Here is a 144,179-nt window from a genome sequence, read left to right on the forward strand (position 1 = left end):
ATGGTCGTTCCATAGTCAATTCGTCCACAAAGAGGGAGATGGGTTGATCTGTATGAGGGAAGCTGAGAATTGTATGGGATCAGTGATGATCAAGGATTGTGGATGTGTTGAAGGTTTCTGCAATAATTGGTGAACTGTTGAGTTCGGATAAGTTCTGATGGATTGATGAATTCTTGAGAGTAGTTGCTCAAGAAATTCTGTGCAGACTAAAAACGTTGTCCTCCATCATGGATTCAGAGACTTATTTATACTGTCAGAGTCGTGAACACCTTGATCCCTGTAAGAGTGACGGTTTCATGAGTGAAAGAGTGGGCAAGTGGAAGATCGTGGTAAAGTGAGTTCCATGTCGTGCGGAGACTTGACGGATCTTGCACCCACTAGTTTTCTAACTCCTTCAACCGTTGGCACCACTTACGCACATTTCTCGTTTTGGATGAATCTACGTGTTGTAGGCCGCCAGACCAAAATCCTAGTTGTTATCCCCCAATTTGACGTGATTGATGTCTCACGAATCGTGGAGTCTGCATGACAGACATGTATTTAGTTTTTCAGTTGTTGATTGATTAGGCAATGAGCCTAGGTTTTGTTGAATCAAACATGTTTGGAAAATGCTCAGCGATTCACGAATGTTAATGTTGTTTATCTGAACAAATATTGTAAATTCAACGAGTTGTTGAATATTGATGAGTTACTGAATATGTGTGGATTATTCGATCAACTGAGCAAGTGTTGCTCGATTCGAAGAAATACATATACATTACTGAATATTGATAGTTCGAAGCAATATTCGAGCAACTGAACAAATATTGCTCAATTCGACGAATTACTGAATATTGAGAATTTGACGGGAAAATGAGCAAGTATTGCTCAATTTGACAAAATACTGATAAATTGATAATTTGACGTGCAATTGAGCAAGTATTGCTCAATTCGACAAATACTGATAAATTGATAATTTGACATGCAATTGAGCAGGTATTGCTCAATTGGACAAATTACTGATAAGTTAATAAATATTGATAGCTGGATCAATATTTGAACAAATATTGCTCAATTCGACGAAATATTTATTGGTGATGTGACCCAATAAAATATTAAAATCTTGGTAGATTACCAAATTTTATATAATTAATCCCCGTGGATCAACATAAACTCATTCGGTGTTTGAACTTGCTCAGAATGATGATTTCGTGAAGCGTTTGTTCGAAACCCTAATTTTTGAGCCATTGTTCAACAATTGATGAATTGCTGAAAATTGGTCATGAGTGATATAGAGACTGACCACATGGGATAATGGTCGTCCATGTGGTTCCCAGTGCTCGAGTGAGCATACGCCAGGGTTCTCAATTGGAGAGTTGGTGAAAGAATGATGATTAAGTGCCAGTTTCCTCATTTATTGAATTACTGCTGGGTTCAACATTAGGCAAAAAATCTAAGTATGAAAGATGGGGATCGACAAAGAGAGCATGAGACCGGTTCATGGTGGTCGTGGGACTAGATGTTGTCCGTTTGAGCAATCCCCAAGTTGGTTGGAGAGAGTTTGGGCCCAATATGAGCAATTGAGCAAATTAGGTCAGAATTATGAAAACATGTGGGACCGGCTTTGTGTAAGCCCTAGGAATGACTTTGGTCGGTCATCAAGGAATGCACGTGTTACCATGGTGCCTGTGTCTCCGTACTGAGAATTTCAGTATTTTCTGATGTGCCTTCGAGCAACATTGTGAATTTTCAGAAGAGTTTCATCTTGACTGAAATTCTTGATTTTTGTTGGAATGAGCATGTATGCTCAATTGATCAATATTTTGTAAATATTAAAATAAGAGTATTTTAATATTCAAAATTTCCGTGAGAGGATAGCCGGTCATGTGACCACGTTGGCTTTTGAATTTTCATGATTTGAGCAATATTCGAGAAGTTATGAAGAAATCATGATTTTTGCTGAAACCAAGGAGTTTCATGAATTTGAGGAAAATAATAATTATAAATACTAGGGATTGCAGGGTGTGGGACCGGCCATGTCTAGGGCATGGCAGTCCGGCTATGTTCCCGGTCCCGCACTCCTTTTCCTATTTTATAATATTATTTTTCATGAATCTGTGATGTTATGGAGAATCCATGAGTTTTGTTGAAACGGGGGAGTTTCATGAGTTTAGGGAATAATAATTATAAAAGGTTAGGGATTGTGAGGTGTGGGACCGGCCACGGCTTGGGCATGGTCGGCCGGCTAGGTTGCCCGGTCCCGCATACCTTTTCCTATTTTATAATATTATTTCATGAATCCATGAAGTTACGGAGAATCCATGAATTTTGTTGAAACCCAGGAGTTTCATGAAATTGGGGAACAATAATTATAAAAAGAATTAGGATTGTAAGGTGTGGGACCGGCCATGGCTTGGGCATGGTTGGACGGCTAGGTTGCCCGATCGCGCACACCTTTCGTTATTTTATAATATTATTATTTTTCATGAATCCATGAAGTTATGGAGAATTTATGAATTTTGCAAAAAACAAGGAAATTTGCTAAAATTAAGGAGTTTTTCATAAGTTCATGAAAATAAAAAAATAGGGAAAAATAATGAAGGAAGCATGGGGACCATCCACGGCTAGGGCATGGCCGACCGGCTGGTGGGCCCGGACCCTGGGCGCTCCCTATTATTTTATTAATATTTGTTGTTTTCTCCTGTTTTTCGTAGGATTCCTTATCTATTCATGTTTTTTGATGCTCATTCGTGTATCTTGGTGCTCAGTCGTGCATCATTGTCGAGTACATTTACACCATTTTTGTGGGGCTTTCTCAGTGATGATCCAGATGCCCGACTGTGAGTATTTGTTGCTGATCCATGAAATTCAGTGTAGAAAAATTCATGAAATTGAACAAATGAAAATGAGTAGTTATTTATTATCAATTCATAGGATCAGTTGTGGATTCTATCATGAATTCGGAATAATAAAATAGGCATTACCATTCCATGGGATCTTGGATTCGACCATAGAATCGGAGTAATAAAATTATCTTTTACCATTTCGTGAGATTAACAGTGAATTCGATCTTGAAATCGCAGTACTGAGATAATATGGTTGTTCATTGTCATTCTATGAGATCAAGTCGTGGATTCGATCATAGAATCGGAACAATTGTTATTGTCATTCCATGGGATCAGGCCGCGGATTCGACCATGGAATCGGAGAAATTTTTATTTCCATTCCATGGGATCAGGTCGTGGATTCGACCATGGAATCGGAGCAATTGTTATTGGCATTCCATCGGATCGGGTCGTGGATTCGACCATGGAATCGGAGCAATAATAGATTATTATGGGAATTCAGTGGTGAATGTCATGGCAGAATTAATCTATGTGCATAGTCAGGAGACGGCTAATATCCTGAGGGCGGTCTCGAATCCTTACAAGAATGCCCGAGTCTATACACGGTCGCTTTACATAGTCAAGATCAGCAAGTATCACTGTTCTGAAGGCGTTGTTGCTTTCAATCTTACGGAGAACCGCCTAATCGTTCTTCTATATAGAGGGGGTCGATCTCATGTAGTCAGGGAACAGTGAGTATCACCGACGTCCTGGAGGCGTTAAACCCTCTCAAAAAAAAATTATGTAGGAGGACCGCCAAATTCTATTATTCTACATAGAAGGCACAATGAAATGCTAGGGATCGAACGCTCAGCTAGTGGTGGATTTTCGAAATACATATTCACCCTGGATTCGTAAAATACGAATCGTCACATGCCTGAATCCCTATCAGAAACATGCAGTGTCATGATTTTACGGATTTGACCCTTGTCACTTTGATGTTAATAGTTTGTGGATAACAACTATTGTCATCCTCTAAGAAAGTTTCAATGATTGAAATGAGAGTTTAGAACAAGTAACCATATTTGGATATAAACATACTGTGTATTCACATTTGTATAAAAATCCAAAATCGGGAACCTAAGTATGCGTACCCGTACGCGTACTGGTTGGTTGTTGGAAGTCCGGAATCTAAGTATGCATACCCGTACGCGTAATGGCGGAAGTTTAGGTTCCGTGAATTTCATCTGGAGTTTGGAATGTGAATTGCTTTACGTACTGGCGTAACCAAACTCGGTTCGGCTACTTAGGTATGCGTACCTATTTGCATACTTAAGTAGGTTACTTTCTAAAATCGGTTTGTTCATGAACAAAAACATTTATATAATAAGGAATGCAATCTTTTGAAAACCGTGGCTATGATGTTCATGAATTGATTCGAGTGAATCAAAATAGATTTTTCTTCAGTTGTCTCTTGTATAAGTTAGAGCACTGCTAGGTCGAACTCGCATGCATTTTTATCTGAAGCATGTTTTTCAATGTTAGTGATCAAAACTGTAAGTCCTAATTTCTAGTCTACTATTATCTAAGTCTCATACTAGGATAGAAAGTGTAATTGAGCTCAAGAATCCATGGTGATCATCATACAAAGACGAAGAACTACTCAGGGAACTTGTGGAACTTCATCGACTAAAAGGTATGTGGAGACTTGAACTTATCTATCACTCAAAAGTATATCTACTTTATATCCTATCTTGATACAAAATTCGTATTGCTATATAGACTTTGAGTATGCACATTTCTTATTTCGAGACGATCTTATCTCTCTTATTTATTTATCGAAGTATTATTGGTAAGCTTTCGCTTTGTCCAAGTTCATATTTATTAGTGAAGAAAGTCATATTAGTTTCAGTTATTTGAAAATCGCTTTTGACGAAAAATAGCTTGTAAACAACAACTATGTAACGTCCTCTAAGAATGTTTCAATTGTTGAATTGAGAGTTTAAAATATATAATCTTGGAAGGATATAAACATTGTGTGGTAACACATATTTGTGTAAGTCCTTATTCCTTGAAACAAAGTATGCGTACTTTGCTTCTCAGGAAAACTAAAATTCGCGTACCAGTACGCACACTGTCGGAATTTCACATCCCAAGAACTTCTTCAGGAGTTTGTTAACTGAAAACAAACTTATTTCGGGTACTTAAGTCCGCGTACAAGTATGCGTACTTAAGTTGGTTATATTCTAAAAATGATTATTCGTGAACTTAAACTTATATAAACTAAGGCATAATTGTAAACCGTGGATGTAAAGTTCATGAATTGATTCGAGTGAATCAAGTCATTTTGTCTTCGATTGTGTCTTTATACTTCTATAAGATCTAAGCAATTGAACAACTCTCTAACTATGTCATTTGAGTCATTTGAACTAGTTGTGGTAAAGAAGAATATGGTTGATATGAAAGTGCTCATATGGCTAACCATTTGGTTAAATATTTTTGAACCAACTAAGTGTACATGTTTGGGTACGGTTACACAAACCTAAATAAACGTGCAATTCATTTGTGTGTAACAAGCTAAGATCGATCTAATGGTTGAAAGATATTAGCTTGAATCTAATCATGTTTTCACCTAACAGTGAATATTGAATGCTATGTTACCAAGATAACATTTATTCCAAACCCTGATTTGAAAGTTTATATAAAAGAGAACTCTAGCAACTGGGATACCTAATCCCCACACCTTCTGTGTGATACTAGTTTTATTATCTAGAGTCGATTCTCCTTTAAACTTAGGTTTATTTTCGAGACCTTGTAGGTTAACGACTTGAAGACTTCACTGGTATTCTGAAGCCATACCCAACTATTTTTTTTTGTAGTTGCGTGATCTGATCTTGCATGTTGTTTCTATCGTATGTGAGTACAATCATAAGATTTTCTTGAGATTGGTTTATCCGATAGGCAAGATATAAAAGAAGTCACAAACACCTTTGTCTCATCATTTGTGATTCCGCAATATCTTCTTTTGCTAGTAGATTAATATTATTGTGAGGTGATTGATAATTCTAGGAGGTTCTTCGGGAATACAAGTCTGGTTATCAATTGGTTCTTATTCACCTTAATTTATCAAAAGACGGAACAAAAACTCGTAAGTATTTCTGAAGGAGACAGATTTATCTATTACCATATACTTTTATGTGTGAGACAGATTTGTTTATTAAAATCTTCGACTTTGGGTCGTAACAACTCTTAATTGTGGGTGAGATCAGCTAAGAGAATCAAGTGCGTATTATCCTGCTGGGATCAGAGACGTAAGGAGCGCAATTGTACCTTGGATCTGTGTGAGATTAATTGGGGTTCAACTACAGTCCATACTGAAATTAGTTTGTAGTAGGCTAGTGTTTGTAGAGGATTAATACAGTGTGTGTTTAATCTGGACTAGGTGCAGGGGGATTTCTGCATTTGCGGTTTCCTCGTTAACAAAACTTCTGGTGTCTGTGTTATTTCTTTTCCGCATTATATTTTGTTATATAATTAAAATATCACAGGTTGTGCGTTGAATCGATCAATTGGGAAATCCAATCTTTGGTTGTTGATTTAAATAGATTAATCCTTGAACATTGGTCTTTGGTACCGTTCAAGTAGTTTCTCTTGTATTCAATTATACTCGCAGATTTCCATTTACTTGAGTAAGTATTGAATCGAGAAATATAGATATAACTCTTTGATATACTTTCAATAAGATTGAGTCTGACTGTCTAGTTGATTCTCTAAAAAGTATATTGGAGTTTGTCCATACAGATTGCTAAGAGAAATATTGGGTGTGGTTGTTATACCCCCGCTTTTTCAATTGGTATCAGAGCAGGCAAACACGTTTAAAGACCTTACAAGTCTGTGTTTGTAGCGATCTGACTCTATGGACAGGATTTCTTTCTCCATAAACGTACCACCAGTTTTCGATGGCTCAAACTACTTATGGTGGAAAATTTTTATGCGTGCTTTTCTTCAAGCTCGTGATTTTCAAACATGGGTACGTGTTTTTAATGTCTATGATCCTCCGGTAAATACAAGAGGCAATGTATCTATGCCTAAGGATATTGTTAGATATAGTCCAGAAGAAATTATTGCTGCAAAGAAAAATTCTGACGGCCTAAATGCTATCGTACATGCCATTCAGCATCATGTGACTACGTGCACGAAGTCTACTGGGATTTCTTAGAAACCGTATTTGAAGGAAATACTAGTGAGAAAGAAGCTAGGCTTCAAAATCTAAATTCTGATTTAGAAAACCTTCCTATGGCAGATGAAAGATCATTTGATGAGTTTAATCACAAAGTGTTTGAAATTGTTAATGCATCTTTCGCATTGGGTAAGACTATTCCTGAAAAGGACATTGTGATGAAAATTCTCAAATCTTTGCCATATAGATACGATTCTAAGAAGCATGACATCGTTGAAGGGAATAATCTCTCAATGCTATCCAGAAATACGCTGGTTGGGAAGCTAAAGATCTTTGATCATGAGCATACGTCCAAGTCTAGTAAGGATGTTGCATTCAAAGCAATAAAGAACACAAAATTACTTGATAAGATTAAAAATGTGTACATATCTGAAGATGATCTTTCTGAGGCTGATTCATCAGATGAAAATCTTGACAAGTCGGTATCATGCATCGCAAGACCTTTTAGGGATCTTCTTTTGAAGAGAAGTAAATTGTTCTCCAGAGATAAATCCAGGTCATCGGATAAACCCCATAATCGTGTTCCTCAAAAAATAAGGATAATGATGAAACTGATGACGAGGATATGCCTCAGTGCTTTAAGTGTAAAGGTTTGGTCATTTTACAAATGAGTGTCCAAATCGAAAGAAATACAATGTGAACAAAGGTCTTGCTGCAACTCTTGATGAAACGTCTGACAACTATGATTCTAGTGAAGACGAAAAATCAATTGTTGCACTTCTTGAGGAAAATATTGATATTGATAGTTGCAGCAATACATACATCAATCTGTATATTCATTCAGAAGAAAATCAACCAATCTGGAAGATAAAATTGACATTTCTATTGGAAACTATGTGTATGACGTTTCAGGTACAACTATGTGTCAAGCAGCTTACACATATCAGATTCCTGAATTATATCCAAGATTGACGTGCTCATATTGTTCACTCAAAGGTCATGAACTATAAAAGTTTACAAGTACAAACAAAAATTGAGACATGTCAACAAACTTCAACGAAGATCAAATCGATTAGCAAACAAGATCAAACTTACTCAAAAGACCGCTGAGGTATGTAAGATTTTATCTTCGTCTAAGAAGTTAGTTTCCATGGATAAAGCAAGACCATTAGAGAAGAAATTATGGTCCAGTCGTTTTGATAGACAGAGGTTTATGGATTCCTCTCAAAAGGGACTTGGTGGACAGATTGTTGTTCACCACAACACAATTTGATTGTGTTGACTTGTATATATTGTCTCATGTGCTTGATCAAAAGAGACAAGGTTGTGCACCTCTCAGGCTTCAGGAAAAGCTTGTTTTCTTAGTTTTTTTTTTTTTTGCTTGATGAAAAATTGTAATTCCATGTTCATCAATAAAGGAGGGTTAAAATAGACAATTATGCCTTTTATAGGGTTGACAGTTGTTTGTCCACGAACCTATGTGTTTATAGGTTTTGTAACCCTATATATCTTTTCTTTCTCTAAAACTCTTTTCAATCAAATATTGCTTGTTGATCTTATTTTGTGATTTCCTCTCACAAACACATACGCATATGGATACTCCAAGCATCATGTCTTCTGATGGAAAAGATGTTAATATGATTGTTAAGCCATTAATCATGAAGAAAAAAGAAAGATCTTCGATGCCTTCAACTTTGAAAATAAAAAAAAAAGGAATGTGAGGAAGCCAAGAGATGTTCCTTCAACTTCTCATAAGTTTTCTGATGTTCTTTAAGAGTTAACAAAGACAAGGAAGGAGATTCATCAAATAAAGGCTTTTTTTTTTATATCTCTTGAAATTCATAAGGCCCTGGTTCGACATCTTCAACCTAGAAGATTTTTGGAATTGACTCATTTCTTCACGAACCATATGTACCCATGGTTGTTGACGATAAAGAATTTTCCAGAGGCCTCAATGTCTAGTAAATCTTCTTATGAGAATTTTTATTCTTGTGTTTTTGGGAAGAATAACTAGAGTTTGGAATATCCATTATTGAGATTACACATATCTATGTCCAACGTTTTCATCTTCATTGTTTATAGGTTTATTTGTTTAAATTCTAAAAATTGTTTGGAAGATGATTTTTGCATTATTAATCTTTAATGTTTTATATATTGAAATTTGCCATGGGATATGTGTGTTTGCTTCCGTAAACTATGATTTTCCCATACTTTGTAAAAATTTAAGTCTTTGATATGTCGATATGCATGTATTGATAAAAGAGTGAATGAAATTTTGACATTACAAAAGTTTTTAAGCATATTGTATGTCGTTATGCGAATATTGATGGAAGATAGGATAATACTTTTGTTTATTAGGATTATGTCTATTGTATGTCATTGTGCAAATAGTGATGGAAATAGAATGAATCCTTGTCTATTCCGCAGTATTGATCTTCCCTTATCCATATTTTTATGTATATATTGTGTTGCTCCGTAAGTGCTCTTATGTTGAGCATGTCCGATTAAATTAATCATGGGTTATCTTGTGGTTAATTTAATTGATTATTTTTGGATTCAAGTTCATATTCGTATGTAATTTGTTATGTCCAAAGAAATCCTTCTTTTCTTGTGAAAGTAAGGTCGCTCTTGTTGTTCTTTCGGGAATGACATTTTATGGGGGAGAGTTCTTAATTGAACTTGTGCTTAATTGCCAAATCTTTGTGGGGAGTGCGGCTGTGGAATATTATAGGGGTTATCTTGTATCTTTATAAACTCCTTGATGAAAGCATCTAGATTCGGCTATATGATTGCATCTAAAAAGTTGATATATGCTTTGTTTTGGTCATGAAATGTCTCTATGGAAATTTCATTAGGATCCCACTAGTTTTCGTACCTTTGCCAATTTTATTGACAAAAAGGGGGAGAATTAATATGTAGTTCACACTACAAATACATATGGTTTCAGATCATTATGTAAGGGGGAGTGGTTTCCATGTGAGATGGAGTATTGACTAAGGGGGAGTGATACATATCACCATAGTATTGTTGTCGAAGTTGTGATACAATTGAACTTTGATGTTGTGTAATAATACTATGAAACTGTGTAACAATGATTGAGAATTATTGTTTTCTCATTGTTATATCTACGGATTTTAACCAACGATGATATTAAACTTACAACCTTTGGAATCATTGGAGTACTTGGAAGTGACGAATATTTCGAGTAATGTTGAAGAACCAAGGAGATCATGCACGTGGAAGAGAATCTACAAAGTTTATTTATTTTTTTGTATTCTATATATATTGATAGTTTTGTCACTAAAATTGACAAAGAGGGTGATTGTTAGAGCACTGCTTGGTCGAACTCGCATGTGTTGCTATCTCAAGCATGTTTGTCAATGTTAGTGATCAAAACTATAAGTCTTGATTTCTAGTCTACTATTAGCTAAGTCTCAGACTAGGATATAAAGTGTAGTTGAGCTCAAGACTCTATGGCGATTATCATACAAAGACGAAGAGTATTCAGGGAACTTTTGGAACTTCATCGACTAAAAGGTATGTGGAGACTTGAACTTATCTATCACTCAAAAGTTTATCTACTTTATCTCCTATCTTGAGACAAAAGTTGTATTTCTATATAAACTTTGAGTATACACATTTCCTATTTCGAGCCGAGTTTATCTCGCTTATCTATTTCTCGAAATATGTGTTGGTAAGATTTCGCTTTGGGCAAGTTAATCTTTACTAGTGATGAAAGTCATATTAGTTTCAATTATTTGAAAATGGCTTTGACGAAAAATAGCTTGTAAAGAACAACTATATAACGTCTTCTAAGAATGTTTGAATGGTGGAAATGAGAGTTTATAATATATAACTTTGGAAGGATATAAAATTGTGTTGTAACACATATGTGTGTAAGTCCTTATTCCTTGAACCAAAGTATGCGTACTTTGCTACTCAGGAAAACCGGAACTAAAGTCCGCGTACCAGTACGAGCACTGTCGGAAGTTCACGTCCTGAGAATTTCTGCTGGAGTTTGTGAACTGAAAGCAAACTTATTCCGGGTACTTATGTCCGCGTACCAGAATGCGTAGTTAAGTTGGTTATATTATAAAAATGATTATTGGTGAACTTAAACTTATATAAACTAAGGAAGGCATAATTGCAAACCGTGGATATAAAGTTCATGAATTGATTCGAGTGAATCAAATCGTTTTTTCTTCGATTGTGTCTTGTATACTTATATAAGATCTAAGCAATTGAACAACTCTCTAACTAGTTCATTTGAGTCATTTGAACTAGTTGTGGTAAAAAAGAATATGGTTGATATGAAAGTGCTCATATGGATAACCATTTGATTAAATACTGTTGAACCAACTAAGTGTACATGTTTGGGTACGGTTACACAAACCTAAATAAACGTGCAATTCATTTGTGTGTAACAATCTAAGTTCGATCTAAGGTTTGAAAGATATTATCTTGAATCTAATCATATTTTCATCTAAAGGTGAATATTGAATACTTTGTTACCAAGCTAACATTGATTACAAACCCTGATTTGAAAGTCTATATAAAGGAGAACTCTAGCAACTGGGAAACCTAATCCCCACACCTTCTGTGTGATACTAGTATATTATCTAGAGTCGATTCTCCTTTAACCTTAGGTTTCTTCTCGAGACCCTGTAGGTTAATGACTTGAAGACTTCATTTGGATTGTGAAGCCAGACCCAACTATTTTCTTTATAGTTGTGTGATCTGATCTTGTTGTTTCTATCGTATTTGAGTACATTGTCTTGATATTGATATCTCCGATAGACAAGATAGAAAAGATGTCACAAACACCTTCGTCTCATCGTTTGTGATTCCGTAATATTTTATTTCGCTAGTCGATTAAGATTATTGTGAGGTGATTGATAATTATAGGATGTTCTTCGGGAATATAAGTCTGGGTTATCAATTGGTTCCTATTCACCTTGATTTATCAAAAGACGAAACAAAAACTCGTAGGTATTTTTGTGGGAGACAGAGTTTTCTATTCCAGAGAGTTTTCTGTGTTATACATATTTTTTTATTAAGATCTTCAACTTTGGGTCGTAGCAACTCTTAGTTGTGGGTGAGATCAGCTAAGAGAATCAAGTGCGCAGTATCCTGCTGGGATCAGAGACGTGAGGAGCGGAACTGTACCTTGGATCAGTGTGAGATTGATTGGGTTCCACTACAGTCCAGACCGAAGTTAGTTTGTAGTAGGCTAGTGTCTGTAGAGGCTTAATACAGCGTGTGTTCAATCTGGACTAGATCTCGGGGTTTTTCTGCAATTGCGGTTTCCTCGATAACAAAAATTCTAGTGTATATGTTATTTCTTTTCCACATTATATTTTGTTATATAATTAAAATATCACAGGTTGTGCGTTGAATCGATTAATTGGGAAATCCAACCTTTGGTTGTTGATTGAAATTGATTGATCCTTGCACATTGGTATTTGGTACCATTCAAGTAGTTTCTCTTATATTCAATTAGACTCGCAGATTTATATTTGCTTGGGTAAGTATTGAATCGAGAAAGCGAGATACAACTCTTTGAGATACTTTTAATAAGATTGAGTCTGACTGTCTAGTTGAAAGTATATTTGAGTTTGTACATACATATTGCTAAGTGAAATATTGGGTGTGGTTGTTAGACCCCCGCTTTTTCAGTATACTTCGATGAGATCTATGCAATTGAACAACTTTATAACTAGTTTCATTTGAGTTATTTGAACTAGTTATGGTGAATATGAATAAGGTTGATATGAAAGTGCTCATATGGATAACCATTGGTTAACTATTGTTGAGCCGACCAAGTTTACACGTTTAGGTACGGTTACTCAAATCTAAATGAAGTTACAATTCATTTGTATATAACAATCTTAGTTCGATCTAACAGTTGAAAGATATTAGCTTGAATCTAATCAGATTTTCATCTAAGGTGAATATTAAATACTTTATTACCAAGGTAACTTAGATTGCAAACCCTGATTTGAACTCTATATAAAGGATAACTCTAGCAACTGGGAAACCTAATCCCCACACCTCATGTGTGATACTAGTTGCATAAGCTAGAGTCGATTCTCCTTTAACCTTAGGTTTTTCACGAAACCTTGTAGGTTAACTACTTGAAGACTTCATTGGGATTGTGAAGCCAGACCCAACTATTTTATCTATAGTTGCATTTCTGATCATGTTGTTTTCAATCGTGATTGAGTACTATCTTCTTTAATATTTTCTCGATATTTTATCTTCGATAGGCAAGATTGAAAAGTAGTCGCAAACACCTTCGTCTCATTTTTTGTGATTCCATAATATCTTTTTTCTTTGATCGATTAAGATTATTGTGAGGTGATTGATATTTCTAGGTTGTTCGGGAATATAAGTCCGGTATATCAATTGGTTCACGTTATTGATGGTGGATTTTAGTTCAGGGCTAAAATTGTAAAACAAATTTAATGTGTTGATATCCTGTAAAGGGTAAAGCCATTTGATAAGCAATGAGTTTAGAAAACCTCTCCGCTTTGTTTATTCGAAGCAATTCAATAAATATACAAAATTCACCCAGAATGGTGCATGTACCAACAATCCCAAATATTCTGTGAATTTTTAGCATTATTAATTAATGCATGATTTTCCTAGTATTTCTTGTGTTGTTCTCAGCAGAACTCTCACTATTGGCATGTCATGATAACTGAGTGTTTACTCTCAGCAGAGAAACACGAATCTCCAAGTGTGAATATTGAGTTGTGCACGAAATACCAGTACATGCTACACCATTCTCTAACAAAGAGGATCTCATATCGCGCTTTGGTTAGACCGATCGAGCATACCTAATTTCCTAAGGGAAATCTAGATTGTCCATATTAGTATCAGAAACGATCATGGCCACACAAGTTGGCTGCATGATTTAACCATCCTAGACAAACCCTAGAAGGAATTGGAGATCACCGTGATGAAGACATGCGGGCCCACTTATGCCCTAGATGGTCGAACACCACACCATACTTCCAAAAATGCCAAAACACCAGCCCTAAAATAAGGTGGACGCGCGAAGCTCGAACGAGCAAGACTTTTCAGGGCAGTCTTAAAATTATCACGACCGTCAAACTTTGCCAACCTGGTTGGACGGATCAGATCATCTCGCAAATGATCAGGTAAGCGCTAACACATACGTTAGAGGGCCCACTTCTCCCCTACCCGATCGGTCTTCTCACGGCCAAGCCATGGAGAAATAAAACATTTGCTCAAAACATGGAAGGCGTGATGCTTTTAAAGGTCGCGGAAATTCCATTAGTTTCTTAAACCGATCACGACCATCCAACTTAGCCAGCGCATTTGGATGGATTAGATCGCATCTAGGACCATCCGGAAGGTGCACATATGTTCACCGTCAGCCCAACATGGGACCCACATGATCGACCTCCTCAAAGGAGTAGCACGACTTTCCAAACCGTTTGCGTGTGCGTGACTGCTTCAAAACCCTAATTTGGGTTTATGGCAATGCACATTTGTCGTAGTTCGATCATAACCATTCATCTTTGCCAGCCTAAATGGTGGGTGTAGATATAGACTCAAGAGTTCCCAAGGATATCAACATGATCACCGTGGACCCACCTGTGTGTGTGACTGACTGTTATAGGCAGACTATGGCCAGGCGCCTCGAAACGCACGCCCAAAGTTGGCATGTCGCGCGACGTTTAATCCTTTGCGGCAATTGAATTTTTGTCGCAAATTGATTGCAACCACTCATATTTTACGGTAAAATTGAGTGGCCTAGATCGAACCTTTATGGGACCGAGAGGTGTAGACATGCATGTCAGCAGGCCGTCTCCACACATGACTGGTCGGTCCCATCAAAATTAACTCCCATGCTTGAATTCAATCAATCCAAAGGGGAGATGTTGCACACCTCTTAGAAACCCTAAAATCTATCGACGGAAGCAAATATGGGTCGTAAATCATCTCGCCCGTCCAACTTTTCCAGCTTGAAAGAATAGCTTAGAGAAAGAGTTGGGCGATCAATGAAACGCCTCAATGATCATCACCCGCCACTCTGTCACATAGAGTGATCGACCATATGGTGGCTCACTCATGCATCCTCCAAACGATTACTCGAAGATGGTTGTACGTGATTCTATTTTAAGACGCTCAATCCGCGACTTATTAAGTCAAGCTTTAAAACAGCGATGCTTCATGGGTATTGATTGTTTTGATTTGCTTGCTTGAAAACGATATGTTACATTAAACGTACATGATATTTTAAAAATATCAATTCCATAAATAGCTTAGTTATTTAATATCTCGTACGTTATTTATTGCGGTGTGTCCTACCTGACTCACTCATTCGAGACATCAAACTTGTCACAAACTAGGGGATACTTACTAGAGTATTGGTCTTGCAGTTTATAGCGTGCGGAGTGCAACGCGCCAATTACGACGTGAGGCTGACGAGATTATACAAGGCATATCCCTCACCCATCTATGCAGAGTACGAACCTGTGTTCAGACTCTCATGGATTCAATGGATATTGAGGAAAAGCGGAGGCATGATGAAGCATCTCGGCGTGTCGGGAGATCTCAGAATAATGAAGTTTATCTACATCTCAGTGCTAGGGCTGGACGATTATCCTCTCAGTTGAAGCGGCGAAATACTGAGTCCACGGAACTTTTGGACGAGAGCCAGTTTAACTACCCTGTCCATGATGGTATCGTAATCCTTGAATTTGATGCGGACGAACCGGGACATTCTCAAGAAGCTGATGGAAAGGTTCTTGAGCAAGATGTCGACACGGTTTACGAAACTTAAGCAGCTTCTGGAGTGGACGCTGAAACTATTGTCAGGGACGTTGAAGTAACCGCCGAGGATGCATTCAAGGAGGACGAGGAGGCGGAGGAAACATATGTTGGGGCCATTGGAGAATCCATGGAAACACACGCTGGGACTGCTGTTGAAACACCTTGGATAGGATGTGGAAGTTGTTGTTGCTTAAGCGGCTTCTAGATGTGATGTTGAGATCGCTGCTGCTGAGGAGGCTTCTGGATGGAATGCCGGAGTTGTTACGGCCGAAGCGGCGTCTGGATGGAACGTTTTCTCCCAGAGAGGATGCTGGGGAAAGTGCTTGAAAAAGTTCTGATGGAGGATTTATTGATCCGGGCATCTGCCATTGACGACTAATTTTTTCCGTTTTTGCTACTTCTTATCGGCGTGCATCCGCATTTGATATTTCAATTTAATTTCACTTTCTTGTTTTCATGGCGGAGTTAGGGTTTCGCCAAGTAGCATTTCGTTGTTCAGTTTTCATGGTTTCACATCTCTGAACGAATTAATAAAACTTTATTCTGAAAAAGATACAAAAACCCTTTATGCGAAAGTAAGTCTCTCTCCCTTACTGGCCATCCAGCAGATGAGCCGACGCCGTACACAAATAGTATGGATGGAATTTGTCAAAAGAACTAGCCAGCCTGCTTTTTTCGCAGCCTCCGAAAGCCGGCGTCACCCATAGTAATTCAAACAGGGGAAATAAAAATAATGGTTAAAGGTTCGACCGACCTGAATCTTGGCTCTACCTTGTAGAGCATCGTTGTCATACATCTCGAAAACTAGAGGAGCATTAGATAAGATTCGAGGTCGGATATTTTGAATAGATTTTTTTTTGTGGTGGTTTGGTTTAAAAAAAATTCAAGGAAAGATGTTTTTTAATTGAAATTGAAAATTCTACTCATGATTGCAAGCAGTGCAATCATTTTACAGAAGTTACAAACATCGCATGAAAAGGGAAAATGCTTAAGGAAATGTTGAAGGAAAACGTTGCAAGTGAAGGTAGCACAGCGTTTTAGGTATTCAAGGGTTTTAGCCATCGCGAGTGAATTGTCACACCTACCAATTCGTCGGTATTGATGATCTTGCAGTAACCACCCAAGATAGCATCTGCCACCATATATAGTTCATCTTTATTTTCTTCGTGTGGACCGGGTCGAGTGGCCATCTTCACTGTTATGTTTCCAACTTGAAACGAGGTTATCTTGACTACTACATCTCCAATTTGAAACGGGTTTAAGCTTTTCGCAACCACTTGATTTTTGGTTTTGGAAATTCCTTGGTGTCCAAACTTCCTTGTCTATAAATACTTGAAGTTTGCATTTCTTGCAAAACTAATCCTTCGTGAAAGAAAACTTTCTCGGTTTTGTTGTTATTGGTGTAGCCACCTATTCGGAGAGGAGAGTAACCTAATTAAGAGAAATCTCTTACGGCCGCTCAGTTTAAAATCTTCTTTGGGATTGAGAAGCTCTACGAATACCTTTTGTGGGAAACAAGATTACGATTTATCTTGTGTTTTCGATTGATTTGATTGACTAACGGTGGTTGAACTTTGACTGCACCTAGTTTGTTAATGCTTGGGAATCTTCTCTTCTGATATAATATTTACTCAGACTAGATCGAAGTTTCGACAGGGATCTTTAGACTGTTTTTAGTGCTAAAGACGATCTTGTGATAATCCATTGTTAACAGACTCTGTTTCGTGCGTGATTGGTCACAAGAGATTCAAGTTTTTGTGTGCAGGTGTTTATTGAAGATCTAAGAAGATTTAAAGACAAATAAGATATTGAAGATTTATGATTTGGGTCTCATAATCTTTGGTGTGCACAATACTTGTTTCGGTATAAGAGGATCCCAACTATAATCGGTTTACCCTTGTGGTATATTGGATTGATTAGTTGTGTAGATCGGCATCAATACAATTCGTTGTGATTAAAAGTACTGATTGTAAAATCTTAACAATTACTTTGGTGATTGAACATAAGATAGATCTAAGAACCTGACGAAGGAATTTATGTTAAGATAAACAGAAAAGCCTTTGTCCGAGTCACATCACTTGGTTGAATTGAGTTGATACCAAAAAATTTGTTGTTCCTTTACTATTTGGAATATGAAGCAAAGGAATTGTTCCAAGTACGTGACGTATTCATAAGTTGGAGGCGTGGGAATACAGACAGAACTAAGTGAACTATAGGTTTAGTTGTTTGGTCTCAACTATACGAAGTTGGTTTAATTTTGTGTAGCATCTTAATCCTGAGAGTATTCAATTCTAGACAAGGTACCGGGGTTTTTATGCATTTGCGGTATCCTCGTTAAAAATATCTTGATGTATCATTTACTTTATATTTACGCATTATAATTGTTTTATTATAATTGAAGTAAATTATACAAACGTTAATTCCTATTTACTTGATAAGCAATCCTATTGTGTTTGGTTAATTCCGAACCTTTTTATCAAGTAAACATACTCCGTTGTTGTATTGTCTCGACCTCGTATCCATAGAAGATCAGACGAAGTGTGAACCGATTAGTTGCATTGTCTCGACTCAGTCCATAGACAATCACTTCCGGACAAAGGACTTATACGTTAGAAAAGTTTTACTTGAGGTATATTTAGGTACCCTCGCCTTTTCAATTGGTATCAGAGCAGGCAAACACGAAAAGATCTAACAATCTGTGTTTGGTACGATCCAAACTATAAGAATGAATCTAATGCATGATTCAGTTAACGTAAGTCAAGATAAAAAATCTGCACTTGAAGATTACATCTTCTGTGAATCTACTGAACATGTTGACTTTTATAATGTAGACGCAAGTGATTGTAAAACTTGCCTACAAAAGAAACTTGATGCGATTTCTGAAGATGGTGAATCAGAAATTGATCAAGATGTTGAAGATAATCTATCTGAATTTTCGGTAGTACTAGGAGCAGTCTCCACACAAAAAATTGTCTTCCTCATATGTAATTAGACCCCTTGCTCCTCTCAGCAGAGAAAATAGGAAACTAAGAAAAATATTTTCAAGTTTCTTCTATGAATATCAGAATACCAGATATCTACTTAAAGACTATAAAGAAATTTTATACTCAAAAACTCTTGAGTTTGAGAATCTCAATACGAAACACTACTTGTTGAATAAGAAACTTGTTGAGTTAGAAGCAAATTTTAATTCTCAACAATCAACAAGTAACGAACAATGTGAGTTGGGTTTCCCTATAAAAAATCCTCTTGAGGATCAACTAACTGAAGCTCTTGAAAGAATCAAGGTCTTAGAAGAGGAAGTTGTAAGGCTAAGATGACTCAATGATAGCACAATCAATTTATATTCCATGTTGGATGCGGTAAGATATCATGGCGACAAACGTGGATTAGGGTATGATGGAATTGATACGTTATCAATCAACAAGGAACTAAAATTGGTGAAGTCTGTTAGCTCATTCACTCTAGAAAATCCACCTGAACAAAACTTGTACGGCTGACATATCCAACTGCTCAATTGAGATTCCAACAGAAACCATCTCCATAAGCAGTCAGAAGAAAAATCCAACCAAGGACCAGCATAGTATCCAAACATATCATAAAGGTAAGACTAAAAACTTTGTTCTTTTCAATAAGCATTGTTATTATTGTAGAGATAAAGGTCATATGCAACGGGATTGTAAAATCCGAAAGATACAAAACGTTTTATCTTTTGTATCTAAAGAATTGAACAGTGTCATCTCCAAAAAAACCTCAGATCATCATTGTCTTGTAAGACAAATGAATTTTTACAAAAATTCAAAATCATATCCTAAAAGAAACGTTTTCAAAAGGAAAAATGATGGAAGAGGTGATACCTTTTCCAAAAGGGATAAGAGATTTGATGTTTCAAGATGGAATGATACTATGGCACAAGAAATGAAGAACCTTCATTCAAAATCCACCTACAAGTTGATACCAAAATATGAAAAGGTACCCAAAAGGAAATTATCTGAAATAGATTCTAAGAAAAAAAATCATGTTTTAATCTTAGACAAAGATGAATATGAAAGTATAGTGCTTAGACTCAAAAAGGATCTAGAGATATCCAGTGATATCAATGTGAAACCATATTTTGATGATTTGCTAAACTCTAGAAAAACAAAAGGGGAGTTAACCTTAACCCTATGACTACTCAGAACTTTCGGTGGTAGCTTTGTAAGTATTAGGCTAGGTTTTTGTTTCGGTCCTTCTGTAGAAAAACTTTCCTATTTTGAGTTGTTACCTTGAAAAGGGAAACACAGGGGATTATAAATAGGTGTGATTTTGCTTCTACAATATCACAACCATGTGATACAATGCTTTCATCTTATGAAGGTAGTGAGAAAGATTTAACTGGCGAAAAGAGAACCAATCTATGTATGGATGCTCAGCATCGTGATTGGCTCAAAGAAAGAGTTATTCAAACAAAAGGAGTTCTTGTTGAATTTAAGGTTCTAATTGAAGAGCTTGAAAAACAAGAAGTGGTTGCGGACAAGTCTCTTGAGACATGCTTCAAAAGTTTGAACACTAAAGAAACCTCAATGAACAACAAGAGCACCACTAGAGATTAAGTAATACTTAATCTAAGAAAATAGACATCAATTTTTGATTTCGTTCAACGATTGTATTAGGTCTATTATGAATAAAATTATTTGATTTATAATTTTTCTTGTGATGGTTTTTGATTTACATAGCATGTGCTTGAATGCTTTATTATTGCTATGGATGTTTATGGGATGTTTGATTTCGGTTTTATTGCCTTGATATTCGATCTCATAATGTTGTGAACCCTTATGGTTTGGGTGACTTTTTGTTATAGCAGGATTAAGTTCTACCCCATGTTGGTAGGCATTATCAAAGGATCATGACGGGTTCTGGTATAAATAATATGCGAAAAAGTCACAATATGTTGAATCGGTTTTGGTTTAGCATAAAATCATATGTGTCTCGACGGTTTTCAACTTTTGCTTACAATTGTTAAAACCTATTTTCAACCTTTCTCTGGTAAAGGGTGGTTAATTTTATTCTTTTGTTTTGCATAAGGATGACAACATAATGATATTTCGAGATCAATTCTCCCTGGACATGTGCAACACGTTTTTAGGAAAATGGGAACTGATCCTATGGACTTGTGCAACCCATATAAGTTAGATACCATATATATATGGGGAACCGATCCTAGTACCTAGTCAACCGAATTTTGGAAAGCTAGTGTGACTATGCACAGTACTCACATGGAGGTAGAACCGAAACTTTTTTTGGTAGAACCGTTAAACCCATAATTTGTGATTGAGTGTTCTTGATCAATCACATAGTTCTTGAAAGTCATATGAACCAATTCTAAACTTGTTTGAAAGTGTGCAAATCGGTTTCAAGGTTGTAAGTACGAAATAGGACTTACAAAGTAGGGATGTTGACATACTTTGAACACGTATAGTAATGCTTATCTTTTATTGTTCAAATTTATTCCTTAATAGTTACAGGAAGAAAATCCCAGGATCGAAATATAAATAAGTTAAGAATCTTTTAATTAAGGTTGTTAATTTTATTTTAGGAAAATGAGAATTAATAATGTGCATTTACTAGTTGAGATTTTCCAAAGACATTTTCGGTCATTAGAGCATTTCCAGGAATTATGGAAACCAAATTTGGAATATATTGAATATCTTTGAGAATATTTTCGGTTTTGAAAATTCTTTATTGTCCAAAATTCCTTGTCTATAAATACTTGAAGTTTGCATTTCTAGCAAACTAATCCTTCATGACAACAAACTTCCTCGGTTGTGTTTTTACTAGTGTAGCCGCCTATTCGGAAAGAAGAGTAACCTAATTAAGCGAAATTTCTTACGGTGGCTCAGTTTAAAGTCTTCTTTGGGATTGAGAAGCTCTATGAGTACCGTTGGTGGGAAACTAGATAATTGCGGTTTATTTTGTGTTTTCGATTGATTTGATTGACTAACGGTGGTTGAACTTTTATTGCACCTAGTTTGTTTATGCTTGAGAATCTTCTCTTCTGATATAATATTCACTCAAACTAGATCGAAGTTTCGACAGGGATCTTTGGACTGTTGTTAGTGCTAAAGACGATCTTGTGATAATTCATTGTTAACAGACTCCATTTTGTGCGTGATTGGTCACAAGAGATTGAAGTTATTGTGTGCATGTGTTTATTGATGATCTAAGAAGATTTGAAGACAAAGAAGATATTGAAGATTTCTGATTTGGGTCTCATAATCTTTGGTGTGCAAAATACTTGTTTCGGCATAAGAGGATCCCAACTATAATTGTTTTACCCTTGTGGTAGATTGGATTGATTAGTTGTGTAGATCGGCATCAATACAATTCTTTGTGATTAAAAATACTGATTTTAAACTCTTAACAATTACTTTGATGATTGAACATAAGATAGATCTAAGAACCTAGCGAAGGAGTTTATGTTAAGATAAACAGAAGAGCCTTTGTCCGACTCACATCACTTGGTTGAATAGAGTTGATACCAAATATATTTGGTTTTCCTTTACTATTTGGAATACGAACCAAAGAAATTGTTCCAAGTACGTGACTTATTTATAAGTTGGAGGCGTGGGAATACAAACGGAACTATGTGAACTATAGGTTTAGTTTCTTGGTCTCAACTATACGAAGTTGGTTTAATTTTGTGTAGCGGCTTAATTCTGAGAGTATTCAATTCTGGACAAGGCCCCAGGGGTTTTCTGCATTTGCAGTTTCCTCGTTAACAAAATCTTGTTGTGTCATTTACTTTATATTTCCGCATTATAATTGTTTTATTATAATTCAAATAAATTACACAAACGGTAATTCGTATTTACTTGATAAGCAATCCTATTGTGATTGGTTAAGTCCGAACCTTTTTACCAAGTAAACATACTTCGTTGTTGTATTGTCTCGATCTCGTATCTATAGATGATCACACGAAGTGTGAACCTATTAGTTGCATTGTCTGGACTAGGTCCATAGACAATCGCTTTAGGAGAAAGGACTTATAGGTAGGAAAAGTTTTATCTTGAGGTATATTTGGGTACCCTCGCCTTTTCATTATGGTAACTACTTGTACTCGGTTGCACATGTCAATAGAATGGGTTCCCCCAAAACTACAAACTTGTTGCATATGTTCATAGGATCGGTTCCCCCATCTACTAAAAACGTGTTGTATGATAAACACATTTTTGTGTCTAAATTGTCCTCAATGTTTGTATTATTAGTGCTCGACTTTTGTACTAATTATGGTGTTTTATGTGTGTGTATATATTTTTGGCCGACATTTTTGGAAGAATCGGCTCGAAAAACTGCTAAAGGCACCTCATGAGGACATTTGCTAAGCGGACCCAAGATCTGGATAAGGGGCACCCACGGTTATGTGCATCCCATATTCATTATCAGCACTCATGACTATGTACAGCCCAAATTCATTCTCAGCACCCATGGCTAAGGGCACCCCTACTCTGGATAAGGGCACCTCATCTTCTTTCTCGTGAAGAACATCTTTGGCGGGAAACGTTTTTTGAAAGTGCGGAAGATTTTGGACGTGTTTAAAGGAAATTAAATAGATGGATTTGACTAAGGGGATCTCGTTTTGACTAAACAGGGATGGTAAGGTCCTTGGAATCGATTAGATTTGGCCGAAGAATCGTGTAGAAGCAAAACACGAGTGAGGGAAAACTCGGGTATTCTTACATTTATTCTGGGAAGATCTGGTGAGATGTTTTCGTCAGTATAAGTTGTAAACAACCTATTATGTCATAACATAGCTTCTAATGTGTTTGGTTCCTAAAGAAAAGATGGTTTCCACGTAGTTTCAATAAAACAGAGGTCTGAGAGTTTCACGGGGTTGATATTTTCTTTCCCGAGTTATTTTATGGTTGGCACGAGGATGGAGTGTGTGTGGATCATTTTATTTTCAAGATTCAGCGTGTTGAATTGAGTTAGGAAGCTGCAGACGCGTGGGAGATAAAATAGGAAGGAAAATATTCCCGATTTAATGTTTGACAGTGAGAAGATATAGGAGTTTATTAATATGATTTCTGGGTGCTGTGACTATATAAAGGCGTGTTATGACTCGCAGTGGGGGATGCTGGAGAGTTAGGGGGTAGAAGAGAGCGAAAATAATCAAGTTGCAGAGCCATGTTCATCATCAGCAGAGAAGTGAAGAAGAAGAAAAGACTACACTAATAGTTTGTCGTTTATAAAGTGTGATCTATTCTAACTACTTGTGACCATTGTGCCTCAACAGTTTTGAGCAATAGTTTATTTGCAACAACGTCCCTGCAACGTTTACTCTGAACTCGCAACACCACTGTAACAGAGAGTTTGCGCCTATAAAGCGTTCCAAACTCACTACTTTGTATATATCTCCATTTCCACCACTTGTAAAACACTTTATAGCAATGGAAAAATTATTATGAGCGTGTTTTCACCACGTGGGTCTAGACCCCATCATTGAGACGATGGAGAATGTTGTTTTTCGTTCATGTGGTAATTAAAATAATTCTTTTGTAACTATTTGCATAGAATTTGATTGTTTTATGATTTCTATTAATTATTTTTTATATTGTTTGATGTCGCATGCTTAGTTTTAATTGCTTTTGATGCGTCATCCTCACAACTTACAACTAATGTTTTATGAAATCTACTTTGGCAAAGAATAGAGTTATTGTTTCTTTTGTTTTGAGCTATAAATGTCTAGGATTAATTTATGAACCCATGAACATGAAAAACAGTAAAATCCCGAGTCCCAGTAAATTCTTCATCTTGTGACAATATTTGTATATATATTTTCTTTTTTTAGTACACTTTATATTTAAGCCTAAAATCAATTCCAACAAAGTCCGAGTGAACGACAACCTTTTTACCACTATATAAAATTCGATTAATTTTTGGCGTCGCCGCCGCGGATTTGTTTATAGATTTTTTTTTAGGTTTATTTTTTTATTCTTTTTTATTCTTTTTTACGCGTTTTGGTACTTTTGTTTTCTTTCAGATTTGGAGCTGGGCTAAAGAAAAAGAGATAAAGTGCTGGAAACAAAAGCAAAGCTAAAGAAGGAAAGAAAAGAGGAATCCAAAAAGAATGGAGAAGAAGATTTTGCATATAATTATTTTGTTTTATTTTTAGAAACTCTATTTTAGGGTTTTATTTTTGTAATCTTTTACTTTTGGATATTTTCTTTTACTTTATTTTTGGACATTGGACATTATTATTTTTAAAACCCTAAGGAAGGGTTCATTTAAATAAAACTGCTGCAGGGAAGGACGACGATTACGATACTGTCTCGGCCCCTTGGGTTCGTACACTGACATTGGAGTCGGTGGTCTGAGTCGACTTCAATGGTGCATCGCCCGTCTGGTACGGGAGGTAAGACTTTATCCACCCATGAATCCTTTGTCAGTGGGTTTTATTTTGTGTTGAGAATGTCAAATTGGTATTATAATAGCCAATACAACGAATATCCAACTGAACAAAATGGACATTACTACTTTGACCATAGTGTGAATAGTGGTTGGGAACATCCACCTTTTGAAGGTTATGGCTCATGCCATGATGAGTCTAACTACTATTTTCACACTTACAGGTCATACTAGCAAAACGAACCTCCTATTTATCTAGAAGAGTCTCTCAAGAGTTTCAATGAGTCAACGCACAAGTTTCACTTATTTATGAAAGAGAGTTATAATATTCCGCTTCCAGAAGAGTCGATAGAGAAGTCAACTAAGTTTTTATTGGATTAAGAGTCACATTGGATTAGCAAAATATGTACAAAAGAAACAAAAGATTTAACTAAGAAAATAAAAGCAAGATAAAGCCTACATGTACAAAAGCAAAATATGTACAAAAGAAAAATATGTACAAAAGAAACTTGGTAGGCTTGGTAGGCTTGGGAATGATGACAGAAAATAAAAGCAAGATAAAGCCTACATGTTATAACCGCAAGTGCACGGCGTCGTGATGTAGTGTATGCAAGTGCGAGTCGATCCACAGAGACTTGTGTGTGTAAGTTGAAGTTTCCTAAACTATTCTAAACTAAGCAGTGACAGTAAACAAGAATGTGAACTTCAGTGGCAGTGAGCCAAAGGCAGTGATAAAAAAACAAAGGCAGTGAGCCAAAGAACACAGAGTGTAAACACTAAGAATGAAGGTACTAGAGCAGTGAATCCACCACTAACTTATACTAGTTATTCTACTAGTGATCCTAACCTTGTCCTTATAGTTGATAAGGGGGGAGATGCAAGTCTTCTGTGTATCTAAGGTAACTCCTATATGAATAAATGAATCACAACAGCTAAAGTATCTTCTCCAAAGCATCAACTGTCTTTTCAGGGAACAGCTAATCAAAAGATCAATATATGGGATTAAGTATGAGTTGTAGTTCTTCAGCACAATATTATTCTAACTACAATGGATACATGGCACAGAACAAGCCAGCAAAACTACCAGACACGAGCTCGTTAACTGTATTAATTAATAATTACAATATTCATCAAATTTCAGTTTACCTCATCCACATGTAGGAGTGTCTGGAATGCCATTGTCAGCACTGAGGTTGACATCGCATCCTTCACTTGCCACAATGTCCGATAATAAGCAGAGCCACGTTTGGCTAGCGACTCCAGTTTACTATACGTGAAAGAGATATGCCCTTTGAGCTCCTATAAGATGAGAAAGCAAAGAGGAAACAAGATAAATATTTAGTATCAGCTGCAAATAATCATAAACGATCGACCATATACATGTTTTTACTAATACCTTGAACTCTTTCTTTCTTTCAGATAAGTCATCAGCCTGGAATTCATTCTCTTCGTGGTAAATAATCCCACAAAGCTTTTCTTCCTTTTGTCTTCTTAAGTCGTTCTTAACATCTTCGTCCACCATTTTCAACTTCTCATCCCAGCAAGTATTTAACTGTATTTCATCCAAACGAAAATGTTCAGAATTTTTGTCCTCCACCAGTTGATCGTTGATCCAATCTCTGTCGACCTTTCCAAGTGATTCATCAGATAACATGTTCGAAAACCACTGAAGCATCTGTTCTCCGGCAATCATACAAAAACCCCTGAGTGGTCTTTCACAGAAGTAAGGTGCAGCTAAAGATAGGAAACAGAAATCAAGTAAAGGTAGAGTATCCTGATAACCTTTTTCTTTTCCAACAGTGCTGCGTGAAGGAAATACTCATCAGCATAGTGTCCAATCTCAGGCTTATCCTGTCCCTTTACCAATTGAATAAGAGCATGCTAAAAATGTAAAGAGAAAAACCAAAAAAATCTCAGTTAAGAATAATAATTATGTAGTATGAATCAGGCAAGCAAAAAGATGTAGGTAATTAAATTATTACAGTGAAGATTTTGTAATCATCATATACTTCTTGTGAACTTTTATAACCACCATTTACTGCCTTGTGAATCGCTTGAGAAACATAGGGACCAATAGTATTCTCCACCTCTTCAAAACTTGTCCACCGCAGCAAAGCCTTCACATCAGAGCTGGAATAGAGATAGGAAAAAAATTAATTTAGTGATTATATACTAGTCTTTCATTACTAAATATCACTTGGATTTAAAATGAAATAGGTCAAAGAAAACAAGAAAAAACCAGCAAAAGAAAGGGCATCACACAAGATATGGGTGTTAAAATTACTGTGATGTTTCCTAGAATAAAATAAACATATAAATAAGGAATTATGGGATTTGTTCGTGTCACATCCGCTGAAGTACTACTACTACAGTCTGATGAGCAGTAGTAGTTACTATATGTGTTGTATTCCTCATGCATCAGAATAAAAGAACAGAGGAACAAAACAGCCGGCTGAGATAGCTAGTTACGTTACTCATAATGTTACTAAGTAAAAAACACCATTCAGAAATTTATAGCTAGTTATATATTTATATGTACTGAGTCTCATAGCCGTAAAATGGTTCGTAGACTGTTGAATATTCTGTATAATATATGCATTATTATAAGTTGTAGCATGATAAGATATTCATTTCTCACTAGCGACAATGGTGAATTCAGATTCAAACATGAAATGAAAGATTAATATTCCTATCTTTATGTACATTTAGTCAAAGATAGTGTATCCCAAATCTAACTTTATGAATTTAGTTATATGAAGCTACAAATTTTTCTTGTACTGTGAAAAACTTGTGTGGTTGTATTTTTCTTTCAATATATATTGTGCGAGTCCTCTAATATTTTATTGTTTGTCTACCAAATGAACCCAGTACATATTGATATGTACCATTGGAACCTAGTTTATATATATACCAGGTACACATCAGTATGTACTATGTTTTATCTTGCTAAAGGAAAAAATAAAAATGTTTTTGTGATTTGTTACTTAGGTCCAACGATAATTTAGGTTCTTGTCGGTGCAATACATATCGATATATTGATGCAGTATGGATCAAAATAAACTGTATAAACCTTTAGCCGTAGTTTATGCTTGAATATGCCTCGGCAACATGATGAACCTTATTTAATACTTCAATATACATGCTAATCTAAGTTCTTTGACATTGCAGTTGTGCTCATCTTTTAAGCAGCATAAATATTTAAATCCTTGAAACGAAACGGTGAAACATAGACTTCTCAGCTGGCCCGACGCGACGACACAAAACAGAAAAATATGACAGCGCAATTAGTTTATAAAATTGAACATCAGAGTACCTAAATAATTTCTTATTTTCCTTTGAAACAAAAACTGTACTTTCTTCGGTTGTTTGATATTAATAATTCTTTTACTTTAGTAGAAATATTGTGATATGGATTTATGTTATTTGGGTAGGGTTTTGATAACTCAATCGTATCAAAGATATCTATAGTCATTACATTACATTACATAATGACAATGTAAACTCAATGTTATAGATTTGAATCATATAATCCAACGAAATTCCAAACTCAAAAGGCATGTCATTAATATAAACTCAATATTACATTTTCAACTTCTCTACATTAGTATAAACTCAATATTACAGATTTGACTTCTCTACATGAAGAAAGAATACACTAAAGTTATAGTATAAGGTGTATAATCCCCAGGTTCGGAATTGTAAAACTTCGCCAGACAAAAAAAATAATCAAGCTGAAAACAAAGAGAGGGAAATTTAGACATGCAACAAGATTTCTTGTGGTTATCCACGTATCTTCTTCTCTGCAACTGTATATTTTGTATAATCCTTTAGTACATATCGATATGTACTTGGTGAAATTATAGTACATATCGTTATGTACTGGGTATCTGACTCTTCAATTTGATGAGATAATTCCTCCGGTTTCTTTCATAGACTTGACGCCCGTCAGTATGTTGCATGCATCTCCAGGGGATGCAACTGCGAGTATTGTTTCTTTTTTAAATTTGAGATTTCTCAGACTCCGCCATAGCTTGTTTCATTTCATGTAACTCCTGTCGTAGAATTGTCAACTGCTAAAGATGCAAACAAAACTATCGAATCGAGAGTTAAACATTAATGACTTACAAAACCTATACCAGTAGTTGAGTAACGAATAGGATCTTGAAAAGATACCACTAAAATTCTTGTTTACGAGGAGGGGTGCCCCCTCAATCCACATTAAAATGTTTTAATCATCTATACTACATTAATGGAAAGCAAAAGTTGAAATTCAAAAATAAAAATTACCATACGTATACAAAAACGTACTAAATTTTTTTAGAAGATAGTGATATGCAATGTTTAAAATCTAGTAGATATTGATATGTACTAAGTAAATACTGGTAGATATTGATTTATACTCCAAATAAAAATTATGATTAGTTCCAGATACATGTTAATACTATCAAAATTGGAGTTGTATAGTTGAACTCCATTCAAATATAATACATAAGTAGGTAGAATAATATTATAAGCGCCGTGAAAAATCAAATGCATTTAGACCAAAGATATACCTGCATATATCTTAGAGACTTGCACCTATGATGAGAAGAGATTCGAACGGTTCAAATTAGATCATTCTAAAACCACTAATCAGCTGAGTTTCCATAAAGGTTCTACTTTGGGGTATAATAATTGAATTAAAACAAAGCATACAAGAAAACTACATATACAACAATAAAGTCAAATGAGTACGAGGCATTCAGAAAATAGTCAATTAATATCCTATACATGAGCTTCATATCTACTAGTCAATTCATTTACACATTTCAAATAAAAAACCGCAGTACATATACATATGTACCGAAAGAAAAGGATAACTGAAAACCTAATATATATTAATATGTATTGTGTAAAAATATAGCATATATTGATATGTACATAATAGAAAAAACATAGATATTGATATGTACCAAATGTAAATTACCTAGTAGATATTGATATGTATTAAGTGAAAATCTAACCCCATTTACTTCCTCTAACTTTCCTAGCCTCTTTGTACTACCAACTTTCTAGATAACAACACTTGTAGCCTCTTTCCTGCACATTACAGAGCTTGGTGTTAACAACATGGTTTAAAAACAGATATATGGTATTTGAGGGAACTATTACGAAACATAGGTTATACCTTGGTTCTTTTTAACACTCTTAGTAACAACGACATCACGTGGTTGCTCAACTTCGGGATGATGTATGTGATGGCTAAGCTCATTGATTGATTCATCCCATGGGGTAATATTCATACTCAAACCACTGCGTCAGAAAATAGGCACACATAGTCATGTTATCGGGATAATTATAAGCCAACTAAAAATATTTCATTTATATGCAACACATGTCAGCCCCACCTGATGTTCTGGAAAGTAAGATCATGGATCTTGCGCACCTTGGGAACCGTTGTGTTTGAAGAACACAAAATGTTTGCATATTCACACACCATTTTCTGATTATAACAGGGTCATAAAAAAATTTAGTCTCAAAATAATAATCACTTGAAAATGTAATCTGCACTAAAGTTTATATTAGATGTAATACAAAATAAAATTATGGAACAAAAAGGACTTACATTTTCTTCAAGTAATAACAAATCCAAAGTGGTAACTGCTTTGATATCCTTAAAGCCGACTTCATGCCCCTTACAGGTGTGCGTAACTTGAATCTGGCAGGGCTTCCCTTTTCTAATATCAAGTAGCAGTTTGATAGCCATATACTTGGTAACTGGGTTTTTCTTGGGAGAGTTATATCATTATTGAAGCTTGGTATAATCACAGGCTCTGCCTATGCTAATCAGTAGCTCAGTGCTACAAAAAACAACAACAACAAAATCCAAAAATCAATACTGAAGGGAGACCAACAACAACTAATGGGAACTAATCCATTAAATACATTAACACATTAAGATACTCATAAATTGAAGGGAAACCGAAAAAACCTAAAAATAAATAAAGAAACAAAAAATGGGTAATAAATAGAAATAACAATGTAAGATGGTATTCATTGTTGATTCTACTAATTTACTCGAGAAGGAGTTTTTTTCTCAGTATGGCCTTTACCAACAAATATATGCAACCATACATTAAACAATCAAGAGAATCCAATCAAAAATAAAATACAAATTCAAGAAAATTAACAAATGAGAAAGACAGTAGTTACCGTGTAGTCTTTAGAGAATATGGTGCAGAAAGAAATGAGAACCCTGGAAAGATAACCATTCTTGAGGTTTATTAGGGGAACATTTCAAGCAACGAATGAAATTGATTAGCCGGATCTGAATCAAAGGGATATAAGGTCGAAAATAATGGTGTTAATTGTTAATGGGTTATATTTTTCTACAACGAACGGAAAAGTAGAAGTCGAGTAAAAGCCTCATTTTTCTGTAACGGACGGAAGAGATAACACGAATTAATGTCCACAATAATGGTTGTGTTAATGTCCCAAAACACCATCGGGTCCCTAGTTATATTTTGGGCCATTTTTGTGTGTCTGAAATGTAGACTTCCATTTATTATGTCTATAATTGTATCTGGACCGTCCTTTATGTGTTACAAATGTACATGACCGTAGATATAGAAAAACACCATTATCCCTTATAATATAGATAGATATATATAATCTCATACTCTAAATAAAAACTCCACAAAGGATTTGTAGCACCCATTGTTGGAGATGCTCTAAAGAAACTCAGGAGAGTAGATGGTTAGAAAATCAGTCATAGATTTCTTGAAAAAAAGTTCACAAAACCTCATCCATGAACGAGTTAGGAAGGAATCTAAACAAGTAAACTTGGTAGGAGGGATATACACTACGACAGCTGAAAAAAATCAAGGATTGAAGGTATGTAGTGGTATTTCTCACCTCTTAAAACTCCATATAACCTAAAATCTTCCTATTGGAAACTCAGATCTAAACAAGGAAGGAAGGTTAGAGAATACATATGAGTTTGTCAAAATCAAAGATTCAAGGCATCGAAAAACACTTCCAAACAAGTAAAAACGTATTCGATCATCATAATTTGGTTTTTTCCTATTAAAGGTATGACGTTCGGAGGAGGAAGTAGTTTACTCGAAAAAAGAAAAAAACACATTTGCCTGACACCAAAACTTTATCCAGTTGGGGAATGTTTTACATCATCACATGTCTACAAAAACTTATGACCTAGAAACCATGCATGACCTAGAAACCTGGGGGGCCCTCCGAAAGAAAAGACAAATTAAGTATTATTGCATATCTCGCAGGTAACACGATGGTGGCGAGACAATCGTACGAACCCAGGAGAAACTAGTGGCGCGACGACCAGAGGACTTGACGCAATGAAGCCTGGAGAAACTCTCCACAACGACCTTATCGCTGGAGAAGGACAACCCAAGAATCAATATAGATAAGGGTTGACAGATAACTCTGACTCCGACGAGGAAGATAACCTCTACGAGAGATATTCAAGAAGACTGAATGAGAAAGTTGGAACAACGTAACAAAAAATTGGAGAAAAACAGAAGGTTGAAACACCGGGCAAAGGACAAAAGACCACCCACCATCCCAAAGGAGATTCTCGAGGAGGAAAATCCTCTGGAGCAGTGCAGTTACAAGACATTGCTCACATCGACATACCAGACACCTCAAACGAGGTAACTGAGGACAGGTTCCCAAGAGGAAGTAAGGTTACCAGAAACAAAATTGCATAACTTGAAAAGAGAAAATTTGTGATTAGACTTGAAGGCAACCCGAATTTAACCGTCCAAACACTCGGGAAAACTTAGGATGGTGGAAATATTAACCATTTAAGACCTGAAGTGATGGTGGAGCCATGTATAACCCTAGATGCAACCAAAAAACTCGCTAGTCAGACCTATGCAGGGAACAGTTGATAATAAAATACTCAAATGTACTTATAAAGTACTGAGTTGCAGAAATCAGAAATCAAGTCTATGTTCCAACAAAGGCGTACATATGTTTAAAGGTTTAAAGTCGGAAGAGCTTATAAAGTTGAGGCCTAGTGATAAAGCACATCCACACTTTTAACCAACAAGCCCAGAAGAGGCCACTTTTATAAAGGAAAAATCTGACAAGGCGCAACTGCGTCGATCCACCGTAACGTTTCCTTCGACCACATACTTGAAAGATCCTTCTGAATCACCAATAATACAAATAATTACAGAACAAGCCAGCAAAACTACCAGACACGAGCTCGTTAACTGAACTAATTAATAATTACAATATTCATCAAATTTCAGTTTACCTCATCCACATGTAGGAGTGACTGGAATGCCGTTAACAGAACTGAGATTGACATCGCATGCTTCACTTGCCACAATGTCCGATGATAAGCAGAGCTACGTTTGGCTAGTGACTCCAGTTTACTAAACGTGAAAGAGATATGCCCTTTGAGCTCCTATAAGATGAGAAAGCAGAGAGGAAACAAGATAAATATTTAGTATCAGCTGCAAATAATCATAAACGATCGACCATACACATGCTTTTACTAATACCTTGAACTCTTTCTTTCTTTCAGATAGGTCATCAGCCTGGAATTCATTCTCTTCGTGGTAAATAATCCCACAAAGCTTTTCTTCCTTTTGTCTTCTTAAGTCGCTCTTAACATCTTCGTCCACCATTTTCAACTTCCCATCCCAGTAAGTATTAAACTGTATGTCGTCCAAACAAAAATGTTCAGAATTTTTGTCCTCCACCAGTTGATCGTTGATCCAATCTCTGTCGACCTTTCCAAGTGATTCATCAGATAACATGTTCGAAAACCACTGAAGCATCTGTTCTCCGGCAATCATACAAAAACCCCTGAGTGGTCTTTCACAGAAGTAAGGTGCAGCTAAAGATAGGAAACAGAAATCAAGTAAAGGTAGAGTATCCTGATAACCTTTTTCTTTTCCAACAGTGCTGCGTGAAGGAAATACTCATCAGCATAGTGTCCAATCTCAGGCTTATCCTGTCCCTTTACCAATTGAATAAGAGCATGCTAAAAATGTAAAGAGAAAAACCAAAAAAATCTCAGTTAAGAATAATAATTATGTAGTATGAATCAGGCAAGCAAAAAGATGTAGGTAATTAAATTATTACAGTGAAGATTTTGTAATCATCATATACTTCTTGTGCACTTTTATAACCACCATTTACTGCCTTGTGAATCGCTTGAGAAACATAGGGACCAATAATATTCTCCACCTCTTCAAAACTTGTCCACCGCAGCAAAGCCTTCACATCAGAGCTGGAATAGAGATAGGAAAAAAATTAATTTAGTGATTATATACTAGTCTTTCATTACACTAAACATCACTTGGATTTAAAATGAAATAGGTCAAAGAAAACAAGAAAAAACCAGCAAAAGAAAGGGCATCACACAAGATATGGGTGTTAAAATTACTGTGATGTTTCCTAGAATAAAATAAACATATAAATAAGGAATTATGGGATTTGTTCGTGTCACATCCGCTGTAGTACTACTACTACAGTCTGATGAGCAGTAGTAGTTACTATATGTGTTGTATTCCTCATGCATCAGAATAAAAGAACAGAGGAACAAAACAGCCGGCTGAGATAGCTAGTTACGTTACTCATAATGTTCCTAAGTAAAAAACACCATTCAGAAATTTCAATCCACAATCTAAATCTCTATATGTCAGCAACTTTCAGATGTACTAATTGTACAGTAATGTTGGTGAAATGAATACAGGTAACATTTATATCAAGGACTATAACTTATAAGGGAACTGGAGGTCATTAACATGGATGCAAGGAATGAACGAAACAAAAAGAGAAGGAACTTTCATCTGGGAGAGCAGTTGTAACCCACAACTTAGGTATGTACAGTAGCGTTGAGAACAAAAGCAGCAATAACATAAGATGAACAAGAGCAAGTTTAAAAAAGATGGACAAAAATTTGGCCATCTCTTGGTAAATAAAGAAGAACGAATCCTAACTGCAACAAAAAGAAATCGAAGAGTAAAAGATTGAGAAGAGAGGGGGTTGAGGTACCTAATTTCTTCGGTGTTGCCTATTTCAGGGCTACAAGGTTCCGCCTTTCGTTCCGACATAATTACTGATAAACGAATTACAGACAAAGTTATTCAGAATTCATTACCTAATTAGACAACCGAATACACAGTATATCTACAAATTCAATTAAACAAACAGACTTCAAAACATAATTAAACGGACGACCGAGAGAAGGAACCCTAGATTACCTTGGAATTTAAGGAAGATCGTTTAGATCGCAGAACGAGAATTGAGAGACAAAAAACACGGCTGAGGAAAATGGAATAGAAAACAAAGGCTAGATGTTTCTCTATTTATAACAAAAAAAAAAGCGCCAGGACCGCCTTGGGGCTAATTCTGGTCCAAAAACTCGGATCCGTTTAAAATGTGGTCCATCCAAAAAAAATATTTAACCGAAGATCCAAAAAAGTTATGGTCTTGCTAAAAGACCTGAGTACCCTTCTTAATTTACGTGCGGATGTTAGAGAAACAACATTATTTTCTTCCATTAAACAACTTCTCTTTGTTACATCCTGTCATTCTATGCTACTTCACCATATTAAATTGATCTTCTTAATCAATCAAAACAGAAGAAAATCAACGAGGAAACCCTAGATTTGATGAAATCATCACAATAATCTGAAACCATCAGAAAATCAATTGAAAAATTAGATCTAAACGAAGAAAAAAATGGTGAAAACAAGAAGAAAAAATTGTACAAGAAGATATTGACATAGTTGCTCTAATGGAGATTCGTTTTGGATCTTATGTTATGATTCGGTTTCCTGTTACTCCTTCACCAGCAATCAAATGGAAGAGAAAACGTTGTTTCTGCTTCACCAACAACAATAAATAAAGACAAAATGTTATTACTCCTTCACTAACAAAAGGGAGGAAAAAAGGTACAGATCTAAAAATCACTTCTAATTTCACTTCTAAAAGAAATAGTACATATCAATATGTATTTTTTGATAGTTAGGTTAGAGTTTTTATGTATGATCTAAGAGTGCATGCTGACATGTACTTTGTAAACCCACTTTTATGCTTGAGTATGCATTAATACATATCAATATGTAGCGTCATATATATTGTTGTTCTGTATATATATAGAACCCTCCATTATGCTTGAATAAGTATCAGTACATATCGATATATACCATGTAAAGACCTCTTTTATGTTAAAACCTCTCTGTCAATGTGTAACGTTACTTACTATTTTGTGGTATTTTGTGTATAAAACTTATCAGTATGTAGTAGTCCATAAGTAGCATATCAGTTTGTGTGTAAAACTTTCCAGTATATATTGATACGTAATATGGTTTCACCCAGTATATATTCATATGTACTGAGTCTCATAGCCGTAAAATGGTTCGTAGACTGTTGTATATTATGTATAATATATGCATTATTATAAGTTGTAGCATGATAAGATATTCATTGCTCACTAGCGACAATGGTGAATTCAGATTCAAACATGAAATGAAAGATTAATATTCCTATCTTTATGTACATTTAGTCAAAGATAGTGAATCCCAAATCTAACTTTATGCATTTAGTTATATGAAGCTACAAATTTTTCTTGTACTGTGAAAAACTTGTGTGGTTGTATTTTTCTTTCAATATATACTGTGCGAGTCCTCTAATATTTTATTGTTTGTCTACCAAATAAACCCAGTACATATTGATATGTACCATTGGAACCTAGTTTATATATATACCAGGTACACATCAGTATGTACTATGTTTTATCTTGCTAAAAGAAAAAATAAAAATGTTTTTGTGATTTGTTACTTAGGTCCAACGATAATTTAGGTTCTTGTCGGTGCAATGCATATCGATATATTGATGTAGTATGGATCAAAATAAACTGTATAAACCTTTAGTCGTAGTTTATGCTTGATTATGCCTCGGCAACATGATGAACCTTATTTAATACTTCAATATACGTGTTAATCGAAGTTCTTTGACATTGCAGTTGTGCTCATCTTTTAAGCAACATAAATCTTTAAAGCCTTGAAACGAAAGGGTGAAACATAGACTTCTCGACTGGCCCGACGCGACGATACAAAACAGCAAAATAGGACAGAGCAATTGGTTTATAAAATTGAACATCGGAGTACCTAAAGAAGTTCTTATTTTCCTTTGAAACAACAATTGTACTTTCTTTGTTGTTTGATGTTAATAATTCTTTTACTTTAGTAGAAAGTATTGTGATATGGATTTATGTTGTTTGGGTAGGGTTTTGATAATTCAATCATATCAAAGATATCTATAGTCATTACATTACATCACATTACATTACATTACATTACATAATGGTAAACAATGTAAACTCAATGTTATATATTCGAATCATATAATCCAACGAAATTCCAAACTCAAAAGGCATGTCATTAATATAAACTCAATATTACATATTCGACTTCTCTACATTAGTATAAACTCAATATTACAGATTCAACTTCTCTACATGAAGAAAGAATACACTAAAGCTATAGTATAAGGTGTATAATCCCCATGTTCAGAATTATAAAACTTCGCCAGACAAAAAAAATCAAGCTGAAAACAGAGAGAGGGAAATTTATACATGCAACATGATTTCTTGTGGTTATCCACCTATATTCTTCTTTGCAACTGTATATTTTGTATAATCCTTAAGTACATATCGATATGTACTGGTTGAAACTGTAGTCCATATCGTTATTACTGGGTACCTGACTCTTCAATTTGATGAGATAATTCCTCCAGTTTCTTTCATAGACTTGATGCCCATCAGTCTGCTGCATGCATCTCCAGGGGACACAACTGCAAGTATTGTTTTTTTTTTTGAATTTGAGATTTCTCAGACTCCGCAATAGCTTGTTTCATTTCATGTAACTCCTGCCGTAGAACTGTCAACTGCCAAAGATGTAAACAAAACTATCGAATCAAGACTTAAACATTAATGACTTACACAACCTATACCAATAGTTGAGTAACGAATAGGATCTTGAAAAGATACCACTAAAAAATTTGTTTATGAGGGGGAGGCGCCCTCTCAACCCCCGCTAAAATGTTTTAATCATCTATACTACATAAATGGAAAGCAAAAATTGAAATTCAAAAAGAAAAGAAAAATTACCGTACATATACAAAAACGTACTAAATATTTTTAGAAGATAGTGATATGCAATGTTTAAAACCTTGTAGATATTGATATGTACTAAGTAAATACTAGTAGATATTGATATATACTCCAAATAAAAATTATGATTAGTTCCAGATACATGTTAATACTATCAAAATTGGAGTTGTATAGTTGAACTCCATTCAAATATAATACATAAGTAGGTAGAATAATATTAGAAGCGCCGTGAAAAATCAAATGCATTTAGACCAAAGATATACCTGCATATATCTTAGAGACTTGCACCTCTAATGAGAAGAGATTCGAACAGTTCATATTATATCATTTTAAAACCACTAATCAGCTGAGTTTCCATAAAGGTTCATAACTACTGTAGGGTATAGTGATTGGATGAATACAAAGCATATAAGAACACTACATATACAACAATAAAGTCAAATGACCATGGAGCATTCAGAAAATAGTCAATTAATATCCTATACATGAGCTTCATATCTACTAGTCAAATCATTTACACATTTCAAATAAAAAACCAAAGTACATATACATATGTACCGAAAGAAAAAGATAATTGAAAACCTAATAGATATTAATATGTATTGTGTAAAAATCTAGCATATATTGATATGTACAGAGTAAAAAAAACATAGATATTGATATGTACCAAATGTAAACCTAGTAGATATTGATATGTATTAAGTGAAAATCTAAACCCATTTACTTCCTCTAACTTTCCTAGCCTCTTTGTACTACCAACTTTCTAGATTATAATATTTGTAGCTACAAGTTATTTTTTTCTAATTCTACACGACTTGATGCTCCTTATAGTTAGCTTGAAATAAATGTCTATCAATTCTCTCCCTACACCAATTCTACTTGTTTAATTAAACACTTCGACAAAAATCCATAACGAAAATGAGATTACCATGCACGGCAACTTTAAAATTAGTTAAGTCGAGACACAAAAACATAAGTCCATTGTACTCTACATTTTCTTTTGAAAGTACATTAAAAATACACTGAGAAAGATACTAGTAGTTCAACGAAATCTCTATCAAATTGTAAATATACAAGTACAACCATCAATTTTGTGAGCCTTCTTTGAAAATGTACGAGGTGAGAAAAAATAGCAAATGTTTGATTTAATCATTTAGAACAAAAAGTTTACATTCAGGTTAAACTTACCATAACTCGGATCATTGGACAGTCTAAATAACCGCCCCTTGATGAGCTCATCAGTTGCAACCTTCTTTTCTATTAAGATGTACACAAGAGTATTCAAGTTCCTGAAAGCACATGAATGTTGAAAATATTAAATTAAAATAAAATATAGCTAGATTACAACTTTGTGATTCATTGTACCAGTAACAATCAACTTTGTGACATGCCTCCAAAACTCATTCGCATTATACCAAAATAACTACTCAATTCGTTCAAAGCAAACCAAAATATTCACTCAACTAATTGGCACTAAATTTAACCTACATTATACCTTGTAGACCATAAGCTCACTGATTACTTCAACAACATAGGAATAGGAACTAAAAGTACAAAAGCAATATTTAACAAACTTTGTTCAAATAAAACAAATCAAAACCATAAGAATATTAATCAAATGAATACATTTCATCACAATTTACAAAAATCTAATTAGTCAATTCCCAATATCAATCAAATCAACAATTACTAAAAGTACACCCGAGAGCATATTATCCAATTCTAAAGCCCTTACTAATTCATCCCATGTCCAATTCGTGTTCTAAAAACAATTTAAAAAAACTCATGTTCAACTAGTTGTCTACCTACTCAATCCTGGCTCCTTCCCGTTTCCATTCCTTACACTCATGTCATTACTACCATTAAATTATAAAAATGATGAACATAAAAAGAGAAATAAAAAAGTAAGAATAATCTTCATCGCTTAAACCCTAGAAATGCAGATGTAGAGATGAAGAAAACGAAGATTTACCATAATCTCCTACTTTGGTTTTAGTTTGTAGATAAACTTAGAATTTTCTAGTTTGTGTCCATCAATCGCCATCGCCAGAACTCTCTAGTTGTTGGAGAAGAAACTGAAAAAAAATAGATCTAACCTAGAAGGGTGTTTTAGGCACTTATAAAACAAATTTTATTACTTTCACGCGTGTGATGAACCAGGAATTAAGTTTTTAGGTCCAAAAACATGATTTAGGACCAGTGTTTAAAAAAATTTTAGGACTGGACTAGCCAGTAACCGGGTCAGGAAAAACTAGAGTAACTAGTAATTCCTAGAAAAAAAATGGGGTATAACAACCACACCCAATAATTCGTTCGGCAATCTGTATGGAATAAACTCCAATATAATTTCGAGAGCATTAACTTAAAAGTGAGACTCAATCAACTGTGATTGAACTACGCATTGTTGATCTGATTTATCAAGTGTGTTTGAACTACGCACCAACTCCAATATATTGGATTTATCAACTGTGATTGAACTACACACAATCTGTGATATTTCAGTTATATAATGCGGAAAAGAAATAAAATCTAGGGCTAATTCCTACGGTGTGCAAATATAGCAGCTATATTAGCAGTTAGGGAATCCTCCTAAGTCCTACGGCAGTGCTAATCTAGCATGCTAGTCAAAGAACCAAACCGCGATACTGCGCTGAACATGAAAAAACGGGGGTATAACAACTACACCCAATAATTCGTACGGCAATCTGTATGGATTAAACTCCAATATAATTCCGAGAGCACCAACTTAAAAGTGAGAATCAATCAAGAAGTATATCAAAGAGCTTTATCTCTTTCTCAATACAATCATCAAATCGAACAGATAAAAATCCGTGAGCCTGATTGATATGAGAAATACTTGGACTATATTAAAGACCAATGCCCAAGTGTCAATTAAGTTATATCCAACAAGCAAAGTCAGATTTATCAATTGTGGTTGAACAACGCACAACCTGTGATATTTCAGTTATATAAACATATATAATGCAGAAAAGAAATAACACAAACACCAGAAAATTTGTTGACGAGGAAACAACAAATGCATAAAAAACCGGGGACCTAGTCCAGATTTGAACGCCACACTGTATTAAGGCGTTATACACTATATTTTACAACAAGTTAACTTCGGACTGGAATGTGGTTCAGCCTTAACAATGTCTCACACCGATTGAGGTACAGTCGCGTTCCTTATGCCTCTTGAATCCCATCAACACTCTGCGCACTTGATTCCCTTAGATGATCTCACCCACAACTAAGAGTTACTACGTCCCAAAGTTGAATACTTATAAACAAATATGTCTCCCACATATATGTCTATTCTTGGTTTTGTTTCCTTATTAAGATAAATCAAGGTGAACATGAAAATCAATTAATATCTCAGACTTATCCTCCCGAAAAGCATCCTAGAAATATTAGTCACCTCACAATAACCCAATTGATTAACAAAAAAAGTTATTGCGGAATCATAAGAGTCTGAGACGAAAAACTGTTGTGATTATTTTTTATATCTTACCTATCAGAGATAAACCTCGATTAAATCTTAGAGAAGATAAAACTCAATAAGATAAAACAAGTAAGATCAGAATACGCAACTACAGATAAATTAGTTGGATCTGGCTTCACGAATCCCAAATGAAGTCTTCGAGTCGTTAACCTAATAATGGTTTTGGAAAACCTACGTTAAAGGAGAATCGACTCTATTTTCCAACTAGGACACACATAAGTGTCGGGATTAGGTTTTCCAGATGCTAGAGTTCTCCCTTATATAGTCTTTCAAATCAGGTTTGCTTACAATCAAAGCTAAGATAACTTAATGTAGATGATGAAATTCGGTAAGGGGTAAAAATGTCATTTCAAGACCATAGACAAAATTTCACTCTCATGAGAGATTGGTCCGTTGTTCCTCAAGACATTCTTGGCCACGATTTCTAAGATACGTCCCTACGAGACATTGTTGGTCGTGATGCCATGACTCCTAGTGCACATCCTCGACGAGATATCGCTGGTCACGTAGGTTCTGTAGAGCGTAAAACGTCCCAGTAGACTTATGAACAAGAACAACCACAATTCTAACATGCTTCACGAGACGGAGTTGATTGTGATGCTATGATTCCTAGTATATATCCTCGACGAGATGTTTCTGGTCATTTAGGCTATATATATGCGTAAATACGTCCCTGGCGGACTTATGACCCATATAGGAGATATACATGTCTCTTGTATACACGACTCACCCTATTTGAGATCAAGGACTGATTCCTAGTATATCATCGCGAGTTACACTGGTCATGTCTGCTCTAGGCTATGACTCGACGGTTTCTGAATAACTCCTAGGACATACCCACGATATACACTGGTTATTATACCTCTGAGCCCTTTCGACATACTCCTAGAACATCATTTCGAGATACACTGGTCTTTTTGGCTCATCATATGGACACACAGTTGATTCCTAGCACATCTTTGCAAGATACGCTGGTCAAAAACAAGCGAGTCAAAGTCTCACAGCGGAAATAATCGGGCGTACAAAACCTTTTCTATCTCTCCAGTACAAGTCACAGCTTACCATAGAGAGATCCGGATTCGTTAAGAAAATATTTGTAAAGATTTTGATTCGTCTACAAAATCTCGGAGAGATTTAAATCTCTCTGCAAAATCTCTGAGAGATTCAAATCTCTCTGCAAATCTGGGATAAGGCTGAATATTCCCCATGGTACGCACGAGCCTCATGTAGGAATCAAATCTCCTCTTCACACGAATTCTGAGGCATCCCATGCCTTTTCACGTGACTCATCATAGTCATTCTTAAAAATCGTAAAATATATCTCTATCTCGGCTAACTCGGCTAAAGAGAATATTTATCTCTCTCAACATGTCATCACAAAGGCTGACTCCGCTTCACATAAATGGGGGATAATGATCAGGGTTCGGTCTGGCGATCTACGACACGTATGAGAAATACCCGGCTAATTTCTCACCGCAGAAGAGAGTAAAGGCGGTGGAATAATGAGATAAACTCAACCTAGTTTATACTTATTCCTAAAGAGACGGGAGAATTGCTTTGCACGATATGTAAAGCAATCCTTATCTTCACCGACTTGAGAATATAAAATTTAGCTATAAATAGGTCATTTATTTCTCCAAGCTACAATAACTTTCTCATAACCTCTCAGAGCAATTCTTCTTCAAATCCTAGGATTTTATCATATCTCTCTTCATCTGATTCCCTCCCTAAGAACAACCCTAAACCTCTTTCATGTGACTAAAGCATCCTTTGAACAGACACTGTGCGTGGTTTAGGCGAAGATTGTTCGTGCTCAAGCTCCCGTAACTCACTTTCAGAAACCCCAGAATCCCACTTCCTCTCTCAGATTTTAGGTAACTACATTTTGGAGACCACAATGGGAGGTTGTTCACTCAGTTACAAATATCAATCATGGTCTCTTAGGAAGTAAGAAATTTCCACCAATCCAAACATAGAAACGTCCCATTGACTCAGTTTGTGTAAATCCATTACAGGTTTAGCCGGGAGAGTTATCCCTACCAACACTTACTCTCTCTTTCGAGTTTGACCTTAGTAAATAGGTTAGTGCGCCCCGAATCACATGTATCTCTTCCTGCATAACAAAACTCCCTGGTAACCTGTTTTCATAAAAATTTACTGCTAATCCTTGAAAACGTTGGATTCAGACCAAAGAGAACTCACAGATACTCAACAGAATCTTACAAAATCTCATATCGACATCAAAAATTATCTGAAAACGCCTTTATAGTTACCAATAGGGATAAATCCAACAAATGTATACCAAGTACGAGTTTCCTAAAGAAGGAGTACTAAAACTGCTGAGAATATCATTGATGGGATCTTTCCTGCAATCGACCTCACCGGAGAAGATAAAGCTCACTACGAACGCGACAGAGCAAAGGAAGTCAGATTTAGATGACTGTAATGAGATCAAATTTTTCAGAAATCTTGCTGAAAAATATAATCTAAAGGATAATACCTATTATCCATCTGCCGAAAATAACGTCAGAGATTTCTTAATTCATGAAGATGCCGAATCTAAAGATCTTGAACCTTATCAAGCCAAATGAGATATATTAGTTAAAATAGGGATATGTGATTCTAACCTTCAGAATCTCTTAACTAATATACAACATTATGATTCAAATTGTCGAATCTCTCACAAGAATCATGATGAATACATCTTTAGGGATAATCTTCTGACTAGTATCCAGTCAAGATCAACTGTCATAAATGGTGACAATGATTATCCCTCAAACATAATTAAAGATCAACACTTACACACAAAAGGGAATGATTTTAAGTCATGATGTATTATTGTTGATTAACTGTCTAAAATTGGATCCAGGAAACAATCTCATCGAATGATGATGTCATATTCAAAAAAATTCCCAGATCAATATAAGAGTTCTGATCATTACACAACTCAAAAAACTTCAAGTCACAATTATGATCATCAAGATGATCATTCTGTTAAATCAGATCGCTCCTGTTGTGACACAGTGAAAGAAGTTTATTCTTGGAAGAATCCCAAAAGGATATATATTCAGAAATATCATGATGGATCGTGCTTCATAAACCCCGAGCTATCACTAACTCACTCCAACAACTGATGTTGTCTTTCGGAATTTCCCTATGTTGTGCTCAATTCAAATAAAAAGGGAAATTCTTAAAAGGAGCACAAAAATATGATTTTGAATATCTAAAGTATTCTTATACTTGGAATATCTCTTCTGTTTTTAGAAAAACACTCTCGAATCTTTGGGATGTCCCTAAGAAAAATATTTTTTAAATATTTTCAGAACTCTTAGGTCATGATAATTAGGAGATGTTTCCGAAAGCATATATTTTCACAAATAAATTACCGCGATTAGGTATTTCATCCTTGGAAATCAAGTTTGAATTATTATATAAACCATCTTTTTGGACCGATACCCTTTTATGTTTTGTTAGCGGTCAAAGATGGGTGAAGATACTATTGACATTGAATCTCAACTTCGAAAACTTAAGACCTTTCCAGTTGAGTTCAAGTGTTATTTCTCAAGCGAACATAAAAAGAATCATATTTCTTTTAAGCTTATGCTTATGCTAATGGGAGATTTTGAAGTTGCTCGTGAGCTTTTGGAAACTGCAGTAGTGAATGAAAAACTGCTCGAGTCAAACCTCTTGAAGTCGATTGTGGAATTGAATCTTCTGAAACAAAGACTAAATCATCTGAAAGAGAAGAGAAGACCTAAGAATCAAAACACCGAAGAATCTTCGGTAAATAATGGAGGGTATTCTGGAGATTAAGTTATTTGTTGTATTACTTAATCTAATAAAATAGACATCAATTTTTGATTTATTTTATTGATTGTATTGGTTTATTATGAATAAAATTATTTGATTTATAATTTTTCTTGTGATAGTTTTTGGTTTACATAGCCTATGATTGAATGCTTTTATCTTATTGTTATGTATGTTTATGGGATGTTTGATTTCGGTTTTACTACCTTAATATTCAATTTCATATATTGTGAACCCTTGTGGTTTGGGTGAAATTTTTATTTAGCAGGATTAAGTTCTAGCCCATGTTGGTAGGCTTTTTATCAAAGAATCATGAAGGATTCTGGTACAAACAATATGTGAAAAAGTCACGATATGTTGAATCGGTCTTGGTTTAGCATAAAAGCATATGTGTTTCGACGGTTTCAACTTTTGCTTGCAATTATTAAAGCCGATTTTCAACCTTTCTTTGGTAAAGGTTGAGGGTTGTTGTTATTCTTTTGTTTTGCATAAGGATGACAACATGATGATATTTCGATATCAATTCTTCCTGGAGGAAGATCCAATCATATTGGAGAAGTGGATGCGAAATTTGAGGTAACAATCTTGTTAGTTAATTGTTTTCCTGTTTTAGAAAAGCCTGAGTTTATATCATATTGTTGATGGTGGATTTTAGTTCAGGGCTAAAGTTGTAAAACTAATATTTGACGCGCCGACATCCTGCAAAGCCATTTGATAAGCAATGAGTGCAAAAAATCCTCTCCGCTCTATTTACTCGAAGCAATTCAATAAATACACAAAATTCACCCAGAATGGTGCATGAAGCAACAATCCCAAATATTATGTGAATTTTTAGCATTATTAATTAATGCATAATTCGCCTAGTATTTCCTGTGGTTTTCTCAACAGAACTCTCATTATTGGTACGGCATGACGACTGAGTGTCTACTCTCAGCAGAGTAACACGAATCTCCAAGTGTCAATAATGAGGCATGCACGAAATACCCGTGGGCCCTACCATTCTTTGACAAAGAGAATCTCGTATTGGCATGCTTATATTAGCCCGATCGAGATTGTTTAATTCCCTAAGAGAAATCTGGATTATCCGTGTCCGTGTCAGTCTCAGAAACGATCACGGCCACGCAAGTTGGCCGCATGATTTAACCAGCCTAGACGAACCCTAGCAGGAGCAGGCTATCATCGTGATGATCAGCAGCGGGCCCACTTTTGCCCTAGCCGGGCGAAAAATCATCAAACCTTCCAGCGCCACCAATACGCCGGCTCAAAGTTGATCGGCCGACGCTGTTATGTAAAATCAAATGAGTTAGACTGTCCAAAACGGTCTCAAAACCATCACGACCGTCCAACTTCACCGGCCTAGTTGGACGGCTTAGATCATCCCACGAATGATCGGGGAAGTACTAGCGTGCACGTTGACGGGCCCACTTCCCATCTACCCGATCGGTTTCTCACGGCAATGCCGTGGATCTATTTAACGTTTGCTCCAAACACAACACCCGCAATGCTTCCAAGGGTCGCAGAAAAGTTCCAAGCATCTTAAAAACGATCACGACCATCCAACTTTGTCAGCATAATTGGATGGATTAGATCGCATTTAGTACCACCAGGAAGGTATGAATGAGTTCATTGCCGGCTCAATTCGATTGGCCAAAGTTGTGTGCTCGTGAACAATTCTAAAACCCTAATCAGGGTTTGCGGCACCGCATAATTTTCGCAGTTCGATCACGAGCGTCCATCTTTGCCAGCTTGGATGAAGGGTGCATGTATAGACTAAGAAGGTCCGCAGAGTATCAACGTGATCACCGTGGGTCCATCTATACAGGTGATCGATCGTCCAGGGACAACCATGGTTCTGCGCCCAAAAGTCATAAGCTGTGCGGTTTCCAAATCCTTTGCGGCATAGGATTCCTGCCGCAAACCAATCTCAACCACTCACTTTTTCCGGTCAAATTGAGTGGCCTAGATCGCACCTTCGTGAAACGAGACAGCATGGACATGCACACCGGCAGTCCGTCTACACGCATGCCCGGTCGATCCCACCAAAAACGGTTCCCATGCTTGGTTTCGGTCAAAATGAAGAGTGATGCCTGCGCACCTCTTCAAAACCCTAAAACTTCATCAACGGTCGCAAATGAGCGTCATAGATCATCTCGTCTGTCCAACTCTACCAGCTTGCTTGGGCAGCCCAGGATAGGAGTTAAACGGCCAATAAGGTGTCGTGGTGATTACCATCTGTCACTCTACCATATGGAGTGATCGTCCAAGGGAGAGCTTGCCTGTGCAGTCTCCAAATGATCATTCGAAGATGGATAGACATGCATTTGTTTTAAGACGCTTAATCCGCGACTTACTCCGTTAAGCTTTAAAACAACGATGCTTTATACGTATTGAATATATTCGATGCATTATATGCATAGAGTATACACGATATTTCTTGATTATCGATTTCCTAAATAACCTAGTTATTTAAACCTAGCACCGTATGTTATTTCCTGTGGGTCCCACGATCCACACTCGAGACATCAAACATGTCACAAACTAGGGGATGCTTACTGGGATTTGGTATGGCGGTTTACATCGTGCAGCGTGCAACGCGCCACTACAAGAACATGTCAGGAAGACATGGACGGTTAGCGATGATAGGAGAAGTGGGATTAAACCTGATCGTGGGACAATGACCAGCATGACCCCACTACTCCATCACTCCACTTCCTCCACTTCCTACGAGAGACGAGGTTTGTGCTTTATGACTTGTATAACTAGGCTCTTCAACTATTTCCAAACGACACAGAAAAACCAAGTGTTGCATCAGTATCCATAAAAAACTCAGAACTAATAGCTTACATTATTGCAAGCTAATTCGACATTCTGATACAAGTCATAAACAGCCAACACCTTTACAATATCAACACCTTCTTTGCTTCCCTCCCCAAGATCAACCCTATCACCTTCACTTTGTGACCGAAGCAAGTCTAGAACGACCATTTTTTGGTTTAGGACAGAATTGTATAGATTGATCTCTCGAATCAAAAGCACTCCCGTGCAGTGCATTTGTTTAGGTTTAAATTCGTTTCTCATCCACACACACCCAAATTTACCAAAAACCAGTAGAAACAGTTTTCACCCATAAAAAGCTGGCGACCACAGTGGGAGATTAATCTCTCGGTTGTGAAGTCAATTTCTTCAATACCTAGTTCAATTTATAAATTCCAAGATGGTGGATCTTAGGTATGAATCAGCAACCAATCCTTACAGTGTTGATATCCCAATTAGTGGCGTCACCATACAGCTCGTCAATACGATCAATGCAACTTGTGGAATTACGTCCTCTACCACCAAACCAACGGAGCAGGAGATATCCCATTGGTTTTGACACCTCCCATCACCATAGATAGAGCAGCTGCAAATCCTGGCATTTCTTCAAGTATGACACCCCCATCTGTTACCAGAGCGGCTACCACTCCTTTATCGGGACGAGGGGGTAGAGGAGATAGAGGAGGAAAACCCCCTATTACAATGGTGGATTTGATGGAAAGAAAAGAAGTCCTTTCTAGAGCCCAAATTCGTGATGGAAAGACAAGAAGTCTGAACGTCCGAGGGAAATGGATCAGCCATCCAAATTCGTTACACGTAAGGACCTGGAGCGACTCCTCCAGAATCGTGGTAAATGAAATACAAAGAGCGTACATTAGCATCATCCTCCATATCCTCAAGAAGTGCAGCGGATTTCCCTTCCTAGAGGATACACCTCTCGTCAATTCACCCTTTCTGATGGTACTGTGCTTTCTACAGAAAGTATTTCTTCGTGTCTGAGCAGATTACCTTCTCAGACTTAGGAAGAATGTTTCAACGAAACAACGAGCATCCAAATGATTTCGTCAAGAGATTTAAGATGCAAGCACTGGATTTTGATGATCTGAATGTCACCGAACTCCAGTTAGTGAAGTCATGCATTAACGGAATGATACCCATATACCGTGCTTTACAAGAGAATCTGGATTTCCAAACATTCTGTGAAATTCATGAGTCTGCTAAGCATTTAGCCACAACATCCCCGACGTTGTTAGAAAGAAACAAAATTGTTCGGGATGAAGAGGCACGTGAAAGTCAAGGAAGCAGACGTCTCATTAAAAAACAATATAACACTGGTCCTTTGGTGAGCGTAGTGGGCGAAGGAGGAAAAAGAAAAGCTTCAGGGACAGAACAACAATCTAAGCGCGCAGCTCCAATGCAGACAACTCCATCTCAAAAGGGAGCGGGCAAGACTCCTGAAACAGGAGATACAGTTCCGTATTTCCCCTTTCCCATGAATGAAGTCATAGAGATCTTGGAAGTGTGGATTAAAGATAAGGCGGTCAAACTACCTCCTCTCAGACGTCCGTCGACTGAGGAATAAATGGAAAATCCCAAATATTTTCATTACCATAGGTTCGTCCATCACCCGACCAAGGATTTCAACAAATTAAAGAAGATTTTCAGAGAAAATGTAGAGACGGGAGAACTCCAATTGGGAAACGAAGGCATTCATAGAGATCCTCTTGCTATTAGGAGTTGCATGGTTTCCAGGGATTCTGTTCGCAAGACTGTACAGTCTATGATGGAACATTTATGTGAAATCTTGTACTTCTCCAAGGCACAGAGTCAAGACATATTTGTTGCTCTCAACCGCATCAAGTCAGGCAGGCGTTTATACTCAGAAAAGTGAACAACTCTGCAACCACGATCTCTCCTGGAAGACGCAATCGGCCAAAGAAACTGGGGACTTTTGATCGTTACTCACTTGAAGGATGTTGAGTTCGATAACACACTGATTGATACAACCTCTGAGTTCAACATCGTCACTGTCAAGACTCTGAAATCCGCCAATATTTCAAAGCAGGAAGTTATTCGCAACCCAACCGCAATCAAGAATTCAGAAGGGAAATTCGTGACGTTTATGGATACATCGATCTTGAGGTCAAGGTGAACGACGATCTGACACGTGCTAGGTTTTGCATAATCAAGGAACATCCGAATTATGATATGATCTTGGCACGTTCGTGGGTACACGATAACAGGGAAACTCTAAGACTTGCAGATGTAGCACAACTTCCTGGAGAGATCCCGTCAGCATGCCTTAAAAGGTTTCGAGCTCAAGTAAGTCTCACCGAACAACCCTTTTTGCAAACAACAACTCCTCTCCCAGCCAAAACTTGGGGACTCGTTTCAATCAACAACCTGACCGTTATTAAGAGATGTGAGTGGGATGCCGGTCCGTTCAAGCGCTTCGCTAAGAACCTGGGAGCTGTTTCAGCCGATGATGACATGTCCCAGAATCAAGAAGTTGTACCAAACTCAAACCCGTTTCGAATCGGAGATATGGTAATGAAGAGAACCACATTTCAAGTCGGGAGCATATCACTAGAGATAACTGCTCAATCCGATTCACCAGCAGCAAAGGGGGATGAACCGTACTTGGTGGCAGACGTTATTTTGGGCGGCAATTGCAAGACCATCAACTCTGACAAACTGGAAGGTGTGACAATTCATTCACGATGGCTCAAGCATTAAAATATCTAAAACGTTGTGCTGCCTTTCCTCCAGCGTTACCCGTAGTCTTTTGACGATTTTCTCTTCATGCAACATTTATAATTCATTCAAAATGATTGCATTGTTTGCATTCATAATTTTTAGGATTTCAATTTTTCAATTAATCAAAGTATTATTCCCTTTTTTAGAAATCCCTTTACCCTCGAGTCATGACACAAAGTCTTGAACAAACCTAAAACCTTCATCATTACCCTCAATTAAAACCAAGAAAGGAAACCCTAATTTCATATCTTTCGGAAACGTTGAGTAAATATATGCAGAGAAAAATGGGAAGTTTTTGAACGGCAGTTCACTCCGATGAAGCGGTCTTTCAATTACCACCTGACCAGGAAGACTAAACGGGCAGGTTTGTGGTATTTTCATTATTGCATTCCTTCTATCATGAGAATAGCGTATAATCACATAAAAACACATCACTACCTATGTGTCGGTTATACAGAGAAAATCTTAACATAACCTTGTTGAAAGATTTGTCTCAAGATAATATGAAGGAGAAACTTTGTTCAAACAAGTAAAAGCAAGAGCAAGACCTTAAACTCAGCCACCACTGAGTATAAGGAGAAAGTGTTCAAAAATTACGAGAAAATACTCGTCCAAAAAAAAAGAGAAGAGAACTAAAAGAGAATGAAACAAGGAGATATAATCATCAAGGAGGTCAACCACGCTTTCACCGCGAAAGCCTACTCCAGCCGCCGCTACGTCCTTCAGGTCCGTCTCAACTTCTCACTCAGATATTTCTGCATCAGCAGCGTTCCTTGCTTCAACATCCCCAGGAGGGGCATCGTTCGTGTTCTCCTCAAGAGCTAACGCAATGTTGGAGATTTTACTAGTAACCTTCGGGTGATCGGGTTCGTCTGCATCGGAGTCAAGGACTATCACACCGTCATGGACTTTGTAGTCACACATGTTTTCATTCAGAGGCCGCATGTGTTCAACCCTTCGCCTTTTTAGTCGTGTCACGAATCTCTCAGCTCTTACGCTTACCGGTGGTTGCAACGCTTCTTTACGCCTCCACGTCGATTGAAGTCAAAAGAATATGAATACGATCTCGGACGATGTGCAAGTGTGGAACAGACATGCCCTGTATAACACGGTCAAACTCACGAAAGTGGAAGATCGATTGCAGTCATTACTTCCTCGAACGCATCAACATGCTTATTGACTTCGAAACTCCTTTCCGGAGAGACAACAGAGTAGTCATTACCAACAACCTCCATGAGATACTGCAAGAGGAAACTGCGATTGTATCAGAAACAAAAAAAATCATCATCAATTGGAGATAAAGTTCTGGAGCAATACCTGAGATAGAGAAGAAAGCAATTTTGTGACGGAAGGAATATTCTCAAGCCTTCTTTATATTTCGCAAGCTCACGGGTCCCCGGAAGAAAAAGGATCCCTATTTGCCGTGTATGAATACTACAAGTATGGGATAACAATCAATGTATGTTTATCAAACCCTAATATTCAAGGAGGCATACCTAAGAATTAGGGTTTGCATCCACGCAAAAAAAAATATATATAGAAAAGCCGCATATAAACGAGGGAAGACTAACGAAGCACATACCTTGTTATCAATGGATGTACGAATGGGAAGCAACAACAGCAAGTCCTGCGACAGCAGCAGGTCCGGCGACAACAGCAAGTCCGGCGTCAGCGGCAAGTTTGGCGATGCCAGCAGCGACGAGTTCCGGCGACAGCAGCAATTCGGAAACGGGGAGCACGAGACTAGAGGGAGAACGAAAAAAAAAAAGGAGAAGCGACCCCCTTTCATAAGCTCGTTTGCGGAAACCCAGTAGAAGAAGGATTCCTTTCTTGTTCCAAATACCCAAAGGAGGAAGCCGGTCCCACCAAGGCTTTGTGATCACGCCCGCTCACATGGACGAGTATGAATTCCTCCAAGTAAACCTCCTTTGTCTCGTCTCCTGTGTTGTATATGTCTGATGTTTCTCAAAATTTGTAGTAAATAGTGGTTAAAACAGGGTTCTTTTCAGACTTGTGAAGGGAATAATTTTTTTTTTTTGATTTAAGTAAAACTTAGAAATGTAGAAAATTTAATCAAGTGATACGAATTTTTATGGAGAAAATAGGGGTGAAGATTCCACCATTCAACAATACTTATGTAATTTTATTTATTTTTTAATTATGCAATTTAAACAATTGATTTGATTCTTAATTATTTCCAAAATATCAAATGTTAGTCGCAAGTATAATGCATCAAGAATATAAAACTAAGAATGCTTTATCAAGAGAAAATACATTTGATTAATAATAACCATTTAAATCATTTTTTTCAATGCAATTAATCATATAAAAATATTGCACAAATAAATAAAATAGAAATTACCACATAATTATTGGTAGAATGGCTTCCTCTGTCACCCCTGGGATTGGGTTTAGCTCCTCATGTTGAAAAACCTCTCAAATATTTCATTGATGCTCACAAATGTTTTACAAATGACGAAATGGAGAAAATGATAAAAATCGTGTGTTTGCAACGTTTATAATTGTTGCAAAGCACTGTTACAAAGAACGATAAATATGAAGTGCAGTAGTATTTGAAATACTACGACCCACATTAAACTGTCGCTGTCACTGTTGATAAACGACGACCTAGGGTAGTCTGTTCTTCGTGGTCTTTAGCTGTGCAGCAGCACAAATGGAAGCTCTGCAACTCGATTTTTTCTCACTCTCTGATGCTCTGTAACTCTCCCAGACTATCTCCTCTCTCTTTATCCCCCAAAGTGATACCCCAAGATGTTATTTATACACAACAGGTGAAGAAAATCCTCTGTAATAACTCACAGTGATCTCCATATATTCGGCAGTGAATATAATATTTTCGGGAATATTTTCTTCCCTGAATTAACTCTTCACGCAGTTGAATTTTGTGTACACACTCCAAACAATATTAAAACCTTCTTTTGCACGCTCCAGAACGTGTCCCAATTCCCCAAAATCGAGCAATGTAATTTGTCCCGGGAATATCTTCTTTCGTGTACGTGTGCCCTGATTTCTTCTCTCGGTTTCTCCAGCCAATTTCAATCCAACCAAAGGCCTTTAACAAGCCTGATAAGCCCAATCACGTCATCCCAAAGAATTTCAGCTATTGAGTCTGATGAAATCACGTCAAATTCTTCACTTAAACTTCAGTTCACTGCTCCATTTTCCCGCCAAAAACTTGAAATTTGAATGATGAAGATGGTGTCCCCCTAACCAAACCGGGGGTGAAAATAGCAGGAGCCCAACTGAGGTGCCCCTTATGCAGAATGAGAGTGCCTTTAACAAATGTCCTTCAAGGGTGCCCCTGGCAACTTTTCGAGCCGATTTTTCCAACAATATATATTTCCAAAAAAAAATACCTACAAATACATAAAATATCAAAATTAGTACAAACACGAGTGCCAACAATATATAGTATTGAGATCAAATTAGACACAAAAATGTGTCTATCAATGTCACCATCTAATGCCTAACCCACAATAGTGCAACCATTATGTGCTAGCTAGGGGACTTATTGTTGATGGTGGATTTTAGTTCAGGGCTAAAGTTGTAAAACCAATATTTGACGTGCCGACAGCCTACAAAGGGTTAAGCCATTTGATAAGCGATGAGTGCAAAAAATCCTCTCCGCTCTATTTATTCGAAGCAATTCAATAAATACACAAAATTCATCCAGAATGGTGCATGAAGCAACAATCCCAAATATTCTGTGAATTTTCAGCAATATTAATTAATGCATAATTCGCCTAGTATTTCTGTGTTGTTCTCAGCAGAACTCTCATTATTGGTGCGGCATGACGACTGAGTGTCTACTCTCAGCAGAGTAACACGAATCTCCAAGTGTCAATAATGAGGCATGCACGAAATACCCGTGGGCCCTACCATTCTCTGACAAAGAGAATCTCGTATTGGCATGCTGATATTAGCCCTGATCGAGCTTGTTTAATTCCCTAAGGGAAATTTGGACTGTCCGTGTCAGTCTCAGAAACGATCACGGCCACGCAAGTTGGCCGCATGATTTAACCAGCCTAGACGAACCCTAGCAGGAGTAGGCTATCATCGTGATGATTGCCGACTGGCCTACTTTTTCCCTAGCCGGTCGAACAATCATCAAACCTTCCAGCGCCTCCAATACGCCGGCTCAAAGTTGAGCGGCCGAAGCTGTTATGTAAAATCAAATGAGTTAGACTGTCCAAAACGGTCTCAAAACCATCACGACCGTCCAACTTCACCGGCCTAGTTGGACGACTTAGATCATCCCACGAATAATCAGGGAAGTACTAGCGTGCACGTTGACTGGCCCACTTCCCATCTACCTGATCGGTTTCTCACGACAAGGCCGTGGAGCAACTAAACGTCTTCTCCAAACATGGCAGCCGCGATGCTTCCAAGGGTCGCAGAAAAGTTCAAAGCGTCTTAAAAACGATCACGACCATCCAAATTTGTCGGCATAGTTGGATGGCTTCGATCGAATTTAGGACCTCCAGGAAGGTACGAACGAGTTCATTGTCGGTCCAATATGGGCCCCACGCTATCGACCTCCCCAAAGGAGGAACGCATCTTGCCAATTCGATTGGCCAAAGTTGTGTACTCGTGAACAATTCTAAAACCCTAATTAGGGTTTTCTGCACCGCATAACTGTCGCAGTTTGATCACGAGCGTCCATCTTTGCCGGCTTGGATGAAGGGTGCAGGTATAGACTAAGAAGGTCCGGAGAGTATCAACGTGATCACCGTGGGCCCATATATACACGTGATCGGTCGGCCAGGGCCAACCATGGTCGTGCACCTCGAAAGGCGTGCCTAAAAGTCATAAGTCGTGTGGTTTCCAAATCCTTTGCGGCATAGGATTCCTGTCGCAAACCGATCTCAACCACTCACCTTTGCCGGTCAAATTGAGTGACCTAGATTGCACCTTCGTGAAACGAGACAGCATGGACATGCACACCGGCAGACCGTCTACACACATGTCTGGTCGGTCCCACCAAAAACGTTTCCCATGCTTGGTTTCGTTCAATCTTAAAAGTGATGCTTGCGCACCTCTTCAAAACCCTAAAATTCCATCAACGGTCGCATATGAGCGTCATAGATCATCTCGTCCGTCTAACTCTACCAGCTTGCTTGGGCATCCCAGGATAGGATTTAAACGGCCAATAAGGTGTCGTGGTGGTTACCATCTGTCACTCTACCAAATGGAGTGATCGGCCAATGGAGAGCTTGCCTGTGCAGTCTCCAAATGATCATTCGAAGATGGCTAGACATGCTTTGTTTTAAGACGCTTAATCCGTGACTTACTCCGTTAAGCTTTAAAACAGCGATGCTTTTATACGTATTGAATATATTCGATGCATTGCATGCATAGAGTATACACGATATTTCTTGAATATCGATTTCCTAAATAACCCAGTTATTTAAACCTAGCACCGTATGTTATTTCTTGTGGGTCCCATGATCCACACTCGAGACATCAAACATGTAAACTGGGGGATGCTTACTGGGGTATCAGTCTGGCAGTTTACAACGTGCAACGTGCAACGCGCCACTAAAAGAACGTGTCAGGAAGACATGAACGGTTAGCGATGATAGGAGAAGTGGGCCTGATCGTGCGACAATCACCAGCATGACCCCACTACTCCATCACTCCACTTCCTCCACTTCCTACGAGAGACGAGGTTTGTGCTTTATGACTTGTATAAATAGGCTCTTATCCTATTTCAAAACGACACATAAAAACCAAGTGTTGTCATCAGTATCCATAAAACACTCAGAACTAATAGCTTACATTATTGCAAGCTAGTTCGAAATTCTGATACAAGTCATAAACAGCCAACACCTTTACAATCTTAACACCTTCTTCGCTTCCCTCCCTAAGATCAACCCCATCTCCTTCACTTTGTGATCGAAGCAAGTTTGGAACGACCATTTATTGGTTTAGGCCAGTATTGTATAGATTGATCTCTCGAATCAAAAGAACTCCCGTGCAGTGCATTTTTTTAGGTTTAAATTCGTTTCTCATCCACACACACACCCAAATTTACCAAAAATCAGTAGAAACGGTTGTCACCCTTAAACACATATATATTTATTGTTTTTGCTTAACAAAATTTTGGTTCAATTGATGTTTATTCCATGATGTGTATGTGGATGTGTGTGAGTCAATTGGTTCCGGTTAAGAAAAACTATTGTTATCTTGTTTTATTGTGCGGTATCAATTGTTTAGGCTTACAAAATTTCGGTGCAAATGCTTATGTTGTTTCAATTGCTTCCGGTTGAGATGAATAATTATGCAAGTTGATTTATGTTCGTTTGTATGAATTATTTATGGCTTAACGAAATAAAAGGATTACGGGATGAGTTTTTTAGTCCAATTTGATTCTGGATAAGAGAAACTAAGTTAATTCTGATCTTAGTCAGACTTATCGAAGTGAGGTTTCGTTTATTCAAGTCCAATCGAATGCCTTAACAAGAAATGCTAGTTAACTAACCTAGTACTTTTCTTGTTTGAAATTGAAAGGTCTAAGTTTATGGATAATTAGAACCTGATGAGAAAAATAGAGTTATCTTTATTTTGGTCTTATCAAATTAAGCGGTTGTTTTTGAACAATCGGTTTAGCAAAGGGACTAAGGTGCTTAGTTGATTTTTGGTTTGCTAAACTAAATTGGAGAAACTTTTTAGGACAATTGTTCCTTGGTAACATATCAAAATAAAACCACTTGTAGTTTCGTTTTTGATATTGGTTATCATAACATGATGTGTGGAACCCTCGTGCCTAACTCTACATATTGCAAGTCTATTTTGAGATTTGTAAGATTCTTTTCGTTTTGTCCTTTATTTTTTTCGTTTCTTTGTCATTTTTTGACAAAAATGGGGAGAAATATATGGAGTAAACAAGTGATACTGGAATTGATTTTATATTGATTGGTGTCGCTAAGGAAAAGAACATTGGTGCTTGAACGTTTATCTAACGAAAGGGTGAAAGCACAGACTAAGGGGGAGTAACATGTCATATGAAGTGGTATAACAAAGACGTGCGGATTGAATATCTATCTATATTCCTTAGGAGGAGTATTAGCTTTGTTATTATAATGTCAACAATAACATTTTTCAAGGATTGAATATAAGCAGTTTACTGTGTTGTTGAATCGGGAATCAAGTGTATGTGTAATGAATTCTTGTAATTTTTTTATCCATATGTAAGAGTTTTGTCACTAAAATCGACAAAGGGGGATATTTTTAGAGCATAGATCGGTTGAACCCACCAAGCATTGGTATGTCAAGTTTGGTTGTCATATTTTTAGTGAATCAAAACTCATGTTAAGAGTCGTTCGATTATGTACTAGAGTCAACTTCGTATAGGTTAGCTTGAAAGTATTAGGATATGAGACATTACAAGCATTGCGAAGTCTTGAAGATGTGAAGAAGCAAGGAGCTATAACGACAACAATCATCCTTCCACCTGAGGTTAGTGATATTTGACTTGAACCGTTTCATTCCCTAACATCTATTTCAAGTCGTGCATATTGAAAACATAATTGTGAAGCATATTTGAACTCTAGATAGACATACTATTAAGGAATACAATACGAGGTTTATTGCTTAACCATCAAACTTTGTAGATAAGACATCACCATAATCATTTAATGCTATTTTGATTATGTATGGGTATGAGGTGAGGATTTCATCCTAGGGAACAATATTTTACATGTGTTCTAAGGAAGTAAGTTCATAAACTTGTTTGTGAACCAAATAGGAAATTGTCATGTGTTATTGGCTTTGTTATTCATTGCATATGTTATGAACAACCAATATGTGTGATTGAGTATAACCGTTCACAACTTGTTGTGTTATTGGTAGAATTATTCACAAAGGCCTGACTTATGTATTGGTATGACTTTTATTAGTGAAACGGATCTTAAGTAATCACCTGAGATGGTATGATCGGGTTTGTGTTTTGTCAGACCAAATTTGGGAAAGGGGAACTGATCCCCTAAGAGGTGTAGTACATCAAAAAGGGGAACCGATCCTTGTATGAGGTGCAGCAAGGTTTATAACAGAAAGGGGAACCGATCCTATGAACATGTACAACACGTTTTTAGACAAATGGGAACCGATCCTATGGACATGTGCAACACATATAAGTTAGATACCATATATATGTGGGGAGCCGATATTTGTACGTAGTCAACCGAATTTTGGAAATATAGTGTGACTATGCACAATACTCACGTGGAGGTATAACCGAAACTCGTTTTGGTAGAACTGTAAATCCCATGATTGTGATTGAATGTTTGTTTGATAAATCACATAGTTTTTGAAAGTCAGATGAACCAATTTTAAACTTGTTTGAAAATGTGGCAAATCGGTTTCAAGGTTGTAAGTGTGAAAGAGAACTTACAAAGCAAGGATGTCGACATACTTTGAACACGTGTTGTGAATGTTTATTTCTTTAATTGCTCAAAGTTATTCCTTAATAGCTAAGGTAAAAGAATCCCAGGATCGAAACATAAGTAAGTTAAGAATCTTTTAATTAAGGTTATTAATTTCATTTTGTAGGAAATATAAGAATTAGTAATGTGCATTTACTAATTAGATTTTTCGAGAGATTTCGATCATTATTTTTGGACAGAGCATTCCAGGAATTATGGAAACTGAATTTGTGCTTTAATAATATCTTGAGAATATTGTCGGTTTTGGAAATTCCTTGGTGTCCAAACTTCCTTGTCTATAAATACTTGAAATTTGCCTTTCTAGCAAACTAATCCTTCGTAACAACAGACTTCCTCTTTGTTGTTGTTACTCGTGTAGCCTCCTATTCGGAGAGGAGAGTAACCTAATTAGGCGAAATCTCTTACGGCCGCTCAGTTTAAAGTCTTCATTGGGATTGAGAAGCTCTAGCATGTAGCGTGATAGACGCATTTTTGTGTCTAATTCGTCCTCAATGTTTCGTATTATTAGTACTTGTTTTTGTCCTTATTATGGTGTTTTGTGTGTTTTTAGGTATTTTTTGGAAATAAACAATTTTGGAAAGATCAGCTCGAAAAGTTGCCCGGGGCAACCTTGAAGGACAATTGTTATTCGGACTCTCACTATTGGTTAAGGGGCACCTCAGTTGGACACCTGCTATTCGCACCACAGTTCAGGATAGGGGGACACCCTTCCTTCTTCTCAAATTCAAATAAACTTTTTGGCGGGAAAATATTTTTACTCTCTGGCATATTTTCAATCAAAAAAGTGAAGGTGTTATAAGGAGATTAAATCGCTGAAAATTTGTGGTATTGTTCCTGGGACATTTAGAAATCCATTGCAAGTGTTGTAGTCGATTAAATTTGGCTAGAATTGGCTAGGGAAGCCACGAACTGGAAACAGGGGAGAACGTGCAGAGAAGAATTATTCACGGGATTTCTTGTGTTTGCGTATGGCTGAGATGATCTGGGAGAGTTATAACTATTGTTTGATGCGTATAAAGTCTAAACAAGGGAAGAATCAGAGCTGGAAACGCGTGGAGAAAGAAAATATCTCAAAATATTCTCTCTTCACTGCCCGAGTAAAGAAGAATTATTTGGAGTTATTGTGAGGGATTTCAGCGTGCATGTGAGTATATAAAGGCTCCTTGGGTCGACTACCAGGGGTGTCGAGCGTTGGGAGGAGAAGATAGGAAGCTGCAGAGGAAGAATCACGAATTCTCTCTGCTGCTGCTGCTGCTGTTGTTCGTGATGAAGAACATGAAGAACGGACCTGTCAAGACATTCGTTTAATAACTGTCGTAGTTTTCCTTCATTTGCAACAGTTATTCAGCGACTGCGGAACAGTGTTCGCAACACTTTCTTTTTATCGTTCTTTTATAGTAGATTCTGTAACGCTTAAAAACGTTGCAGTTTTCCGATTTTCACCATTTTCTCCATTTTTCACCATTGTAAATCATTTTTGAGCCATAATAAAATATTTTGAGAGTATGTTTATCATGATGATCTAATTCCCTCGTAACCAAGGCAATAGAGGAATCTATTTACGCAACATAATTGGGTAACTATTTCATTTTATTATATAATTCACCTAATCGCTGCTTTTGCGGAGTTTTAAATTGTTTGAATGATTGTCTTAATTATTTGTTATTCAGTTTGATAGGTTATGCTTGGTTTAATCTCTTGATAATCTATGCTTAAGGTTTACAAATAATGTTTGAGAATTTGTATGATTGATAGTGAATTAAAGATAAAAGAGGACTTAAGAATTGAATAGAGTTTTGAAATATTTATCATTCAATTTTGCGTAGTAGTGGAATCTAGTGTCTTGGTTACCTCTCGCCCAAATTGTTAATATTTTGTATAATTATTTATTAAGTCTAAAAAATTATCCTTCACAAGTCCGAGAGTTTGAACCTCATTACTACAACCACAGAAAATCTATAATCATTTTGGCGCCGCCGACGCGGATTTGTGTTTAGGTAGAAATTTTTTTTTTTTAGATTTTTTTTTCTTTGTTATTTTTTACGTTCTTTGGGTATTTTTCTATGTGATACAGGTTTTGAAGCTTGGATCGAAAAGAAAAGAAAAAAGAAGAAGTTGTCAAGAATTTTGGCGATTTCATAAAGACTAGGAGCTAGAGCGTAAAGCAAAAAGAACGGAAAGAAGACGAAGGACTTTTTTTTATTATTATTATTAAACTTTTTTTAGAAACTGTAATTAAGGTTTTTATTCTTGTAATCTTTTATTTTTGGACATTTTTTTCCGGACATTGAACATTGGACTTTATTTTTTTTAAACCCTACGGAAGGGTTATAAATTAAAAAAAAAATATATTAAATTGTTTGCAGGGAAGGACGGTGATTACAATATCACCTCGGCCCCCCGGGTTCGCACACGGCATAGGAGTCGTGGCCCGAGTCGACGACAACGGTTCATCCCCCGTCTGGTACGGGAGGTAAGTCCAATCGAAACACCCACGAATCTCCTGCAAGCGGGTTTACTGTCTTCCTTAAGGTGATTAATTGATTGAGGACTGAACCGGTTGTTTTTAAATTCCTAGTAAAGGGCAAGGCCTGGCCAATACAAGATAAGGGTTCGGATTTCATCACCGTTCCCTTCTTTCCCGCCTTAGGAAAAAAAAAACCTAACGCGAACCCAAGCTTTAAAATCTGATTAGAAAGAGACCTATAGGGTATCGAGCTTGTTAGGAAAAATTTTCGAAGGATATTGGTCACCTTTTAAGCAACTTCAAAGTTCATGATGACTTCCGGGAGTTGAAACAAGCCGCCTTGTAACGCCGGTGAGGCCTTGGGTATCAAAGCTCCATTGAGCTTCCCTCGCCTCAGTTTCATCTCACATTAGCTCGGATTGATCCAGAGGGGTTTGCTCAAACTGTAACGAATTCCCCTTCGATATATAGAAGCTAGTCTAGAAACAATCTAAGTGGAGCCATCATGTTTTTTGTTTGCTAGAAATATTTAGATTTGCTTTGGTGAAGTCGAGTCGGCCTTGTTTGTGATTGTGTAGAATTCCCTTGCAAATTAAGAATGTCAAACTGGTACAATAGAAGCCAATACAATGAGTATCGACCTGAATTTGAATACGGACATCATCATTATTATGACCATAGTGAGAATAGTGTTTGGGAACGCCAACCTTTTCAAGGTTATGGTTCATACCATAGTGAGCCCAATTACTATCCGCATGTGCATCAGTCTTACGAGCAAGAAAATTATAATACTAGTTCTTCGTCTTTAGAGGATACAATCAAACTTTTGAAAAGTAGTCCTTTTTATGATCCTTAATTTCCTATTCCTTCTCTAGAAGAGTCTCTCAGGAAATTAGAAGAGTCGACACGTAAGTTAGCTGAGATGAATAACTTAGTTTATGATGAGAGAACACTTTCTCTAGAGGAATCCTTCAATCTGATAGCTGAGACGAACGAAAGAATTGCTCGAAATAATTTCCAATACAGTGTTTTCAATAATACCCTTGAAAATGAGGATAGTTATTTTCATAATCAAGATGAAGAGGCTAGAATTGGTAACATTACATGTTTATATGAGGTTCGGTCATTTTCATGTTATTATAATGATGATGATGATGAGGATAGTAGTAATGAAGAATCTGAAATATGTAGGCATAGTGATCGGGAATCTATTAATCCAAATGAGCTTTATAATGATTATATTATTTCTAGTTCAAATCCAAATAATTTTTATGATTATTCACCTATTCAAAAGGACGAGGACTTGATTAGGGATACCACCGTTTTAGACGATGTAGTTTTTCCTTTTGATTACGAAGATGATAGTGGTTTAGAGGAACGGGTTTATTCCAAAAATGTTGTTTTAGAGTCTAGCGACTTAGAAACAATAGTCTTAGGCGAAGAAGATATACCCGTAGAGATGAGTAAAGATGCACTACCTGATAATAACTTAGAAGAATCTCTTGAAAATTTTAAGGACTCTGAAGATACGGAAATTCAAGAAATGATTAGAGGTCTATCTAGAGACACTGAAAACTCTAAGTTTGGGGGTGATTATCACCTTCCTAGTGCTTTACCTTTAACTCTCAGAAAGTCCCTTCACTTAGGACTTGATATCTCTCCCTCGACCGTTTTACAAGATTACCTTTATACTCGTTTTCCCAAACCTAATGATGTCCATGAAGAAGTTCAGTTATTAGAAACCCATCCTATGGTTGATGTGGTTTGCCCAGGCTATCATACCCAGATTGACTTTGTTTTCCCACCAAATAGTTTTTTTCCAATTGTGGGAACGTATAGATCTCAAATGTGTCACTTATTAAGTTCTGAGACTAAGCCTAAGTACTTTAGGTTAATAGAATCGACACATTTTCTTAAGAATGACCACTACTCTTACTGTGGTCAACTATGTAAGTCATATCTAATTGACTTAAAGGATCCTCAATTATTTAGGTTATTACTTCGTGATTCTAAGTTCTTATTTGAGTTTCTACAGACTCTAGGACCTAATGATTCGGATCCCATCTATGAGGAAATGCATCCGAAGAAAATATTTTATTTAGACCCTTTCATAGAACCTGAACCTGAACCACAGTTAGCGATAGTTATCAGGAAACTAGGTAAGGGCACGCTAGTCTTGTTCATTTTCTTGGTTTACTGCAATTTCCTTTGGTCAGCTCTATTTGGTTTTGAAGACCACAGTTATTCCGGCTACTGTTATACGGTTCGAGTTGATTAATCCTTTCTTAAGTCTAGCTGAAGACTTTAAACTTAGCACTTCTTGGGAGGTAACCCAATATTCATGTGACACGGTAATATCTTTCCTTTCCCTCAAGTGATAATAGTTTCTCCCTATTCATGCTTTTAATTTCATCTTTAGAACATTGAGGACAATGTTAGATTTGAGTTTGGGGGTATGGGATAAACTTTTTAGTTGCATTAAACTCCAGAGCCTAGAAATCTATACTTATTGAGGTAGGCACTAACCAATCTAAGTGGATGGAAACATCTTGGTTATAGGAGTTGAGGAACCAATCTGATTAGATGGAAACATCTACAAGAGTCTATTCATAAAAGCACAGACCTCAGGTGTTAGGAAAAAAAATGGTAGTTTCGCCATATCCTCGTGATGGAAACATCGAAAGAATCCTGATCACTTCTTTTTGTTTTATTTTTACCATTGCTAGGGTGAAATAGAGTGACTGAGATACACCAAAAAAAAGGAGAAAAAAAAAAGAAAATGAAAAAAGACCAGACCATCAGACCAACCGGAATAAAGTCAATAAAGTCAACCACTGGAACCCTTGTATATGCCAGTTGTGTTGACCTAGAGTTAGGATTATCGACTACTGGTTCCCTTGTATATGACAGTGTGTTGATATTAGTCCAGACCAGTATCTCAGTACATTATGATAGGTTCACCTTAGTCAACATCATCCATATTTTTCTCTACATCCATCTTCTTAATCTATCCATGTGATTGGTTGACTCCGGTTTATGATGTCCAGAAACTATCTTAGTAGAGCTGTGTCACTTTATATGAATTTTAGTATGCTTGAGTGCAAACTCGTGTACAACAATTGGAATTTCGCATCAGGGTACTTCCTCATGTAGTCAATAAGTATATACCAACCAAGGAGATTCTTTAGTGCCTTCCAAGGTTCTGCGTAAATAGCTAGGGTCTGGAGTAAAGGTTTTTTGGGTACACCTCTGGTAAACCCTCCGGAGACAACACTCCGCCACTAGGGCCACCTAGGGGTTCAAATGATTTTCCTTTCTAGAATAAATTTGCTCGAGTACTAGCAAATAATAAGTTTGGGGGTATTTGATAGACGCATTTTTGTGTCTAATTCATCCTCAATGTTTCGTATTATTAGTACTTGTTTTTGTCCTTATTATGGTGTTCTGTGTGTTTTAGGTATTCTTTGGAAATAAACAATTTTGGAAAAATCAGCTCGAAAAGTTGCCCGGGGCAACCTTGAAGTACAATTGTTATTCAGACTCTCACTATTGGTTAAGGGGCACCTCAGTTGGACACCTGCTATTCGCACCACAGTTCAGGATAGGGGGACACCCTTCCTTCTTCTCAAATTCAAATAAACTTTTTGGCGGGAAAATATTTTTACTCTCTGGCAGATTTTCAATCAACAAAATGAAGGTGTTATAGGGAGATTAAATCGCTGAAAATTTGTGGTATTGTTCCTGGGACATTTAGAAATCCATTGCAAGTGTTGTGGTCGATTAAATTTGGCTAGAATTGGCTAGGGAAGCCACGAACTGGAAACAGGGGAGAACGTGCAGAGAAGAATTATTCACGGGATTTCTTGTGTTTGCGTATGGCTGAGATGATCTGGGAGAGTTATAACTATTGTTTGATGCGTATAAAGTCTAAACAAGGGAAGAATCAGAGCTGGAAACGCGTGGAGAAAGAAAATATCTCAAAATATTCTCTCTTCACTGCGCGAGTAAATAAGAATTATTTGGAGTTATTGTGAGGGATTCAGTGTGCACGTGAGTATATAAAGGCTCCTTGGGTCGACTACCAGGGGTGTCGAGCGTTGGGAGGAGAAGATAGGAAGCTGCAGAGGAAGAATCACGAATTCTCTCTGCTGCTGCTGCTGCTGTTGTTCGTGATGAAGAACATGAAGAACGGACCTGTCAAGACAGTCGTTTAATAACTGTCGTAGTTTGCCTTCATTTGCAGCAGTTATTCAGCGACTGCGAAACAGTGTTCACAACACTTTCTTTTTATCGTTCTTTTATAGTGGATACTGTAACGCTTAAAAACGTTGCAGTTTTCTGATTTTCACCATTTTCTCCATTTTTCACCATTGTAAATCATTTTTGAGCCATAATAAAATATTTTGAGAGTATGTTTATCATGATGAGCTAATTCCCTCGTAACCAAGGAAATGGAGGAAGCTATTTACGCAACATAAATGGGTAACTATTTCATTTTATTATATAATTCACCTAATCGCTGCTTTTGCGGAGTTTTAAATTGTTTGAATGATTGTCTTAATTATTTGTTATTCAGTTTGATAGGTTATGCTTGGTTTAATCTCTTGATAATCTATGCTTAAGGTTTACAAATAATGTTTGAGAATTTGTATAATTGATAGTGAATTAAAGATAAAAAAGGACTTAAGAATTGAATAGAGTTTTGAAATATTTATCATTCAATTTTGCGTAGTAGTGGAATCTAGTGTCTTGGTTACCTCTCGCCCAAATTGTTAATATTTTGTATAATTATTTATTAAGTCTAAAAAATTATCCTTCACAAGTCTGAGAGTTTGAACCTCATTACTACAACCACAGAAAATATTTAATCATAGCGCTAGTGGGAAACTAGATAATCGCGGTTCATCTTTTGTTTTCGATTGATTTGATTGACTAACGATGGTTGAAATATGATTGCACCTAGTTTTTTTATGCTTGAGAATCTTCTATTATGATATAAGATTCACTCAAACTAGTTCAGAGTTTCGACATGAATCTTTAGACTATTGTTAGTTCTAAAGACGATCTTGTGATAATCCATTGTTAACAGACTCCGTTCTGTGTGTGATTGATCACAAGAGATTCAAGTGATTATGTGCAGGTTTATATTGAAGATATAAGAAGATTTGAAGACGAAGAAGTTGTAGATTTCTGATTTGTGGGTTCATAATCTTTGGTGTGCACAATACTTGTTTCGGTAAAAGAGGATCCAATTAATAATCGGTTTATCCTTGTGATAGATTGGATTGATTAATTAAGTAAATCGGCATCAACACAATTCTTTGGATTAAGAGTGTTGGTTGTCTTAATCTTAAACAATTACTTCGGTAATTGAACATAAGATAGATCTAAGGACCTGACGAAAGAGTTTATGTTAAGATAAACAGAAGAGACTTTGTCCGGCTCATATCACTTGGTTGAAGAGATTTGATACCAAACAGATTTGTTGTTCCTTTACTGTTTGGAATACGAACCAAAGGAATTGTTCCAAGTGCGTGACTTATTTATAAGCTGGAGGCATGGGAATACAAAAGGAACTAGGTGAACTATAAGTTTAGTTGCTTGGTCTCAACTATACGAAGTTAGGTGTAATTTTTTGTAGTGGCTTAATCTTGAGAGTATTCAATTCTGGACAAGGTCCTGTTTTTTTTTGCATCTGCGGTTTTCTCGTTAACAAAATCTTGTTGTGTCATTTACTTTATATTTCCGCATTATAATTGTTTTATTAGAATTAAAGTAAACTACACAAACGTTAATTCCTATTTACTTGATAAGTGAATCCTATTGTGTTTGGTTAAGTCCGAACCTTTTTATCAAGTAACATATTTCGTTGTTGTATTGTCTCGATTTCGTATCCATAGACGATCACACAAAGTGTGAACCGGTTAGTTGTATTGTCTTGACTCAATTCATAGACAATCACTTTCGGAGAAGATAATTATAGGTAGAAAAAGTTTTAGCTAGAGGTATATTTGGGTACCCTCGCCTTTTCACAAATTGCTTATGCTTCTAGATAGTCTTGCACATTCTTCTTCTCAGCACAGGTCTTCACAGTGTTGAAGTCTCCACCTATGCACCAATATATTCCAGTAACCACAGACATTATCCAGTTCAACCCCAATATCAACTCTATCAATAGGATTATTAGGTCCATACACATCTGTAAGAATCCATTCAAAACCATCTGATTTATTGATGCAAGAGATGGATAAAATATAATCACCAACCAGTGAGTTCGTAACTTCCAAAAAGTCCTTATCCCACAATATTAAAATTCCACCTGAACTCCCAACATATAGTTGGAAAGTCGAACCAAACTAGCTACGCCCACAAATTTGCATAACATCAAAACTAGTACACTGCATCGTCTTAGTTTCTTGAAGAATTATGATTAGAGCTCTTAAAAAACATTAAAAGCTTCATAAAAATATTAGCACAAGATATAGATATTGAATCTATCACTTTATTGAAGCTTCCCCCACACTTAGCTCTTTCTACACTCGGAAGTGGATAAACAACATAGAATTCGGGAACTTCAAAAGGTTTATTAGCTTGGTGAACCTGCAAAATTCTCGAATCAAACACATCAAGTGGTGGATACTTAAAATAAAAATAATCCGTTAAAACTTTAGAAGCACACAACTTTAATCCTAGGTGAGGTGTTTTTTAAGAGTTGGGTTAACAACTCTTTCAGAAACTACTTCAATTGGATGGAAAGGATCAATAGATATAAAATTATGCAAAGGATTAGATAAACCTTGTATGTGATCCTCATCGCTCTTAATTAACATTGAATTATTTACCTCAATTATATCGTGGTCCTCTATCAAACTTTTATTATCTAGCTTAATTAGGTCTTCCACGACTTCAATCAATTTGGTTTCATTCTCAGTCTCTTTAATTGCCTCATCATCGGAATCAGAATCATCCCCAAAAAATTATAGTGCATTGATGCAAATCCTAGGGTCTTCCTTATGAGTCTACGACAAAGAAATAATCATGTTTTTTTTTCTTGCAAATCAATCGGCCTAAAAACATTGTAATCTGGATATTCATTGTAACGTTGATATGCATTCGAGTATGTTACACCGTTCATAACAATGGTTCGGTCATACCAAGGCTCCTCGTTTCGAATAGGCGAATGATTTTTATTACGATCCGGAGTTGGAATAACTTCATCATTGTTACTTGGAATATCCAAAGGTTGTTCGTCTTTAAAACAATTGTTGTCGTCCATAGGAATTTCATAATTGTTTTAGTTTTGAGGTCATACTTCTTCTCCATCCCATTTTTACCAAGTTGAGCAATCTGTTCATATAATTTCTCTGAATTCCTTTGAATTTCTCGATGTAATTCTTCTCAATATTGGTGTTGTATATTCTCAGCCATTATTTGGATAAGTGGTCAAGACCAAGTCTCCCCTTGTAGATGGGTAAAAACAATTTACAGGTTTTCACGGAATTGAGGAGACGATAGTGCGGAGAAAGTTCCTTGAACCGAGCAAACCGCTTAACCCCACACAGATGCACTGTAAGAAGAGAGTGCTTTAAGTTTGAGAGATCAATCTGTACGACTCCAGCCTAAACCAAGACAATGATCGTTCCATAGTCAATTTAGTCACAAATAGGATGGGTCGATCTGTAGGAGGGAGGCTGAGAAATGTGTGAGATCAATGGTGATTGAAGATTGTAGGTGTGTTGTGTATTCTGCGTGAAAAATAAGATAAGTTATGATTGATTGAATTTGCTCTGTTGAGAGTAACTTCTCAGATGTTGAGTTCTTAATATCTTATTATCTATTTGATGAGAGATTGTAAGTTGTTTCAATTATGATTCAGAGACTTATTTATATTGCCAGAATTGTAAACACCTTGATCCCATGAAGTGTGACAGTTGCTGGAGTCAAAGAGTTGAGAAGTGGGAAATCGTGTTAAAACCAGTTGCTCATCATGCGGAGACTTGGTTGATTTTTCATCCAGTACTTTGCTAACTCCTCTAATTGCTTGCACGACTTGCTCACATTCTCATCGTGTGTATGAACACACATGTCGTAGACCGCAATACCAAAACCCTTGTTAATATCTCCCATGTGACACAATTGATGTCTCGTTGTTGTGGAGTCTGCAAGGCAGACATGTATTTAGTTAGTCAGTTGTTGACTTTATGATACAATGAGTTTTTGTATTTCCAAGTCGAACGTGATCTGCAAATGTTCTAGGATTCATAAATCATCGAACGCGTCTGTTGAGACAGAGAGGTTCGATAAATTGTTGAATATTGATAGTTGAGCTAATATTCCTTAGTTTGAGCAAATATTGCCCATTTGAGCAAATGTTGCTCGTTTGATGAATTATTGGTAGCGGGACCAAATAAAATATTAATTTAAAATACTGGCAACTGGACCGAGTATAATTAATTAATATGTTGATCATGGGATCAACATAAAATTATTAATGTTTGAATCTGCTCAGAATTATGTTTTGCAGAGTTTTGGATTCGAAAACCTAATTTTGATCAATTGCTGATCAATTGAAAATCATCCAAGGAGGGACCGTCTACATGGGATGATGGACAGGCCATGTAGCGTCTAGATGCTCGAGTGAGCAAATACCAAAGTCTTTTTATTTATAGGTAAAAACTGTTTCTGTTGGTTTTGGTAAATTTTGGTGTATGGATGAGAAACGAATCTATATCTAAACAAATGTACTGCACGGGAGTACTTTAGATTCGAGAGATCAATCTGTACAATCCTGGCCTAAACCAAGAAATGACCGTTCCAGGCTTGCGTTGGTCACAAAATAAAGGAGAAGTGTTGGTCTTAGGGAGGGAAGCAAAGAAGGTGTTGAGACCAGAATGGTTAATTCTGAAGGTGTGGTTATTTGATGACTTGTATCAGAATTTGGTAACTGGCTTGCGGGATTAAAGCTATCAGTTCTTTTTATATTTTTCTGGATAATGTGTTTTTGTTTTCACCAAAACTTGTTGTTTGATGGAAAATAGGTAAAACCTATTTATACAAGTCATAATTGAATACACCCTGGTATCGTAGGAAGTGGGAGTGATTGAGTGATGGAAGAGTGGAGAAAATGTATAACTTCCAGAAACCACGCCTCAACTGTGTAGGAAACGGGTTTGTTCACACCCATTACTTCTTGTCACCACTAACTGCCCTGTTTTCCTATCTCCTCGAGAACTTCTAAAAATATAACTAAATACTAAACTTCTCCACAACCAGGATTGCTATTTTTTCTAGGTGCTCATGTCATGTGATTATTACTAGAATGACTCCTCTAAAGAGGTTGAGTAAAGTAGGTCATAGTTCGGTGTATTTACTTATTCGTTATGTTTTCCATGGCATGTGCAGTTGAACTCATATGTATATGTTGTTTGATTTGGAATTTTGTGTTCGAATATGATTTGAATGTCTTGGTGAAAGCTTGTTTATGAACATAGGACAAGTAGGGGTTTTGATTTCCGAAGAGAATCTGAAACTTGGACATGGTTAACTGGTTATTGGCACATCTCTTTGTCACAAACTCAATTGAGCTCAAACGTTCGAGTGATTTTGGTTTTAATCTTGGCTGTTTCAGGTCTACAGCTAAACCCAGAAAGGAATTGAAGTTCACAAATAAAGACTGCGATGATTTTATTAGGCCATATGCAACGGATGCCATAGTGTCTATAACGAACGCGCAGTCAGTTTTCTTCTGAATCTTTATTGCTTTTCTTGAATTCAATGTGGGATTCCCTTAATATTTCTTTTTTGTTTTGTTGCCCATGCCTAACTTTCGTAGGGTACAAAATATGAGCTGGTGGAGCCTGGTAACTTTAAAAATGTGGTTCTTTCGAGACGCCTTCTTACCCATATCGACTTCACGGCTAAAAAGACTGGTGTTGCTGATGCTCCGGTGGAGATGTTTTTTGCTGAACTGATAACTGTCAGCAAAAAATATTATGATTTATGACTGTTTGTGTTGGCAACTCTATCAATTCGTCTTGCAGGAAATAAAATCAATGGCTGCTGTTATTGCATGGATTACAATCTTCAGCATCCTAGGGATGGAGGATTCATGGCTGGCCGTGACGGATTATTCACTGATGGAGGATTATACAGTGATGAATGAAAACTATAATCCCCTAGCTGGATGACAGTGAACTTTTTATGAACATAACAATTTAGAGTTGTGTGTATTGAACTTAATTTAGAGTTTGGCTATGTTCGCGTAGTTTACCTTTTGATATTTGTCTCTGAATGAAAATCTGGCCTCTGTTGTTTTTAAAGGTGTTCCGTAAAAATATTACCTTTTCGTTGTGTACCTCTTTTTCCTCGAAAAAAAGAAAAACACTTCATGGTGCCACAAAATGTGTAAGTAGTCAATCTGATCGTACTTGCTACGTATTCTTGGAAGTTCCATCCAAACCACCGATTCGAACTTTCCTAATGGATTCATTCCTATACTCCAGAAGAATTTCTCCAGTTTGTGGTTCACCGTTATGTATCCTCCTCTCGAGTCTGGAGCAGCCAAAAACGCATAGCATGGAAAAAGTATTTTGGTGACTCAAAACTATCTTGGTGTGACCTTGTCGAGTTGCCAACATCCATAACTCATAGATTTGGGCCTAGCATAATCTTTCATAATTTAACTTAACCCGTATCCAACAAATAAGAGCGGGAAAGATGGGCGCCAAATTTCCCCCGTGTTTCGGATATATATTTTAATATTCTCTGAAAAATCAAAATTGGTTTAATATTCTTCATCGTTTCCTCCATTTCCAAACCTTAGAGAGAGAGAAAGAGAGAGATTTAGCGAGAATGGAAATCCTAAGATCTCAAAAGAAAATCTCTGCACAAGCTGCCATCCCAACGCTTCCGGTGTATCGATCTGCACCTTCACTTGAAGTAAGATTAGAAGATTTTGAGTTGTTCGCTATTGATCGTTTACGAGGTATATATACCTAATTAGATTCTCGTTCCATGAAGATTTCAATTTTTGGCTTTCATTTTATTTTTCTTTAAAAAAACAACACCTAGGGTTTTACAGTGGCAATTTCGTAAATAAAAAAAACGACTGGTTCATTTTTCAGTTCTCACTGGGATTTCTAATGGATTATCCCGTGGAAAGAAACCTGACGAAATGGAGAAATTGGTAAAATCTCTATCTCTCTTTCACTTGTATTTTTCAACATTGATGAATTAGTAAATCTGAATTTGTTCTTTTTGTTGGTATTATAAGGGGAATGATTTATGGAAAGCGAATATGAGGCATCATGACTCGTCTAGAATGTTAGATAAAGATATTATCTCGCATTTTGTTCTTCGCTTAGTCTATTGCAGAAAGTAAGTGTGCTATATTCAATCCGTTATTTTTGATTTGTGTTATTGACCTTATAGGTTATTAATTGAGTAATTGTCTATCTGACTACCTTTTGGGATAAAATTCAGTGAGGAATTGAGAAAATGGTTTCTTACTCATGAGACAAAGCTCTTTGAATACCGGTTTCGTGTGGAAAGCGTTGAATCTCAGGTAAGTATTTGGTATGTTTATTAGGTTAATGGTTTGGTTTTCTGGGTTTTCTATAAATTTAAATTGTTGTTGTTTCATGTATGTGCAGAAGGCTTTAATGGCTGAAATTGGCTTCCCATACAAAGCAGTCGGCATGGGAGAATTAGAGGTAAACTACACAGTTCATTTTGATCATCAGTCTTTCTCTCTTACAAGCAATGATATGATACCCAAGTGTGTCTGTTCCACTCTGGACCTCTGGGTGCATGGTTCCACTAGTCATTTAGTACTTTAACATTTAAATAACAATTCTTATTTATTTCTTGTACAGGATATGAGAGAAAACTTGAACCAAGTTGCTCGTTCGATTGGTCGACCGATGCTTACTTGTAAGAATGGATAACAAGCTTAGCTTCTTGGATATCTTTCTGATTTTTGCATTGTGTTGTTGACGTCTGATGATCTGTTTTTTGTGTTTCAGCCGATGCATTGTTTTTCAAGGTTCGTTGTTTCTTTTCAGGAAGAGATCGCCTCTATGTCATGCATTGTTTTTTAAGATACTTTGTTCATGGTAATTTGTTATTGATCTATGACAATGGTTTGGATGAAGGTACCATTTGAAGAAGTACCAGAACTTATTGGAGGCCGCAAAGTATATATTCATAAAGGTTTTGCATATGTTGCAATGAACCAGGTAAATGTTTATCTGTTAGCTTGTTACCCTTTAAACATTTTACCTACACAAGGAACATCATCTTGCTTCCATGTCACAATTTAGTAATATGTTTGTGTTTTATTTGTTTAGGCAGTTAATGTCGTCACCGGTATGTTTCGCAGCAATTTATCGAAGGCTCTTGTGCTGACAAACAGGTAACTTCTAGAACACAATATCATCCTCTATTTTAACTTGCACAGTTGGATGAAAGTGTAGCATGGCTGAACATTTTAGCTTTTGTTAATGTGTTTGTTCACCTGCTACTGATGTAATTTTACTTTCAAATCTGCATATTAACCTAGAATTTTTTTATGGGTATTACTTATGTTGTGATCTTAGTGTACCATTGCCAAGATTAACCACGTCATAAGAGGCATTACGTATCTGTTATAAGAGGCATTACGTATCTGTTAAACCAAAATCACAGAGCTGTTTTGTAACTGCAGTTACAACTTAAGTTTAGGCTTCATTCCTGTCATTTGAATAACACTATGAGGCCATGCGCTGTATTGCTCTTTTCAAAGTTTACCTATCCTTATAGACTACAAACGTCTCCTGCATATGAAGTTATACCTCACAGAGGTGGCAATCTAGTTTTTAAACATGCTCTACTACAAGTGGGTTGCTAAACTTACAACATACTTTTGCTTGCAGAAAATGGACAACAACCTTAAAGGAGCAAGAAAAAGATCGTCTAACTCCTGTGAGTGAAATCTACATAATATCTTATAGACCTTGAAATTGGCAACATAGTTCATCCTGTCCATTATATTAATTGATAATATTTTCTCTTTCAGATTGTCGAAGCACTGAGCACAAGCTATTTAGGTCCTGATTATTCACAGGTACCTCATTTCTCTGTTCAGTTCAATTGGTTTTTCAATGAACTTTACTGCAATAAGATGTTGAAATTTTTCCTCTGTACGTCTTCTATAGCCAAAGGAATATGCAGAGATTTCAATAAAGGACATTGATAAAGTGGCCAGTAGTTCTTTCCCACTTTGTATGCGCCACTTGTTTGAAAAGGTAATGTTGGTTTATGAATTTTGTTTCATTATCTTTCTTCAGATAATCGTCATATTACTTGTTCTAGCCCTCTCTTTTCTTTTTTTCTCATTCTTTGTTTTCCGGATTGTATCTTACGGCATTCTTATTCTATGCAGCTGAGAGAGGATCATCATTTAAAACATGGAGGAAGAATGCAACTGGGTCTTTTTCTGAAGGTAAGTTTTCCCGACACATACATGCGTATAAGTCATACAGTGCACGTGAAACGTACTTGATTCATGCTGAGGACATGAGTTTCTCTTGAAACTATATAGATTTAAGTCTAGTTATCTCCAGAATAAAATTTTATGTGTAAGTTTATCAATAAGAGGTTTGCCGTGTCAAAGCTGGATTCCTGCATATAATTATCCGATCCTTGAAGATAAGTATACTTGACAGAGGTATAATAAGAAAATAAATATCTACAGGGCAAAATATGTGTTTCATCTAAGAACATTCCTTTTCGATTTATTTTTTTAGTAACTTATAGTTTTCTATTGTACAGGGGGTTGGCTTGAACTTGGACGATGCTCTTACATTCTGGAAAGCAGAATTCTCTCAAAAGGTTTGTATACTATACATGTGCAGATACTAATCTCCATTTTATTTGGGTTAAATTTGGATCAGAATTTGCTGTGCCACATTCTTATTGTAAAGATTTCAATGCTATTAAGATCATTTTTAGAATTTCAACTACAGTTAACCAAATGCAAGAACCCCTTTTCGGCTTTGTTTTCTCTTTAGTTTGTCAACCTCCCTTAATATGACTTTTGAATCAAATTCTGGAATAATGCCTCACCATTTACATATTTGGCTCGGATGATTTGAGTAACTAGGTTGTGCTTGTATAATGTGATAGATACCTTAGTTTTTCAAATTCATCATGTAATGCTTGTATTTTTTTACTCCTTTGGTATAGGTTGGATCTGAGAGGTTTGACAAGGAGTATGCTTACAGTATACGACACAACTATGGAAAAGAGGGAAAGAGAATCGTAAGTCATCTTTCACAGAAATTAGTTGAGCTCTCAAATGATGTATTTGTAAGATTTTTTTCTTGGCTGGTGCAGGACTACACACCCTATTCTTGTCAAAAGATCATTTCATCAACTCCTGGTGCAGGAGATCAGCATGGTTGCCCCTATCGAAATTTCAGGTTTACTCTCTAATATCATTATGTCTATGCACAGGATATCAAAGAGTTTAGGTTTCGACCATGTTTTGTTCATAAGATAGCATCTTGAAATTTCATCTCATCTTTTTTCACCTGATATGATTCCTAAATTTCTGTCCTACTACTGGTTCCATCCAACAACAGTTTAAACCCAAATATTTGCTAGCTAATGAGAGCCGGAATCATTATGTGCACTTTTGAAGATTAAACAAACCAAGTGTTCTCAAGTTTTATCGCACTCTCCACACATTTCGATTACATACTTACGTTGCCTTTGGTTTTTCATTGATAGCAAAGAAAATTTGGAAGCTGCCCTGAGTAAAATGGGAGTAAGTAGTCGTTTGATGGGGGATGTGATGGACAAAGTAAAAAATAGGCATTATCAGGTATACCACACAAGATCTTAGTTTTGATGTTATTAACATTTGTGCCTATGTATTTACCAAATTAGAATCATTTACAGTTGGCATGCACCTTGACTTTCGAAGCTGTACATGCTTCATCTTGTGACGCTGGGATCAACCATCCAAATCAGTATTTCATTGACAGCCAAAAGATACTGCAGGCGAAGGTAATGAGGCACCTTATCCCACAACTCATTCTTCATCAAACCTTTTTATTTCTTATCTTTCCTGAATGGATCTTGGGCACCCGTTTTTATATGAACCCATGGTACAGTCTTCATGAACTACTACTATACAAGTCAGCGCCCTGCATGTTGCCCACCTAGTGATGATAGATATCATGTAGTGCCTGTAAAAGACTATGTTTCAGGATGTTCCAATTGATTTATTAATGTGTTTTTGGTTTTGTCCATACGAGTATGGTGTCTTCAGATGTCAAATTCTTGAATGTGGCTTTATTGATTGAACAGACTCAGTGTTGAGCCTTTTCTACAAGTTCAGTACTCATCCTGACCCATTTTCTAACATATGCTAATAGTTCAGACTGTAGCAAAATTATTTTTTCTCAAACATCTTTGTCAAATAACTTTCCTCAGGCCTCTTGTGGTTGTTAGTTCTCCACAGATAAATTTTGATGTACTCCCTCTGCTGATGGTAAAATTATGTCATTTGCCAGTTCAGTTGTAGTTATCCCAAGTGAATTGTCTGCATCCCTATAAATGATTAACAGTTGTTTTGGTGTCTTCTAGTGAATGGTGGTGATAAGTTCAAGCCCAGTAGTCATATTTTGAATCAGACTAGGGATTTTGTTGTTGGTCTGTCATGTCAATCTGTAGATATTAGGCATTATATTTCTTAGAAAATTATGAGGTCTCTTAGACATTATGTTGTTAATTTCAGGTCACCAACAGCATTACTGTGAAGAATGAAACGACTTGACATTATTTGGCACTGAGCAGCATTCAGATTTTTCCTATATAAGCCCCCACGAAAGCAAATACATTTGGGTGTTTTCATCTCAACAGCAGGTAAAGAGACGAAATTCTGAGTAAGCACCACGTAGTGGCACTTGGACATTCCCCACCTATGTCTCCAATCAAAGTGGTACGGTTATTTTGTTATTTTCCATTTATATTATGCTCAAAAAGGGATGAATTTCTGCACATATGCACCTTTTTTAGAGTATATAGCCTTTAGTGTAATTCCAAGTCTTGTTCTGACAAACAAAAACAAAAAGAACAGGGAAAAATATGGGAAAGTAGCAGACCTTAACCATGAATTCTGCTTCTTAGGTCATCCTTGGTAAGAAAGTTTGTTAATGTATAGAAGGAATATTAGGTGGTTTAATCAGGTCATATGTTGAGCTGAAAGTACTTTATATGTAAAACTCATGTATTGCATTTACATCCCCTTGTTCATTGGGGTTTCGCCACTTCTATTATTTGACTTAAAACCAGGTCTATTTACTTCCAGCTTTATGGTTGTTCTGTTCATTAGTGCATTTTGGCCTTATTATCCATTCCTCTGGATGCAATCAATATTTTCTTTTGGTTTTCACTTTATATCTATCTATTTATTTTTCTATGGTCTGTAAAACATAGAAGAGAGTTTGATCCACTTGGCTTTTTACACCCATGATCACCATAGATTTGCCTTTTGCATTTATGGAAAAATGTTGTAGTGGAGCTATGTAAGTGGTGGGTTTGGTCTATAGGTCTAGGCCCTAGGTATCCCCCCATAAACCTAGTTCTTTATTTCCTGCTCTTTTTCTAGGTAAATTCTAGTAGAGAAAAATCTGAAAAAATTTAAGTGGGTAGGGTTTTTGATGGGGGTTGAGGAAACATGTGTTGTGGGGATCTCTTCTCATGACCCCCCACCACCATCTTTAATTTACTGGCTGCTTCTTTGGTAGTTGGTTTCAGAGTTTTAAAGTTTATGGGTTGGAGATGTTGGGAGAGAACAACATTACAGGCTTTTTTCAATGCGTTCACGTGGCTTTTCCTACCAATAGCTTTCACTTTATCATCACATAGAAGAAAACTGAAGGAGCAAATCTCATTTTTAGTTTTCAATTAGTATCATTTTTTACCAGGCAAATCTTTGAGTTTTTGTACTTTGGGGTTTAGTTAGATCCCATAACTAGGGTAAAGTATATACCTCAAGATTCTCACTCATCTAGGGATTCTTACTGTTGAATATTTGTACTTTTTACCTGATGGTTCTTTCCTTTCTTTTTTTTTCCCAATAAGTTGATGTGATCAGTTGCAGTTAAAAATCAATGAGAATAAAGAAGCGTATGAAAATCTTTCCAAGGATATCAAAATATTCCAACACTTTCCACGAGAAAGATACAACAGATTTCCTCTGCAAAGTAAAGTGAAAAGATTCACAAATTATATCATTTCATATTACATCACCCCCCCCTTGGTATTGTGGAAGTTTATCCATTGGAAAACTGAATGTGATCTCCACTGTTCCAAACGAGCCATCTGTAGCATGAGTATTTGTTCTTGTTTTTTCCTCACGGTGCACGCCCACAGTTACTTAGGCAAGACGATTGCACTCTAGAGAAAGACACAAACCTTGCTTGTGAGTCAGTGATCTCCATTACAAATGCTTCAAAAGAAAACCCATCACATGCAGTGTTTTGTTGACTCATCTGGCCATGTTACTTGATAGTGACTTTCATTTGTAAATGCCTCGAAGATTTAGCAACACCACTTTGGGATTGACCTTGTTGACCTATAAAATAGCGCTAATTTCGCAAATTACTCTTAATATCTCTCATATCTCTATTATAGAATGGTAACATCGGACTATATTACACTGTTAAGTGTTGTTTCATGCCAGACGCAAAAAGCCAAGTGCCAAAGTCTTTTCCCAAAGGAAAGCAACTCATCTTGTTAGGAAACATCCAATACAAATTGAAGAAGTATGGGCAAGCATGGGATGCATGGCATATATCACAACTCAACTTTGGAAACTAAAAAGAAAAGAAGTCTCATAATTCAAACTTGTAATAAAGGGGGAGTGTAATCTATTCCATGGCCAAACTTTGTAACTAAGGTAACTATCAAAACTCAAAAAGAGGGTTGGAGTGGGGATGAAGTAATTGACTCCTACCTCTAAATTGACACAACAATACAATTTTTTGGATTTCTTTCAATAAAGATGGTGAGAGTTGAGTTTCTCCCAATTGAGTAATCTAAATTTCTGTAATGGACCCAATACTAACATATGAGTGTATGTTTCAAAGCACCTATCTCTATCTTTCACTCACATTGATAAAACACACACAGCTGCAAATATTGAAATTTCATTATAGGCTTTTCTTTTAGAGTTAGTTGTATAGATAGAAGAGGTCCCCTCCTCCCTCTCTTTACCTCTCTTCCCATTGCCTTGCACACTGGAAAACCCTATACCAGTAGTTGTTTTATTTTCCTTGCTTTCACTTTGTCTGTCTCCAATATGAGTTCAACTAGATCCTCCTCCTAGTCATGCATGCATGATATCATTTGTTGCGTCTCTTTCACTGCGACTCAATTATTTGCGCATTAAAAGGGGCACCGACATATGTCAACATGAGGTAAATACTCCACTCTTTTGCTCAATAATTCTTACTGTCAAAAACAAAGTGTGAAAAAACGCCATCATTCCATTCCAATCCAATCCAGGGTTTCATGAGGCAGGTAAAATGATAAAAGTGATGCCCATCATCATTAAAGCTTCGCGGGTAATAGTTTGATAGAGTGGATGAGATCTAACATGAGAGTCCGTAATATAGTCTTGTTATCTACATGTTTAAAATCACCTCTTTATCTACGAATGTTACGGACAAAATTTGTACATTTAAAATAACATCTTTATTTACGAATATTACGGACAAATCCATCCAGATTATGGAAGATAGTATGGTTGGTTAAAATACATAATAGATGATTAATTCTTCATCATTAAAACTAATTGAAGGAATAACTATGAAGTTTTTTTTCTTTTTATTTGAAATATTAGATTTTGATAATATCGATTTTACTATTCTACCGGAAAAATCTGACACCTTATCCTGATGATTTTGGGAATAGACTCCTTCAATCAACTATCTAAAAGATGATTTAACTAGAAGATGTCATATAGTTTTGACTGAGGGATGTCATATGATTTAACTTTTTAATAATTAGAAGTTCCCAAAATCTCCGCTCAATGCCACATTAAAGAAACTGGTTAAAGTACCAGTAGGTAGAGCCTAGTTAGTTGAGGATCAATCTCATATTTTATGTTGTTGTTGTGTGCAGCAAGAAGCAACTGTGAAGCCTACTTTTTCATAATCTTGAATTCTTGACTTAATCTCACTAACATGCTCTATACAAAGTTATTTGCTCAAGTACAAGAGTTGAATTATATGTCTAATGAATGTTTAAGGAATTAACACTAACTCAATCATTAGAGGTGCTGTTTGTCTGTCCGGCACTCAGGCTTAGATCAAGAGATTTCGCAGTGCTTTCCTGTTGTGTACACATATATCTCACTATCAGACACGTGTATATAAAGAGGTACGTGGAAAGTATGCAGGCCAAAAACATCAAAACATGATGAGTCACGAAACACCAAATAAAGTCCGAGGAGTTACTTTATCTCATCCCCAAAAGAGAAGCCAAGATCAACGGTGGAGAGAAAGTTAGCTGACACGGGCTGACAGGGGCAGAAGACACTTGTCTGACACGAGCAGACCCCTCAACTACCCACATTAAACACTCCGAGCAGTGTACGTGTCGACCAACCTGTGAAACGAGCGAAGATGCCTCTGTGGGATCAAGGGGGAAACGCAGACCTCCGCGCGATGGACATAAGGACACAAGAAGATAAGGTTCCAACGGTCTTCAGAGATGGGTCCCACGTTCTAACCTTATAAATACCCAATCTCCACCAAGAGGAAGGGGGATCGAAAACATCAGGAAGGAAAGGAGAGAGAGAGAGAGAAATAGCAAAGGTAAGTTAATCCCTGAGAGGAGAGAAACATGTAAACACCAATCCTCATTCAACTATTCGTGTAACCGTGAAGAACATAGTAGAACAACAAATCCCGTGGATGTAGGCCTTAGTGCTGAACCACGTAAACCATGGTCTTATTTACATTTCAGCACTTTACATTCATTTAGCTCCGCACGTGTTTGCTTATATGTTTTGTTTTTCTTAATACTTATACCCCATGCACAAACGCCACGCCTGGAGTGGTTGGATGAGGCCATGATAAACCCAAAGGTTTTGAGCCAATGAATCAACACCAGGGAACCGTCATCATAATCTCCCTAGATGTTAAAGATTGATTGTGAGCGTTGGGACACGCGCGCGGTTCGTGTGCTCACAATTTGGCGCTAGAAACAGGGAGATTATGATGACGGTTCCCTGGTGTTGATTCATTGGCTCAAAACCTTTGGGTTTATCATGGCCTCATCCAACCACTCCAGGCGTGGCGTTTGTGCATGGGGTATAAGTATTAAGGAAAACAAAACATATAAGCAAACACGTGCGGAGCTAAATGAATGTAAAGTGCTGAAGTGTAAATAAGACCATGGTTTACGTGGTTCAGCACTAAGGCCTACATCCACGAGATTTGTTGTTCTACTATGTTCTTCACGGTTACACGAATAGTTGAATGAGGATTGGGGTTTACATGTTTCTCTCCTCTCAGGGATTAACTTACCTTTGCTATTTCACGGTTACGCGGTTCGTGTGCTCACAATTTGGCGCTAGAAACAGGGACTTCGTCCCGGTAAAAGATTTATCTTGTCCTGTGATTTCATTTTAATTTGGCATATGATTACCTTCATTTTATCAGCTCGGACCGTATAGATCATTCGTCAACTGTATTATGTTCAAAAACCCACCTTTGGTCTTCGATAAGAGTTATTGTTCTAAGCGGGTTATTGTTCTAATCCGTCGGATTTACGATTTTCGTAGTTTTTATACTAAGGATCGCTTTTAATAAAACTCTAACCCGTAGTTTATAGCCTGCGGGTATTAATTCCCTCTTGAAAAATTGTATTTCACCAACTAACCCGCTTCACGCGGATATTCCCGTTTCTGTTATAACTTATGCAGAGAGAACGTGTTGCGAGTAAAGAAGGCAAGTTTACGCGAGATTTCAGCATCAACAAAAGGGCACGTGATGGAAAAGACGCAGGAAGCAGGAAAACCCAAAGCTTTGTCAAAAGAAACGCCCAGGACAACCCCGATCATCACCCGAAGCAAGCAGAAAGGAGATAAAGCTAAAGTGACCAATCGAAGGCAAGATACTGCAGAAATCACGTCACCCATGAACGCTAATTCAGTTGCAGCGGCGGCTCTCAGAGCAGCAACGACAAAGTACGGGGAGGCTGCGGTAGTTCCGAAGGCTGCGGAGGCTAGCAATACCTTCGCCATGAGTCAACTTAATCAACCAAGAGAAAGGGTGGATGAATCCAGAACATTCCAACCCGCTCACCTGCTAACATTTGGAATGCCACTAACAAATAATCAGAATCAAACCATACCGGTGGCTCTGGCACCACAGAGGGGCGCTCACTCCAATTTGGAAACACCAGCAACCGAAGCTGAACCCCTGCCACCTTTAGTACAGACCATGGAGGAGGGAGGCACCACGGCAGTAGCGGCACGCGCTGGGACTCCCAATCAGGGGTCCAACCAATCACACCGACTAATGGCTGAGCTAGAGGAACTGAGGAAGAACCAGGAGGTTTATGCAGAAGCTGTAGCTCTGTTGGCCAGAGAAAATCAAGATTTAAAGGAGCGGATTGCTCTAAGCATGAAGACCAGCCAACAACTTGATGAAGCAAGCTCCAAAGCACCAGAGCCAAACCAAGACTGTAGAGTCGTCCTAGCGGCCAATGAAGGCGTGACAAGGAGACGTAGCGTATCCGACCCGGATTATGACGATGGAGAGTCAGACGGTGATGAGCTGAAGAATTTAGAGCACCAACGCGCAATGGAGGAACTACGAGATGAGATGATGGCAGAGATCAGGCAATTAAAAAACAAACAAGGTGGGGGAAGGTTAGAGGAGGTCATGAGAGAAGCTAACTCCACGCCCCTAACGCATCGCTTGGCCAACACCCCTATTCCACTGAAATGCCCTGTCCCGACGTTCGAATGCTATGATGGATCCAGCGACCCTGCTGCACATGTTCGGTACTACAACCGTGTCTTAGCTAGATGGGGTCAGAACGACGCCGTACTCTGTAGATACTTCCCGTCAAGCTTGAAGGGATCGGCGTTATCATGGTTTGATAATCTGACACCAAACTCCATCCACTCATATGACCAACTCGCAGAGAAATTCTTAAGAACATACATGTACAACAAGACTGTAAACACCGGGATGGATAAGCTCTTTTCACTAGCAATTGTCTACAAGGAAACCACGAGGGAGTACACAAACAGATGGCATAAGATCTGCCAAGCCATAGGGAGCGTGGACCCAGTGATAAGCATCAACTGCTATAAATGGGGCTTAGACCGAATGAGTCCCCTATTTGTTGAAATTCACGGGAGCGTGCCCAAGACAGAAGGAGATCTCCGAATAATTATCGAGAAACACGCTCGACTTGAAGAAATTCAACGGGAAAACCCGAGGGCATATCCGCAGAGGTCTCACCGCACCAATTCAGCGGAACAAACCAACGGGGCCAAAAGGGGTTACTCGGATGAGGGACCTCACGAAGATAGGAAGGAACGGAGGGTTGAACGAAGTACAGGCGACCGAAAATTCGAAGATCAGGTTTACACGAAACTCAACGCTAGCTATGCTCGTATCCTACGAGAAATCAAAGGGAGGGAAAACTTGGAGCGGCCATGGTCTAAGGGAAAGCAGCCCCCAAGATCCGAGAAGTCTAAAGATTACTGTGAGTATCACTGTTTCAACGGACACCAGACCGAAAAATGCAAGAACCTTAAAATAATGATCCAAAAATTAATTGATGCGGGAGAACTCAAACATTACATATGAAAGGAGGTTACCGAGGACAGATCCAAACGAACCAAACTAGTCCAACTTCTGGAAGAAAACCGAACAATCAACACCATCTCGTGTTCCGAAGCCACAGGACCCTCACTCACAGCGCAGATTGGAAAAAGGTTACGGAAGCAATTCGAAGACCGCTGCGAGTTATATAAGGTCGATGGGATAGCGGTGGACGAACACGAAGAATGGATGGAATCTCCTATCATTTTCGATGCCGAGGATATCGAAGAAGATATGGAAGACCATAACGATCCCTTGGTCCTAACATTACCAGTAGCTGGATGTAACCTCAAAAAGATCCTCATAGACGGGGGAAGCTCTGTAAATGTCCTATTCTATGATGCATTCAAACGGATGAAGCTCCAGGATGAACAGTTGATGACCTCTTATCACACCATCTACGGATTCAATGGAGCAGCCACGAAGCCCTTGGGAGACATCGTGTTACAGGTCAACGCAGGGCCCATGAAACTGGATACCCGATTCAGTGTGGTGGACACCCCTTCCCCCTACAACGCTATTATTGGACGACAATGGGTGCACAAGCTCAAAGGAGTTGCGGCAACATACCACCAATATCTCAGATTTCCAACACCTGAGGGAGTAATGGAAATCAAGGGAGATCGCATCACTACGCGAGAGTGCCAGGCCACTCAGGATCATATCAACAACGAGCAAGAAGAGAAGCGAAAAATCCGAAGAGTAAAAAATCAAGAAACCGCGAAAGAGAAGGCCATAAACCTGTTCCTCAAGGAAACTACAGGGAAGGGCTTGACGAAAGATGATAATGTCCTAAGCGCAGAAACAAGTACTTCAACAACCAGCGAAGAACAGAAACACGCTAAATAGCAATTAAAGAACGTCCCAGTCCTCGGAAACCCGAAGCCTGTGTTCACACCAGTGGAGCCCGTAAAGGAAATCAACATAGGAACGGAAGAAAACCCGAAGATGATCAAAATCGGGACCATAATGGACGAAGGAAGGGAACATTCCTTAACCAAATTACTTGAGGAATACGCGGATGTGTTCGCCTGGAAGCTAGGAGATATGCCGGGGATTGACCCAAAAGTAATCCAACATGAACTACGCACCAAACCGGGCACACCCCCGTTCAGGCAGAAAATACGAAAAGTGGCTCCAGAATATCATGAGGCGGTAGAAACGGAACTTCGGAAGCTACTAGATGCAGGATTTATCAAGGAAGTCAAATACCCTACCTGGATCTCCAACATGGTCATTGTTCCTAAGAAAAATGGAGGGGTTAGAATATGCATCGACTTTACTAATCTCAACAAGGCATGTCCAAAGGACAGCTATCCCCTGCCGAGCATAGATCAACTGGTTGAAGCAGTTGAAGGGTACGAAGAGCTGTCATTCATGGACGGATATTCTGGTTACAACCAAGTAGCCCTGGCAGAAGAAGATCAGCCACACACAGCGTTCTATACCCCACATGGCCTTTATTGCTATACCAGAATGCCTTTCGGGCTCCGAAACGCAGGGGCAACATACCAGAGGATGGTCGATGCTATCTTCAAGCCATGGATTGGAGGAACCCTAGAAGTCTACGTGGACGACATGCTCGTCAAAAGCAAGCTGCGTAAAAATCACCACCAGGACCTGAGGAATATCTTCGAAGCAATGAAACGGCATCACATGAAAGTGAATCCGGAAAAATGTACTTTCGGTGTCACCTCGGGGAAGTTCCTCGGGTATCTGGTGACGAAGAGGGGCATCGAGGTAGACCCAGCTAAGATTCAAGCCATAGTAGAGATGCCGTCCCCAAAGAATCTGAAGGAAGTGCAGAAGCTCAATGGGTCCATAGCAGCGTTGGGCAGATTTATTGCACGGTCCTCGGACAAATGCAAACATTTCTTCAATATTCTTAAAAAAGGGAGCAGGTTCGAATGGACCGCTGAATGCGAGGAAGCATTCCAAAAAATCAAAGAATATCTAGCTTCAATCCCAATCCTGCAGAAACCGGACCTGATGAAGTTTTGGCACTATACATAGCAGCAACGGAGGACGCAGTCAGCGCGGTATTAGTCAAGACCAATACAAAGGTAGAACAACCTATCTATTACGTCAGCAAGACACTCAATTCCGCGGAAAGAAATTATACTAAGATTGAACAACTCATCCTCGCACTGGTATGGGCTACCCAAAAACTGAGAACCTACTTCCTAACTCACCTTATCAGGGTACCATGCAAAGCACCATTGGAAGCAGTCCTCAAAAGCACGGGAAAAGTGGGCCGAATAGCCAAATGGAACACCCATCTGGACCAATTCAACATCATTCATGAAATTCAACATTCTCAGAAGTCCCAAGTGCTGGCAGATTTCTTAGCAGACCTCCCCCTAGACAATGACGAAGAGATTAAGGGAATACCAGAAGCCGAGGAAGAAATCAAGGATCCAATGGATATCCTCGAACCTGCGAGTCATAGACAATGGGAAGTCTTTGTCGACGGATCTAAAAATAAGGAAGGAGCAGGAATAGGTATTGTCATTATCACCCCAACTGGAGAAAGGATTATACAGGCACTTAGATTGGAATTCAAAGAGCATACCAATAACATTGTTGAATACGAAGCTGTCGTACATGCCCTACGTATAATAATAGAGATGGGGGTAACCGATGTAAGGCTAACAAGTGATTCGCAACTTGTCATACGGCAAATTGGGCTCGAGTATAATGTGTACGATGACACTCTTTCAGCTTACATGGCCTTGGTCCAAACATTGGCATCACAAATCCCGAACATTAAGTTCCGGCACTTATGCAGAAGAGACCTCAGGCACGCGGATGCCCTAGCATATATATCATCCATGCTGAGGGATAAAAATGCCGAAGGTATTAAAATAGCGAGGGTATACGAGCCTTCGATTGCATCTCAATTCTCCTTCGCTACCAATCAAGATGTGATGGAAGAAAATATCGAAGACCATGTAGGAGAAGACATCCATAATGACTTTGATGAAGAAGACATCCTGTTAAGAGCAAATCAAGACGAAGACTTCAGCAACGAAGATGACTGGAGGGTGACAATACAGGCCTTTCTCGAAAAAGGAAGCTTACATGCGGATCGGAAACTAGCTAGGAAGATGCTCTCCAAAGTGGAAAGATATGATCTTCGGGAGGGGGTCCTGTATAGAAAATCCTTCCTTTGACCATTACTACGCTGCTTGTCCCGGAAAGAGGGGCATCGAATTCTAAATGATATCCACTATGGTGACGCGGGGAATCATAGCGGCATGAGATCACTGGCTGACAAGGCAAAAACGCAAGGATATTACTGGACGACCATGGTACAAGATGCTGCGAGGATGTCCCGACGATGTGAAAAATGTCAGCGCTTCGCGAAAAAAATCCACGCGCCGGCAACAAGGTTAAACTCTATCGATAGCCCGTGGCCATTTGTAAAATGGGGCGTAGACATCGTCGGGCCTTTCATCGAAGGATCAGGGAAGAGACGATTTTTGATAGTAGCCACAGACTACTTCAGTAAATGGGTGGAGGCTAAGGCCTTGGCCAGGATCAGAGACGCAGATGTGTTCACTTTCATATTCCAGAACATCATTTGCAGATTTGGTATACCTGCGGAAATTGTATCTGATAACGGAAAGCAATTACAGGGAAAAAATATAGACATGCTCTTCGACACCTTCAAAATAAGAAAGAACAAGTCCACCCCCTTATACCCTCAAAGCAACGGACAAGCGGAAGCTACCAACAAGACCCTCACCCTTATACTCAAAAAACAATTAGACGAGCATAAGGGAAGATGGTGCGAACAACTGCACAATGTCTTATGGGCATACAGGACAACACGAAGATCCGCTACCGGGGAATCCCCGTTTCTTCTAACTTATGGAGCTGAAGCAGTCATACCTACGGAAATCCTCATGCCAACCACGAAGACCGAAGCTTGGGAGAAAAACCTCACAACAGATATGATGTTAGAAAGGTTGGACGACTTGGAAGGAAGAAGGGAAGTAGCATTGCAAAAGATGGAAAATTATCAACGAAGACTAGCAAGGGAGTACAACAAAAAGGTAAAGCTACGGAATTTTGTAGAGGGACAGTATGTGTTGAGAACAATCCCACGGTATCAGCAAGAAAAGAAATGGGGAAAGTTAGCACCTACATGGGGAGGACCTTTTATGATCCACGACATTGCGGGTAACGGTTCCTACTACCTTCGTAATCTAAAAGGCGAGGTCCTCCGGCATCCTTGGAATGCTAAATGGCTCAAACCATACTTCCCATAGAAGCAACGCAGATTTGAATCTGCTTGGAGTATACCAGAAGAAGAAGGGAGCCTGACCGCTCCACATGTTTCTATCTCTGGAAGAGGAATTGCAGACCTCAACTTATCAATCAAACAAGCTTTCAAGTTATCAAGTCAGTGGAATCTACCTACAATATTGGGGAAAGTAGTTAATCTACAATCTCTCAGGGCTCCCCCATCAGTGTCCATAAGTGTAGGACCAGGGGGAAGGCACCCAGCAGAAAGAGATACCCAACCAATCTTAAGGCAACGGGTCGACGGAATGGGTGCGTAAATATTTTAATCCCATATCCTAGAACGTTTCCCCGGCCCCCACCGTCTGGGAATCCTCTGGCCCAGGATTCGCCAGCGGGGTGACAGGTCTCAAGACGATCACGAAGGTACCTTCCTTCAGTATCGCACTCAAAAACACTTAAAAACTTTTGTTTTGATTTTTCACAAATACTTAAAATAAAAACAAAACAACATTGTAGGTATATCAGGAAGAGGATTCATTTCATAAAGCGTGATTACAAGAAGTGAAAGGCCAAAGTCAAGGATACACAATCAAAAAATATTCCTTTTACAGGATCATCAGCAAAAAATATCCTTGTTACATGATTACAAAAAGTATAATGATGCCGCGGATCCTACAAAACGCTGCGATCTCTACCTAAGTGGCGGCCCCATCGGCAGGATTATTCCGAAGACTTGACGGGACGCTCCCACCAGAAAAAGGGCCCGAGGAGCTGGGCAAGGCAGAAGGAACGGGACGACGAGGATAGTTCTTCACGAGACCATGTTCATTCCTTAGGCCAAGTTCTATCCTCTCCAGCATCTTGTTCGTCTCCTCAGCCAATTGACAATGAGCCTTGTGTTTGATAACTGTTGTCCGCTGGTGGGCTTGGGATAATAACGAAGATAGCCGATTCACTTCTCCAGAAGCAGCACCAACGGCCTCCTCGCGGGTTGCTGCTAAATTCTTGAAGTGATTGGTCTTTTCTTCCTGCTGCGCTAAGGACGATTGAGCCTTTTCAAGTTTTTCATTTGTGACGCCAAGACGTCCCTCGAGCTCTGAAAAAGACAACACCACGGAGTTAGCGTAGAAAAAAGACAAGGTCACACTCGATGAAATGGGATTATACCTTCGACACAAGCCGAAGCCTCTTCATACTCATTAACAACCGCATCTCGCGCTTCATCAAGATGATCATATTCCGCGGATAATTTCTTATAGTCTAGTTGAAGGTTGGTGAGAGTAAATTGACAGGCATCTAATTCTACCTGCTTCATCGAGTCCATATGACGAAGGTGGTCGACCTCTTTATTTATCTCTGAGACCCCTTTGCTGAGTCTGTACATGCACACTTCGAGATTCCTCTCAGACTCAGCATGACGAGCTACGTCGGAACGAGACGCGGAAAGAGCATTGCTGAGAGCGTAGACTTCAGCACGAGCATCATCCCTTTCTCTGGCAAGACAGAGCATACTATCCTGGACCCCTGAAAGAGGAATGGATCGAGCCGTCTGTAATTCTTCTTCCAACCGCTGAATCCTAGACTCCAACAAGGAAGTACGCTCACGGGCTTCCCGCAGACTATCACGGGTCCAAAGCAGTGTGCCATTAAATAAAGCACGATCATGGTTGTACAGATTTTGCATGTCGACCATCTGAACATGCCGCGTGCGCCATACCTCAGCTCGAGCATCCCATTTCTTAGCTTCACTCTTAATTTTCTCAACCAAATCTCTAATACGAGATTTTTGTCGAACTCTTTCATTTCGAAGCCATATCAGCTCGGGGACGCCACCCACTGGAGATAGGGTGGGGAGACTCAGACAGAACAACTAAGAGATAAAAGAATGACGACATACGGCGAGGGAAAAGAACCAAACCTGTGAAAGTGGAAACTTGGCTACGAGTTTGCTCTAACTCCGCGCGCACTGCAACAAGTTCTGACCGAAGATCAGCCTCTGCTTCACCCAACTTTTCTTTTTCCTTAAGGCTTTTCTTTAGCTCTTCAATTTCCACTTCAGCCGCAGATAATTCCTTTTCTCGATGACGAAGCTTAGCCTCGAGCTTCAGAGATTTCGCTTTGAAGAACTGATACAACACGTGGTTACAATGCTCGTTCCTCATCATCTACACATCAAGATGACAAACATTATTTCACCGAAGCGTCTGATCGTCACGTACAAGTGTGTACGAAAATTTACCTCAAGCACACGCTGCTGCGGAAAGCCATATTGATACCCGTCGGCGATAGCCATCATATCGGCAACGGAAGTAGGAGGCTCCGACACGAGGGTAGCTTCGGGAACAGTCAACCTTTTTCCCCAGGCTTCAGACACCAGCGCCTTTGAAGACATCTCCATCATGCGACGGGTATACGCGGTGGATTCCTTTTCCCCAGCGACCACATGAGCGGGATGAGAGACAAACAGAAGATTCTTTTCCTTGAACCAATCCATAATGGCGTCCTCACCCTCAGACGTCGGCGACTGAGGAAGACTATCGGCGGGCGCGTCAACGACAGATTTTCCTTTCTCTGACTCGACCCCCTCAGCATGCTCCTCCGCGCCTACATGCACAGCAGGCTCCTCCGCACCAACGTCTTCTACAGTAGAATCCCCATTACCATCACCACCAAGAACATCCCAATCATCATTGGGGGAAAGTAAAGAGAAGTCCTCGGGAAAATCGAGGGCTTCGTCTAAGAACTCCCCCGTGGAATACATCCGATCAAAAGAAAATTCTTGAGAAGTGGGAAGGGTATCCGCGACATCACCCGCAGGGACGGAAACATCCCCGATGACAACGTCATCAGCCATCACAACTTTATTTCTTCCTTCATCACCAGCGTGACCAGCGAAGACCTCTTCTCCGACATTGATAGGGGAGGTACCAGTACGTTCCTCCCCATCTGTAATCTCGTCTTCAGCAAACTCTTCGTTCACTGGACTAGTAACCTCTTCTTGGGCCTCAACCTCGCCCATCACCGTAGTAGAAGACTGCTTCGGCCTAATCTTTTTCTTCTTCAATACCTGAAACCAACACCACAAAAAGAATTATTTTTTCCGTCTGATGGAAGTTCTAAAAAAGAAGCGCAGCTAGAATCTGCGTACCTGAGCAGCTGAGATATTCTTCGGTGGGAGTATAGCACCGGAACCATCCTCCTCGTCTCCCTCTATGACGTCCAGGGCATAAGGAAAATTCATGCCCGCGAAGTTCAGACGCCAGGGGCAGAAATCTCCATAGCGAACAGGAGGAGATTCGCGCGGCTTACTATTCTCGGTAGGCCGCCAACCGCGGGGACCGGGAATCCAACCGTAAGCCCACGGACCAACTATCTCGATAACGGTGGCGTGCCACTCGTAATCATGATCGCGCTTGATCCTCTCTCGCGCGGGGAAGAGTTTCCGACGACTGGACGCCTCCGTGCCAGGAACATACTTCAGCTTGGCATCGCTGACCTCATTTAACAGACGAATCTCGCCTCGAGGAGCAGGGAGATTCCGAAGGCTGACACTCCACGGCTTGCGATTCCTACTATTGACGTAATCCCCAAAGGAGTTATTGAAATTCTCAGGAGTATACCATTCCTTCTCCATGGGATTAGGAACGTAACAAGTCATCGACGTTTCCCCCTTACTCCGCAGATAGCATTCCTTCAGGGCGCGGAGATAATTCCCCGATAGTTGGGATACGGAACGGCTATGAGTATTGGTGGAAGAACCCTCACGACTAGCGAGCACGTCGTAGTAGAAGGAATCACCGGATTTGTACAACGACAGCATCAGACCAGCCTCGAATGCCCCAACCGTCGTTAACAAATGAAACTCATCGAATTCGTACTTGGAGATAAGCTCATACGTAATATCATCCTCAGGGGCATAAAAACGAACCCCGAAGGCTTGAAGCTCATGCTTTTCCTTGAATATTTCAAGATCGATATGCTTGAAGGTTACTTTTTTCCTGCTAACAGAGACACTGCGTATCAAGGGAGCAGCCTCATCCTCCTCGGCGGGGCCGGATGAACTAACGAACGCTTCCGAAGCTTTTCTCTTCACGGGGGGATTCTTTGAAGATTCAACCCTAGGAGCTACGCTCTTCGTATTCTTCCCTTTAAAAGTTGGAGAAGACCGTAGATGATGCTCGGGCACTAACGAACGTAGAGGAGGAATATCAAAAGCAACAGCGCGGGGCGGAGCCTGCGTACTCCTAGTATCATCACGAGGACAAGCAACTGAGCGATCAAAGACTCTTCGAGAACCAGACGGATTTATCGGGGGAATATCTTCCCTAGAGGACGAGGCTTTCGCTCCAGAAGAAACTCGACTCCGACGAACATCATCTTGAGAATCTCGACGCGGAGGAGATCTCGATAACCCAGAATCAGGAGTCTGATAAGTAGGCCGCGGACGGTCAGACATGGCTGCGGAAAGAATAAAATCAAGAACAAGTTATCACCAAAATCAAAAAACACATCCATAGCAATACAACCACGATAACGTAGCAACCCTAAAAGTAGTATACATGCTCAATATTTCACCCTCGAAGTAATGGCTTCCTTAATTTAAGACGAAGAACAGGGGCAAACTAGTATGCAAGCATCAGAAGAAGTTCTTCATCACAAACAAGGAACAACAGTAGCAGAAAATTCACAAATCAACACAGCATAAAACGGTGGAAATAAAGAAAAGGAAAACTTACCGGCAAAAACAGCAGTAGAAGAAACAAACAGGAGAAGCGGGCGTGGTTAATGCTAAGGTGGAGAGAATTTAAGATCACAGGTGCAATGAAGACTGACAAAAAATTCAAAATCACAAGTGCAATGAAGACTGACAGAGAATTTAAGGTCACAGGTTCAATGAAGACAGACAGAAAACTTAAAGGAAGAATGAAAACTGAGAGAGTGTTTAGGAAGAATGAAATTAAATTTTCTTTCTATCCTTAAAATACCCGAAAGAAAGAGAAGGAAATTAAGGGAGGAATGGGAAAACGTGCCCGTTACATAAGCAGTTAATGCACGAATAAAAGACGTGCCCAAGTATCTAGGAGAAGTTATTAGGAGTGAGAAGAATATGCGACGATAGTTTTTCTTCAAGGCACCCATTAGCCATTCAAGCCCGAAGAAAAGGGGCAAATTGTGTACACATATATCTCACTATCAGATACGTGTATATAAAGAGGTACGTGGAAAGCATGCAGGCCAAAAACATCAAAACATGATGGGTCACGAAACACCAAATAAAGTCCGAGGAGTTACTTTATCTCATCCCCAAAAGAGAAGCCAAGATCAACAGTGGAGAGAAAGTTAGCTGACACGGGCTGACAGGGGCAGAAGACACTTGTCTGACACGAGCAGACCCCTCAACTACCCACATTAAACACTCCGAGCAGTGTACGTGTCGACCAACCTGTGGAACGAGCGAGGATGCCTCTGCGGGATCAAGGGGGAAACGCAGACCTCCGCGCGATGGACATAAGGACACAAGAAGATAAGGTTCCAACGGTCTTCAGAGATGGGTCCCACGTTCTAACCTTATAAATACCCAATCTCCACCAAGAGGAAGGGGAATCGAAAACATCAGGAAGGAAAGGAGAGAGAGAGAGAGAAATAGCAAAGGTAAGTTAATCCCTGAGAGGAGAGAAACATGTAAACACCAATCCTCATTCAACTATTCATGTAACCGTGAAGAACATAGTAGAACAACAAATCCCGTGGATGTAGGCCTTAGTGCTGAACCACGTAAACCATGGTCTTATTTACATTTCAGCACTTTACATTCATTTAGCTCCGCACGTGTTTGCTTATATGTTTTGTTTTCCTTAATACTTATACCCCATGCACAAACGCCACGCCTGGAGTGGTTGGATGAGGCCATGATAAACCCAAAGGTTTTGAGCCAATGAATCAACACCAGGGAACCGTCATCATAATCTCCCTAGATGTTAAAGATTGATTGTGAGCGTTCGGACACGCGCGCGGTTCGTGTGCTCACACCTGTCATCGTGTGTGTCACTCCATGTTGCATTGCTATCAGGAGACGTATGACTTTGTCTCTCTCAGTCATTTAAGCATTTATCTCACATTCCTTGTAATTCATGCTGGGTGGCCATGCGCACGGACGGAGCCAGAAATTTCATACAAGGAGGATTAATAGACAAAAAATTTATTTAGAAGGACTTATTAAGAGATTTTTCTTTTAATTAGTTAGAACTTTGAAGGATCACCAAGGAAATAACCTAAAACAGGGGGCAGGGGCCACCCCTGAGCTATACATAGCTCCGTCCCTTGCGATGCGCATGGCTGCTGCGGAGGGTTTTGGCGAACCCTTTTGAGATTGGTGGATCATACAACGGGTCCCATACAAGGTAGTTAATTTCGGATTCCGGTTTATCTCGGTCCCGAGCGAGACACTGGTACAACATTGTCTCGGGGAGATTCCGTTTTCAAATTTCGGTGTAATTTCGGTTCCAACTTTTATAATAAAAAGTGTTTGTTGCCAGGTTCAATTAATTCCAATCCTAGTTTGAGTCAGACTAGAATATTGAGGGAGTATTGACCCACTTAAAAGAAACATAGTATTAGTAAATCTGGTTGTTCACCTTCCTCATCATCAACACCAAATGATAATTTAGGTCAAGAAATTCAAACACAACAACAAGCAATAATACTAGTGAGTGAATTAATCTGTTTAATTTTTGTACTTGAGATTAATCCACTCAATTTAAAAAAAATTTATATATATATATATTCCGGCCGAAAAACGCGTTTCCGGCCGAAATTTTCGCAAAAATTTCGTCCGGCCGAAATTAACAAAATCTCGTCTTCTTGAACCGAAATCCGGAATTTCGCCAAAATTTCGGCCGAGATGGCCGAAATCGACTACATAGGTCCCATATGAATGTCTTAAACTATTAATGGCTGATTGACGCCTTGATTGGACTCATTTGGACTCTACTGATGGCTGATTGACGCCTTAGATTGGATTCGATTCGGATTCACACTTAAGTCTTCCTTTAGTGTTTTTCGGTTTTCAAAATCCGGAGGTTACCGAACGGTATGTGATTAAAGTTTGATTTTTCCTTTGTGTTGGACCGCTAGTAATTTTATGTGGAATTTGCTAACTCATGTAACAGCGTTCCAGTGCTCTTAATTTTTCATGGAATTTGATAACCCAATTAATGACCTTCGTAGCGGACGGCAAGTCATTAATCCTCTTCTAAACTAAAAACCTTATGAAGAACAAAGAACGAGGAGTACTGAGCAAATGTTCTCTTAATGGAGTACAATCAAAGTTTACTAAGAATGGGTTAAAACAAACTCAATGGGAGAGACAAAGCCATACGTCTCCTCGTGGGCATAATAAAGCATGGATCACATTTTTCTTTTTTTTTTTTTCTCTTTTGACTGCTATAATACGTACCACCAGCTATGTGTATTATGTGCCTAAAGGCATGATATTTTTGTTGTTTATTCCTTGTGAACCCTAGTAGTACAATGGATATAATTGTCTTGCACGACAATCCCTGCTTAAATTGAGCTAAACTATAAGAAGAAGGAAGAAACATGACAAGAATATGAAGATTAGCATCCATGTGATTGACTCTTGTCTTAGCACCACATGATTCTCATGCTAAACTAACCTTATATTCTTGTTGATTTTTGTTCTCTCTTTTTTGACTCATAAATTAAACAAAATCAACTACAAGAAGCCATAATATGATTGATTGTATCGTCACATGTATCACCACAATTTTAACGGGGCACCGAGATTATGAAAAACTTATATCATTTTAATAGGTTATTTGGAAGTACAACTCAAAACCTCCTTAATTATAACTTAAAAATGGATAAACCCCTCATTCAATTAGCACTTATTAATGTGTTTAGTTCAATTAGTTTAGTTAGATTAATTAGTTGAGTTATAATAAGTTATGAAATTTTGTTTTGGATATATTTAATCTACGGATAGGTAAGAAGATTTTTGGGAAAGAAAAAATTTATTTTGAATTCTTGGTAACGGAAATGAAACTATACTAACCAAATACTTCTAACAAGGGAATTGTACAGCTGTTTAATGGTCTTATTCTCCAAATGATAGAAGAAATGAACACTTTCAGAAATCACAGAATGAAAAGTTGGCATGATCAAGTGAAATATAAGATAACAACCACCTATAGACAACATGTTGATAAGAAACCATAATGACGACCAAATGAGATTTTCCATACAGAAAAAGGTGTTATAAATACATGATTAGTCGGCAAGTTATAATCTTCATAACCTGCCGACTATACCATAGTTGTCAAGGTTGTAATTTTACAACATGACGACTTTGGTCATTGTATTATACTTTTTTCAGGCCTATTCCTATGCCTCAATCTATTTGCAAGTACCAGGTGGCATGGAAAACCAGTCGCACCACTATGGTTGAAGAATTGAGTGATTAAATTCCTATTGAGCGATATTGTCAATTTCGTCAGCGATGGAGACTCTATCACTGACTATGTTCTGAACATAGCTCGATATTGTTTATAGCGCTAACGTTCAACTTAATATTGTCAACGGTTGACTATATATCTCCTATAAATACCACACCTCCTATCTCATTCCTCTTCATACCTTCTCTTCTTTCTCATATACAAAATGCTTTAGTTACTTTCTTCCGAATATAAATCAGGAAAAAAAAACCCAGAGAAGTCAAAGGACCTACTAGCATCCCAGACAGTGGATTAAATTATGTGCAGGATAAAGAATATGCAATGCTAAACAACCAGCTGGTGATGATGTACTCCCTGCGTACATATGTGGCCATCCAGAGCGAGTTAATTCAGTTTCCCTAAGAGGTGGGTGGTCTAAGTTCCGAACGATGTTCAAGTTACTTCCTACTTTTGTTCAAGACAGAGAGTTTGAAGATATCCTTGGTGGCGTTTATATTATATACAACCTAGAAACCATGAGACTCAAATAGTTCAAGTTATATCCAAACGATGGTAGAAGGCTACAAATACTTTCTTTTTCAAAGATTTTGAATGTGATACGTTTTTTTTTCCTCGTAATTAAGTTTTAGAATTTGTTTTTAGTTTTATAAAACTCAACAAACTCTAATTATGAATATGTTGCTAAATATGAGTTACACTGTTAGACTTTACATGTTGATGGGAATTCTATGTGAGAGAAATTTACTTCCATTTAACAGACTAAAATGGGAGTTGGAAAATAGATGGAAAAAAAATACTTCCTTTATACTCAAATAATCTAGAATAAAATCAAGCATGTAGACAAATAAAAGCATATGGATTAAATGTGGATGTTTTTTACAACACTATGCTAGGAAAATGAATCAAAACAGGTTAGATCATACACAACATAAATACCGTGAACATTATGAGGAACTCGAACATGTGTTTGTGTTGTGGACAATAAGCCAATATGTATTTCCAAATGCTAGTTCAATGGTAACAATTGATTTTCTCGAATCATTAGAAGATTTATAGCAAGCACCAATATTGACTGGGGGTATCCAATTTTATCAGAAATTTACATAGGCCTCTGTAATTGCTCGATGTGTGTCATAAAATTTTTTTTAATGGTTTTTGGGGAGTGTTAGAGGTAAGAACCAATATTTTCACACCATTCATTTATTATTTTGACATGGTAAATGTACTAACCAACAATGTTATTATTTTCAGTATTGGTGGTATACATGTTTCCGTGTTTGTGAACCTTCTGTTCACAATCACACCAATGTTTTTCCAGTCATACAGAAGTACGATGCTGATAATTGGCAAAAAAACATATTGAAGATGGTCAACATGTTGCCATTGTTCAGAGTACCTAATAGTTGTGTAAAGCAAGTATTAACCTTGTTTCCATGACGTATGCAACAATATCTGAGTTCGAAAAAGTGGAAGCCCAGATAGTACTAAATCTAAGCCTTAATAGGATTGTGTTATACAATTCTATTTCTGAAAAGAGTGTTTGGTATTACCGCGAAAAATTACTTCCTCAGTTGCAGAAAATAATAGTGATAGCCATCAACTCTTATCCAAGTGAAGAGATTTCTCGAGATGACTAGGAGAAATTGATAGGTGATGCTCCACACTGGGAAGAAGTTGAAAGTTTGATCCAGAAGTCGAGTTCTGGAAATGAGTACCTTTATTGGTTTAACACTATTTTCAAATCCAATATTGCTATGCAACCTCAAAATTTGGCTCATATGGATTATCCAGATATAGGTAAGATGCCACTTGGTCATGATTATTTTCCTTCCCAACCCCCACCAGAGGCGGGAGACACATTTTCATATCCTAGTCAAGCGGGTTTATTGTCGGCTATGCCACCATTTTCTTAGGACATAGAGACTCTATCTATGCTTGAAGATATTGTTAATTGTTGTTCCAATTGTTCCTAGTGCACTTGAAAAGACTTATCCATATTGGGGGTAGATGCTTCACCAAAGCAGTAAAACCCAGTTGAACGATTATCATGATTTACTACATGGATTTCAGTTATTCCACTTGAGCGAGATGCAAAGAGTGAGGGAAAACATAATTGTTTGACATGAGTACTCCGTGATATTCCGGTCATGGTGGTACGCATTATGGTGGTAAAGGTACGAGTCCTAGTGTAAGCCAATGTAGTCAATTCCAGATTTCGGCCTGTCTCGATCACTAGGACAACTTTCTGTCGGGGAAATTCTCAGTTGAAATCTCGGAGTAACTACCGAAATTTCTTTTTTTTAATTTTATACCTACAATATGAATATCAAACATTTTTTACACATATATATAAAAAAATACCACCATTTTTTAATAAAAAGAAATAAATATTCATTTTAAATAGTAGAAAACCAAGATCCATTTAAATTTCGAAAACTTCAACAAATATTTCCTGCCGATTCTGGTCAATTTTGGTCGCGTCAACCGAAATTAAACCAAGAATTTCGGAAAATTTCGCCTAACTCCGGACAAATTCGGTCTCGAGGAAATCAAATATTTAACTACCTGACTGAACCGAAATTTCCGGCAGAATCTCGGCCATCTCGGTGCGAGATTGGCTACATTGGTGTACGCTCAAGTCCCGGTGGTAGAGGTATGAGTCCTGGTAGTAGAGGCACAAGTCCCTAAGGTTCAAGTCAGTTAAGTCGTGGAAGTGAAAGAAGTCAAAGAAGTTTGGGAAATTGTTCTACGCATAATGCAGTGATAGAAAGTTCTATTCCATATGTAGTGTTAGATAATCAAGTACGTGTAGGTGATGAATTCATTGACATGGATACAACTCCTAGAGGTTTGTTTAACCAATTTCCAACTGACATTATAACTTCTAAAGGTGGCTTGAATATTGAAGTAGTTAGGCAATCTACAATTTTACCTCGATTGCCTCAACCACATCAGCATTTTACGCATTTCAACCTCACGTATTTCAAGATTTCTATCGTTTTCCCCTCCACACGAGTGATCCCGTTACTTTTCAAGGTTATGCCGATTCCGACGAGACTCAACCACCAAGTCAGTCACAAAGCGGCCCAATCTGTGATATGTTGAACAACAGTCTTGATCCTAAACGCATGACCAATTGTCTTTAATGGTGAGGGAGAAAATGGTCAGGAAAGTGAGTAGTTTATGGATGTAATTTAATTTAAATATTTTTCAATTTAATCTTTTTATTTTTATTGGTGAATATTTTCTTCAAATCGAAACTAGTTTTACATATCATTAAGTTCAAACATTTAATTTTAAAAACGCTATTGCATTAGATAGCACTTAATCAAAATTAAACTCATGCACACGAATCTTTTAGAGTTGATAGCATTGATCATGCTTAAACTGTTTTCCTTTGTCTTCTACAAATTTCATATCAACTCTAACGTTTAATTCGTTGATGGACAACTCAGGATGATCTCCTAATTATCCACAAAATTTGCGCATACTGTCTCATGTCGTTATTGATAAAGCAAAATCTTTGTTGAAGGCTCACATTTGTTCTTCTTGGATTTACATGACCTAACGTCATAAACCTTTGAAACACATTTTCGCCCAGAAATTAAAAGTAGCTAACTTGAAATCTATATCACTTGCAACTGATATCCAACATCGAATTTGATAAACATCTTCTTCTCGAGTGAAGCGAGCACTATCAACTTTGGTGTAGCGAGCACTATCCATGTTGACGTGAATTTGAAGTTGAGATGGTGTGAGTTGGAATGATTTTGAAGTTGAGTATTTATAGGGGTGAATTTCTGGCTGTTAGATGATGATTGCTGAGCGATGATCATAACGACGAGTGGTAGAAATTCTAGCGTTGGCGTTGTTTTGACTGTCGAGCGCTTTGAAGACCACCGGGAGATGTAATCTATATTGATCGCTAGAGACTCTGTCGCGTATTCCTAACTGTCATATTTGACACTTAACCACTTAAGTTTTCCACTTGCCATATCCATAGTGGGTATAAAAGAGACAAACTATGTTGTTTGACATGTGCATAGAAATAGGACTCAGAGTCGTTATTTTTCCAAAACAACAAAATGACGACCTGGGACTTCTGAGATTCTAAATTTACTTAGAAAAACAGGTAACACGCGCGTAAGTATGCAAGCGAATTAGTAATTAAAGAAAATAAATGACACTCAGATTCATAGATTGGTTAAGGGTTATATCCATTTTGAAGACCATAGTCAGTTTGGAACGTATATAACAGTTCCCCATTTAGTGATGTCTTTAACCGTTGCCAAATAAATCAGGATCGAAGAAAACATGTAGCAATTTTTTCCAGTTAAAGTTACTTCCAATTATAGTCGTTCAATTTTATTTTTTTTGACAAGAAACAAAGTTTATATTAAAAGTAAGGAAATATTACGACTGCTACATCAGACATCCCTTAATATTTCTGCATAGCCTTCTGGGATGTTTTCGAAATACTAAAAAAAATCTTTAGAAGTTTTAGCTTTGTTAGCTAGCTTATGAGCTATATTGTTTGCAGTTTTTTTAACATAGTTGATAGAACCACCACTAATACTGTTTAAGAGGTGCTTTATTTCTATTACAAGGCCATAATTCTCCCACTGTACATACAGGGTTGCGCCTTTTATAGAGTTCACTACATTTATACAGTCGGTTGACACTCATTATTACAGTAGTCATCTAGTTTTATGGATGGTTTAAAAAAATGTACAAGAATCATAAAATTTCTCTAATTTAGAGATCAATGGGTTTGATAGAGATCAGATGGCTCTTGGATACGCATGACTCTAATTCTTGATTCATCTTATATTTTTTTAATCACAATTTCTTTTTCTTTTTCTTTTCATCAATATATTGCACTTTCCAATTTGTACAAAGTTTGGGGTATCTAAATTGAGGGAGGATCCATGAACACTCTTATTTGTATACTAACCCACATAATTTGAGCTGTTTCCCCCATAAAACTCGAATGCCAATGAATTTAAAGCTAATATTTCGATAATAAGTTTTTATATTCCTACAAAAAATGAGCATGATCCTAAATACCAAACCGTATCGATCTTAATTTTAATCGTTAATTTTTACGAGTTGATTTTTAAATGGGAAAATAGTGGTATTATACGTCTCGAACTACACTCATTTTTGGTAAGAATATAAAATCTTATAAGAACAACATATTATCAACATATTAGATTTAAACTCATTGTTATTTGAGTTTTACGAAAAAATGGTCCAAATTATACATGACAGTGTACATATAAGTGTACACTCCCTATTTACTCCAAGATTATCTTTGGAGATGCACTGTAATTTTTATTTTTTACTAGGACCCAAAAAAATTTGATAGTGGTAAAACAATATCCGACTGATTAAAGAAGAACAACCAAACTTATTACCCAACTATAAGGTGATGATTATCACTCAAATGACAATGAATTTAAAACTAATATTTCGATGATAAGTTTCTCTTATATGACTCTATATTTCTACGGAAAATGAGCATGATTCTAAATATCAAACCTAACCATTTACCAATTTTAATTTTAACCGTTAACTTTTAACCGTTGATTTTCAAAAGAGTAGATGATGGTGTTATAGTCTCGGATTGCGCCAATTTGTGGTAGGATTATAGAGTCTCGTAGGACGAACACATCATCAAAAATATTTCCTATAAACTCATCGTCATTTGAGCTTTACGGAAAAAATGGTTCAAAGTATTTCTAAAAAAATAAAACATGGTCCAAATCATATAAGAATGTACACGGATCTAGTAACAATAAAATCCCGTCTTTTTACCTCTTTGTTCTGTCTGTTCTAGGGCTGTCAATGGGTTCGGGTCTTCCTGAGTATCACTAGATCCGGACCCTACTTATAAAGATCGGCTCCGGTTCCTAAATTTGTGGACCCAGAATCGGACCCGTTTAAAATCCCGGATACCCGTCGGGTATTATAAAGAAAATCTTAAAAAGCTTAATTTCTTTCTCTTTTTAACTCGAATCTAAATTATTTTTATAAAAATTTATTATTATTTCTTTATTAGTTTACTAAACAAAAATTATATGTAAGGAAAAAAATGAAAAATGAAAAAAAAATCAAAGCCGAAACCAGCAAAATACGTATAACTTTTGCTAAAAAGATAATAATATGATAAATAACCGGGTACCCATCACCCGCGGGAACCCGCCGGATATTACCCGTTTGGACATGTTAACATTCGGGTCCAATCGGGTAATTACTCGACGGGCCCTAAATTGCTAATAGATCCAACTCTAGGATCTAGAACCGGACCCGAATATAGCGAGTCTGGTTCCGAGTAATGGGTACCCATTGACAACCCTAATAAGTTCATTACAGCTCTTATTAGCTGTCATAACGATTTCTGTTAATAATATGTGTAGGATTACTACACGTGTGTGGCTATCATTCATTCCTATCTGAGTCTCTCTGCATTTAATGTCTTGTACATACATCTTCTTTGCTTAATGAAGAATTCTTTTCTGTATTTCAAAGTGTAACTAGGATCCTCCCCATTTACATTAGAACTTTTTCGCTTCTAACATTGAGGATGCTATGTAAATTTTTTTTTTGTACTGGGATTGGAGAAGAATGATAGTAAGACCATGTTTGTTTACATCTGACTCGCGATCTGAATATGAGTCAATTTATGAGTCGTCGCGAGTCAGATGTCAGACTGTTTGTATTCAATTTTGAGTCAGACCTGACTCGACCTCTGACTCAAACCTAGTCCCTGACTCAAACCCGTATAAGTCAGGTAACAAAATATCCCTAACTCATTGGATCAAACCACCGACTCACATTTTTTTGAGTCAGTTGAGTCTGATCTGACTCAAACAACCATATTAAGTTAGATATGACTTGAATTCAGATCTAGATAACTCAGATGAGTCAGGAGTAAACAAAGAAGGTGTAAGCCTGAGAAAATATTTTGCGTTTTGTCCGTCGGTAAAAAAAAAAAAAAAAATCCGACTGATCGAAGAAGAACAACCAAACTTACTACCCAGTAGACTACACACGTTGATATCCTCCATATCCAACGATCGATCTCCTGCTACTTTAGATTCACGTCAGAACACGACATTAGTACAAAAACCGACACGAGTTTGTTTTTGACTGCCAAATACATATACCCTGCAGCTTTAACCTTTCAGTTTCAGTCATTTACCCTTTTGTCTCGCTGTTAAATTACTAAAACACCACTGCTTTAATGATTCCTATAAACCCCTCTCTAATCACAAATTCTGACCCCCATAATCACAATTTAGATGTCCTTTGGATATAACCCAGGAGACATGATACCATGATAGTGCTGCAACCAACAACCTCAAAAATCAGATCATCCTTAACAACTCCAATTAATTCTCCCACCCACTTACACTTGCAAGCAACTAAAAGATTTAATGCTTTTTTATATTCATATATTATATACAATTTTTTTTTTTGAAGTTTAAGATTGTACTATCCTCAAGATATGATCTTTTTGTTTTGTTTGGATAATCACCCACAAGTCTATTTTGAAGTTGTGTTTGCGTTTGATGTTTGTGCACGTTCCTGCGTCGTACACATTATTATGAAAATTGAATAATAACAAACCCGATAACTAGAATTTTGAGACTATTATGGAACCTAGATGACAATGGTGGACGTTAAACACTAGATGCTAGTGATGATGAGATAGATAAGAGTAAAAAATCTTCTTATGGTTGTGCGAAGAAAAAACATGTCAACAAATGTGAGACATGGAACCACATGCCTTAACCTTCACATCTGTACTTGTCTCTACAAAGTTTGATAACAACACCGCACATATACATAGACCCTCCAAGTACAAAAAAATATTAATAAATTAATTCTTTTATAATTATTTAATATTTAATTTAGGGACCCAAAGAAAATAAATACCATTGAAAAAGGAAGAGAAAAAGATAAAGAACACCCTGTCCCTTTCTTTGCCACTTAAATCTTTCTTTTCTTAGTTTACAAAAGTAATTTAATATCCTTAAAAATCAAAATATGAAATCTCTTTCGACTTAAAGTTGAAATATATTACAATAGAGGTAGGATCCATCATTCCATTGACATGATTAGAGTGACATAATCTTCACATTTTTGCGTCATTTTTTCTATTAAACCCAACCGATAATGAATTTGAAGCTAATTTTTTGGTGACATGTTCTTCTTATAAGTCTCTACACTCCAACCAAAAATGAGAGTATTCCGAGATGTATAAGACCACTATCTACTATTTTGAATATCAATCGTTGAAGATTAACGGTTGAAATTAAAATTTATGGATGGTGAAGTTTCGTGTTTCAGAATATTCTCATTTTTGGTAGGAATGTAGAGTTTTATATGAGGATCATGTCACCAAAATCTTAGCTTCAAATTCACCGTCTTTTAGATTTTCTAGAAAAAATGACGTTAAAATGTTATGATAATATCAATCTAACCATGTCACTGGATCCTTCCCCATTACAATAACAGGAGTGTATGTTTAACAGCTAGATGCAGAGTGTTTTAGGAAATTAAAAGTAATCCTTTTAAATATTTAAGTAATTAAAATATTTTTTAATTTAAATATTTTTTTTTAAAATATTTCTTTTAAGTAATTAAATATCTACTCTAAATTTTAAGTCAATCCACTTCTTCATGTTTTGTTTAGTTTCAGAAGTCGTTCCTGAGATGTACCAAGGCGGATCACTGTTCGAGGTTAGGGATCGAAACAGGTTTCCCGAGTCGGTTTCGAATTAAACTTTTGGACACTTCGTTCTTTTTCCGTTCTGGACGCAACAAGCATTGCCCAGGACTCAGCTGTGAGAGCGGTTGTAATTCCTAGTGGCCGTGCTACGACTACCAAGGTGTTGGAAAAAGCATCCCTGCAAATAAAACCTTCTCCAGCTATTCCTGGGTGTTCACGTGCTGCTCCGTCTGTGTTGATTTTGATCCAGTCTATATTAGGTTTAATCCAGCCTATTAAGATTGTTGCAGACGTTGTTGTTTCATTTCTTGAGTTTGTGGGAGCTGGTGTTCCGGGTGGCACAAGAGGCAGGTTATCTTGTGCCCAAGAGAATTCTTGTTGAAGACTGGGAGCCATTTGGATAATGTTACTCGGATTGGGTTGCCTTTGTCGATAAATGTGATCATTCCTAATTATCCATAAGGATCAGAAAAGAAAACAAACGAATGTTCTGTATGAAGACCTGAAAAACTACTAAAAAACAAAAATAAACCAAATATACCCCTAAAAGGATGGTGATGAACCATTTTAGTGCAGTAATGGGTCCTGGCTGAATGTCATGGGATCCAACAATTTTTTTTCCTGTAAGTATCCGTTTTCATGTTATTTTGTGAGACGATTCACTTAGAATTTTGTGTCTTATATTTCAAAAGTGTACTAGTTAAACTTCAGTGAGACTTAATATGTGTTCTTCAAAAAGAAAGTTGTGAAAGGGTAAATCACGGTGTAACTTGTTTTTATTTTTTGTAGAATCAAATCCCATACTTGAATCGTATATTTACTGTCATTTTTATATTAACTTATAAATTAAAAATAGAAATGTATGTTATTTTGTAATGTTGATGCATATGCTATAATCGATGAAATATGATGGAACAAGATAAATTCATAAATTTGCATAAAAAAAGGAAGGTAAGTTTATAAACCCATATTCTAAAATATCATGATAGTTTTAATAAAACTGTCTAACTAAGTTAAAAAAATCGTATAATAAAGAAGGGGATATCTACGGTTCCAGCAGGATTCAATTCTTTCTTAAGAGTCGAATTGAATCAGAAATGGTTAACTTTGTGCCGGGTGAATACTAACTCGTACGAGTCTAATAACCATGCTCAAAAATATTATTTTCTTCTAAAACGAAGTATTAATGAGTATTAAAGCGATGTTCCCAATATTTTTTTGCTTTTAAGAACTAAAGAGTCCTTTTTGAAATATAGTTTGGAAACTAACTTATGACGTTTAAAATGAAAATCTAATTCCTAATGTTTTTTTTTTTGTTGGATTGGCGAGGACATCATGACTCTTATAACACCTGACTAGTTTCTGGGGAAGATTAACAATGTGAACCTCTCCATCTACACCTGGCCAGGTTAAAATATTTTTTTTTGAAAGTGGTCATCGAGAAGAATTTTAAACTCACATTTCGTTTGTGAGGTCAGTGAAAACCACTTCGCCGTCTTTCTAACGGTTGCATCCTCGTTTTTGTTTTCAAAAGCATGAGATTTACTAGGAAACGATTACACGAAGTTATATCATTCCAGTGAAGTCATTTAGTACAATTTGATTTAGAAAGATGAAATCATATGGCCCCGATGTTGTTGAGAGATTTCTAGACTGACTGACATCTGCTCCATAATTCGCGAGGTCATCCGATGATTGGTTTCCTTTCCTGTAGTTACGTGGGATAGCAGTAGCACATTGCGAAATTTGGTGTATCATGTGCTTGATTTTATTAATCATTCAATATATCATGGCGATCCAATATGAGATTTTGGGAACCTTAGCAGATTTTTCGAACCCGTTTCAGATTGTACTTTTGGCCAACTCTGTTCGGTTGTTGTTCTTGACTATATCATCATGGTCCAAGTCTCTTTTATTAGTGTGGTGGTGGTGCCTAAAGGTTGCTTTAGCGCTACCATAGATCTTGACGACGAATTCCCGCATATGAAACATGTCCCACAATTCTAGGATATCCTCTAACCCCTCCACATGTATTGATCTAATCTAACTTAGGATTGATCCAACCTATCGAAATGGTTATTGTTAATCATGTGTTGTTTGTTTGGTTTGGGGATGGTGGCATACCAGACAATACAATAGGTTGGAGTACCTTCGGTTCTTTTGTTCATTATTAAGGCGCAAATAATTATCAGCAGTAAGCTGGTCTAGCTGGCTGGGTCTGCTGCGGGCAGTGGGCTTAGCTTTGCCTATGTAAAAGAATGAAAATAAATATTAAGACCTAATTGCCTATGTAAAAAAATGAAAATAAATATTAAGTCCTAAATCTGTTAAAAAAAAAGTAAAAAATATAGTCCCTCAGTTATTTTTTAATAGACAAGTTTCTATAAATAAATATTTTAAAAAAATAAACCAGTTTCTTAATGGGGAAAGTCAATTGTTACTTTAATTTTCTGATACCACTTTTCTTTTAACTTATTTGGATGACAAGTGTTATGCAGACCATTTCACTTATTTTTTTGGCTGATAAGTGTCATGAGGACCAAACTTCACTTCTTTTATTCACAAATGTCCACAGTACCACTTTCAATAATTATTTCTCTTAATTTCCGCCTATTAACGTACGGATTAAGAAAAAGAAAAAGCTATGAAATGAGGAAACAAAGGGGACAACAAAGTCTTACTCACTACTCTAGTCTACTCTATACAGTCTTAAGTCTTTCATCTCCTTCCATGGTCTGTGTCTCAATCTATCTCCTCAAAAAATTTGTACTTAAATACATTATCTATGAGGGTCTCTTCACTAAACTGGTCCTCTACAAGTGCCAATTAGTCTGCTCCGTTATTCTAGATACATTAAAATAACAAACAAACTCCCCCCCCATTGCCTTCTCCTTTTAATCCCCCATTTCTTTATTGATTAAAATCAACAAACAGTAATTCTTTTACTGATTTGTTTGGAGTTTGGAGATTGATCCTTGCATTATTCATCTTCTTAACCTTTTCTTTTCTTCACATACACAAACAAACACTCACACACCCATTTTGTTTTGTTTTTATCTTCCTTCTTCTTCTCTCTCTCTCTGTCTGTCCTCTTTATTGGTTTTTAATGGAATCCATGTCAGGGAATGAATGGCTGGAAAGACTAAATCAGTTTTTCCTCTGCTCCTGTTGTCTGCAAGTCTAGTACACTCCTTACTTATTCACTCTTTCTTCTTTTCTATTTTTCCTTTCATTTTTTTCATTAATAGTTTGTTGTGTGAGTGTATCATTAAAACACTTTCACATTTTGTTGAGTTTTCCCATTTCTTTGGAATTTTCTTTTATTACTGCTACAACACCAAATTTTTACTAGTGCTGGTTAAAGATTTTTGATTGAAGTTCCCAAAGATGACATATTTATGACTTCCTCCTACATTTTTACTTGCCCAGCAGCCCATTATTCTGATTTTTCACTTTACAGAGTTTTCTTTTTCTTTTTTATTTGTTTTGTTTTTGGATCAACAACAATATTTTCAGTAATCTGAAAGAGAAAAGAAAAACAAACAGTACTTTGAAAACTTCCTTAGTATATTGGCTTGTTTGTTTCTCACTTTATGTATTTAAACATGGCTTTACTTGTTTCTTGCTTGATTCCTTGCTAGTAGTCTATTGCTATTGGTTGTTCAAGTTGAGTCATTTTTCAGTGATCAGAGCAAGAGCAAGAAGGTGACCGACTAACAAGGAGAAGAAGAAGTAGGCAGAGGAAAGAAAACAAGAGGGTTTTATTTATGGACTGGGAATTCAAAGGGACATCGTGGGGTTTTGGAGAATTTCAGAGAGATAGTAGTGAACACAGCAATTTCACTACTTCTACTAATACTACTTCTGCTAGTGCTATCAACACTCTTGCTGGGTCATCAAGTAGTGGAGGAGATAATAATAATAATCATCTAAAGCAGAAGAATAGAAGTAGAGATAATAATAATTGTTCAGTTGATTTGAAGCTGGGTAGATTAGCTGATTTTGGAGAAGTATATGCAATGAATCATAATAAGTGGAATGATCCAAGGTTGACAATGTTCTCAACATCATCTTCATCATCAGCAGCAGCTACAACTTTATCATCAATGAAGAGAGCTAGAAGTTCTTCTTCAAGTAATGGTGTTCAAGTTCCATCTTGTTTAGTTGATGGGTGTAATGCTGACCTTAGTAAATGTAGAGATTACCATAGGCGTCATAAGGTTTGTGAAGCTCATTCTAAAACTCCTAAAGTCTTGGTTGCTGGTCAAGAACAAAGGTTTTGCCAACAGTGCAGCAGGTATGATGAACACCAATCCAAATTTTATGTCTGATTCCTTTATTTCTTGGTTGAATTTTCTTACAATCATTGTTTCTGTGCTTCAAACATGTTTTGAATTGCATATTGTCTTGCTTGATTGTGTTTTTTGGTTGCATTTGGATACTTAGATGAATGAAAAATTCAAGTGTTAGTAGGAATGATGGGTATTGTCTCATCTTAGGAAACTTTGCTGTGAATTTCCATGTTGTGGTTGAAATTGTGATTAATGAGATTGTTTTTGGGAGGCATATATTTTATGGTCAAGGTTTTACGAATTCGCCGGTTAATTGCATTCATGGGGATAGTGGTTTTGTCATTCATGAACTAGGGAAAGCAAGATGCCTCCAGAGTGATGAAAGGTGTTGTAACTTGCAACCATTATAGTCAATTACTGCACTGATTATCCTCTTAAAAAGTGATTAAAAAACTTCGGTCAATCGATATTTTCTCGTAGTTTTTGGCTTCCTCACATGCACCATTCTGCAGTTGTTGGTGTTGGACGGCAGAGATAAGGAATTTTTTTCTTTTCATAAGACACCAAAGAGACAAAGTTTGTAATCAGTAAAGTCCCGAGAACTAAGGATTAGCATCACAAATTTACTAAGTTATCTTACCTATCTCCTAATTTCTTATGCACCAGTTCTCTAAGATATGTAGCAGTTGGCACATAGTAAGCTGACAGTTCTGGTTTCAGCAGTTTCCAAAATTATCCGTTTTATCTTATCGTGTTAAGAGTTTCATAGTAACCCAAGTAAACTCGGTTATCTTTTTCTGAGATCAATTGCTATCCCATGAGTGTAGAATTTTGTTTTGCTGTGTGATATAGTCTCTTTCCAGTTTTAAGTTCTTTCTGGTTCCACAAACCTGGTAGACTTCTTCGTAATACTTTGAGCAATACTCTCCAAATAGTTGCATGCATGTTACATCCTTGTCATTACTTCTCCTATCTTTTTATTCATCATCACTGTTTTCAGTGAAACTCTGGCGATTAGGACTGGACTTGCAAGTTGCAGAATAATCTTAAATCATTCACCGGTGGCCTTTTACTGTTCAGATTTCTTCTTACTCCACATATCTTGGTCATCTTGTTCACTCCTCTAGCATTTAAAATATCCATGAAACAAAGTGGTACAAGTACACTTAAGTCTGGTTTATATTTATTGCTGTTTGCTGCTAAATGTTTTGGGAACTCTACACACAAGCGCCAGTTTTCCGGTGAACCAAAGGTTGAAATAGGATCTTAAGCCATTACTGTACATCTTTCCAAAATTACTGACGGAAGAACTTCCTTTTCATAGTTAAATTTATGCAACTAACTGTATGTGTTTTACTACTTCCAGTGCAAAGCATGCATGACCCCATTGGCCCATTTCATTAATTGTGATTAGTACTGTAGGTGTGGTTTGGTTGCATACTTCTGAGGTGTTGGTGGATCAGATCTTAAACTTCGATGTAAATACTTGTAGGTTCCATTTTTTGGTGGAGTTTGATGAGGTAAAAAGAAGCTGCAGGAAACGTCTTGATGGGCACAACAAACGTCGGAGGAAGCCTCAGCCTGATCCCTTGTCGGCAAACTCAGTAAATCTGTTCTCTTACCATCAAGGTGTATATACTTTCTCAAAGATTCTCCTTCTCTTAGTTATTACGTTCTTCCTGTTTAATGCTCAAAATCTTGTCAAGTAAAAATTTTGTCTAGCTGGCCAAACTCCTGCGGTTTGGCCAGAATTGAGTATGCAATATACAAATTTGAACAGTTTATAAATCTAGGTGGCGAATTGCCAAGTTGTATTAGTTCAAATAGTATCACCTGACTGTACTTGTCTCATATCAAGTCCAACTTTACAATTACCTGTCTGATGTCTTGACCGCTTTTACTTCATACGTGTTCTATTATCTGCATTTTGTTTGTCAACTTACAAGTATTTTATGTGTTCTATTATCTGCATTTAGTTTGTCAATTACAAGTATTCATTTAACTAACATAATGTTGGTTTTCTGTTTCTAAATTTATAGGTACCAGAATATTACCCTTTGCTAATCCGCAAGTATTTCCATCAACTACCGTGACAAGTCCTAGTTGGCACGCTGTAGTAAAAACGGAGGAAGAAACAATAACCGACAGCAACCACCTGCAGTCGCACTATGCCAACAGGCAAAACATGTTTCCTGGGTCGTTCTCCCGCACTAACAAGGAAGGGAAGCAATTCCCATTTCTGCAGGTCAACGAGCATGGCAACCGAATGGTCCCCGAAGTTTCATCCTGCCAGCCGCTAATCAACAACGTAGCAGCATGTTCAGAAAACATTAGTAGTACTAGTAGAAAGTTGTTCTCTGACGGGTTAACTCGAGTACTCGATTCTGATTGTGCTCTCTCTCTTCTGTCATCACCCCCGTCTCAGCAACGTTCTGGGAGCAGTCTGAGCCATGTGGTGCAGTCTGACTCGATCCCCATGTCTCAGCCATTAGTATCTGACTTGGAGCAGTATAACCAACAAGGCTTAAGCAGGTACCACCAATCACAGCAGGGAATGGGTGGTGAGACCATTGGTTCAGTTTTAGTTTCTCATGCCACCGACGCCGAGCTAAATTGCCAAGGTCTGTTTCATATGGGTCCTAATGGCAATGGGTCATCCCAAAATGGGATTCCTTTCTCTTGGGAGTAGGTTAGACAAGGTAATAATAATCCTTACTCTTTACCATGTTCTTACTGTGATTTAGATTGTATTAATGATCTTCAAAGAGATTTTCTTTGCTCTCCGTCGCAACTGTAGAAGATTGGAGCTCCTAAATGTTTATGCCTTAGTAGTATATATATCATATATTTAATTTTATGTTCTGCATTTCTTCAAAGATTTTCTGCTTGATTTCTAGTATAAGCATATCTCATCAATATACAAGCATACAATGACAATCATGCAGGCATCGTCTGCAAGCTTGTCAGGTTCATTATTTTCATACCACTATTTTCTGCAAAATATTGGAATCTCAGACATGGCGAAGTGCAAGTACCAACAAAACGTCAGTTAGTACCAATCTAAGCGTGTCCAGGGAGCATATAAAACAGCATTCAGGAGTTTTTAAAATAAAAAGTGAAATTGTGCAGAATAATTTTAAGTTAAATGAAATTTAAGTAAAACCAAATTCGCATACCAATTCTCATCTAATATAGATAGAGAAATTAATCAAAATTAAAAGACGCGCTTTTGCACCAAACCACACTGCAGAATGTCCATTTCCGTTTACCTGGAGTACATCGAATCCCTCTACGCAACACACAGGTAAGCAAAGATAAGGCTTTTCTGGAGATGGGCAACGAGGCTGAAAAACGACTTGCTCTGTTTTGGCCCAAGTAAAAGCGAGTAACATAAGTCATATTCGTCGAGAGAAGTATCAAACACCAAATCAAGTATTAAAAGATTAGGTAGAAGTTGGAGTTAATGTGATATTGGCGCGGCTCAATCATATAAAAGTATCCAACTCATTGGGAGCTTTGATCTCATTGAGTCGTTCCAACATCTCATTTAGTGAAACGATACCTCATTTAAGTTTCAGCACGCCTCTTCAGCGAGTATCCAACAGTACATCCTGGCGATCCATTAGCAGTCCGCTAGCTGCTAGCATATCCTGGTCCAAACCGGAAGAGGAAGAGATAGTGGATGGCGGTAGCCTCTGTTGGCCAGCATGTAAGTGCATGGTGCATACATGCATGGATAATCAATCTGTTGAATCAAGAAGGTGCAGAAAAGAAGAGATACATATATATATATATATAGATCACGCATCAGAAGGAGAAGCCAGAGGATGAATGGCCTTCATATGCCTGCCCTGCAGAGTTGTGAGATTTTTTTAGGATTTGAGAATCAGCCGGCCCTTAAGAAGAAAAGGTAAATGAGAATGGTTGAGATGTCTAAATCTTTGGCATAGTTTAGACTTTAAGAAGAGACATTTTGTTATTAATTGCTAGATATTGTTTTTTACGTAGCAGTTGATGTCTTATATATAGATCCGCCAGCTTTATGAGTTGTGAAAATGTTGACGATAATGAGCAGAAACACAAAGGAACAACCAATTTTAGCCGGCTACAACGCGGCATATGAGCGTAACAGCTTCATATTTATTGGTGAAGTGTGCCAGTACATCATGACTGGACACAAGAGCGTCTCATGTTGTGTGGTGCCAGAGAATTAAGCGTGATATATGTAGTGCGCTTTTGACATCAGGGGATGCACTGAAAAACAAAATGTTATGTAGTGCCAGAGAAGCCGCTTACAAGATCCACACATAATTTCCTTACTCACCCACCTGCTCTCAGCTAACATACTTAGTAGCTTTAAATCCATCATATTAAAATTTGGATGGGTAGATGGGTATCCCACCTTACCCTTTGTAGCATTTACATGTTTTTAAGGGTATCATTTTAGTCTTTTTTAGCTTACATTTCATATGATTTCCATGATTGTTTTATTTTTAGTCCTTAACAATTTAGCTTACATATGAAAATATAGAAATATATTTACCTTTAAAAATTATTGGGATCATTACCAGTGGAGGGTGAAAATTGCAATTTTGCGAGTTTCACCCATCGCGTCTGACCTTTTTTGTGGGTGAAAATTACATTCCCTCCAATCACTTCTGACGTTCACTATATGCAGGGAAAACGAGATTTTCACCAATCTTGAGAGGATTGCATTATCATGATCCCTTAAGACAGGCCAGATTTGCATTCAGAGATGCAAATATCAAAAGGCAAATACGCATGCGTCAAACATAGTCAGACTCTAAATTTAGTTTCGATAGGTAGGCCTGTCAACGGCACTTAACGTAACAAATAATGGCTCTGCCGCTACCGTTACCGTTTAAATTAGCGGTTAACCGTTATCCGTTAAATGTCGACGGAATTGTAAAATCCAAAACCATTGCCGTTACGTCGGACTTATCGGCTAACGGTTAATTTTTCGGTATTAACCGGTATGATAATGAACTCACATTGTTGCAGGAGAAACAAGAACAGATTTACTAGCAGAATGCAAGAACCTGAGATTGAATTCCCTGTAGGTATCAAATTAACAAAACCCAACTAAGAATCCATGAAAGAAGAAGATTAGAAGAACCCAGAGATGAAGAATAGAAGAAGATGATGATCAAGTACTTACGTTTTTGCAGGAAAAGAAACAAGAAGAGGTGGTTTGTGTTGAATTCTTCTTCCATGGCAAGAAGAAGGGAAATGCAAGAACTCGGGTCGTGTTGTTTGATGATTCATTGACATCAACATTTTGTTTTCTTCTTCTTCTTCAATGGAGTGATTGTTTTTGCTTTGGGTCTGTAAAACTGAATGCATGGGTTTTTGATTCGTTCATCTGGCTTTTATAAGTGAAGGGAAATCAAGAATCAAGAAAAACTGAAAATTTTGAGTTCTGGACCGACTCTATAATGACCATTGGATCATTCTACAGTCTGTTATGATCTAGAACACTGTGCTTATGACACGTTTAGCCCCTAGCTCTGACTAAGGGGAGAACCAAATTTACAGAAAATTAACAACGCAATTGGATGCTCCTCTTTAGCGGTTAACGGAACTAAGGCTAACGGAAATAGGTCTTTTGTTGCCGTCACCGTCGGATAAAATTAACCGCTACATTATCGGTAACGGATAACGGATAACGGATATAATGGAACTAAACGTAACGGCAACCGGGTAATCGGATTCGGCTAACGGTTAACGGATTTCCATTGACAGGCCTATCGATAGGCACAACTGACGTTGTTATTATATTCACAAAAAATTCACTGCCAACAAGCCAGGGAATTATAGCTATTATTCATCACAAGATAATTTTTCATGGCCAGACATGAATCCTCCATCCCTAGGATGCTCAACGCTGTTGTCATCCTCGCAATAAAGGCAGCCATTGTTTTTATCTCATGCAAGACGAATTCATAGAGTTGCCAACACAAGTAGTTATAAATCATAATAGAGATCTCCGATTGACAAAAATATCAATTAGCAAGCAAAACAATCTAATAGTAGCAGTAAGACACGAATGAAACCCTACATGTTAAATACAAACCTGAAATTGATTTTTTTGGCCCCATGCGTTTGCAACACTCGACATGACGAACCGTTTTGATAGTTCTCAGTTCAGCAAAAAACATCTCCTCTGGAGCATCAGCAACATCAGTCTTTCTAGCCGTGAAGTCGACATGGTGAAGAAAGCCTCTCCCAATATACGCATTTGAAAGGTAACCTTACAACCTTTGGTATCATTAGAGTACTTGGAAGGACGAAGATTTCAAGGAACGTCGAAGATTAGACTATGGAATAGGAGCCACTAAAGTTTATATTTTTTTGTATTCCATATGTAATAATAGTTTTGTCACTAAAATTGAAAAAGGGGGAGATTGTTAGAGCATAGCTCGATCAACCTCGCATGCGTTGCTATATCAAGCATGTTTGTCAATGTTAGTGATCAAAACTATAAAGTCTTGATTTCTATCCTATTAGCTAAGTCTCGGACTAGGATAGGAAAAGTGTAGTTGAGCTCAAGGACTTCATGGTGATTCAACGACAACGACGAAGATCTACACCAAGGAACCGTGGAACTTCATCAACAAAAAGGTATGTGAAGAGTTGAACTTATCTATCACTCGAAAGTCTATCTATTCTTCTCCTACTTCTTATGAGACAAAAGTCGTATGCTATATGGACTAGATCATATACACTTGGTATTTCGAGCCAAGTATTCATTGCTTATCTTTTACTCGAAATCATGTGTTGGTAAAACGTTTCGCTTTGATCAGGTTTATCTTCACCTAGTGACGAAAGTCATGAAAGTTTCAATCACTTTGGAAATTGCTCTGACGAGAAAGGTTTGTTGTTCTTCACGACTGAATATCGCCCTCTGAGAATATTTCAATGATTGAAATGAGAGTTTAGATTATATAACCATGTATTCCTTGAACCGAAGTCTTCGAACTTTGTTGATCAAGAGAAATCGATAGGATTGTGGAATTGGCTTGCCAAGTCCGCGAACTCAGTATGCAGACCCAGTCCACGAACTGAAGGAAGTTCTCGACGGAGAATTTCTGATGAGATTTCCAAAACTCGTTTGTGTACTACGTCCGCGAACCCAGTCCACGAACTGGCGGAAGTTCTCGACCCGAGAATTTCTGCTGAGTTTGGAAAACTCAACCGATTAACTTAAGTCCGCGAACTTGTTTGTGAACTTAAGAGGTTATGATCTAAAGATGTGCTCTGAACATGAAACATTAATTATTAAGGAATGATTTATGCAAACCGTGGCTGTAATTTTCATGAGCCGATTCGAATCGAATCGAATCATCTTTGCTTCAATTGTGTCTTGTGTAGTTACATAAGATCTCATAACAATTGAACAACTTTTAACTAGTTCATTTGAGTCAATTGAACTAGTTATGGTGAAGAAGAACATGATTAAAATGATATGCTCATATGGTTGACCTTTTGGGTTATCATGTTGAACCAACGTATGTGTACTCGTTTGGGCATGGTTTTCTCAAACCCAGTAAACGTGTATACAAGTGTGTGTGATAATCTATGTCGTTCGATCTAACGGTTGAGAGATATTGGCTTGAATCTAAATCAGGTTTTCATCTAACGGTGGATAGAGTTTGCTTTGTACCTAAGGAAAAAACCTGATTTGAAAAGCTATATATAGGAGACTTCTAGATAGAGCAAAAAATAGTCCCCACACGTTTGTGTGCACCTAGTGCGCACGCTAGAGTCGATCTCCATTAACTCTTGAGTTTCTTCTCTAAACTCGAGTTAACGACTTAAAGACTTCACTGGGATTGTGAAGCCAGACCGATACTACTTTTATTGTAGTTGTATGATCTGATCTTGCATCTTCTATCGTACGAGCACAATCTGTGATTGGCTTGAGATCGTGAGAGTTCTCCGATAGGAAAGATAAAGAAGTCACAAACATCTTCGTCTCACTGTTTGTGATTCCTCGACAATCCGCTTGTGTAGTCAGGAAGGATTGTAGAGAGGTAATTGATTAATCTAGGTTGTTCTTTGGGAATATAAGACCGGATTATCAATTGGTTCATGTTACCTTGATTTTATATCTAAAGACGGAACAAAACCTAGGGTTTATCTGTGGGAGACAGATTTATCCTTTCGATAGACTTTTCTGTGTTGAGACAGATTCGTTTATTATCAAGTCTGTGATTTTGGGTTGCAGCAACTCTTAGTTGTGGGTGAGATCAGCTAAGGGAATCAAGTACGCAGTGTCCTGCTGGGATCAGAGGCGTAGGAGTACAACTGTACCTTGTATCAGTAGGAGATTGGTAGAGGTTCAACTATAGATCAGTCCGAAGTTAGTTTGCAGTAGGCTAGTGTCTTTAGTGGATTAATAAAGTGTGTATTCAATCTGGACTAGGTCCTGGGGTTTTTATGCATTTGCGGTTTCCTCGTTAACAAAACTTCTGGTGTCTATGTTATTTCTTTTCCGCATTATATTTTATATAATAGAAATAATACAGATTGTGCGTTAAGATCATCAACTTCTCTAATCCAACCTTTGGTTGTTGATTGTAGTTGATTGATCCTCGGACATTGGTCTTTGGTATCGTCCAAGTTATCTCTCTTTGATAAAGACTCGCAGATTTCTATTTGCTTGAGTAAAGATCAAATCGAGAGATTGAGATAATAACTCCTTGAGATACTTTTTATCTAGATTGAGTCTGATTGTCTAGTTGATTCTCTAGCAAAGTATTTCGGAGTTAGTCCATACATATTGCTAAACGAAATATTGGGTGTTGTTGTTAGACCCCCGCTTTTTTAATTGGTATCAGAGCAGGCAAACACGTTAAGGACCTCATCAGTCCGTGTTTGTAGCGATCTGACTTTATGGACAGAAGTGCCATCTCTGTTAATGTACCACCAGTCCTTGATGGATCAAACTATCTATGGTGGAAAGTTGTTATGCGCACATTTCTTCAATTGCGTGACTTTCAATCATGGATATGTGTTGTGAATGTCTATGCGACTCCCATTGTTATGGAAAGAGATGTTGTTGTACCAAAAGATTTATGTATGTACAATACTGCCGAGTTAGTTGCTGCAAGGCAAAACTCCGACGGGTTGAATGCTATCATATATGCCATTTCCCCAAGTCTTCAACACCATGTGTCTAATTGCACTGGGTCTAAAGATGCTTGGGATATCTTAGAAACCGTATTTGAAGGAAACTCCAGTGAAAAGGAAGCTAGGCTTCAAAACCTTAATTCCGATTGGGAGAACCTTCGTATGGCAGATGAAGAAACATTTGATGAGTTTAATCACAAAGTGTCTGAAATTGTTAATGCATCTTTTGCATTGGGTAAGACTATTCCTGAAAAGGACATTGTGATGAGAATTCTCAGATCACTGCCATCTAAATACGAATCTAAGAAGCATGCCATCGTTGAGGGGAATAACCTCAATAATCTCTCCAGAAACACCTTGGTTGGGAAGCTAAAGATCTTTGACCATGAGAATACATACAAAGTCGGTAAGGATATTGCATTTAAAGCACAGAAGAGCACTAAATTACTTGCCAAAGGTAAAAGTCTTCATGTCTCTGAGGATGATCAGCTTGAGAATGATTTTTCAGATGAAGACCTTGACAAGTCGGTCTCCTTGATCACAAGACAGTTTAGGGATCTTTTGTTGAAGAGAAGTAAACGGTTTTCAAGAGACAAACCTAGGTCATCAGACAAACCTCACGGTCGCGTACCCCCTAAAAACAGGGATGCTGACGAGGCTGATGATGAGGACATGCCTCAGTGCTTTAAGTGTAAGGTTTTTGGCCATTTTTCTAACGAATACCCAAATCGTAGAAAATACATTGGAAACAAAGGTCTAGCTGTAACACTTGATGAAATGTCTGAAACCTATGATTACGATGAAGATAGGAAATCAAGTGTAGGGCTTCTTGGTGAAAACATCGATTTTGATACTTGTAGCAATACATATATCAACCTCAATGGGTTCAGGTAAGAAGAAAACCAAATCAAGCTGGGAGATTCGATTGATTTATCCTATGGAAACTCTGATCGTGATGTTTCAAGATCTACTATGTGTTTAACTGCTGTCACACCACAGATGCCTGAATATTATCCAAGATTGACGTGCTCGTTTTGTTCGATGAAGGGTCACGAACTATCAAGATGTTACAAGTACAAGCATCAAATGAGGCACGCTAACAAACTTCAACGAAGAGCAGATCGACTAGCAAGAAAGTTAGAACTTGCTCAGAAGACCGCCAAGGTATGTAGGATCTTATCTTCATCAAAGAAGTTGGTTTCCAGGGATAAAATTAGACCATTCGAAAAGAAAGTATGGTCAAATCGTTTTGATAGACAGAATCCTGAAGATTCATCTCTTGAGGAAAGTGGTGGACAAATTGTTGTTCATTACAGCATAAATTAATTGTGTTGTTTTGCAAATCTTGTCTCATGTGCCTGATCGAAAGAGACAAGATCACAAACATGCAGGCTTGTAGAAAAGTTTTCTTTAGGGTTGTTGTTTTTGTCTATCAAACAAAAGGGTTATTATCGACAATTCTACTCTTTATAGGGTTTTAGAGTTGAACGACCACGAACCTGTTTATAGGTTTCGAACCCTACATTCTTTTTTACTTCCTGATATTCTTTTTGTCTCTAGACCTAATGAGATTGTGAATTCCATCCACGAAAATCAGTTGTTTATAACTGTTCTCAAAGTATCTTGTCTATGGATATAAAAGATATCAACATGATTGTTAAGCCATCAATCAAGGAAAAAGAAAAATCTCCTGTAACTCCGTCCCGAAAAAGAAAATTGAGGAATACAAGAAAGCCAAAGGCAGTGTCTTCTAACTCTCAGAAGTTTTCCGATGTTCTTGATGAGTTGAACGAAGTAAGAAAGGAGATTCGTGAAATAAAGACTTTTGTGTCAAAGTCCTTAGAAATTCAGAGAGCCCTGGTACGACATAGTCAGCCAAGACAGTTCGTTGATATAAACTCCTATCTTCGTGAACCGTATGTTCCAATGGTTGTTGACAACAAGGAGTTCGGGAATAATGTTGAATTTCTCAAAGGCATTGTCGCCTAGGATGTCTTCTTTTTTGGATTAGATGGAAGAATAACTAGTGCTTTGAATAGCGATGATTGTGACTACACATAGCTATTATTCGTTTCATTCTCTTATGGTTATTTTTTTTTAGGTTTATTTGTTTTAAATTCTAAAAATATTTGGAGGATGATTATTATTGCAGTATTTTCTTGGCTTGTCATATTGCAATATTTTTATGGGATATGTATTGTTTGCGTCTGTGAACTTGAAGGTCCCATATTTTGTCAAAAGTAAAGTCGTCCATGAATTGGTATTCGTATTGATGAAAGGACGAATGGACTTTTGACATATACAAAAGTTATGCCTATGCAATCATGTATTTGATGGAAAATAGGATTAAATCTTTTGTATGACAAGGATAAAGTCTATTATATCGGAAAATAGAATAGATCCTTGTATGTTATCCACGGTATTGATCTTCATTGATCAATTTTCATGTTTTACCGTAAAGGCTCCATTGCGTGTCTTATGTCGAGCACCTTACAACTAAGTCGATTAATCTCAGCTTTGTTGGTTGTTCCGTAAGATGCTATATGTTGAGCATTATGAACTAAATTAATCATCCTTGGTTATTTAGTTTTTACTCCATAAGTTTTCCTTCTTATGTTGAGTACATGTACGGTTAAGATGGTCATGTTCTATGATAATCTTAGTAGGGGTTCTGTAATCTCTTTTATGTTGAGCCCAAAATAACTAATCTGATTACTCCGGTGATTAGTTTGATTGTTTGTATTCCAATTGGATTAATTATAGGTTCTCTAGTAATTAATCTAGTTGAGTTTTCATATATTCCACAAATTCTTGTGTTGAGTATATGAAAGGCTACACTATCGTGTTCTATTGGTTAATGTAGTCACGTATTCCGTAAGGTTTTCCTTATGTTGAGTACTTGAACGGTTAAGTTAGTCACCTCCATATCATTAACTTAGTCGTAGCCTGTTGCTCCGTGAGTTTACTTATATTGAGCACTTTCAATTAAATTGATCACTTTTGTGGTTTTGATTTAATTGCATATTCCAATTAGAATATTCATGGGTTTACTTGTGAGTATTTTGGTTGAGTTTTGGATATAAGAAATCATTCACATGGTTTTTGGTGTCCATATAAAAATCCTTCATTTCTTTCGAAATTAAGGTCGCTCTTGTTGTTCCTTTGGGAATGACATCAAATGGGGGAGAGTTCTTTTGAACTTGTGCTTAATGGTAATATCTTGCGGGGAGTGCTGCTGTGGGACTTTAAAGGGGTTATCTTGCGTCTTAAAACTCCTTGATGAATGATGTTAGCTTCGGATATAAGATTGCATCTATATTAAGATGATATGTTGTCTTTCCTTTGGTCATGAAATTCTCTTGTGGAAATTTTATTATGAACCTGTTCTTGTACTTTTGCCAATTTTATTGACAAAAAGGGGAAGAAATATTGTAGGTCACACTACAAATACATATGGTTTTCGGATCATTGTGTAAGGGGGAGTGGTTTCGATGATTGAGATGGAGTATTGACTAAGGGGGAGTGATACATATCACCATAGTATTATTTTTAAAGTCATGATGCAATTGGACTTTGATGTTCATAATAATACTATGACACTGTATAATAATGATCGAGAATATCGATATCTCTTGTTGTTATAGCTACGGATCTTCAACAGCGGTGATACTAAACTAACAACCTTTGGGATCATTGGAGTAATTGGAAGGACGAAGATTTCAAGGAACGTCGAAGATTAGACTATGGAATAGGAGCCACTAAAATTTATCTTTTTTGTATTCCATATGTATTAATATTTTTGTCACTAAAATTGAAAAAGGGGGAGATTGTTAGAGCATAGCTCGGTCAACCTCGCATGCGTTGCTATATCAAGCATGTTTGTCAATGTTAGTGATCGAAACTATAAAATCTTGATTTCTAGCCTATTAGCTAAGTCTCGGACTAGGATATGAAAAGTATAGTTGAGCTCAAGGACTTCATGGTGATTCAACGACAACGAAGAAGAACTACACCAAGGAACCGTGGAACTTCATCAACAAAAAGGTATGCGAAGAGTTTAACTTATCTATCACTCGAAAGTCTATCTATTCTTCTCCTACTTCTTATGAGACAAAAGTCGTCTGCTATATAAACTAGATCATATACACTTGATATTTCGATATGAGTATTCATTGCTTATCTTTTACTCGAAATCATGTATTGGTAAAGTGTTTCGCTTTGATCAGGTTTATCTTCACCTAGTGACGAAAGTCATGAAAGTTTCAATCACCTTGGAAATTGCTCCGACGAGAAAGGTATGTTGTTCTTCACGACTGAATATATCGCCCTCTGAGAATATTTCAATGATTGAAATGAGACTTTAGATTATATAACCATGTATTCTTTGAACCGAAGTTTTCGAACTTTGTTGATCAAGAGAAATCGGTAGGATTATGGAATTGGCTTGCAAAGTCCGCGAACCCAGTCCGCGAACTGACGGAAGTTCTCGACCGAGAATTTCCGCTGGGATTTCCAAAACTCGTTTGTGTGCTAAGTCCGCGAACTGGCGGAAGTTCTCGACCGAGAATTTCTGCTGCGTTTGGAAAACTCAACCGATTAACTTAAGTCCGCGAACTTGTTTCTGAACTTAAGAGGTTATGATCTAAATATGTGCTCTGAACATGAAACATTAATTATTAAGGAATGCTTTATGCAAACCGTGGCTGTAATGTTCATGAGCCAATTATAATCGAATCGAATCATCTTCGTTTCAATTGTGTATTGTATAGTTACATAAGATCTCATAGCAATTGAACAACTCTTAACTAGTTCATTTGAGTCAATTGAACTAGTTATGGTGAAGAAGAACATGATTAATATGAGATGCTCATATGGTTGACCTTTTGGGTTATCATGTTGAACCAACATACGTGTACTCGTTTGGGCATGGTTTTCTCAAACCCAGTAAACGTGTATCCAAGTGTGTGCGACAAGCTATGTCTTTCGATCTAACGGTTGAGAGATATTGGCTTGAATCTAAATCAGGTTTTCATCTAACGTTGGATAGAGTTTGCTTTGTACCTAAGGAAAAACCCTGATTTGAAAAGATATATATAGGAGACTTCTAGCTAGAGCAAAAAATAATCCCCACACGTGTGTGTGCTACTAATGCGCACGCTAGAGTCGATCTCCATTAACTCTTGAGTTTCTTCTCTAAACTCGAGCTAACGACTTAAAGACTTCATTGGGATTGTGAAGCCAGACCGATACTACATTTATTGTAGTTGTGTGATATGATCTTGAATCTTCTATCGTACGAGAACAATCTGTGATTGGCTTGAGATCGTGAGAGTTCTATGATAGGCAAGATAAAGAAGTCACATACATCTTCGTTTCACTGTTTGTGATTCCTCGACAATCCGCTTGTGTAGTCAGGAAGGATCGTAGAGAGGTGATTGATTAATCTAGGCTGTTCTTTGGTAATATAAGACCGGATTATCAATTGGTTCATGTTACCTTGATTTTATATCTAAAGACGGAACAAAACCTAGGGTTTATCTGTGAGAGACAGATTTATCCTTTCGATAGACTTTTCTGCGTTGAGACAGATTCGTTTATTATCAAGTCTGTGCTTTTGGGTTGCAACAACTCTTAGTTGTGGGTGAGATCAGCTAAGGGAATCAAGTACGCAGTGTCCTGCTGGGATCAGAGGCGTAGGAGTACAACTGTACCTTGTATCAGTAGAAGATTGGTAGAGGTTCAACTATAGATCAGTCCGAAGTTAGTTTGCAGTAGGCTAGTGTCTGTAGCGGCTTAATACAGTGTGTATTAAATCTGGACTAGGTCCTGGAGTTTTTCTGCATTTGCGGTTTCCTCGTTAACAAAACTTCTGGTGTCTATGTTATTTTTTTCCGCATTATATTTTATATAATAGAAATAATACAGATTGTGCGTTAAGATCATCAACTTCTCTAGTACAACCTTTGGTTGTTGATTGTAGTTGATTGATCCTTGGACATTGGTCTTTGGTACCGTCCAAGTTATCTCTCTTTGATAAAGACTCGCAGATTTCTATTTGCTCGAGTAAAGATCAAATCGAGAGATTGAGATAATATCTCCTGGAGATACTTTTTATCTATATTGAGTCTGACTCTCTAGTTGATTCTCTAGCAAAGTATTTCGGAGTTAGTCCATACAGATTGCTAAACGAAATATTGGGTGGTATTGTTAGACCCCCGCTTTTTCTAGGAACTTGGTATTACTGATTTTGTTAAAATAATTCAAGTTGAGAAGAAAGAAGATGGTCTTCCCCTGAACTTGGTCCACAATGAAATCCATATTTCTCCTGGTTTAGTACTTAAAAGTAACAAATTGCTGCATTTCAAAACCGAATGAGGATGGGATACCATTTGAGTCTTCGTTCATTAAGAGCATTAACGGTGTTCAGTGGGTTGTATCGAGTACAGATCAAGCGCTTCACTATCCTAAAGATTTATTCATCTCCAAGATCCTCCATGACCAAAAAAAAAAAGAAAATAACTCCTGACATGCTGATTCACAACGCCTCTGGTGGTTTTGAATTCAATAAATTCACGTCCACTAGAGCGTACGTGAAACAATAATTAACTTGACATGATAACCGCGAAGACTCTGTTGGTTCTAGTTCACGTCTACAAGAGCCTACGTGAAGAAAAAAAAACCCTGACATGTTGATTCGCAATGGCTGTGGTGGTTGTGAATTCAATGAATTCACGTCCACCAGAGCCTTCGTGAAAAAATAATCACCCTGAAATGTTGATTCACAATGGTTTTGGTGGGTGGGAATTCAATGAAGTCACGTCCACCAGAGCCTCCGTGAAGGAAAAAAAATCCTGATATGTAACTCATATCCTACCCAAGGTTTTCAGTATCGGAATTAATGAGTTTGGATATGGTAGACAAAATGTAATGTACTTATATTTCAGTGGTTTCAATTATTTACAGTAATACATATATACTAAGTAAATATTTGTATATCTTGTTACTTTTGCATATGTTTTAGAATTTAGCAGACAACTCTCCCTAGAAATTTATTGCACGGTTCAATCTCCAAATTTTACGAAGTTGATTTGATTCTTTCTCCTTTAGTTCGTCCCATGATGATTTGGTTGACTGATTTTTCAACAAATTTTGAAAATAAAATTTTAGGGTTTATGTTACAGCTTGTGGTTGACCTGTTTAGAAGAACGAGGGTTGTGAAAATATTTTTTAGAATTTGGTTTTAATAACTGAATCAACTCAGTTGGATCGGTTATTTGACAATTCAACTCAACTCGCCTCTAACTAGCTAACGATTTTTACTAACTCGGTTTAGGCTATGATATGGGCTATAGTTAATAAATTGAAAAATATCGTGGGCTACAGTTAAAATGGGATATGGTTAATAAAAGTGTGGGCTACATTTAAGAGAAGCCAACTCTAATAAGACAAGTGCACTAGCCCGTGTATTACTGAGGAGGATAAACCCATTACTCAACAAAAAGTCAGGGACACTATAAACCAAATGATGCCTTGAACCGCCCATGGTTGGATGGTTTTCCTCCAAGCTTCTATAAGGAAAATATGGATTTCCTTTTAACAGATGTTTGGAAGACTATTTTCAGTTTCTTTCTTTTAACTCCAAACATTTTCTTAAAGATACTTTCCTGTCTCTTATTCCAAAAATTAACAGCCCGTCGTCGCCTGTGAATTTTCAGTTTATTTCTTTATGCAATGTTAATTACAAGATTATATTCAAGATCATTGTAAATAGAATGAAACCACTCTTGAATAAGTTAATAAGCACTTTTCAAGCGTCTTATGTCCCAAATAGACATATTCATGACAATGTTATAATTGCTCATGAATTAGTCTATTCGATGAAGAGGAAGAATAAAAAGGACATGTGGGGTGTTATGGTTCTTAAGTTAGATATGTATAAGGCATTCAATAGATTCGAATGGATTTTTCTCATTTATGTTCTCAAGTCTTTTGGATTCTCGGAACATTGGTGTGATTTTATCTATCAGTGCATAAGCACTACGAGTATTTATATCATGTTAAATGGCACTCCATGTGAAGATTATAAACCAACTATGGGTCTGAGACAAGGAGATCCTTTGTCTCCATACCTATTGATTATCTGCATGGAGTCCCTGTTCATGTACCTTATTTATGCTGAAAACTGTAACCTAACCCATGACTTTAAGGTCACTAAAGAAGCTCCAAGTATTAGTCACTTTGTTTTCGCAGACGACTGTCTTGTTTTTACTAAAGCTTCTCAACCTGATGCTAAGAATCTTGTGAGCCTTATTAAATACTTTAGTGTTTTATCTAGCCAGGTTATTAATTTTGAAAAAAGGGTTATTTTTTCAGTCATAATGTCGATCCTAGTCTTGTTGTTTCTCTTATCAGGACATTAAATTTCAAGAATATTTACCTAAATGAAAAGTACTTGGGTATTCCTGTTTTCACCCCTAAGTCCAAAACTGACTCTTTTGTTCATCTAGCTAGTCACTTTGACAAGATAGTAACAAAATGTCCAGGTAAAAACATAAACCAAGAAGGTTGGTCTGTTCTGGTTGATCATGTTCTTAAGGCCCCTCTGATCTACCATATGAACTTTTTTTATATTTTAGACTATGTTATACACCAGACGGAGCAATTCCAAAAGGATGGGGAAAAACTAGCCCTCTTGGTCTCTATTTGGAAAATTGTGTCAATACTTGCACCCCACAAATTTCAAGGGGGGCTTGGTTTTAAAATCTCAAACATGTTGATTTAGCTTTACTTGCTAAAACTGTTTGGAACTTAGTTCATTCACAACATGATCTATGTTTTAAAATATTGAAATGCGAGTATTTCAAAAAAATAATCTCCCCTCCATTACTCTTAGAGCAAAAATTCCTCTTGGGTGTGGAGTTTGTAAAGGGATGGAATTTCTTCTGCATAATGCTTTATGGGATCTAAGGGATTGCAATAACATTCTGGATTTTACAGACAATTGGATTCCTAATGTTGCTTATCCATTATGCTTTTCCTACCCAAATCCTAATTTTCTAGTTTCTGATTTGATTGATAAAGATACCAATTTCTAGAATATGGATTTGGTTAATACTTATTTCACTCCTCAAAATGCACAGATTATGACAAATCATGGATTTGGGTATTATGGTCCCTCTTTCAGATCATAACAGATTGATCTGGCAATTTTTAGAAAATGTCAAGTTCACTATAAAATATTTTTATATGCTTTTGTTTAGTCAATATAAGATTATTCATAATCCTCAAAATCAAAACCCTCTATGTAAGTCTCTTTGGAAGCTCCAACACTTTCCAAAATCCAGTTATATACTTGGCAATTCTATGAGAATATTTTGCATGTTAAGACTATTATTTGTAGGTTTAATAAATTTTATGATGTGAATTGTAATTTGTGTGGGACCGTGGTACCTGAAACTCCTCAACATCTCATTTTACATTTTCCTTTTGCTCAGGAAGTCTGGTCTTTAACCCATTTTCATAATAAAGTTGCATTGGCTAGAGATTCTACTGTGAATCCAAAAGAGTGGGTTGGTCATTGTCTATCCTCCAATGCCCTCAAAGATAAAGCGGCAGCTGTATTTTCAATTTCTTGGAGTATGTGAAAGGATAGATGTTCCTTAGTTTTCCAGGGTAAAAATTTAAATCCTAATACTACTGCGAGACTAGCTCTTAAGCTTGTGACTAACATAGAATCCTACCTTAGATCTGAACATGTTGTTCACATATCGACCAATGAGCCTACAGTTTGAAATTCCCTTAATTATACAATTTCTTAATTGCCAGATGATTGCATTGTTGTTTACAGAGATGCATATTTTGACATAAATACTAATTTGTTGGGATTTGGTTTGATTATGAATGATACCGCGGGTAATTACATTAGATGCAAAACCATCCCAGGAGTACCTAGAAATGGTGAAAAAGTTGAATGCTTGGCGTTGATGGAAGCTTGCATTTGGGCGAAAGGAAGGAATAAGAAATGCTTCATCAATGACACTCAATTAGTAGTAAAATCTTCCAATTCTAATAATAACCAGTTGTTCTGGTATAATAACACCATTTTAGATGATTATAAGTTAATTCAATCTTCTCTTTCATTCTCTAGAGATGTGTTTCTTAAAAGAAATCTCAATATCATGGCTGATATTGCGGTCAAGCATTCTAATTCTACCCTATCATAACATGCATGTAACCCTAGATTTGCAATGACTTCAGCCACCATCTTCAATTTCTCTGAAATCCATCAAAACCCTTAATGAAAATCTTAAATCATTGAAGCCACCATCGAAACCCATTTCTCATCTATCAACACATGTCATGTAGCTCAATCAAACCCTAACTTCCCATTTAATACTTGCGCCACTAGGCAAACATTTTCTTATCTCTGAATTTCAAATGAATAATAATGAGAAAAGAAATATTTTTCTTATTTTTAGGGTTGAGTAATGATAATAAATGTTATAGGCACCCAAAAAATAATACATGCTACCAAATGGAAGCCCATTAACTGTATCTTGTGTGGTGTCGGCTCTAAATCAAGTTGCATCTATCTATAACACTTCTAAGAGGACTTCATATGGTCTCCCCTTATCCTAGACTGCGATAGCACTTGCACCTCAAATGATTTTTTTTAATAGGAAATATAAATTTTTATTGAAGAATTAAATCATAACATCCAACTCTTATCTGACAAGAGTTTTAAACCAACTGGGAAAAGATGAAAACATACTTGAGTTTGTTCTAGTTGTTCTGGCTTTTTTGGTCAGACAATTAGCAACCTAGTTTGACTCTCTACGCATAAATGTGCACTTCCAAGACTGAAAATTCCTTAATAAAGTTTTACAATCACAGATAATATTATTATTTGTTCATTCTACAATGTCATTTCCCCCATTAATAGCTTTCACCACATTTGAGCAGTCTCCTTCCAGGTGCAAACATTGGAAATTAGCTCCTTGCGCCATTTTTATTCCTTCTAGTGCAACAAGAGCTTCCGCCTGCTCTTCATCGCGGGATATATCCCAGCTGTTGAAACTGCACCTCCACATGATCCTGTTGCAAAGAACATAGTCAGAAGAATACCCATATGTTTACTTTCCTTGACATATGAACTATAAAAGTTGACTTTAACAAACCCTTCTTATGGAAGTTTCCAATGATTTCTATTTGTATCTGTAACTGTATTAGGAGAAACAAATCCAAGGTTCCGAGAACTACTCACCCAGTCAAAGATATCTCTACTAATGAGACTCACAGTGTTCACAATATTAACACTTGCATTATTAAAAACCACAACACATCTAAGTTTCTGAATGTTCCATAGAGTAAAACTGACAAACCTGATACATGCAGTGATATTTGAACTGCCATTGTTGTTACTATCTAACCAACCAGAGAGCAATTCATTTATCTGTTTACCATTAACTAGACCTGCATGATTAGGATCTAAAGCGTCCACATAATTTTAGAAATTGGACAATCAAATAACAAGTGGTTAACAGTTTCAACACAAGAATCACAGAAAATACAAGTCCTAGTCACATTAGAAGCATATCTAGCTAATTTGCTCCTAACATCCAGACAATCTCGAACACATTTCCATAGAAAATGCTTGATTTTCTGTGGTATTTCCATTCTCCAGAATTTCTTCCAGGGAAATACAAAAATTTCATGACCAAATAGATCATCCATAATAGCTCTGTAGGAAGTTTTGACACTAAACTGACCATTATAAGAAGGTTTCCATCTTAATATGTCTTTACCCACACCTGGTATTCTTATGTCACAGATATCCTTGAATGTATCATCATCAAATAACATCTTTAACAAGTCAACATTCTACTTACCTTCATTATGCAAGATTAGCTGGTCAACAGTTTTCATAGCTGCCGAAGAAAGTGAAGAATCAAGCAGTTCAGTTCTATTTGGCACCCATCAATCTTTCCAAATCTCTATATATTTACCATCCCCCACCTCCCAGCAATAATGTTTCCTAATGAATTCTAACCCTCTACAAACCCCTCTCCATTCTCATGAAATTGACCCTTCACTAATTGCATGAAGAGGGTTGCTATCCGGGAGGTACTTATGCTCAAAAATCTTGACCCATAGGGCATCAGGTTCAGTCAAAACTCTCCAAGCAAGTTTTGCTAGTAGGCAGTGTTGAGATACTCATTTTTATTTATATTCAATCCCCCTAGAACTATTGTTTTTTTTACATTATCCCAATTCCTAAGAGTAATACCTCTAGTGTTTCCTTTTTTGTTCCAAAGCAACCTTCTCTGAATACCATCTATCTTATCTGTCAATTGTTTAGGCATAGGAAAAACAGATAAGTGGTGAGATGGTAAGGTCCCTAAATTAGACTGAATTAGAATTAATTGTCATACCAGATATATTGACGTACTTGTCTTTCCAATTTGATAAGTTCCTATCAAAAGTCTCAAATAAGTGATTGAAAGTTTCCATTTTCTTTCCATGTATAAGAAGAGGTACACCTAAGTACTTATCTTGTAATCCTAATGTTAGAGCATTGCTCGGTCGAACTCGCATGCGTTGCTATATCAAGCATGTTTGTCAATATTAGTGATCAAAACTATATGCCTTGATTTCTAATATACTTATGACTAAGTCTCGGTTTAGGATAGTTAGGAATAGTTGAGCTCCAGACTCCATGGCGATTATCTTGCAAAGACGAAGAAATACTCAAGGAACCAGTGGAACTTCATCCGACTAAAAGGTATATGGAGACTTGAACTCATCTTGTCACTCAAAAGTATATCTACTATATCTCCTACTCTTGAGACAATAGTCGTATAAGTATGATAGTTTTCATACATACACATTTGTTATATAGAGCGGAGTTTACTCGCCTATCTTTTTTCTCGAAATACTTGTTGGTAAGCTTTTGATTTAATCATTTTCATCATTACCCGTGACGAAAGTCATGATGACGTTTCAATTTCAAAAATAGCATTGATCACGATATTCGATTCTTTATGTCTAACGACTGTTATAACATTATAGAAGAATGTTTCAATTATTGAAATGTAGAGTTGAGAATATGTAACCACCTATGGATGTAAGCATCTAGTGTGTTCGCACATTCGTGTATAAATCCATGTGCCGGAAACCAAGTGCGTGCATATGTGTGCATGCGGTATTGGTTAAGGAGACAGGTTAGGTATGCGTACCCGTACGCATACTGGCGGAAGCTCATGTCCATGAAATTCTGCTGGGTTTGAAGTTTTCGAACTCAAAAACCAGTCACCTTAGGTACGTGTACCCGTATGCGTGATGGCGGAACTTTTTCACCCGAAAAAGTCTGCTAAGTTTGGAAACTAAAACCAACTCAAAATCCGGTAGCTAAGGTACGCATACCCTTAAGCGTACCCAAGCTGGTTATTTCTTAAATCGGTAGTTCATGGACTTAAATCAATAAAATGTAAGGAATGCAATCTTTGCAAACCGTGGGTATATTTTTCATGAATTGATTCAAATGAATCAAACAGATTTTGCTTCAATTGTGTCTATGTATAAAGACCTAAGCAATTGGACAACTCTTGAACTAGTTCTTATGAGTCATTTTAACTAGTTATGAGAAAGATGAATACAGTTGATATGAAAGCACTCATATGGCTAACCATTGGTCAACCATTTGTGAACCAACCAATGTACACGTTTAGGTAGGGTTACTCAAACCTAAATGAATACATTTAATTTGTGTGTGACAAGCTAAGTTTCTATCTAACGGTTGAAAGATATTAGCTTGGATAAATCAGGTTTTTCATCTAACGGTGAATATTGAATGCTTTTTTACGAAGGTAACTTGGATTGCAAACCCTGATTTGAAAACTATATAAGGAGACGTCTAGCAACTGTACAAAACCAATCCCCACACCTCCTGTGTGTTACTAGTTGGTTTGCTAGAGTCGATTCTCCTTTAATCGTAGGTTTCTGACCATGTCAATTAACGACTGAAAGACTTCATTGGGATTATGAAGCCAGACGAAACTACTTCTCTTGTAGTTGAGTAATCTGATCTTGCCATTTTCTATCATACGAGTTCAATTGGAATAATTCACTTGAGTTTATATCTCCGATAGGGCAAGATAAAAAGAAATCACAAACATATTCGTCTCATCGTTTGTGATTCCGCAATATCTAGTTTCGCTACCATACGATTTAGATTATTCTGAAGTGATTGATAATACTAGGCTGTTTTTCGGGAATATAAGTCCGGTTTATCAATTGGTTCTTGTTCATATTGATTTTTATCAAAATATAGAACAAAACTTTTAGGTTTATCTGTGGGAGAAAGATTTATCTATCTTTGTAGACTTTTCTGTGTGATACATATTTGTTTATTAAAGTCTTCGACTTTGGGTCGTAGCAACTCTTGGTTGTGGGTGAGGTCAACTAAGGGAATCAAATGTGTAGTATCCTTCTGGGATCAGAGACATAAGGAGTGCAACTGTACCTTGAATCAGTGTGAGATTGATTAGGGTTCAACTACAGTCCAGACCGAAGTTAGTTTGTAGTAGGCTAGTGTCTGTAGCGGCTTAATATAGTGTGGTGTTCAATCTAGACTAGGTACAGGGATTTTTATGCATTTGCGGTTTCCTCGTTAACAAAACTTCTGGTGTCTGTGTTATTTCTATTCCGCATTATATTTTGTTATATAATTAAAATATCACAGGTTGTGCGTTGTATCGATCAACAGTGAAATCCAACCTTTGGTTTTCGATTGGAAATTGATTGATCCTTGGATATTGGTCTTTGGTACCGTCCAAGTTATCTCTCTTGTATTTAATCGAGACTCGAAAATTACTTGAGTAAGATTTAAATCAAGAGATAGAGATATAAGAACTCTTTGATATACTTTTCTATTGATTGAGTATAACTGTCTAGTTGATTCTCATAAAAGTATATTGGAGGTTGTCCATACAGATTGCTAATGGAAATATTGGGTGAGGTTGTTAGACCCCCGCATTTTCAATCGGTATCAGAGCAGGCAAACACGTTCGATACCTCAAAAGTCTGTGTTTGTAGCGATATGACTCTATGGACAAGAGTACTATCTCTGATGAACGCGTCACCAGAAATAAAAATTCTGTTTCTAATAAATCTATCTAAGAGAAAGATTCCTAAATCTCTCTTATAGACGAACCCAGTGTTCAAAAGAAACAGACTAACACTGACATGTGTTTCTCTAATGAATCTGGCTCTGTTATTCAAGAGGAAACAGCTAGAGAGAGTAAACTAATTCTAAACCATGTTAGAATTCAAGCTGATAGATTCAAACAGTTAAGAAAACATGTCAACGTTCTGCTTGGCGTAGTAAAAGATTGTGGCTCCAGTGAAAAGGCTTCTTCTAAGGAAAATCCTGAAGTGCGATCAACTCGTATCTTACTTGAGGAAAAACTTAAATATGATGCTTTGGATATTGAACATCTTCTGAATAAACTCTCCATTCAAGGATGTTCAGAAAAGTCTGATATGCCATCTACTTCTATCCAAACTGAAAGAGCTCCAATTTCAGAAGTAACTCCGGATTCTCTTCCCACTCAAACTAATGTGCAGGGGATTCACACATCAGTTGGAATTTTTTTTCTCCGAACGATAATGTTAGGCCTGAAATCTCTAATCACTCCGGTGATCAGAAAGTGTGCCTTTTTTCTAATTCAAAAGGGCATACTGTGCAAAAAGGGAAATCGAAGTTTAAAAACATATCGTTGGTTCAACTTTAACACACCTTAGATTTAATTCTTAAAGGTGTAACTGACATTCGTATGTCTAAACCAGTTGGTTTTAGTACACACCCTGTGATCTCTACCAGGAAGGTCAGTTCGATGAGTTCCTCAAATGCACAAAAGCAGAATAGACCTATTAACGTTTATCGTACAAGAAGAACTCATGTTCTCTCTCCTATCAGAAATGGAGATAATATTAATCATGATGTGAATCATTTATCGAGTAAAGAATGCAGATATAAGCTGATGGATGACAACCTAAGATTTATTATTGAGGGATATAAGGATATCATCAACAAATTGTGTTTACCATCAAGACAACACTCTTCAGGTAAAAATCCTCACTATGTGTCATATTATGATAATAGTAAATTCTATGATAATTTTTCACATCATAACAGTCTTCTTCCAAAGTACATAAGAAAGGGGTTTAACCACAAACAATTTACATTTGATGAGATGAAAGCTCATACTTGTGCCAATTAATCACAAGGTTGAAATCTCTCACACAAAAATCCTGGTTGAGAGATATGTTCAGGTATACTTGTTGTCAAGGTGTTTTTTTTCGGACTCCCATGCTGACTTCTTATCGTCTTTAGCATGTGTATCCTGCAAAAATGCTTACGCAAGTATTTGTTTGTTATGATCAAAAATTCTATTTGGTTGATTGGTTAAACAAGGTGCTACTCTTTTACTCTAAAAGGGTTCTTCTCTATGAGACCTTGTTTGAGTCATTTTGATTGCACGAGCCTTCAACAAAGTTGTGTACGCACGACTTTTTGTCTTGGGTTGAGATTATTCTCGTACAGGTTCCCATGTAACTGGTATGAGTCATTTAAGGAAACCCTAAAAACCCATTCCCTAAGAAACTCTTTAAATGCCGACCTATTGAATTACGCATCACGTACGCATAATCTAGGTTATTCTCTGGGTTTTCAAGAATGTATTCTTCTTCATCTTGATATGGTGATTTTGCAAAGGGATTTCTTGAAAAAGTTTTTGGTGTTGAATCGAAAGGGAGGAAGAAAATAACTCTTGTAGAAGAAGGTGCACCTAATTCTTCATGCTACTATGCTTACTCACGCCAAGATGTTGAGAAAATGGATATGGTTTCGGCTGAAGTGGTTCATGACTTTCTTAAGTATTTTGAGGAAGCAAAACTGCAACTTGTTGATACAATGAAGGATCTTGATGTGATCAGAACTGAGGTGAAAAAGGTTACTACTTACCTTGGTCTCATAGAGTCACAGGATACATAACTTCTCAACAAGGATCTCTCCGAAGACGCAGTTGATAATATGAATCACAAGCTCAAAAGCCTCGAAACCCGCGAAGCTTCCGCACGCGAACGTTGATTTAGCTTGTGATCGGTGTTTAAGTAGATTTTTTACTTTATTTGTCTCGAAAGTCTTCTTATGAGAATTTATTTCTTATGTCTTAGGAATAATAACTAGAGTTTGGAATAGGCATTATTGTGAGTACACATAGTTATGTCCATTTTGTTTTCATCTTTATTTTTTAGGTTTATTTGCTTAAATTCTAAAAATTGGTTTGGAAGATGATTTTTGTAGGATTAATGTTTATGGTTTTATATATTGCTATATGTTATGGGATATGTGTGTTTATGTCCGTGAACTATTATTGTCCCATATGATGTCGAAAGTTATCTCCTTTGTATGTCGATATGCATGTGTTGATAAAAGAAGGAATGAATTTTGACAAACAAAAGTTAAGCCTATTATGTCAATTATTGATGGAAGATAGGTTAAAATCTTTTGTTCGCAAGGATGATGTCCATTGTATATCATTGTGAAAATAGTGATGGAAAATAGAATGAATCCTTGTATATGTCGCAGTATTGATCATTCCCTGATCCATATTTTATGTGTGTACTGCAATGCTCCATAAGTTTTCCTTGTGTTGAGCATAAGACGATTGAGTTAATTTCTTTTTTGGTGAACTTAGTCGTAGCTCCGTAAGTTTTCTTATGTCGAGCATTTCCAACTATATTGATCATAGATTCGTTTGTGGTTATTTTGGTTATGTATTCCGATTAAATTAATCATGGGTTCTCTTGTGATTAGTTTAATTGAGTTTTTTGGATATAGAAAATCATTTCTTTATGGTTTTTGGTGTCAAATAAAATCCTTCTTTTATTGTAAAAGTAAGGTCACTCTTGTTGTTCTCTAGGGAATGACATCAAATGGGGGAGAGTTCTTTTGAACTTGCGCTTAATTTCCATATCTTTGTGGGGAGTGCGGCTGTGGAATATTTGAGGAGTTATCTTGTATCTTTATAAACTCCGTGATAAATGCATTTGGCTTCGGCTTTATGATTGCATCTAAACAAGTTGGTATGTACTTTTCTTTGGTCTTGAAGTGTCTCCATGAAAATTTTCATTAGGATCCCGTTTTCGTACCTTTGCCAACTTTATTGACAAAAAGGGGGAGAATTAATGTGTAGTTCACACTACAAATACATATGTTGTACGTGCTTTACATGTCATTATGTAAGGGGGAGTGGTTTTCATGTTGAGACGAGGTATTGACTAAGGGGGAGTCATACATATCACTATAGTATTGTTGTCGAAGTTGTGATATGAGAACTTGGATGCTGTGTAATAATACTATGACATTGTATAACAATGATCGAGAGCTTTTGTTTTCTCATTGTTATGGCTACAAAACTTCAACAACTATGATGCTGAACTTACAACCTTTGGAATCATGGGAGTACTTGGAAAAGACGAAGTTTTCGATTAACGTTGAAGCGCCAAGGAGATCAAGCATGTGGACGATAATCTACAAAATTTTATTTATTTTGTAATACATATGTATTGATAGTTTTGTCACTAAAATTGATAAGAAGGGGAGATTGTTAGAGCATTGCTCGGTCGAGCTTGCATGCGTTGCTATATCAAGCATGTTTTCTAATATTAGTGATCAAAACTATATGTCTTGATTTCTAGTATACTTATGACTAAGTCTCGGTCTAGGATAGTTAGGAGCAGTTGAGCTCCAGACTCCATAGCGATTATCTTGCAAAGAAGAAGAACTACTCAAGGAACCGGTGAAACTTCATCCGACTAAAAGGTATGTGGAGACTTGAATTCATCTTGTCACTCAAAAGTCTATCTACTATATCTCCTACTCTTGAGACAACAGTCGTATAAGTATGATAGTTTTCATACATACATATTTTTTATTTCGAGCCGAGTTTACTCGCCTATCTTTTTCTCAAAATACATGTTGGTAAGCTTTTTCTTTAACCATCTTCATATTTACCCGTGACGAAAGTCATGATGACGTTTCAATCTTGAAAATAGCTTTGATGACGATAGCCGATTCTTTTTGTCTAACGACTGTTATAACATTATAGAAGAATGTTTCAATTATTGAAATGTAGAGTTGAGAATATGTAACCACCTATGGATGTAAGCATTTAGTGTGTTCACACATTTGTGTATAAATACATGTGCCGGTAACCAAGTGCGTGCATGTGTGTGCATGCGGTATTGGTTAAGGAGACAGATTGGGTATGCGTACCCGTACGCATACTGGCGGAAGTTCATGTCCGTGAAATTCTGCTAGGTTTGAAGTTTACGAACTCAAAAACCAGTCACCGTAGGTATGTGTACCCGTACACGTACTGACGAAACTTTTCACCCGAAAAAGTCTAATTAGTTTGGAAACTAAAACCAACTCAAAATCCGATAGCTAAGGTACGCATACGGGTATGCGTACCCAAGCTGGTTATTTCTTAAATCGGTAGTTCATGGACGTAAAACAATAAATTATAAGGAATGCAATCTTTGCAAACCGTGGGATATTGTTCATGAATTGATTCAAATGAATCAAAAGGATTTTTTTTCAATTGTGTCTATGTATAAAGACCTAAGCAATTGGACAACTCTTGAACTAGTTCTTATGAGTCATTTGAACTAGTTATGAGAAAGATGAATACGGTTGATATGAAAGCACTCATATGGCTAACCATTGGTCAACCATTTGTGAACCAACCAATGTACACGTTTAGGTACGGTTACTCAAACCTAAATGAATACATTTCATTTGTGTGTGATAATCTAAGTTTCGATCTAACGGTTGAAAGATATTAGCTTGGATAAATCAGGTTTTTCATCTAATGGTGAATATTGAATAATTTGTTACCAAGGTAACTTGGATTGCAAATCCAGATTTGAAAAATACATAAGGAGATGTCTAGCAACTGTGCAAAACTAATCCCCACACCTCCTGTGTGATACTATTTGGTTTGCTAGAGTCGATTCTCCTTTAATCGTAGGTTTCTGACCCTGTCGATTAACGACTGAAAGACTTCATTGGGATTGTGAAGCCATAAAAAACTACTTCTTGAAAAAGCGGGAGTCTAACAACACCACCCAATATTTAGATTAGCAATATGTATGGACTAACTCCGAAACACTTACTAGAGAATCAACTAGACAGTCAAACTCAATCTAGATACAAGTATATCAAGGAGTTAATATCTTTATCTTGTTTTGATTCACTCAAGCTAATCGAAATCAGAGAGTCTATAATCAAACAAAAGGAATAACTTGGAAGGTACCAAAGTCCAATGTCCAAGGACCAATCAATATAAATCAACAACCAAAGGTCGGATTTCCAATTGATTGATTCAAACGCACAACATGTATTATTTCGATTATATAAACAAATATAATGCGGAAATATAAATAACACAGACACCAGAATTTTTTTAACGAGGAAAACACAAATGCAGAAAAACCCCGGGACCTAGTCCAGATTGAATACACACAGTATTAAGCCGCTACAGACACTAGCCTACTCCAAGCTAACTTCGGACTGGACTATAGTTGATCCCCAATCAGTCTCCCACTGATCCAAGGTACAGTTGTAATCCGTATGCCTCTGATCCAAGCAGGATACTGCGTACTTGATTCCCTTAGCTGATCTCACCCACAACTAAGAGTTGCTACGACCCAAAATCGCAGGCTTTAACAATAAAAAAATCTGTCTCACACAGACAAGTCTATCAAAGGATCAATCTGTCTCCCACAGAAAAATCCTAAAAGTTTTTGTTCTGTCTTTTGATAATAATCAAGGTGAACAGGAACCTCAAATGATGAGACGATGGTGTTTGTGATTGATTTTTATATCTTGCCTATCGGAGAACTCTCACGATCTCAAGCCAATCAATATGATTGTACTGTCACGATAGAAGATGCAAGATCAGATCACACAACTACGATAAAAGTAGTATCGGTCTGGCTTCACAATGCCAATGAAGTATTTAAGTCGTTGACCTTGTTTTAGAAGAAGAAAACCTAAGGTTAAAGGAGAATCGACTCTAGCACGCAAACTAGTATCACACGTCAGGTGTGAGGATTAGTTTTGCACAATACTAGATGTCTCCTTTATACAGCCTTTCAAATCAGGGTTTTGCCTTAGTTATAAAGAAATCAATATTCACCGTTAGATGAAAACCTGATTTAGATCCAAGATAATATTCTTAACCGTTAGATCGAAAACTTATCTTGTTATACACAAATGACAGTACGGTTCTAGGTTTGTTAACCGCACCCAAACGTGTACATTGTTGGTTCAACAATAGTCTACCCCCATATGAGCGTTTCATACCAACCATGTTATTATTCACCATAACTAGTTCAATTGACTCAAATGAACTAGTTAAGAGAGTTGTTCAATTGCAAGGAAATCTTATGTAACTACACAAGACACAATTGAAGCAAAGATGATTTGATTCACTCGAATCGGTTTGTGAACTTTAATAACCACGGTTTTGCAAATGCATTCCTTAGTCTTTTAAGATTAAGTTCAGAAATCATCTTTAGATATATAACCTTCTCAAGTTCGCAGACTTAAGACACCGGATAGAGTTTACAAACTCCAGCAGAAATTCTCGGGTTCGAGAACTAAGCCGGTTCACGGACTTGGCTCACGCAAGTATTTTGTCAACTCCAGCAGAAATTCTCTGGTTTGAGAACTTCGGAAATTAGCGGATTGAGTTCGTGGACTTGGCACTTGCCATTCTTCCGGTTATCTTGATCAAAAAAGTTTGAAAACTTTGGTTCAAGGAATCCATTGGTTATGTAATCTAAACTCTCATTCCAATCATTGAAACATTCTTAGAGGACGTTATACAGTTGTTGATAGACGCATTTTTGTGTCTAATTTGATCTCAATACTATATATTGTTGGCACTGATTTTGTACCAATTTCGTTATTTTATGTCTTTGTAGGAATTTTTAGAGAAATATTCCCTTGCGGCGAAATGGGCTCGAAAAGTAGCGTTTTACACCCCGGAGAAAATTACTAAGGGCACACCAGAAATGCACCGGAAGCGTCCCAGAAATGTCCCGGAGGAACCCTGAAAAATTACTATTTCCACCCAAAAATTGCTATTTCCACCCCAATTGCTATTCGCACCCAAGCTCTGGTTAAGGGGCATCAGTCTTCTCTTTAAATTCAAAAGCAGCTTTTTGGCGGAAAAAATATATTCAAAACTGGCAGATTTGTCATCGAGAAAATGAAGGTATTCTAGTGCGATTCAATCGCTGAAATTTGGTGGGAAGTTGTGATATGACATAAGTAAGCTAGTGTGAGTGTTCGTTTATCCCAGAATTGGCTACAATTTTCTAGACAATTCACGAGCTCAAAACAGACACACACACACAGGGATAAGATAATCACGCATTATGGAGAGTTCTGGAAGTGTTCTGCTCATGTTTGATGGCTCGAGCAACACTTTGGGTCGTGATAAATCGATTTGGAGCGTGCTGGGAGGAAGTTTACGTGTGAAATTCCAAATCTGGTAAGAAAATATTCAAAAATAATGTTATTCACTTCCGAGTAAAGGCGAATTATTTGGAGTTATGGCGAGGGATTTCAGCGTGTCTTTGAGTATAAATACGATCTTTGGGTCTACTATAATGGGTGTCGAGAGTTGGAGGTCGAGAGGATAGCTCAGGAGAAACAAATCACGAGTTGATCAAACTCTGTTTCTGCTGCTGCTGATGATGAAGAACACCAAGAACACGAAGAACAGTCTGGCTTAAGCAGTCGTTAATCAACAGTGTCTGAGACGGACACTGGGGGGTCGCATTGCCGTCTCAACATCAGCAACACCTGTCTCTAATCGTTCCTTTTGAGACGCCTTATGTGGGTCGTACATTCACTGTTTTACTCATTTTTATCATTTTAATCAACTTTTGAGCAACAATTATGTATTTTGAGAACATGATTAATATGACGAGTTAAACCCCAACGCTGGGGCGATGGAGGAAGCCTTATTTCAGACTTGGTTAATTATATTTAATTCTTTTCATGACTTTTGCATTAATCTTAATTGAAATTATGATTTAAATTAATTAGTTGTGATTTGATTTGATTTGATGGGTCATGCTTAGCTTAGATGATTTGATGTCCCATGCTTAACATTTACACCTAATATTTTGAGAATCTATCTTGGCAATAAATTAGAGTCGATATATTTAATATATTTTTCGAGCTATTATTGATAAAAGAATTATTATTTGAACCTTAAGAAATGAATTTGGCGGAATCCTAGTTCCAGTACCTCTCTACCAATTTGCCAATATTTTTGTATATAATTTTTATAAATCTAAAAATTCCATTTCCTTCACAAGTCTGAAACGAATCCTATTTACTATAACCCCATCAAAAAATCGTAATCATTTTGGCGCCGCCGACGCGGATTTGTGCTTAGGTAGAATTTTTTGATTTTTATTATTTTATTTGTTCCTTTTTACGTTTCTTTTTGTGTCTTTGATTTACAGGTTCGAAGTGGAATACTAAGGACTTGGGAACAAAAAGCTTAAAGCTAAAAGCTAAAAGCTAAAGGAGAAGAAAAAAAAAGACATAATTTTTTTTTTTAGGATTGAACTTTTATTATTATTTTTTTTGTATATAGCTTTTATTTATTTTTTTTAGAATTTTTAAATAGGCTTTATTTTTCATAATTTTTGGACTTTTTATTTGGACTTTATTCTGGACAATTGGACTTTATTCTTTTTTTAACCCTACGGAAGGGTATTATTATTAAAAATAAAATATTTATATAAACTGTGTGCAGGGAAAGACGACGATTACTATATCGTCTCGGCCCCTCGGGTTCGTACATGACATAGGAGTCGTGGCCCGAGTCGACTTCAACGGTTCATCCCCCGTCTGGTACGGGAGGTAAGTTCATCGAAACACTCGCGAATCTCATGTAAGCGAGTTACTGTATTCCTTAATGTGATTCATTGATTGAGGACGAATTTGGACTGTTTTTAAATTTCTAGTAAAGGGCAAGGCCTGGCCAATACAAGATAAGGGTTCGGATTTCATCACCGCTCCCTTCTTGCCCGTCTTAGGAAAACGAAACCTAACGCGAACCCAAGCTTAAAATTTGGAATAGAAC

At 37.3% G+C, this 144,179-nt stretch overlaps 4 protein-coding genes and 2 long non-coding RNA genes across 7 annotated transcripts; 2 read left to right on the plus strand and 4 right to left on the minus strand.

Moving 5' to 3' along the window:
• Positions 1-26,713: 26,713 nt before the first annotated feature.
• LOC113277285 lies at positions 26,714-27,266 on the minus strand. Its single transcript, XR_003324843.1, has 3 exons — positions 27,156-27,266; positions 26,956-27,054; positions 26,714-26,848 (listed from the first exon to the last, which is right to left on the minus strand). It is a non-coding gene; the product is annotated as an uncharacterized LOC113277285 (long non-coding RNA).
• Positions 27,267-29,852: 2,586 nt separating this feature from the next.
• On the minus strand, positions 29,853-32,821 carry LOC113281032. The gene is made up of 5 exons (XM_026529669.1): positions 31,366-32,821; positions 30,779-31,013; positions 30,561-30,655; positions 30,341-30,465; positions 29,853-30,252 (listed from the first exon to the last, which is right to left on the minus strand). The coding sequence occupies exons 2-5, from the start codon at positions 30,917-30,919 to the stop codon at positions 30,200-30,202; spliced, it is 414 nt and encodes a 137-aa protein (XP_026385454.1). The 5' UTR covers positions 30,920-31,013; positions 31,366-32,821; the 3' UTR covers positions 29,853-30,199.
• Positions 32,822-32,971: 150 nt separating this feature from the next.
• LOC113281030 lies at positions 32,972-35,484 on the minus strand. Of its 2 annotated transcripts, XM_026529668.1 has the most exons (7): positions 35,409-35,484; positions 35,200-35,263; positions 34,285-34,432; positions 34,085-34,183; positions 33,699-33,977; positions 33,449-33,601; positions 32,972-33,337 (listed from the first exon to the last, which is right to left on the minus strand). In XM_026529668.1, the coding sequence occupies exons 2-7, from the start codon at positions 35,256-35,258 to the stop codon at positions 33,257-33,259; spliced, it is 819 nt and encodes a 272-aa protein (XP_026385453.1). In that variant the 5' UTR covers positions 35,259-35,263; positions 35,409-35,484; the 3' UTR covers positions 32,972-33,256. The 2 variants fall into 2 exon arrangements, with proteins under 2 accessions (XP_026385453.1, XP_026385452.1); XM_026529667.1 differs by lacking the exons at positions 35,200-35,263; positions 35,409-35,484 and adding an exon at positions 35,018-35,156.
• Positions 35,485-37,590: 2,106 nt separating this feature from the next.
• Positions 37,591-40,399, minus strand: LOC113277286. The gene is made up of 3 exons (XR_003324844.1): positions 40,296-40,399; positions 39,512-39,612; positions 37,591-38,097 (listed from the first exon to the last, which is right to left on the minus strand). It is a non-coding gene; the product is annotated as an uncharacterized LOC113277286 (long non-coding RNA).
• Positions 40,400-72,944: 32,545 nt separating this feature from the next.
• On the plus strand, positions 72,945-78,472 carry LOC113277287 (probable DNA primase large subunit). The gene is made up of 19 exons (XM_026526417.1): positions 72,945-73,119; positions 73,259-73,320; positions 73,408-73,511; positions 73,617-73,698; positions 73,787-73,846; positions 74,009-74,066; positions 74,159-74,178; positions 74,288-74,371; positions 74,483-74,547; positions 75,047-75,095; positions 75,190-75,237; positions 75,329-75,418; positions 75,556-75,615; positions 75,945-76,004; positions 76,359-76,433; positions 76,509-76,594; positions 76,905-76,998; positions 77,076-77,183; positions 77,917-78,472. Exons 1-19 carry the CDS (start codon positions 72,987-72,989, stop codon positions 77,953-77,955), a joined length of 1,377 nt encoding a protein of 458 aa, XP_026382202.1. The 5' UTR covers positions 72,945-72,986; the 3' UTR covers positions 77,956-78,472.
• A 30,819-nt stretch (positions 78,473-109,291) lies between these two features.
• Positions 109,292-113,653, plus strand: LOC113281033 (squamosa promoter-binding-like protein 16). The gene is made up of 3 exons (XM_026529670.1): positions 109,292-110,792; positions 112,280-112,416; positions 112,827-113,653. Exons 1-3 carry the CDS (start codon positions 110,263-110,265, stop codon positions 113,474-113,476), a joined length of 1,317 nt encoding a protein of 438 aa, XP_026385455.1. The 5' UTR covers positions 109,292-110,262; the 3' UTR covers positions 113,477-113,653.
• The last annotated feature ends 30,526 nt before the right edge of the window (positions 113,654-144,179 follow it).

The sequence above is a fragment of the Papaver somniferum genome, chromosome 5 (assembly GCF_003573695.1).
Source record: "Papaver somniferum cultivar HN1 chromosome 5, ASM357369v1, whole genome shotgun sequence".
NCBI classification, from domain to species: domain Eukaryota; kingdom Viridiplantae; phylum Streptophyta; class Magnoliopsida; order Ranunculales; family Papaveraceae; genus Papaver; species Papaver somniferum.

Bases quoted from the DNA above. Each gene is read 5' to 3' on its own strand.
- LOC113281032 (XM_026529669.1), bottom strand. From the start codon at position 30,919: ATGGCTATCAAACTGCTACTTGATATTAGAAAAGGGAAGCCCTGCCAG. The intron at 30,656-30,778 runs GTAAGTCCTTTT...TGTTATAATCAG, and splicing joins TGTTATTACTTGAAGAAAAT to AAAATGGTGTGTGAATATGC. The intron at 30,466-30,560 runs GTGGGGCTGACA...TTTCTGACGCAG, and splicing joins CTTACTTTCCAGAACATCAG to TGGTTTGAGTATGAATATTA.
- LOC113281030 (XM_026529667.1), bottom strand. From the start codon at position 35,112: ATGGCCAAATTTTTGTCCATCTTTTTTAAACTTGCTCTTGTTCATCTT. The intron at 34,433-35,017 runs GTGGGTTACAAC...TCTCTATTCCAG, and splicing joins CTACTGTACATACCTAAGTT to CTCTGATGTGAAGGCTTTGC. The intron at 33,338-33,448 runs GTAAACTGAAAT...TTGGTGATTCAG, and splicing joins CACTCCTACATGTGGATGAG to AAGGATCTTTCAAGTATGTG.
- LOC113277287 (XM_026526417.1), top strand. From the start codon at position 72,987: ATGGAAATCCTAAGATCTCAAAAGAAAATCTCTGCACAAGCTGCCATC. The intron at 73,847-74,008 runs GTAAACTACACA...TTTCTTGTACAG, and splicing joins TCGGCATGGGAGAATTAGAG to GATATGAGAGAAAACTTGAA. The intron at 74,372-74,482 runs GTAAATGTTTAT...TTATTTGTTTAG, and splicing joins CATATGTTGCAATGAACCAG to GCAGTTAATGTCGTCACCGG.
- LOC113281033 (XM_026529670.1), top strand. From the start codon at position 110,263: ATGGACTGGGAATTCAAAGGGACATCGTGGGGTTTTGGAGAATTTCAG. The intron at 110,793-112,279 runs GTATGATGAACA...AAATACTTGTAG, and splicing joins TTTTGCCAACAGTGCAGCAG to GTTCCATTTTTTGGTGGAGT. The intron at 112,417-112,826 runs GTGTATATACTT...CTAAATTTATAG, and splicing joins TCTGTTCTCTTACCATCAAG to GTACCAGAATATTACCCTTT.